Source organism: Oryza brachyantha, chromosome 7 (genome assembly GCF_000231095.2).
Source record: "Oryza brachyantha chromosome 7, ObraRS2, whole genome shotgun sequence".
NCBI lineage: Eukaryota > Viridiplantae > Streptophyta > Magnoliopsida > Poales > Poaceae > Oryza > Oryza brachyantha.
Genome location: NC_023169.2, coordinates 17602498 through 17739268, shown reverse-complemented (window position 1 = coordinate 17739268; position 136771 = coordinate 17602498). Strand labels below are relative to the sequence as shown.

The following is a 136771-nucleotide window of genomic DNA, read 5'->3' as shown; positions in this document are numbered from 1 at the left end:
GCAGAACTGTAGTCTACAAGGGAATGCTTCGATCTGAGATTCTTGGACAATTTTATTTGGACCTTCAGAATGAACTCTACAAATCTCCTTTTGCCATATACCATCGCAGATACAGTACCAATACAAGCCCTAGATGGCCTCTTGCACAACCAATGAGGTTACTAGGACACAATGGAGAGATTAATACAATACAGGTTTACATTCACCTCCTGAATCTTTACTTCTTTTATTTGTTTGCTGCCTCTGCTGTTATGAAATGATTGTTATTGAAGATTAAACATACCCCGAGCATACTCATAGTGCCTACTTTCCTTGTAGGGGAATTTGAACTGGATGAGATCAAGGGAATCCACACTACAATCTCCTGTATGGCGTGGGCGTGAGCATGAAATACGCCCATTTGGTGACCCTAAAGCATCTGATTCAGCGAACCTTGACAGCACTGCTGAAGTAAGAGATTGCACATGGAGCATTCGTTACCTGTGCTTCTTGTCCATACCATTAACATAATTTTTCTTTCTTGTTTGTCATAATGATAGAGACATTTTTGTTGGGTACTCCTTGATGCAAAATACAGAGACCTGATGAAAAGACTAGCATATAATTTCAAAGTTTTAAAACAATTGAAAGATAAACAGCATGCACACAAGAATCGTATGTTAATTTGAATTAATACTTTTGAGATTTGGAGAATGAGGTTGTACTTCTACATGTTATAAAGCTTCAGGTTACTACTAGTTGCTAAGCAACATGATTTTAACTTGATCTATTTCAGTGTCCCATTTATATAGTAATCTGAATGTGCATTGCACAACCTGCTCTCTTCTTAAATACACATTACATTAAAAGGTGCCACACGACTGCTGTTATTGTTAAAACACTAAATCCTTTCTTGCACCAGTTACTGCTAAGAAGTGGTAGAAGTCCTGCTGAAGCTCTTATGATTCTTGTTCCTGAGGCATACAAGAACCATCCCACATTGTCAATAAAATATCCTGAGGTATGGAATGCACTAGTAGATATAGATGCCATGGCTATGCATCAAATTCCTCACATATTAACTGGTGCAAGCAGTTCTGTCAAAGTGAATGTTCTCTTGATTTGTGCATTAGGTAATCGACTTTTATGACTACTATAAAGGTCAAATGGAGGCTTGGGATGGACCTGCTTTGCTCTTATTTAGGTAAGATCATTTGTATGTGAATCTGTTATGTATTTAAATTTAAATTTCTTTTTCTATGTCAGTTCATGATGTGTAGGCACAATTCCCTTGTGCGGTTTGGTAAGGCATCTCACACATCAGCAGATTTGACTTCCTTCTAACTTATATACCTTGATTAAAGAAACAAGGATGCGCCAAGTAGTGATTTATTATGAAGATAAAATCATAAGAGAGAAGACTATGTGTTGTGCGGAAGTTGCTTTTATTGTAGCCGTTGAAACCTAGTGAACCATGTTACAGCATTAAATTTCCATATAGGGGACAAAAATGATATATGCAAAATAACAGCAGTATAAAAAGTTGATGAAACATTGTTGAACTAGTTTGGGGACCTCATGATAGAGGATATTTTCTGTTTTCGTGCACCAGATATTCCAACACCTTCATTTTAGAGCAGCCTGCAACAGAACTACATTGCCTACAAGTTTATTTTGTATATTTCTGTGCAGTGATGGAAGGACAGTAGGAGCATGTCTTGATCGAAATGGGCTCCGGCCAGCACGCTATTGGAGAACATCGGATGATTTTGTTTATGTTGCATCTGAGGTATGCTCTTTTGATGTTCTGATAATTTTATTCTTCTGTATAAAATTGATTGTTCGGTGACACTGTTACTAGATAGATAAAGCTTCCTTTATCTTAAAAAAATCTTATTAGAGAGAAACAATGATATTCTCATGTATAGTGAAATGTCCATTTTGAAATTCTTGAATTGGAGCATTTGGTTTATCTGCCAATAACTTATTGCAGATGTATTGACATCCTTCTATACCAAATCGCAGAAGTTCAGATGTCACAAGCTAAACTAAATTTAACATTCAGTAAGTATTGTGTCCATTTGCTGAAGTGTAGGTCTGACAGATACATAGGTGATTAGGAGAAAATTATGAAGTTAGTGCTTTGTTCCTTTGGATGTTACATATTTTTTTATGCCCATTTTATGTGTGGTGCCATCTTTATGATCCCAAATGACAATGAAGTTGGCAGAGTAAATGCACAGTACCTCAATTGTAGTAAATAGCATTTGCAGTGTACATGGATGCCAAGTTATTCTTCCTTTCCTCTGTCTTAAACAAGTTTCCCTCACACTTTCCTGATACCCATAAAGCTCTCTATATAGTATAGCATAGATCATCGAGCATTTAGTTACTGCTTACTGGATGCAATAATTTGAACGACTAGATTATATAGATGATCACTGCTGTCTTTGAGGCTTGGATAGATGAGAAATACTGTTTAATGAAATTGTTAAACAAGTCGGTCATGAATTTGATAAGTCCAAATCATGTTTGACTCCTTGGATGGCAATTCATACTTAGTATTCTAATTTTTACTACTCTCTTTTGAGCAGTTGAAATGTGATCTATTTGATTTAAAATCATGACTATAAGGTGTTAAACTTGTGCCACCCAACAATTGAATCTTGAGGTATTTTGGACCACTTTCCGAAATGTTCTGTGAGAGTCCCCAATGTTCCACTCCCACTGTCCCAAAATATAGCAACCTAGGATACTTTTGGGGGAATTAAGGATTGAAGTGAAAGGTCTAGAATACCCCCATTAATGCATGGTGAGGTGATGGGAATCAAGGGCTAGTAGGGTGATGGGTCCACTAGGGGTAGTATGGGGAGTAATAGGGTAAAATTCACCTTTTACATGTCCTAGGTAGCTATATTTGGGATAAACTTTAAATCTAAAGGTAGCTATATTTTGGGACGGACGGAGCATTGTTTGGTTCTTACTGATCGCTAGCTTTCTTGATGATAATCTACAGGTTGGGGTTATACCAATGGATGAGTCGAAGGTAGTAATGAAAGGAAGATTGGGTCCTGGAATGATGATAACGGTTGACTTACAGACTGGCCAGGTTAGAATAGAAACAAAACAATACTTTTCCTTTCTTGTTTTTGACTATTCTCGACAATTCAAATATAGATGCTAAGCCTCATGAATCATCTTAGGTGCTTGAAAACACAGAAGTAAAGAAGAGTGTGGCTTCAGTAAACCCCTATGGATCTTGGTTGCAGCAAAGTACACGTTCAATAAAGCCTGTCAACTTCCAGTCATCTGTTGCTATGGATAATGAAACAGTCTTGAGACACCAGCAGTAAGAATCCCCGTTCCATCGATCTTGAACATCTGTTCTTTGTTTTCCTTCAGTTGGGAACTACCCTACTGTTGTCCTAAACAATAATATATTTTGTTGTTTTCTCTTTGTCCATGTTTGTATTGTGGGACCTAGGTCTCATAAATATGTTTTGCTTGATTTAGCATGTCTATGTTTACCATACCTGGTACTTATGTTGAGTTTTTTGTGAACTAACTGTTCATTTTATTTTAAACATATGAGTTAAATTCCTTCCATCCCAATGTAGCTTTGCTCTTGCTGTTGCACAAATGTATATAGCCTGTAGCTGATTACTTAATGGTTGCTTTCCGTTATTTATGCTTAAGCTGATGTTTCTTTGTTGTTTTTACTTTGACCTTAATAGAGAGACAAAATGGAACTTGATATGAAATCAAGTGGTGTAATGCAACATCCTTAGCTTATCTATTTTCTTGTCGTAGATATCTCAAAAATAAAGAAACTCCCATTTAAAAATAAAATTCTATCAGAATGTGCTGGCAAACCTTCCTTTTTAACGGAACATCGGTAGACCTAAACTGACCATTAATATACATGTCATTTGGATTAGTCATACTAAGATTATATTGGTAGGCTATCCATAAAATTATTGCTCCCATAGTTATATCTTGTAAAATCTTTCTATTAGCATTGTCACAATAACAATTAAATGTAAATTGCTGAAGGTGTACATTGGGAAACATCTCAATTTCTGAATACACCAGAAGCAGTAAGATTTTTTAAGATTTCAGATGATATGCCCAAAAATTTTCTTTTGATCTTGGTACGATGTCATGCCCAGAAATACTACTTTCAATAAATTTGGCTGGTTTTGGTATGTGCTCCATGTGTGCAACTTGCCTATTTTCTGTAGATCAGAGTATCATTGCAGCACAGAAAAATTGACGAGACATGAAGCCTATGTGTTAGATGATCACTTAGGCTCGGCATTTAATTTGAGATTATTGTCTCTTCTTCAGGGCCTTTGGGTATTCCAGTGAAGATGTTCAGATGGTAATTGAAACAATGGCTTCACAAGGGAAGGAGCCAACATTTTGTATGGGCGATGACATTCCATTAGCCGTGTTGTCACAAAAGCCACACCTGCTATTTGATTATTTCAAACAGCGGTTTGCACAAGTAAGCAAATCCTTGCTGATATTATGTCAGTCAACTCGTTGAATTCGTAAAGTGCTTTTCTCATTTTTGGATACTGTATATTTCTGTGCAACTGGTGTTTCAACTGTTAGTTACGCACAATGATGGACTGTTCTCCTATTACAAAAATAATTATCAGCAGATGAAATTCTGCCTTCTGCTGGACATAATATATTTCATCCCATTTCTAGGTTACAAATCCTGCTATTGATCCCCTCAGAGAAGGTTTAGTTATGTCTCTTGAAGTCAATATTGGTAAAAGACGCAATATCTTGGAAGTTGGCCCTGAAAATGCTGATCAGGTAAGTTCTTTTGATGAAATTTTTTATTTTTGAAATTCATCGGGTATATAGACACCATCATTTTGAAATTTCAGGTTACCTTATCAAGTCCTGTGCTTAATGAAGGTGAACTAGATTCACTTTTGAATGACTCAAAACTTAAGCCTAAAGTACTCTTGACATACTTCGATATCCGAAAAGGTCTAGATGGTTCCCTTGATAAGGCAATTAAGGCTCTTTGTGATGAAGCTGATGCTGCTGTGAGGAATGGTTCTCAACTTCTTGTGCTTTCTGATCGTTCTGAAGCACTTGTGAGTTGTTTCTGACATTTTAATATCCTAGCATTTTACGTAAAAGCTGTGATATTTTCAAATTCTTTGTTGGCTAAGACATCTTTATTTAACACATTTACAGATGCGGCATAAGATTTTTTGTGTTTTGTTTCTTTGTTCATCTGTTTATTAATGAATAAGAAGTATCAATCATTCTTATTGGAACTCCATAATAGTTACAATCTTACATCCATGATGCGGTACCTCGGTAGTCTTAAATATCTACAATTTGTATGTTACTTTCCTAGTTATATTTTTGTTGGGAGCATTACTTCGGCCCCGTTCGGCAACAAGTTATCTGATCTAGTTTTTCTCGTTTTCCGCACGCACGCTTCCCAAGCTACTAAACGGTGTACTTTTTGCAAAAATTTTCTATAGGAAAGCTTTTTTAAAAAAAATCATATTAATCTATTTTATATTTTTTAATAATTAATTAATCATGTACTAATCTATTACTACGTTTTCTGTGCGGGGTAAATTAACTTACCACCCCCAATGCCGAACACGGCCTTACTCTCATAGTTTAAATGTGTAGCATTTTGTAACGATAAGGAACTCAAATTTACAGGAAACTACGTAGCATGATAATTTCATGACCATATGCTAATCCACCTATTTATTGTCTCTCCATATGCAAAGTTCTTTTGTTCCATTTATTTGCTAGTAAAATGAAATATAAAATTGGATAGAATTTCCCTTTTTGCTTTAGTTATGCTTCCTAGATTGCAGTATTAACTTACTGGATGATGTAGGAACCAACTCGTCCTGCCATCCCGATACTTCTAGCTGTTGGTGCCATCCACCAGCATTTGATTCAAAATGGCCTCCGGATGTCTGCTTCGATTGTTGCTGATACTGCTCAGTGTTTTAGCACCCATCAGTTTGCCTGCTTGATTGGATATGGAGCTAGGTATGACTTTGTTGTCAACATGGATTTCTTTCAACATCCACCAGTTCATTACTTATATTTGCTTCACTTGCATTCTAATCCTGCTTAGTTCCTCTAGGAACCAGATAGTTTTAAATTAACAGTGTTGCCCCTACTTTTAGATTTACTAATATTAATTCTTATTTTGTGCACTAGTGCTATATGTCCGTATCTAGCACTAGAAACGTGCCGGCAATGGAGGCTGAGCAACAAAACTGTTAATTTGATGCGGAATGGAAAGATGCCCACGGTGACCATAGAGCAAGCCCAAAGAAACTTTATCAAGGTATGATTTCTACATTTTGAGTTTGTTGCATGCTGTTGTATTAAGATCCATTCCCTCATGTTAAAGTTCTCTAAATTGTGAATGAGTTATCCCTGTTGCACTTGTAGGCTTGTAGCTAGTACTTCATATTTCATTTTACATTCATTGTCAATTAATTTATGTTTTCAGGCAGTAAGATCTGGCCTGCTCAAGATTCTTTCAAAAATGGGAATATCATTGCTCTCAAGGTTTGTTTATATTCCCTTAGTGTGACAGAATTATGATCCCATTCTTGTAAACTGCGAACTACTTCTGCAATGTCTTTAAGCATCCTCTTTTTTTGGATAGTTATTGTGGAGCCCAAATCTTTGAAATTTATGGCCTGGGTCAAGAGGTTGTTGATCTTGCCTTCTGTGGAAGTGTATCGAAAATTGGAGGTCTCACCCTTGATGAGGTAATTTAAAAATTTCCAGTATGCTGCTTTAAGTCACTTGAACACCATACAAGCATACATGTTCTCATCCCTTTGTCTCACAGATTATTTAATTTCCTTGTCACATTGTATATTTAGGAGTGAATTTAGATTATCGCTATTCTGGGTTACCTGCTGATACTTCTGACGCTACCCTGTTTTTTTGTAAAGCTGGGTAGAGAAACATTATCATTCTGGGTGAAGGCGTTCTCAGAAGATACTGCCAAGAGGCTAGAGAACTTTGGATTCATTCAATCCAGACCTGGAGGTAGCATCTAACTCATCAATATTCACAAATATAGGTTTTATGAGTTATTTCTCTCTGTTCTGCTATTTCCTCAATCAAAAACATCAATTAATGATCTGATATATGATTTTCTACAGATCATGTGTTTTTCTTTTTATATCTGACAGATTGACATACTAAGGCACTGCTTATCTGTGATTCTAAGTTTGGTTGCCCCTGTCTAGAAAATCACCAATAAGAAAATGTTTTCATGCACCCTCCTCTCCTGTCAAATGCCGTGGTACTATTAACTGATGTTTTGTAGTCTTAGAAATTCCTGTGTTCTATTGAAAGGGATGTACCAGACATGCGATCCTGGATTTGATTAAAAAAAACATGTAAGGGTGAAAACTGAAACACCTATTTTTTTAATAAAACAAAGAGGCTGGCGGCCAGCAGTAGTAGATCTTAGTTGCTTAAAAAACTGACTTAGGCCCGATAGAACTGACAACACCCTCTTAAGTTTACCCAATAAGATCTCTTATAGTTGATGCTTGGGGATTGCTTCTTATTTATGAAGTTTATCAGCTCATGTACCTTGTGCATGATTCTCTTGTTGTTTAGTACTGAGATTTGGTGCTTTTCTATATTCTAAACAGGTGAATATCATGCAAATAACCCTGAGATGTCAAAGCTTCTGCACAAAGCAGTTCGTGAAAAAAGTGATAATGCATACACCGTCTACCAACAACATCTTGCAAGCCGTCCTGTCAATGTTAGTGATGCTTAATCCCAATACACAGTACCTTTAGTATTTCATTTGGTTCACCACCATATCTTTTACACCGCAGGTTCTTCGAGATCTTCTAGAATTGAAGAGTGATCGTGCCCCTATTCCCATCGGCAAAGTTGAGCCTGCAACCTCCATCGTTGAGCGATTTTGTACAGGTGGAATGTCCCTTGGAGCCATTTCCAGAGAAACACATGAAGCTATTGCAATTGCAATGAATAGAATAGGAGGGAAATCTAACTCAGGAGAAGGTGGTGAGGTGTGTCAGATACCTTTCTGTTAGATGAAGATAGCTATTTAATTATGTAAAACAGATCAAGTGGAAAGTACAAGGCAGAATTGCTTATGGACTTCTCATTTTGCAGGATCCAATCCGCTGGAGTCCCCTTGCAGATGTTGTTGATGGGTATTCTCCAACACTTCCTCATCTCAAGGGTCTACAGAATGGAGACACTGCCACAAGTGCCATTAAGCAGGTGGGCATCAGAATTTCATAAGTTTTATTTGCATTACTTATTTGTTGTTATCTGTGGATTTTTGCACTTTTAATTGGCCATTATTGATAGTTCTGATGCAAGATGACATTATATTTTCAAAACCATGACTTGCGTTAATGCGTTGGAATAGGAGCATGTTTAACTTTTTCCAAATTTACCATATAGCGTGCCCTGTATCTCACAAAAATAAAGAAACAAGAGCATATCAAACTAGTTTGATTCTACATATGCAGATTAACTATGTCATCCTTTTCTTACTAGTCCTTAATCAAAAGTATATTATGTCCATTTCCTAGTGGATTAGTATCTGTGAGTTAGTTTTCATTTTAATATCCTTTAACAGGTTGCATCTGGACGTTTTGGGGTTACACCAACATTTTTAGTAAATGCTGAACAAATTGAGATCAAGATTGCACAAGGGGCGAAGCCTGGTGAAGGGGGCCAACTTCCGGGGAAAAAAGTCAGTGCATACATTGCTCGGTTGAGAAACTCCAAACCTGGAGTTCCTCTCATATCCCCTCCTCCCCACCATGACATCTATTCCATCGAGGATCTCGCACAGTTAATTTATGATCTCCATCAGGTTTGTTTTCTCTAAATATTGGTGTAATGGCAACTAGAAATATTGTTGGTGCTATGGAGAATTACTAACTTTAGAATAAAAGTTTGCTGTCGCTTGCAAGGATAGGAGCCCTTTTGTTACTTACAGTTGATATGTCTGATATGTGAAGTAGTGATGTTGTTGAATATGGTTTTTTGTACTTAAGACAATCTGGTGCATTCCCTGGCACTTACCAAGACATTTTTTTCAATATCTGGTGGGGGACAGATCAATCCTAAAGCGAAGGTATCTGTAAAGCTTGTAGCTGAAGCAGGAATTGGAACTGTAGCTTCTGGAGTATCTAAAGGAAACGCAGACATAATTCAGGTTGGTTAAACTTTTGTTTGTGTATTCATTAAGTTCACTCTTACTATGGTTGACTGCTATTCAACTACCTTTTATTTTTCTAATATTAATTATAACTCTTAGCTACAATGCTATCCCTCATCAGGTTGCATTGGTTTTATTTGTTATTTTATGCTACATGATTTGGCTTTATGTTATGGTATTCACAATAATAGAACTTCCTTTTGTAGTTATTTTTCTCTAGATTGAGATATATTGATTCCTTTCTCGAGATATTGGTTAGCTATATTTTTACTGAAATGCATTGTCCAACATGGAGTACTTTCTGACAAACACCACTATATAGTGAAAAATGTGTCCAACAAGCTGTTAGAGATTTGGGGGATTTTTTTTGGAGAAATTTACTAAAATGTTCCCAGAATCTCAGTAGTGTAGCGCATGATGGTCTTCCAAAAATATCCATACCAATGAAGATACTGAACTAATGTATGAATTGAATGAATGTACTGAACATTACTCCCTTCATCCAAAAGTGCTGAACATATAAGGATTTGTAGTTTTTCCAAAAGAAATTTACGTTTTCTGGTCGTGCCTGGAAGGAGCAGCCGTGGGGCTGTTCGTTTTTGTGGCTAGGTTAATTTGACCTTGCGTGACCTGAGCAGCCAGGCAGCCGAGCAGTAACTGGTGTGCAAGGAGCATGCATGGTTTCAATCAAAGTGACGGACTGATCATAACATCTCCTCAAGCACTTCCACTCAGTCACTGGTGCTGCACAAGCCAAACGATGGCAAGATGGATGAACAGCTCATCCGCTACATCAAATGGCCATCGAGTGATGAGGCGGTCACCGAGAGCGAGCGCGAGGGTGGTGACACAGCCATGAAAGCCAAGTCCAAGAGCGTGGATGAGGTCAGCGGGAGCACAGGTGAGGGCGATGATGCAGCCAGGCCACCGGATCCGAGCGTGATAGCCAGGGTGGCGATGAAGCAGCGGTCGCTGAGTCCGATAGCGAGCATGAAGGTGCACACAATGGGCGAGGACGTTGGTTGCGCGTGCGCGATAACAGGAGCAAGCGAAGCGACGATGCGGCTTAATTGATACAAATGAATAAATAAATCAAAGAAGTTAGTGTTCCCCTTGGTCTCGGTGAAAAATCTTAGACGTTCAACACTTTTGGAGGGAGGGAGTATAATTTATAGCCTTTTGCTCCAAGGCAGATAGTATTGCAGCATTTGTATAAGATATGGAAACTTATATTTGGAAAATGTGTATTTCTGTCACACAGATATCGGGCCATGATGGTGGCACTGGGGCTAGCCCAATTAGTTCAATCAAGCATGCTGGGGGTCCTTGGGAACTTGGTCTTTCAGAAACACACCAGGTTTGTTTCATCTATGTGCTTATTATTACCCTATTGAGTCATCTTCGTTGTTCTAATGCTAGTTAGCTTTTGTCCAGACACTTATACAAAATGGATTGAGAGAGAGGGTGGTACTTAGGGTGGATGGTGGATTCAGAAGTGGCCTAGATGTCCTTATGGCCGCTACCATGGGCGCCGATGAATATGGTTTTGGTTCTGTGGCTATGATAGCTACTGGATGTGTCATGGCACGCATTTGCCACACAAACAATTGCCCAGTTGGAGTTGCTAGTCAGGTACAATACAATTGTTTTTTGTTCCTTTTGAGGCTCTATCTCTACATAGAGCCTTAGAAGATTGACATACATTGATCCTACATTCTGTGTACCTGCAGAGAGAAGAACTTCGTGCTAGATTTCCTGGTGTTCCTGGTGATCTTGTGAACTACTTCCTCTTTGTCGCAGAAGAGGTATGGCTTCATTCACATTACTATTGCTGTTGCAGAAGAGGTAGTGAATACAATTCTTGCTGTGTGATATATCTTATTTTGCACAAATCAACTTTGTGTTTTGTTCGCTTAAATTATCCAGGTACGAGCGACACTGGCTCAGTTGGGTTTTGAAAAGCTTGATGACATAATTGGGCGAACAGATTTGCTTAAAGCAAAGCATGTCTCTTTGGCAAAGACTCAACACATTGACCTTAAATACCTCTTATCGGTACAGAGTTTACTGTCATTTTTATTTGAACAGTTGGCATTTCAACCATATCTTGTTATAGTAATCAATCTTATTGTTTCAGAGTGCTGGGTTACCCAAATGGAGTAGCTCTCAGATAAGGAGTCAAGAAGTCCACACTAATGGCCCTATTCTTGATGAGACTATCCTTGCAGATCCTGATGTAATCTTTTCTATTCCTTTGTCACTTACATTAATTTCCCTAGTGACTGGTTTGTGTTAATCAAAGTAATACTTGACTCTGCTATTTGGTCATCTTGAAACCAGAAAATAGTTTTCATGATCGATATCCTTAATTGTATTATTAAAGCGAAACATGTAGTTGTAGCTTGCTTAATGTTGCAGCATTACTTATATATATTCTATTTTGCAGATAACTGATGCAATTGAGAATGAAAAGGAGGTCTCCAAGACATTTCAAATTTATAATGTTGATAGGGCTGTCTGTGGTCGGGTAGCAGGTGTCATTGCCAAGAAATATGGTGACACAGGCTTTGCAGGCCAGCTCAACATTACGTATGTCAACCATTTTACTCTTATGGTGGATCATAATGATTTTTTGCTTTCTTAGTTTCTCTTATGAAGGATCGTAATGATTTGTTGCTTTTAGGTTTACTGGAAGTGCAGGGCAGTCCTTTGGATGTTTTCTTACTCCTGGAATGAATATTCGACTAGTTGGAGAGGCCAACGATTATGTGGGAAAGGTATCTAATATTTACATTACAGCACTATTGGAAATTGTGCCTTATCAGATTTATGATGCCCTTTTTTAATTAAAAAAATGCAGGGTATGGCAGGTGGAGAGTTGGTTGTAGTTCCTGTAGATAAAACAGGATTCGTTCCTGAGGATGCTGCTATAGTTGGAAACACTTGTCTGTATGGAGCTACTGGTGGTCAGGTATTTGTGAGAGGCAAAACAGGTGAAAGATTTGCAGTTAGAAACTCTCTTGGTGAAGCAGTGGTTGAGGGCACGGGAGATCATTGCTGCGAGTATATGACTGGTGGCTGTGTAGTTGTACTTGGCAAGTAAGTACCGCATGCAGGATTTCTCATTTTGAGAATCACCTTGGTTTGTCCTGATACATGGATATTTCTTGATCGGCAGAGTTGGGAGGAACGTTGCAGCTGGAATGACGGGTGGCCTTGCCTATATTCTAGATGAGGATGATACACTCGTCCCAAAGGTTCATAACCTTGAAACTTCTAATTTCACTAGCCAGATAACATGCACATATACATATATCAGTTGGGACTTAGGCTTTTGTTTCGTGCTTTGCATTAAGATAGGACTCAGAACAATACGTTTTTCATGATTCTACAGTAGTAGAGGGAATGATGATTCGAAAGGTCTACTTGTTCTGATCTTAATACGGCAATGTTATCATCTCCTTTAAGTGATTGCTTTTATTAACTACTACCTCCATCCCTAAATGTTTGACGCCATTGACTTTTTAACACATGTTTGACCATTCGTTTTATTCAAATTCTTTTGTAAAATATGTAAAGTTATATACATATATATATATATATATGCATCAAAGTATATTTTTTTGAATAAGACGAAGGGTCAAACGTGTATTAAAAGTCAACGGTGTCAAACATTTAGGACGGAGGGAGTATTTCATTACTTGAGTATATTGTTCGTGTAGGAAGGAAGGTCATTGTTAAGGAAAAAATTGACAGTGCGTCGTGTTTTCTTAGGTCAACAAGGAGATTGTCAAGATGCAGAGAGTGAATGCTCCAGCGGGGCAGATGCAGCTGAAGAGCTTAATTGAGGCTTACGTTGTAAGTGAAAAAGTCACTTTGGAAAATATAGCGCCGACTATATGTTCGTTTCCCATTTCGCTAACAGTAAATGTTCCTTTTGCAGGAAAAAACAGGCAGCGAGAAAGGTGCCAAAATTTTGAGAGAATGGGAGGCATATTTGCCACTCTTCTGGCAACTGGTACCACCCAGTGAAGAAGACTCGCCTGAAGCTTGCGCCGAGTTTGAAAGAGTACTTGCCAAACGAGCAACAACAGTACAATCGGCCAAGTGATCAGATTAGACAGCAGGAAGGTGTTCTTTCTTTGATACTTTCCAAGTGATTTTGTCCTGGGACAGCATCAAGGGAAAAAAAAATAACTGGCATACTTGTGAAGCACCGAAGTGCCCCCCGTGACCGCGATTTTGTGGGAGCTCTTCTGCCCAAGGCATCTTTTGAAACGAGTTCGCATGATTCGTGGAGGATTCTTCTTTACGCCCTTGCACGGCCTAGGTAACCGTCCCCTGTAAATTGGTTTGCTGACGCTAGGTTGCAGAGGCAGTGAAGACCCACTTCTAAACTTCTCCATTCCTGTACAGGATTCTTGCACTATGTAATCATATTTTCTGGGCACATTAGTTTTTACTGCATTTATACCCGTCCAGTGAGGGGCATGCAAGTCGCATGTGCATACATCTATAGTGAATAAAGTGTACGGTCAAGTAGATTTCGTTTCATGAACTGTTGCTCGTGATGCGATCGTGTTATAAAGGCTCGACAGCTTGACATGGATTTTTCGCGTGGAAATACTTGGTAGATTGTGTATATATGCTCAGTTGATGGCAGCTGAGTAATGTATTGATGGAAGAAACGTTTAAAATCAGGATTACAACGTATGTTTTCTTAGCACTGCTCTACCTCGAGTGGAGAAATTAGACATTATGTCACTCCTAATAGTTAATTTTGTCAAAATGCAACTTCGCAGATTTGTACAGTTAAAATGTCACTCCAAAGCGTTTCGACCAATCTAGCCAATTTTAATGGTTTTGCTGACCAGGAGAGACGAAAATACCCCTGTTCTATTCCATGAAGAGATGAGGCATCACCCCGTCGGTCTGTTCCATCTTCTCCAATTTCTCTCCCCCGTGTTGAAGCGGCCGGCCAGCACTGAGGCAGGGGCAACAGGGTCGTCGGGGGCGAGGCGGTGGCACTGAGGCGGGGGGCGACGGTGCTTCGGCGAGGGCGAGGGGGAAGCGGGCGCTAGGGCGACGGCGAGAGCGGGAAATGCGAGAGCTTGGCTGAGGACGAGGGAAGCACGAGCTGGGCCGACGACGGGAGAAGTGGCGATGGCGGGAGCACGTTGACGGCGGCACACGGCTAATGGCGGCGACCGCTGGTCATCGGCTCGTCGCTGTGATAGAAGAGACTAGAGGAGAGGCTGGATCTGATTCAGCCCCCCGGGATATTTTATCTCTCCAGGTCGGCAAAACCATTAAAATTTACATCGTAGATAGCAATGAACACAAGAACCTACTGATCACATTCATTAGTTCTAGCTATCTCTTGCTCTCTCACAAGAGAGAAGAGATAATATATTTTAATCTATATGGATAGTTCCTGTAGCTAAAGATAGCTCATCATATTTTATGCATTAATACATTTTTTCACAATAATAAAGTAGTCTATATAGAGTTATATGTATCACTTTTGATATATACCGTGGATGTTCTAATAGCACCACATAGGCGCTATTTTCAACGAAAATAACTTTGTAAAATAGCGAACTAAAAAAATCTACTTAAAAGTTACTTTAAAAATTACACTAACCTATTTTTTAAGTTTACAGTAGTTAAGAGTACTCAATTAATAGTTTACTAGCGATCATCCTTAATTATCTTATCACACCTTCAAACACACCTAGTTGATAACCGACGCTATTTTCTTTTTTCCCCGAAGTGAAGTTCACTCGAACGAAAGCATCAATCAAGCGTTGATCAACTGTATCTGCCCCGCTGGAGCATCAATCAACCCTAATTTTTTTTTAAAAAAAACACTGAAAAGAATAGTGCTGGAGATCACCGATGCCCCACCAATAAAAGAAACACAATATATATTGGAAAGACACCAGAAACGAGTGCCAGTGATTATGATCCCCCAACTCGTGTTACATACAATAGATTACAAAAAGCATTTTACAAAAATCACAACCAAAAGAGGCTGCCGCATGCAACAGCAAAACCGAATGGAAGATGAAAAGGAAAGGGATATACATTCTCACTAGCAGCTTCTACCAATGGCACCACTACGAAAGAAAATGAGAGGATTCTTTACCAAGAATATACAAACACGATGTTGCCCAAAAAAAAAAAAAAAAAAAAAACGCTCCTCCTACCTTGGACTGTTCCACGGAGACGAAGACTTGTATGAGAAATCATGAGTAGCTGACCCATTTCCTAAATCCAGACTGTGGAGTTGCTCCATTAATTGTGACCTCCGTTCTTTGAAGAAATCTAGCCTGGTCGTCAGTTCGACCAGAGTGGACGATGCCACGGGCGGCTGCCTGCCGTACTCCACACCCTGTGATACAAGAGAATTGAATACTCGTCTTGAATGATAAGCGGTGCATTTTTTAAGTCTTTAGAAGCGGTGCATCCATCAGAAGCAAACGGTTTCTTTCCCTTACCTCGGTTGCTTTTGGGATGTTCACGGACATGGAACTGCCATCCGCTGGCATGCTCGTCGATGCCTCTCTTGAATCACTCGAAGAGGCGTCCATGGAGAGCTTGCGGGAGAAGGGCCTTGAAGAACCATGAGGTAGCACGTGCTGCTTGATGCTTCTCCAATGCGATGCACCTGCCGAGCCCTGCTGCCATAGATTGTTTTTGTGCCATCAGTGGATGAACGGCATTTTTACATTACAGTAGACAGTTACTCGTGACTGAGATCGATAAAAACTCCCATTATCTAAAAAAGAAGCTACTTATTGGCGCTTTTCACCATGAAGAATGACTGTTTGATCCACTTGCCCTGGCTACCCTTGGGGAGTAAGTTTGTGGTTGGGCCAAATAACTGTGATGCACTCTTAGCCATTTTTGGAAACCTAATGGGAGCTGTTTCTTTTATCATTTTCTAGCAGCGGATACATTGGATGAGCACAGTCAACCATATTGAAAGGTTGGAAATAGACAAAAAAATGTTATAGGCTGTTTCGCTTGTTTATTTTGCTGCAAAGCTCCGATGCACCTACTATCACTCTCCGGTGAATTACCATATTACATTTTAAGAGAACTTTTATCATAGTGCAATGAAAAATGGAGCTAATATCAGCTAATTGGTTGGCTATGTAATTTCCAACTTCCATTGTTGTAAATTTAATCATAGAAGATTAAGGGAAACTTATAGCTAACCTCGTTCCTTTGCTTCTTCTCCTGATTACAGAAAGCAAGGTTCATATCAAAACCTGATTGAACAAAGTTCCTGTTGGCAACAAAATATTCGCATAGTTAATGTACTAGTGTTTTGCAGTTTCAAAGGACTACTAGAGAATATATAGCACATCCAAATGATAAACATATGCTTTGAGCTGATACAGTAAGTCAACAATTGACAGCAGAAACATCATGCTTTTGTTACAAAAACATGTAACTCCCAATAACTCGTATATTTTGATGTTCTAGACTCTGAACAGTGGTTCAAAGAAAAGTGAAATAAATGGTAACTATGAAAAATATGGTTTCTTACTGTGGGAGATGATTTGGAATATGTTGGTAACGATCATTTGTATCAACCAAAGAGCCATACTGATGTTGGCGCTGCTGATTGAGTTGGAGATGCAGCTCTGCAACCTTCTGCTTTAACCTTGCAACATCAGCCTCTGCGAGAGCAATCTCCTCAAGCTCTGCCTTCGTCTTAGGTAGAAGAAGGAAGAGATTAGGTGTAATCAGTAAGCCTAGAGTACAATGATGATTAGTGTCAAGTTGCATAACATTTGAGTACCTTTGAATCCATTGTACGTGAACTAGAAAATTGTGCAGAAGACATGTTTAATCCAACCTCCAATGCAGCTCTAAGATCTCTTTCGGCTTGTAGCTGCTCTTGCAACCTTGAAACCTAGAAGCAGAAGCAGTTGTCATTAAACAAGGTATCGCACTATCTTAAAGTGCTACATGTTTACTGAAATGAGTTACATGGTAAAAGAATATAACATACATCTTGTTCCAGAGCCAAACGGCGTTCATGTAGTGCTTGTTTTCTTCTTTCCAAACTAGCTTGTAAGATTGCATTTCCTCTAGCCTGAGAGGCATTTCCAGTTAGTTTTTAGTATTCCTATAAATCAAAAATCTCAAGTATAATGTGCTGTTCCCTTTGTACCTCTTTCGCAATCCTGATCTGTAGATCATTCTTTGTGATCTCCAGTCTTTGGATAGCCAGCCTGAAAGAAATTTAACAGTTCATAGTAATTAATACAAAACCAATCCACCACACTGATATTTTGGTATCAATAAATCAATGAGAAGTTGAAAGCTACAAAACAATCATGTTCAGCTCTATCATTACTAATCAACGGTAGCATTGACCGTCCTCAAAAAAAGGAAAACGGTGGCATTGGCCAAAAGGCTAGCACAGAAACAACTTTTCAATAGGTCAGAACAATGATTATCATAGAAAGCTGCTGGCCTGTTGCTACATATTTTAACTGAATGAATGTATCTTCAGCTTAAGTAATAACATAAAATTGATCCAGCAGGCAGAACACCAGGAGCAAATTTATTGATGAAACTATTTAAATAATAATAACTTAACTCGTCAGCTCTAAACTTTTACATGAAACAATCATGTAAACATGAAAATGGGGTGGGGACTTACTCTTCTTCACCTGATGAATCAGCCAATTCTGACTGTTGACTTTTTCTTCCCTGCATAAACTGAATGTGTAAATCTCTTGAAACAATTTTATACACTAATAGGAGTGTATATTTCATAACGATTTTCCAGAGAAAATCGTAATGTTCTTTAAAGAATATCATAGAACCATACGTCAGTGGTCACAATTCTACACCCTTTAAGTAACATGAACTTGCTGGGGAAACACAGTAAAGGACAAAAGTTCTCACTTACATTGTTCCGTCCCCAAAAGTTAGAGCGTTTCACATGCATCTGAGTTCCATTTGATTTGATGGAATGCCTGTCTACAGAATATTCAGCTCCAGGACCAGGTAAGGAAATTCCTGCATCCAAAGAAGATAGAATCTCTCCCATCGACAACGGGAAATCCTGACTGGACACCATATTTAGTGGATCTTTTTCATCCGGTGATCTCTGGACATTCACTGAAACATTTTCAACTAAATGACTATGCTGGGCATCATTTACATCCACTTTTGTTTCTACACCCTTATCCCCTGCAGAAGGTTCAGCGTCTGAATCATCACCATCAACCACCTGTTGTCCACATTGCAATGAGAACAGAAGCATAAGCCATGTCATGATTTTTGCAGATGAACTTGCTACTTATATAAAAAATAAAAGCCACTCAGCTTTTCTGATTAAGCTATTTTGAATGCTTCATATCATAAACAACAAAAAATATGTAAGGGTAAGTGCTATAAGATTGTGCAATTATATTAAAAAAAATAACTGCACATGCAAAAAAAAATCATCAGTGGAATTGGACGTTTAATCCTCTTTTGTTGCAATATTTTTTATTCCCCTCAGCTGACTTAAAAATATTTAAACTGTATATATGGTTGTATTAGATAAAAATTACTGGCAATTAGAAATTTTAAAACTGCAAAGAACACCAACCTTGAAGTCATAGAGGTCACCAGCAGTACATGCACTAGTTTCACTTAATTTTCCACTCAACATTCTCTCAGAGTCATCTAATTCTTGATCTGCATCATTCTCTGCGTCATGAAACCCACTGTCCTTGATATCCAGAGTGTCATCATCTGTTGACTCTTCACTTCCGCTATCTTCAATTTGAGAATCAGGTGATAGGGAACACCGCATGTGCTCATCCTGTAAAATTGATAAACATGAATAGTTAGTAACTTCCACAATAAATAGAAAAATAATCAGCCAGTTGGATCGGCCTAATATGGCCAAAATAGAGTTATCTGGGCAACAATCTCTGGGCTGATATCAAGTAAACTTACATCGAAAATACCCTCAAATTCCTCCAAGAGAGTAGTGACAATGCCTTGAGCGCTGTTAGCAGCATTTGCAGCAGCAATGAGCTGGGCAGAACTGTCCCCATTCATGTCCAAGTCATCTTCCATCTCACACTCACCAGCTAGAAGTGGACGCAACAAGAGAGGAGCCATACAGGCAGCAACTGCTGATGGAGTCATTCGATTCTCGGCAGTATGAGAAGCAACAGTGTGCATCATTCTCAAAATTCTGCGAAAGAAAGGTTTTATAAGCTTATTGAAGAATTTGCCCAGTTGCTGATAACAAAGCACTGCTACCAAGTTTTACACTACTAGTACAAACCAGAATATGTTGTCATTCCTATATCAATCACATAATTTTAATAATACCAAAAAGTTGACAAAAAGCTTTATCTCAGAAGGTATTCCGTTTTAGTGATAATGTAATATCCAGGCTGATAGACAGCACGCAAAGCCAACTCAACACATAAGATATTCACATAAAATAGAAGTATACTGACCTCTGTAGCAGCCGCCTATTAGGCTCAGGGAAGGTCTCAGATATTGCCGCACGCATAGAATTTATCCGAGATTCCTTACTTTCCAGACCTAGAAAAGTATGAAGGAAATGAAAAGACTGCCAACGAACGAATATGAAGCAAATAACTCAATATATACAAATTACAAAAACATAAGCTAAGTAACCATGTTCCGGTTTCTGTAAATATTTTTTTTAAAGAAATAGCATTGCATGTTAGATGCTGTTGAACTGTAGTATGTACAGTTGAGGATGTTAGATGCTGAACATTATAGTCTCATTTTGAATCTGTATAGGTTTAGTACTATACTAGTAGCAATTTACACTAGGAGTCCTCATATGCATTATGCAAAACACCTTTGGATCTTAGCCTACAGCAATGATATAAGAATCAAAGCTCTATTTTCCCTATTACCAAAAAGAAAGGTGTACAGAAATTTCCTCAAAATTTCTCTAAAATAATATACCACTTGGTAACATATGCTGGGGTACGCGTGTATAATAACTAGGAGGTGTGCAAAGCAGTCAAAGCTCCAAATATGGAATAAGACTTACATCAGGCATCGACAGCATCTATGGTTAGTTTTAGTAACTAAAACATGCTATGAGCTCTTCTAATATAAGGTAGACTAGTGAATTTGTTTGTATTGTGCTGAATTAATTATAAAGGTTATTAGGGGAAACATAGTAATTTCGTAAATACCCTAACAGCCCACCTCTCACCATAAAGTTTACCCTACGGCTTACCCCTGAATCACTATGTTTAAACGAGGATATTTAAGTTAACATGAATACAGAAAAACACTTACGGAAAGCTTCCAATAAAGCTGTGCAGCAGGAAGCAGGCACCGGAGAAGATGGTAGTTCACGGAGAACATGCTGCAGATATGTTTTAACTTTACATAAATATACTTTGCAAGCAGGTAATGAAATATTAAAACTCTTACAACATGTAGGAATTTTTGGAGCATCAACATAAAAGGAATGACAGCAAGGTACCTTTACACAATCACCAATAACATGAGCATCCTCATCTGGTGCAAACTCCGTCCTTCCTGCAACAAAACAGAAAGAAGTGCAACAATTGAATTATTGGACGATGGCACCAAAATTATCAAACCATAAATACTACCATTAAACCACAATCTTCTGTGTATGAAGTTACAAGCAAGGTAACCACATGTACCTTGCTCATATTCTTGCATTCTTTTGTCAACCTCCTCCACATCAGCAGCCTGGCGTAAGATTCCCTCCACCTTTATTCCTGGAAGAAATATTCACATTTTCCGAATAAACTTTTGGATGGGTCCAATCATTTCCAAACTTCAGTGATAATGAATAATGATTATCCCTACCATGTTTCTCAAGAAACCGCAAAGCTTTTTCTAGGAAAGAAGGGCTGCCATCAATATCTTCCAGTGCAAGAAGAATTGGCCTGCCAACAACTAATGATTTGATAGGCCTCTTATCTCGCCCTGCAGACATCAAGTGATATACATGAAAAAGGGAGAGATAGATATTGAATTCTTCACAAATAGAATTAAGTCAGACTAGAATAGGAACTAACAGTTTGGAATAGCTCCTTCATATGGATCTGTTGTGTCATTACGAAATATCCCATTATGTCCCATCACAAGAGCTGCATTTGGGGCCTGCGCAAGAGCTTCTTCCAATGCAGTTTTCCACTCAAACAAATCTTCAGATGTCTCTGCCTGCATCAAGAATAGCAGACACTTCTAATTAACTTTGGAAGGCAACTAAAAGGCTTAAAGAAAAAACATAATACTTGAAATTTAACATCTTGTATCTTTGCAGGGGACAAACTGTTAAAACTAAAGGGAAATTGTATACCTTCAAGGTGAAAGCACGACCGTCACGACCATCTGGAAACAGGACAGTCAACAACTTCTTGTCTTCCCTGACCACTACACTGTGAATGAGATATATTGTTACTTTAACATAATGACACAGATAAACCCAAAAGGAAGCAGTGCCCTAAATCATTTGTCTACTAAGAAGTATGGAACAATTTGATAAAAATCTATACAGTAAACTTCAAGTAAAGCTGCAATGAATAAATGATAGTGAGACACAAACCTCCCAGAATTGTTCAAGTCAATTCCCCCCAAAGTAACATTCACTTCACCACCTCTCTGGGGCAAGGAATTCTACAGTGGAATGAAAGGTACTTGTCAAGAAGTAAGAATCAATTTCTATTAATGTAACCCATAAGCAGGAAAATGAATGAAATGAAATAAATGGTAATAACTATAGTCGCCAGGAAACTTGGTCGAGGGATGCAGTTGCAGATTACTGGAAATGTGAGTTGATGGGGAGGTGGTGCTTTTCCAAATGCACAGCATGATCCCAATGGCTATAGATCAAGAAAACAATAAAGGAAAATAAAAAAGAGGATGAAGGTGGACTTAGTGGGCTAACCCTACAAAAGGCACCCCGCCCCAACGATCACAACTCTATTAGGCCAACATCCTCAACCTATTTTTCCTTCTTACTTTGATATGGCCAGGCACAGCTGCTGCTGCTTTGGCATACAGCAGCATTGGTGGTTTGAAGGTTAGCTTTAGCTCTCCCCTCCCCTCCTCCCTCTTCCCCTCAGTTACGATGCACGCGGAGAGCCACCAACCTGTGGCCCACAATGCCAATCCTGATGACTACGTGATGACTAAGTAGTAGATACATTAAACACCTCTCTGGACTCTGGTGTAACCTGGGATAAGAACATGAATAAGCAGCTGCCGAGTATCAAGCACTGCCCACATTTGGATATTTGAAGCTATGGAACCACCAGGACAAGGGAGCTACAAAATATAATGACACTACTCATGCATTTGGACTGGACTGACAAGAGCAAATTAATCATTCTGTCATTCAGTGCAAAACTCTAAATACTGTACTCATGTTTCATTGCGGTTTTAGTATACATGCATTATTATGAAATTAACATAAAACATATGCAGATCACACTACTACATACTTGCCATGATCAATGGAGATGAAGAAAGCGTTAAACAGATACTAGATAGGTGTGACCTGTCATATCAACATGCTGAACCAAAATATTGTATGATGGGGATGTATAACTTGAGAATTCGGTATGCCAATTAGATTGTGGGCAAGAATAAAATACTTACAGGGTCACTCTTGAAGAAAACCAGTGATGTTCGAGTGAGGATGAACCAACGCTTTTTCCATGATTTCCATCCAATTCCTGAAAACCATAGAAAATATGATGTTCTTAAAATCAATGGTTTGTGTACCGCCTCAAATAAACTAAACTGCAGAGCACTCTTATGCACAAATGGAAATATTATATGCATAGCCCAAATAGCTTACCTTTGGATGATATGAAGAGAGGGCCACTCTTAAATACCTAGTTATAGAGCAATGTGATGTCAGAAACATTGCAATTATAATTGTAAAAAATATAATAGCAGATATAAAAAAATGTAACTGTCCCAATCAAAAGTTTTGTTTCAACAAGAACATTCAAAAGTCCTCTACTAAGGTGAGCAAACATTCAATTCAGAACCTACACATCACAGATACTGCAAGAGTGAACAAATCGAACCATATGCCTCTCAAAATAACCACTGAATGTACACAGACTGTTCAGATATGACTGCACATGGACACACGAATATGGCTCAAAACAGGAAATGAACTCCAGCGAATTCTTCAATCTGCTCCCTGAATTCCCACTCTCCCTGCACCTCATATCAAAAGTCTATCAATCTCGGGCCACCACAACGATCGAACACCACTCAGCCTGCAAAGCAACACACACATCTCTAAGGCCATCTGGAGTCAATGCTCAGTTTCAGCGTGCAGATGACACTGTAGAACGCCTACATCCTTATGTCATCATAAATTGATCCACCCTCAAACATTTCCATTCGCATTCCTGTAGTGAGCAACTCCAATCCAAGCCAAATATCATCCGCGTGCCTGTTGATGTGCAGTACGCCGGCCACTCTCGAGACTAAAACATCTCCAAGGATCCAAGACCATCAAATCCAATCCAATCCAGCCTGAATACAACCGAGACATTGGCGACTAACTGCAATCTCACACCTCCTTCAGCCCGGTGCTTTCCTCATCAGTGGCGGAGCCCATCCACCACGTACTCACACCATCACCTCCACTGAGGCGCGATTCATCCACGCCATCTCGCTCTCATAGCTCAACCAAGGAATTCCACCACCAAAAAACAGCGAAACACCCATCCCCACGCCAAAGCAAAGCACACCACTCCGCCGAGAAACTCGGCGCAGCACCCGACACCAAACCGGCACGAAAATCCAGCAACAGGCGCATCAACAAGCGAAAAATCCGAGAGCGAGAGCAGCAGAAGGCGAAGGCCACCGGAACTCACCGCGCTACCGCTAGCCGCCGCCGCGCCGCCCCGCTGCTGCTGCTGATGTTGCTGCCGCTCGGCCGCACCCGCCGCCGGCGCCGCCATCCCCGCCTCTCCACCTCAGATCGTCCGCCGCATCAACAGCACCTCACCACATTGGATCCAACCGAGAGGACCGCCGCCGCCGCCGATCTAGCGTGCGGTGGAAGGGCCGCGATGTGCGTGGAGGGGATGGGGACTAGCCTAGCCTAGCCTCCAACCCTCCCTCCCTCCTCTCTCCGGTGGTTAGGATTTGGGCCTTGGGTTTTGGGACGAAGCAGCCATGGAGGTGGTGCTGGTGGGCGTAGCCCGCCCGCCCGCCGGCCCCGCGCGCGTGCGTGGGGACGCTGGTGGTGTCGCCTCCTCCCCCAGCGACAGCGACAGCGAGGTTACTCCTCCCCCGCAGCTCACACCCACTGCATCCTTCGTCTTCCACCTCCAACTCCTCTCTCTCTCTCGCTGTAATTACCGGCTACCGCTGCGGCGGCGAGCAAAATGAATCCAATCCACCTGGAGAGAGGCTTGCTCGCAAAGCTTCTCGGATTCTCAAGAGGCCGCGCGCCACGACGCTTAGCTGTCCTCCTCCTCGCTCGCGCTCGCGGCTTGTGCTGAGTAAATTTTAGCCAGCCCGTCTCGCTCTGGATTTTTGCCTTTTAATCGCTCGTTTGATTTTTGATGGTTTTTTGAAAATTGCTATTTGGGTGCGGATTGCCGCGCGACACGTTAACCCTGTCGCGGCATGTTTTGTCGTCGCGTGTCGGAAAACGACGTGTCCATGTTGATTTCGAAAAAAACTACTGCTAACACATCGGGTTAGTATAACGAATCAGGCAGATACTCCACATTAGTGTTGAATCGCGTAAATTTCGTTCAAATTTAAGAATAATTTACGCCTATTATTCCATTTTTTTCAAAAATACGCTACAAACGAAGACAGCCATGCACCCGTAACACGCAGTCACGTATGCCACTGTAAAAAAGTTAATCGTCAATGCTATAATTTAAATCCGAACAGGTAAGTTTTTTTTGTCAGGGTAAATCTAACCGGTTGAGTTACGCCTAACTCGCCGTATTTTTTTTGCCGTATTTTTTTTTCCTCCAATTTCACCTCCAGTGTCATTCTCGCTTCAATAGTTGATGGCGATTCGATGGTTTCACGCTCTTGTCAACTTTGCTGTGCATAAACAAAAACTAAACAAACATAATCTGTTTCATGGAGTGACAGTGGGTTAGCCACTTGTGATTAAGTTAGGCGAAACCGCACTGCAACCGCACATGAGACAGATCAAGACGGGCATTAAATTTTCGTAGCAACACACAGCAGCATGAAGTGTAAAGTGCAGTGGCAAATACGTTTCCCAAGACTAGCTGGGTGATGACTGATGAGAGAGTAGGTGTGACTCAAAGAGAGATAGAGAGAGATTAGGCGTGTGATTAGAGTAATTACAATAGTAGTAGTAGGTCGTACGCTAGCTAAATGTTGAGATTGATGAGAGAGGCAAGAAGCGGACGATAAGCTTTTAGCTGGCTTAAGTATAAGAACCAAAAAAAACTCTACGGAAGAGATAAATTGGTTATATATTAATGATAAATAGCTAACTACTATACGGATGGGTTGAAAAAAAACAACAAAAAGTCATATAGCTGACTTGTTGGCTATATTATTAGCTTGCTCTTACGGTAAAATATAAAGGCTAAACTTTGGGACCAATTAGATGAAAAGGATTGTTACTATATATTTCTTTTATGGTGTTGGCAAGCTGGATGAGACTTTGTTCTTGCTTGCAATTTATTTTCTCACGCTCTACTTGCTACAGTGTCGGGTTGGAGGAGGGGTCCTTTCAGGTTTGGCCCAGTTTGTGCGTGTGATGGACCACTGTTCGGAGGAGAGCTTTAGTTTTTGGCTGGTGCACAACTAATTGGGGGTGTTAATTTGTCTGGGGATTTCTACCTGGCAGGCTGGTGAAGAATCTGCTATGAATATCCCCTTTTGTTCTGATTTTTTTAAAAAAAATAGTGTCAGGATCAAACTGTATCTGAAACTTTTAGGTGAGCATCCATCTCAAAATGCGTGAAATTCATAGAAAACAATGCAGCCTTTCCGAGCACTTGGCGAAATTCTAAAATGTCTGAATCTGAACTACGCTTGCTGGTTGAGCTGAATATGCTTGTCAAGGTAAAAACGCCAAAGAGATACATACAAGTAGAGAATCTTTCTTTCAAAGGTAGTGGCATGTAAACTAGTCGTCAAATTATACATGATTGCTAATAAGTTGGTTTTACTGTAGGATGGTCATCTGCTATGTATAATCGCAAATGAGTGGCGGCAGTTCATACGCTGCAATCATTGTTCATTTCATCATCTTCGACCACGCTAAAAAGTGTTCGGATAGGCGGTCTACAACTTCTGTCATACAAGAATGAAAAATGGTATGGAAATTTTTTTCATCGTGTCGAAACAGTTTATGTAAAAGCAACGTAAAACTATTGTCCTTTTCGGGGTTTTTTCGTTTCTAAAATTTAAATTTTATAATCTCTGTTGTCAATTAAGACTGAAGTTACCATTAGATAGTTAAAATGAAAAAAACCATTCGTTTTCATAAAATAATAGAGTAATTTCACGAAACTATAGATATTTGATAGAACTATCATAATGTGCATCACAATAATACATATTTCAGATTGATTTTTTTTTACAAAACTACATATTTAAGGTGTTGTATCACAAAACTAATATACGTAACATTAATTGTATCATAAAACTACAACTTTTATAACTCAACAAAAAAAATAGTGAAACTCTAAAACATGTACTTCTTTGGTAGATTCATCACTAAATATATAGTTTTAGAGCCCTTTCCGGTGCTCTCTGCTGGCAGTAGAATTTAATCGACACCATTAATCTATTTTTATCGAATGATTGTGATTGAATTATAGTACCAACAACATTATAAGTAGTAGAAATTTAGAGAGGTATTATCGTCATTTTAATTATGAGTTTAGAAAACCTAATTTATTTGGACTGCTGGGATGCCGCAGATGCGCACAAGGACAAATCGATCTTCTCTTATGTCGAGCTACTAATGTTTGCCAAAAAATCTAAATTACAAAATACTACTAATCAGTTAGTTATCAAGGTACTAAAAATATTACTTTTAATCAATGGCTTAGATCAATTCTATAATTGGCAGTATAATAATACCGGTGGAGACCATCCAAAAGGACCAATAGTTTAATGATACAGGACCATAAAATTTTCTAATAATTTTGAGGCTCGATCTGTAGTTTATGATACACTATTTTTGCCATACCTTTATTAGAGCAGCCCAGCACCTCACTGTCGTGTGTGTGTAGGTGTGGAATTGTTTGGGTAAAAAGGATCGCTTTCTAGGCTTTTAGCCTTTTGCAATGAGCAGGGAGACAGTACATTCACATGCCGATGGTCTGAATGCCACAATCTTGTCACTTTCCAAGCTCCAACCTATATATTCAGGAAGCAGCGACGCGAGCCTTTGCAGAAAAATCCATGGGAAACAAAAGCTTTCAGACATTTTCTCGATGTCAGTGTGAGTGTGACACCGGAGATCTTTGGAGCAGCCGAGGTAAAGGCCAAGATCCGACCTGGGTGAACTGTAAACTTCCCTACACTTACCGCCTCACCTTGTCATCACTCATCGTTAAAGCTAGTGTATTACTATCACTTTTCATGCAGGAGTAAATTCGAGTACTTTGTAGGGGTAGTCAGGACACTCCCAGTACCATGGTTTTTACACTATAAGACATCCTGTAAACAAATTATTTTTCATAATATAACTTTTATATCTTATTATTACATGGCTTACTCGTTTCTCTCACAATCAGTTTTGTTTTATATAAAAACACTGAGTTTTAATCTAGAACCAATTTTTTTATTTATATCTCTTTTTTCAATAAATAACCTGCCACATCCACAAATTGCTTACGTGACATAGCTAAATACAGATAGAAATTATCATTGGGTCTACACTGGGAGTGCCCTAAGTAGTACTATCAGCCTCTATCTTTTTTTCACTGAAATTAAGCATAAACGAAACAATTTATTAACAATTAAAATATAGTTTGTGGATGAAACATTTATATATGTGTTCTTAATTATCTAAAAGCAAGGGTTGTAAGATGAGTTATGATGGATGGGAAATCTCAAAATCAACCCTAAATTTAAGTTTAAAAGTTCAAAATTTTAAATTATACTCAGAAGCATAACAATCAAAATCACAGGTTCTACACCACTATGGAGAAAAGGATGTCAATATAGCGTGTAGTTGATAATGCAAAGCTTAGTAACTCCCTTTGTTCTAATTTTCTTATAGAATTGAATAGTGTTCTATCGTGATATCGAATTACTCTGTTCTTTTCAATTTATTTCTCACCACTTCGAAGAAAAAGGAAAGTTAATATAGTGTCCAGTAGATAATGTGAAAAATTCGATAAATATTGCTCCATCCATTTCAATTTACTTTCACCCTAGAATTAAATATTTTTATCCAGATACTTATTATTCTCATATCCAAACCCTCCTTTCTCGTCCTACCCTTTATTAATACAGCCAAACTAACACTCCTCCTCCTCAATGCTTGCTTTAGAAAATTCATTAGGATGTAATTACTGAGGATAACAATGTAATTTGCTACATCTTCAGTTTAGTGTTGTATTATTTTTTTTCTAGAGTAAGGTATTTAAGACCACTTAAAAAAACACAATAATACACAGGACTGCAGGAGCATACTTGACAATGCAGAGACTGACATAAGCTGTCGAGTTTGGTATGCTCAGCCTTCAATTATGAGGCGTGTGGTACTTAGTACGTGTAAGAGCTTTTAGTGACGGCGAAATTGTTAGTTAAAGTCATCAATGCAAGCCATTTATCGCGTAGAGAAGGACGAACTTGACTTGCGGATTTGTAATCTACTCAAGCCGTTTTCTACGGTGAGCCCGGTAATTATTAACTTTTAAAGTCAAGTGCATTCCATGGATTTTTGTCATTAGTTGCGTGCAAATCTTCGTACTTGAAAAGCAGTAATGCCTCCGTCCGTCTCATTTTTGGTTTTACGTATCCAGCGATTGATTATTCGTCTTATTTAAAAATTAGTTACACGTAAAGTATTATTTATATTTTATCATCTAATTACAATAAAAATATTAACAAAAAGTTCAAATAAAATGAAGAGTCAAAGATTATATAAAAACTAAAAAAATAAACCTAGGGACAAAGGGAGTGCAAATGTAGTACAATCCAAAGCCACCTGAACCAATTCGTTTCCTAAAAGCAAGAGACGGAATTCCGAAAATACGCCTCTCTGAATAGATAATGCGTTTTGCTCTATCATAAACGTAAAACTATAACACGCTTTTCCCTGTGGGAAAACGTGAACATCGCTGCGAACAACCCTTGCGATGAAAGCGGAAAGAGAGAGATGAGACGAATTGAGTTAAGCCGCTAAAACCCTAGCGTTCCACCACGGGTGGTCGCCTCCCTCCGCCTCCGCGCCACCATGCTGCTCCGCCGCCTCCTCCACTCCTCCCGCCACCTCCGCCACCGCCTCCAAACCCTAACGCCGGCGAGCACAGCCGCCTCGTCCTCTGCCGTCCCGGCTCGTCTTCCATTTTTCCCGCTCCCATCCTCTCGCCTCCTCTGGCCTCGGCTCCTCTCCACCTCCGGCCGCGACGACGACCCCAGCAAGCCATGGGCGTTCACGCTGGACTCCGGCGATCCGGATCCCTTCGCCGGTGAAGACGTCGAGGTTCCCGCTGGCGAGGATCCGCTAGGAGCGAGCACCGCCGGGGAGGACCCTTGGGCGAAGGATTTCCGCGCGGAGGACAGCGAGAAGGGGGACGTGTTCGAGGAGATCTTCAAGGAAGAGGCTGCCACTGCCACCGCCACCGCCGCCGCCCCCGCTTCCGGAGAGAAGGCTCCGGCAAGCACCGACGAGCTGTGGACGCTGAGCGGGGACGATGAGAAGGATCCTTTCGCGGAGGCCGTGCTGGGGGAGGGGCTTGAGGGGATCGGAGGTGAGGGCGCTGCGATTGGTGACGTCGATGCGGAGGAAGACGAGGAGGAGGCAGAGCGTAAACGGCAGGCGAACAGGGCGAGGGAGCAGGAGCTAATGGAGACACTCAAAGGTGACATATGTTTACATGTTTTATCATCTTTATGCAGTAACATAATTTGGGATCATAATATGTTTGCTGTTATGCGTGTTTTATTACCTATGTAATTATTTGAGTACCGTAGTTTTGTTATTATTATAGGACGATACCAAGAGACATAAGAAATCCCTGAAATGGAATGTCCAACTATGTTTTAGATGTTGTTTAGCTTGGCAGGTATGTATAATTGTGTACTTGATCGATAGCTTGTCTATGTGAGGCATGACATATTCACTAGGTAGGTGTATTAGGACATTGTTTCGCGCCAATGCAGCAGTCGCAATGCTGATGTTAGTCTCCACTCTACAGCAATGTTTGCTTCATGTGGTGCCACTCATTCATGTCATTTACTGGCGATTGCAGTAGAGTATCATGGAATTGGGTAGATAGTTTCACTTACTGATCATGAGCACGCGATGTTTGTGTTGTGTACCTGTGCAAATTCATGAGTGATTTAAGAATTTATTATGCCTTAGTTGCTTCTGATGATTTACAAGGTTTTTTGTTCTGTTTGTTTTAAGAAGGATTGTATGTAGGATTATTGCATAGTGCATACATATGTAATATGTCTATACCATATTGTAAAATAGTTTTTAATCCTGGTTGCAGGTCCAAACCGTGCATTTGGTGATCTCATTGAGGCCTCTGGGATTACAGAGGATATGATTGCTAGTTTGATCCTTTTAAAGGATGTTAGGGGTGTTCCTGGATTACCTCCCTTACAGGAAATTGAAGATAGAGCTATTGAAAAAATGAACGCGACATCAAGCAGAGCTGAAGTAGAACGCCAAAAGCAAGAGGAAATTGCTAAAGCACGTGTAAGACAAGTTGATGAGAAAGGAAGGGCTTATGGAACAGGGAAAAGGAAATGCAGCATTGCCCGTGTCTGGATTAAGCCTGGTGATGGGAAGTTCATTGTCAATGACAAACAATTTGATGCTTACTTCCCAATTCTGGATCATCGAGCTGATCTTCTTCGCCCATTTACCGTGACCAAGACTCTGGGGCATTGGGATGTTACCTGTACTGTGAAAGGTGGTGGTGTCTCAGGTTAGTGTTAATTTCTTTACAATTTCTCTTCACGATCTCTCAATGATTAAGGTACTTGTATTCTTATGTTAGTGTGATATGAGCGTGGTATTTTATAATAATTTTCCAGAGACGGGGATGATAAATTGCTTTTGATGTTATATGGAAGTGTTTTCTGCATTAAGCAACCTATGTGTTATGCACGCATGAATCTTTTGAGTTCTGCATTATAACTATGAGATATGGAATATATGCCATATTTCACGTTCTTGCATAATTCTTAACGGTGCATCTTTCAGTGCCAGTGCATGTATTTGCTACCGTGCAATGTATTTCTAGGTTGTCTATTAAACATTTTTGCTACTGTAGGCTTGACTGGCTTGTCAGCTGTAACTATCCAAAGCACCATAGTTTAACACCTCAATGCTGCTGCTGGATTCCTTAAATCTTTAGTTATTACTTTTATACAGTGTGATTTTTCTAACCTATATGCATTTACTATTAGACGCTGCATGTTTCTACTTGCTTGATTTTGCAGATAGGCTATGGAAGCCATCTCCCTGATTTAATTTATTTTCTGCGAGTGCAGGGCAAGTCGGAGCTATCCGGCTCGGTATCAGCAGGGCCTTGCAGAATTGGGAACCAGGACTACGACCATACCTCAAAGCAGGTAAAATAGATGACTTTTACCCCTCTAGTTGATGATTCACAGCTCACACTTTGAATATTGAGATTGTTTGAGCATTATTTCACCCCATGTAGCAACCATGCAAAATAAAAGTATATTCTAGCAAATTTGTTACCTTGCTACCCTTTCCCATTTGTGTATTATCTACTAAAACTTTTACCAATGCGTTTATATTTCCCTGAAACAGCTGGATATTTGACAAGGGACTCACGAGTTGTTGAAAGGAAAAAGCCTGGAAAGGCAAAAGCAAGAAAGAGCTTCCAATGGGTCAAACGTTAACAGGTAGGCTCTGTTTACTCTGGGGCCAATTTTTTAAATTCAAATATTTATTTCCCACTCCTCAATACTCGACTTGGTTTAGTTTTTGTCCATCAATTACAAAATCAGGTAAAATCTGTCCATCAATTCACAAATCCTGGCAAAACCCGTTCCTCCACCCGTATTTGGTGGTCAAAATCAACACCAAATAAGATTGGTCATTAATTCACAGTGAGGATCATGGTTGGTCATCTAAGACTTCATTTTTAGCCTACCTCATATATACATATACAAAACTATAAAGACTGAAATGTCCTTCACCTTTTCAAATCCAAATGCATTTATCCCTAATTTTTTAAATCCCAATGTATTTGTCTCATACTTTACCAAACTCCAATGCCATAATTGCTAAAAATACAAAGTCTCTGTGGGACAAACAACATGAGTCAAAGATGAAGTCTTTTGGGACTTAGTCCACTTTTCGTTTTGTAGGCCTATTGTTCATTCTATATCCTACATGTGGCCTCTCCCTTACATGAGACTCAAGGAATGTTTATTTTTAGGTTTTGTAGTTGAGAGATGGAAATTAACCGAGCCAAGAGTTAAGGGATAGGAATATATATATTTCTGTTTTCATGGAAACACATATCCTTTTATTACAATTATCTTTATGTTTCAGAGTAAATATAAAATGACGTTAACTTTGTTGGCAGGTACCTGTTATTTGTTGTTATTTTTTTCTGGTCAGGCACTCTGTATTTGCAGTTGGACTGTTATACCGGTTGGTCCTTTTGAGATTAATACTCAAATATTCCAACATTTACCGATAATGGGCATCATGAGACAAGCATTCTGGTTTCTTTAATGTTGATACGGCAAACTGATCCAGAAAAATCATCATTTGACCTAATTAAGAGTACAATGCTATGAGCAGTGAGCTGCCACTAGAATAGACTGTCCGATGGAAATACTACTGAAATAGTTGTTTAGAAGTCAGGAGTATTTCACATTACTTCTCCATGTTTGCATGTCCATGCACTGACTATGGTAAATGAAAGTTACGCGTCCGACTCTGTAAGCAGTAATAAGCCCAAAAGGATTTTTTTTTCCCCAAACGTGATACGCATTGTGTTTCTCTGAGCAGATTGACAATTATTTGAATCCACCATGAATGAGATTGCTTATGCGCTATTGCGCTCGAATCTAGGCTCTCTCTTTAGAATACTAGCCAAACAATACGCTCTCAAGCTTCTGTTAATCACGAGGCCTTGAGCAATCTTACTATCGTTCTACTCGATTGACATCGCTTGTTGGGTAATGGTCACTCCGAAAGCCTAGATTATACATGAGTAATAAATTCAGATATATATATATATATATAATATTAATAATTGATAAATTTTTATATAGCTAAAACGTCCCATGATATAAAACCGCAAGACAAAACCGAGGAGCATAATCCAAATGAACAGCAAATCTACGCCAGTTTTTTGGTTGATGCTCTTTAGGGCAGCTCCAGTAGATATTCCTGTCTCGACTACTGCAGTCCATGAAAGACGAAGAAAAGTTCGGTTTGCTATCAGCGACTGCGATGTAATTTGTGCGACCAACGGAAAGAAACAATCTCTGAATCATCCCCGCTCCCCCTTGCAATGGGTGTTCCAACGGCCATGTCCAATTCCTTGGCAACAAACGATCTTTGTAGTCAGCCACACAATTTGGGACGCATTTAATTATTTATCATCAGCTACAGTATCTTATTTAATAATTTGTTACTTTTTTTTGGCTATAACACGTGACACGTAAGCTCTAGATCCATCTATAGACACATAAATCAAGTGTCAACGACTCACTTATAATACCGATAAATCCTTTTTTTTTGGGCACCGACAAATTCTTAAATACCCCATATTTTTTGTGGTCATTTTTCTTCATGTAACAGGCAAACATCTATACCCACACTGTGCTGATGGTATTTGCGTTTTTTCGCGCACTGTTCGATTTTGGCCTCATCATGGAGGGGCTCTTATTCTGTGTTCGAAAGTACACATTTTCAAGTTCTGCTCACTTCCACAACCACTGTCTCATAGCTACTACTAAAAGTTATGTTCTAGAAAAAAAAATCTATGAAAAGAATTGCTTTAAGAATTAGATTAATCTATTTTAATGTTTTTAAGCTACAATTTAATCAATCAGAGTCATCCTGTTTTGCATGCAACTGGCGAAGGGGTAGGCAACCTCAACGTACGAGCAAAACTTTACGCTTCCATCTTTTTCCTTATTCTTATGTGCCATAATTTAAATTTTCAGTTTTAAATTTATAATTTATTTTGAGATTTATTATCAAAGTTTATTTTTCAACATATATTACTAAAAATACGTATATAAAATTTTTATATATAAATTATTTTTTGTTTACGAATACGTATGTCCAACCTGGGTCTGAATGATCTCCAGAAGAAATTGCCCTCATCATAGTGACCAAGCAGTGTCCTCAAAGCAAGTCGGGGCAGAAGATTTGTGTACACTACACCACCTAACGTTCTCACGTACCCGGCCGGCGCCATAGTGGCATTCCTGTGGCCACACCAGTAGTGGCTAGTGCCTGCCTGCATAGTGCTATGCGAACGCCTGGACGACGACGAGCAGCAGGCGAGGGGAGAGAACGACCGCGGCCTCCTGTCACGGACAACAGTGAGACAGGCTTATGCGTTTAATCGTTCTACATGACATTATTAAAAAAAAAACTTTATCACCGTCCTTTCGTTCATTACTCGTACTGTTAAATAGACAACTTATTCTATACTATTTTTATTTAGTTGTTATATATGTTAAATATACAGGCTGTTATATACAACAATTGTCTCTGTCAGTGTAGATGTGCTAGAAAAATATAAGGGGTGCCTGTTTGGTCGGTATATTTAATTTGCCAAAAGAATTATATATATTCTTATTGCTTTAAAAGTCAACGTTGAAAAATTAACTATGGTGAAAAAACTTTAAAATCAACTCTAAAATTAAGGTTAAAAATTTTAAATTTTAGTTAATAAGTATAAACAAAAGCTTTTGCGTAGGTTGTAATCTCTTATGTTAATACCCACTTGTTTCATGCATATCATCCAAATAATTATAAAAAACTATTTTTTATGAAATAGATTAATATGTGATCTATCACACAATCGTGTGCATCTAAATTCAATCATTATATTATAATAAAACGAATAAATCAAACTATGTTCATGATAAGCATATCTAGAGACATTTATATTTCTAACTTATAGAAGTTAAACTTTTCTTACATATTTCTATAGTAGTATACTCTCTTCGTTTTTTAATTGACGTCGTTGACTTTTAGATCTATATTTAATAACGTTTGATACTTTGTCATATTCAAAAAATATATATATAATTATTGATTGTTTTGTTATGATTTGATTTACTAATAAAATAATTTTAAGTATGATTTATAATTTTACATATTTGAATAAAAAATATGAATAATACGAAAGATCAAACCGCAAATAAAAAATCAACCACATCAATTACATAATAAGTTATTTATTAAATTACTAAATAACTTTAATTGTTTTTCTTAACTCCAAAAGAGCTAGATCACACGGTTTCCCTCCAATCTCCGTCTCGGCGTCTACTTCGGCCTCACCGCGACCGCGACTGCGACTGCGACTGCGCCTCGCGGTCGTCGTCGTCATCGTGCCGACGTAGCCGCAGCGCCCCCGCACCCGGCACCAACTCAACTACCCCAAATCCCCCGCCTCGCACTCGCTCGCTCCTCCTCCTCCCCCGTCGCTGCTACTCCTGCTGGGCGCCCGCGCGCGGGAGCGAAGCGAGCAAGGTCAACCACCGCTACCGGCGCCTGGGGAGGACGTCGGCGCAGGGGGGATGTCGGCGGAGACGCCGGCGTACTGGCTGCGGTGGCAGGTCTTCGTATGCGGCGCCCTCATCGTGCTGCCGACGGCGGCCGCGGCGGCGCTGCTCCCGCACCTGCGCAGGGCGGCGGCGCCCCTCCGCGCGACCGACCTGTGGGTCCCCTGCTGGGCGCGCCTCCACCCGGGCTGGCTCCTCGGCTACCGCGCCTTCGCCCTAGCCGCCGCCGTCGCGCTCCTCGTCCGCCTCATCGTCGGCCGTGGCATCGACCTCTTCTTCTTCTACACCCAGTACGACCTCCTCCTCCTCCAATACCTGATCTTAATTCCCTCGAATAGTCGAGACAAACATCGCACACATCGTTCGTACGAACAGATATGACAAAGATCTTCGTCGTGGATACGCGAGCGTGTTTGTGGTATACAAATTACGTTTAACCAGCAGGAATTGTTCAAAGCGTGCTTTCACATAGCTGGATTGGATAAAGTGCGTAAGTTTATTTGCATATTGATAAGCTGACACTGGCTGTTCACAGTATCTCAGATTTGGAGCTTTCTGCTTTTGGTTTGACCACACTGAACTAATTGCCTCGTGCGGTCGTGCCAGACGAATGGATCTCTCTAATGCTTTAAATACTATTGCAGTGGTTGATTTAGAACTTAAAAGGCATGCGGTTGATCAGTTGATCAGCCCACTTATTGTTGTTTGTATTCCGACTCTTGATTGGATTATTTCCTAACTTCCCTTTTCCTTAGAGGCTCCTAACTGCGCTTTTGACTTTAATTCTCCCTTGAATTTGCAGGTGGACATTTTTATTAGTCGTGATATATTTTGCGGTATGTTCTCTGATCCCAAATTGTTTGTGCAGCCTTTTCTTTTGGGTGTGCTTACTTATGTGTTTATATATTTTTATATCCTATCCTCGTTATTATTTCTAGCTTGCCTGATGTTTGATGCCTTCACTGATTTTGTGTGTACTATTCTTAGTTTGCAACTGCTATATCAGCTCATGGATGTTGGGTTTACTCAAAGAATGACTTGAAGGAAGCTGACGAATCCCATGAATTTCTTAACGATGGTGAGGAAAATCGTGACTTTTCCGCTTCTTCTGAAGAGACTAAAAGGGATGAGGAGAACATCACAAACTATCATGAACATATAGCAAATGAGAGAAGAGCTGGATTATGGGGACGTTGCATGCAAATCATTTACCAGGTTTGAATTCACATGCCCTTCTGGAATTCCAAGTATGGACATACTATGTGCTTTGGTTACAATACTGACATTCTAAATCGCTACTGGTTTTATGAAATTTATACACATTAGTAACACCTGATGTCATATTTGATTTGAGTAAACTTCACAAAACCATGGGTACCATGGACCAAGTTTCACAAAACCACAGGGTTTTTGTTACGTGGCACATAACCACAGGTATTATGGCCATTGAGTCCCATAAAACCACACTTCTGACCGATTATTATTTAATGAGTAAATTTCACAAAAGCATGGGTACTATAAACCAAGTTTCACAAAACCACAGGATTTTTGCTATGTGACACATAACCACATGTATTATGGCCATTGAGTTTCATAAAACCACGCTTCTGACCAATTATTATTTACTCCACCGTAATTAAGGGTTACAAGATTACGTATAAATTTATATCAAATTTATATTTTCTTTGACACATCATATATATGTTGTAGTCACCTAAGATTATGCATTTTTATTTTGATATAGTATTAAGTTCAATTGGTTAATGGTGTGGTTTTGTCAAAAATCATAATATGCAGGGTTATGTGCCACACGTCACAACCCATATGGTTTTGTGCAACTTGAACCATGATATATGTAGTTTCGTGAAATTTACTCTATTTGAATCATGTGCATGTGCTAAGCTAGAGCAAGTTCATCACCTGGTTGCTTGGGACTATTCAGCTCAAAAAACTAATCTAATGCCATAGCTACGTTTTATGTTATCCATGTTATTTAGCAATCAACACAATCTACCATGCTCAAACTTATTGTATTTTAGTCACCTTTTCTTTTCTTTCGCTGTTTTTTTACCTTATTTCCTTCTTTCCTTTTCTAAGATCTTTCTGCCTGCACCATGGGTACTGAGCTTCTGCGCTAACAAACTATATCATGCTGCTGCCTGTTTTGCAGACTAGTGCAGGTGCGGCAATGCTGACTGATCTGACATTTTGGGGACTTCTCGTGCCATTCTTTTACCGTGACAAGTTTGGGCTTGCCTTTGTATGTAATTTCAGGATGTTTATTCTGCTTGAAGAGTAAATCAGTTTTATTGACAACCCTTATTATGTTCCAGTGGTGCATAGTACTTGCTATACTGAGCTATATGAATCACATTGCAAAATCCAAACCCATGGTCTGTGACAAAATTTAATATGCTAGTAGTATTAAAGCATAGACCATCTAATAGTAATGAACAGCCAGGGGTTGTAGCTGGTGAAATAAAGAATTGTTTTATATTTTTGGCTGACCTTGTCCTTTAAAATTTCATGTAGGTTACTGATGGCATGCACACTCTTAATGCTGTTTTTCTACTGATTGATACATTTCTCAACAATATGGTAAGACTAAGTCATATTGTCATGCCTTTTGCCTTGGTTGGTTTGATTATTTTAAACTTGACTGTTTTCACTCCTTTCAGCCCTTCCCCTGGTACCGCTTGGCTTTCTTTGTATTTTGGAGCTGTGCCTATGTAACCTTCCAATGGGTCCTTCATGCTTCTGGAGCTATATCCTGGTAAGTTATCCCCTCTGCTGCCGTTTACTTACTGCATTGTAATGGAATCCCTTGAGTGCCTTCAGTTTGCCATGTTATAGAGCGTCCAGTAAGAAAAAGATGAAAAGTTAGAATGTCGTTTGTGTATTCAAATCACATTGATACTTCAAGAAAAAGGGAGAACTGGCACTAGATGTTTTTTAAAAAATACAATATAAAGTAGAGAGGTTCTGTAGAATGCTGCAATAGGTTGTACATGGTCATTGCGGCATTTCCATGCCCATATGCCAGGGTTTATCAAAGAGATATGGAGTATGGACATGTACGTTCTGAACAGATCATGACCACGTGACAATTAACGCTAGAGATCTATACTCTACCCACCATTCCTACCTATCAGTGAAATTTATTGCTTCTCTTGGACCATTTTGTACATGTATGAGCGTTCTGATCACGTTTGGTTTTTATTAATAGAGATGCAAAACCGTTTGTGCTCAAATTTGTAAAGCCATATCACAATAAAATCAGCGCTGCTATATTACGACCAAGTTCTACGACTAAAAACATGCAGCCATCAATCAATTAAAGGAGTGACACTGCAGCCGTTGATCAATTTAGCCGTACGTAGCACAACTTAATTGTACGCATAGCAATTTCCTAATAAAATACACTTATATTTCTAATATGTGCATTATTTCAAGTGTGAGTTTGAAACAGGGGCTTGTGTGTTGTTGCGCACAGTAAGAAAGAGTTTTTCTATTTTTTTGAGTTTTACCTATAGTGTTGTAAATCATTTTTCCATATTCTCCAGGTGGCCATACCCATTTCTTGACCTTTCATCATCTGGCGCTCCTCTATGGTATGCTGTTGCTCACCTCAGTTTATCAAACCATCCATCCATCCATCCATCAATTTTGTTGTCCTCACAACACCAATTATGCTGTTGCTTAATTTTGTTTTGTTGTCCTCACAACACAAATTATTTCCCTGCAGGTATCTCGCTATGGCCATTGCTCATATCCCTTGCTTCTTTCTCTACTGGGCTATTGTCAAGGCGAAGCAGACTTACTTCCCCAGATTGTTTCCACATGCTTATGTGAGAAGCTAGATCCTTCTTCTAACATACGTATAATTGTATGCAACTTATATAAATAAGTACATAGAGTAATTTATCTTCATGTATAGTCTGGTAGATTAGCGATCCATCGAACAGGGCTGAATTCTAAAGCCCATCGGAACAAAACTTCGATGAAATGAAATACGAAGAGTTTTAAGTTTAAACATACATACATTAATACATAGCCTCTTCTATTCTGTCGCATAGCAGCAGACTAGATTCATTATCTATGGATGCTAATGAATTTAGACATATATATAAATCATATATATTCATTAATCGATAAATTTAGGTAAAGCTAGAAAATCACTACGTATTTGCTTAAGGACTGGAACATTGGAACTGAAGTTCAGATAATGCTGAATGTCAAACGAGAATATTTGGTGCTAGTGGATCTTAAAAAATTTCGGTCCTTTCAGAACAGATTTTGCCTTCAACCAAAGCAAAATCATGCTGCATAATTGCATTGTGTTATGAAGCCCACATTTTGATACAATTGACATAATCAATCATGTGCTAAGCTATATTCACAGTGAAAAAAAAGCCCCAATCCCAATGTTTCTCATCAGAAACTACAATTAGAAGAGGATATATATACATATTATCCCTCACCTCCTCGATCGAATCAAAACTCGAGCTATGCACAATTAGGGCACTACGACCTCAATCCCCAATTTCCCCCAATTAGTTGGGGGATTCGGCGCCACCGCGATCGCAGAAGCAATCTCACAGCCTCTGCTTGTCGCCGCCGGCGGGCCTCCCCGACGACGACGCGATCCTCTTGACGAAGTCGGCGAAGGCGTCGGCGTAGTTGGGCCCGGTCTGCAGCCGCACCAGGTTCGTCCGGTAAGGTATCAGGATCGTCTTAAGCCCTGCAAACGCATGAACGCATTGGAATACGCAATGGGCGTGTGTTGGATTTATTTGGGGGGGGGGGGGGTGGGTGGAGAGCTGACCGAAGATGCACATGGAGCGGTAGACGGCGGCGGCGGCGACGCCGTCGACGGCGCGGGTCTGGCGGCTGGTCTGGAGGCAGCGGAGGAAGGCGAGGTCGGCGCGGAGGAGCTGGGCCTGGTCGTGGGTGTCGTAGGCCATGTCGTGGCAGTAGCAGCAGAAGTCGAGGTGGTCGAGGGGGCGGCGGTCCCAGAGCACGGAGCCGGCCTCCTTGCCGCTCGACCAGTTGGGGCCGCAGTAGTGGCCGTAGCGCGGGAACATCCGCGACAGCCACGCCCGCGTCCCGCCGTGCCACGGCAGCTGCGCCACGTACGGCCGGAACAGCGGCACCGCGCACCCCACCAGCTGCCTCTCCGCCTCCGCCTCCTTCTCCGCCGCCTCCCTCCGCACCGCCGCAGCGTTCGCGGCCGGCTGCTTCGCGCGCTCGCGGCGGGGGAGGACGAGGGAGGAGAGGAAGGAGATGAGCCTGTCGACGCCGAGCGGCCGCGGCGCGGGCGGGGGCGCTTCACCGGCCGCGGGGGATGCGGCCGGGTGGGGGCGGCGGAGGAGAGCGGCCGGGTTGAGGGCGAGGCGGAGCGGAGGCGGCTTGGAAGGGGGAGGCGAGGCGGCGACCTCCATTGCTGCGGCGGACCCCGCTTCCTCCGCGCGTCGCGTCGCCGTCGCCGTCGCCGTCGCCGTCACGGCGGTGCCGGTTCCTGCGGCGCACGGTGGTGGCGTGTGGCTGTGCGGATTTGTTACGCTTTTCTTTGGGTTGTTTGTTTTGTTTGGGAGAGGGTTGGGTGGGGCCGGGTTATTTGTTTGAGGCGGGGATTGGGCGGGCGGGTGGTTCGCCGGTTTTGGGTGGTGGGAGGGATAAAACGGAGAGGAGGAGGATTCTGGAGGCCCCGGCGCGGCGGAAGGCCGACGCGTGGTGCCGTGACTCGTCTCTCGCTCGCTACGTTGGGCGCTTCCTTCCTCCTCTCGCCGACCTGACCTGGGATCTGCGGTTACAGTAAAAACCACGAGGTTATCATGAGATAACTGCGTGATAACATAAAGCCTGGCTGTGATTGCTTTTGCCGGGACGCCGTTCGTTTCGTTTTTGGGTTGCCGGTTTGGAACGGTGGGGGGAAGTCGGCCAGCGTGTAGGGGTGACCTATGTCTAGCCAGCACGAAACAATTAGGCCGTAGCCCTGCTTTTTCAATAAAGCTGGTTCGAAAGACACAGAGTATACCGGGATTACCGGTTTCCCAATCCAAAAACATAGCAGCAAAAGCTGGCCAAAATGATCATCTATTTACACCAACAGAACTAAAGCAAGACAACAAAACATTAGCCAACACCCGTCCTAGTCTCCCTGAATCTTCGCACTGAAAACTGAAGCGCTTCAATTCAATCTTCCAGTAAACTGACTTCGCTCTCCTTCAGCAAGGATTTCCACTGTAATAAGAAACAAACCACCCGGAGAGGGATGGAAATAAGAGATTTAGTAATCAAATTTCTAAACACCGTATCATTTCTAACAGTCCAGAACTGCCGCAAGCAAACAAAAACGAACTCTATGATGTGTAGAATAACGATGCCAGAAAGTAGAGTTAACAAAATCATCGAAATTAGAAGGGATTCTATTCCACCCTAAGACATCTCTACGAATGCACCAAACAAAAACAGCAATTGGACATTGGAAGAAAATATGAACAGAATCTTCAAAGGAGCCGCACAATTGACAAAACCCCGATCCTTCCCATCTCATTTTCTTTAATTGTCCCGCTGATTGAATTTTATTTTTCCAAGCCAACCAAAGAAAATGCTTAAATTTCAGGGGAACAGGGCAGCTCCACAGATTTCTCATCTCATTATCTACAACCCCCCTAAAGGTTAATATCCGATACATCGATACGATACATCGATAGAAGTATAACTCCCTTTCTTATCTACAACCCAACACCTCAGAGTTAGTATGCAGAAGAGACATCAATCTAATAAGGTTATCTAACTCTTCTCACTGCAGTCTATCCACATGGTTAAAAACTCTTCTAAAGATGAGAGTATGCAAACCATGAGTCAGAATATAGTTCAGAGACACCTCTTGTTGATTACTAATCTCATAGAAAATTTTCACTATTATATTCTTATAAAAACTTCAAACAAAATAGATGTTTTTTTCTCGACGCTAACATCTCTATCATCAAGGTACTATTGCTCGATACCGATCACCCTGACAACAAGTACCACCGCAGGCAATAAACTGGCATGGAGGGGGCTCAGCTCTGATTCTCGACATCAAATACTAGTAAGTGGCACCAATTAGATGTGTTGGCTCTGCTGACATTTACATCGAGCCCTTCTATCAGTGGCCGATCATCTAAGCTCAATTAAAAAAAATTAACCAATTAAGCACCACGGTAAATATCTACTTGCATTCTAGTCTTCATCGGTGTATTTCTTTCCTCTGTATTTTTTATTAACGATCCTTAATTAGCATAATATAACAAATAGACACCATTTTCCAAAAAAAAAAAAGACTGCACTGAGGGGATTCAAACCCAGATGGCCAAGGTGAAGCCTTGGCGCATTGAACCACTCCTAGGGACGGCAATTGGACCCATGGGTCCGGGGCACCAACGGGTTTTGTATCCGGTGGATATGGGTATGGGTGGATATTTACACCTATGGGTTTATGGGCATGGCCTCGTGAAGTTATGGATTGGGTACGAATTTTAGATTTAACCCATGAGTATCCATTGTAGCCCCAAAAATCTAATGACAAGTTGAAATACTTGGTAAATAGTATGCTTATTGTGTTCGGTATTATAAATCGGGAGCACGAGATAATTGTTAATGCATGAATGGATGCTTGCATCAATATGATGTGATGACTCAGCGTTAGAGTTCGACGTGCTTAGTTTTACTTGCTTCTTGTTGTATTCTTTTCATTTTCTTGTTACTATATTAATCAATTATCAACAGTATTTGTTTGCTGTCTGCAATTATATATTGAAAAACCTCAATATACTCATGGAGATGTCTCGTTTAGGATATTTTTGTTTGAGATGGTTTCAATGTACCCATTGGGTTTCGGATACCCAGCGGGTGTGGGTATGGGTTTAGTTTTGCATTCATAAAGGTTTACGAGTATGTGTTTAGCTTACTGTCATGGGTTTTGTGACGGGTGGATTTTTACAAAACCCGTCCCAAACCCTACCCATTGCCATCCCTAACCACTCCAGACGGGACCAAATAAAAATCTTAGTATCTTGCTCCCATCTTTTCGTTTATGTTTATAAGCTAAAATTTTAAATTTAAACTTAGATTTGATTTTAGAATCTTTTCACCAAATATTTTTTTCAATCTTGACTTTCATGTCGCTAAGAATACGTATATAAAATTTTTATTCAAAAAATATTTTTTTGTTTACAAATATTATTTGACTTTTTTCCATGAAACATCCAACAATCGCCTTTCTTCTAGGTTAGCTCAGCACCAATAATTTTGGCGTCGATCAAGATGACTTAGCTTATTGACAACGTGTGCTCAGCGGATCATTTTTGGATAAGTTTTTTTTTCATTTTTACGATATTTTAAAGATCTATTTATATAGAATAAGTTTTGACTGGTTGCCGGTTCGGTCCTTGCCTCCTAGCGGAAGGAGGAAGCAGAGCATCCTCTGCTTTGCAGCAAAAGGCTGTGCTTGAGACCCTTTAATTTTACAGGATTTTTACATGAAACTGCTAATTTTCTATACAATCTCCATAAAATCCGTCTGTTCCAAATAAGGAAGACCTTAATTTTACGTTCGTAGCATTAACATAGTTTGTTCTGGCCAACGACAAAAACCTGACTGTTTCTGGGTATGTTTCCAGCAAGCATACTGCATAGCATGTTCAGCAAATAGATGATACACACTGACCACAATCTTGAAGTCGTATACTATCACGGAGGAGTTCGCATGGTGTCAAGACAAACTGCCAATGCTTGTTGTACAACAAAAGAATATACATATTCTGTGACATTGGTTGAATTCAATAGGAGCGATCGGCTAATTTTCCTCTGGAATCCCACTACACCCGGCCCATCTGAAAATTTTGACCAAAAATTGGCCACCGGAGTGGCAGCTAGAAATAGTCAGTATGGGCAAAAAAAGACTGTTACACTTTAAAATTTGAAACGAATGTTTGGTTCAGCTCATTTGTTTGACTCGATAAACTCCCGGTATTCCTTCTTCATTTTAACACCAGAGACAGTCCTGCATGGTCCAAGGTTAAAAAAGGATAAGAATGGATATACTATGGCAACATATTAACTAGGCAGCTTGGGAGAAACGACCGATGATAAGGTATATATATAGGCGAGTAGCAACCAAACAACTCCAAGTAAAGACTGCGAACCTGAGCATTTCTTTATTTTTAAAAAACTGAACACATGGTGTTCCCATGATGCCTGCAGCTTCTGCTATTTCAGGATCCTCCTCGATGTCAATTTCAACAAAATGAACATGTTCATTGTACTCGTCTATAACCTGAAAAGATTATCAAAAAACTAACATAAGCACAGCTGATATCATATAACTGTGTTTCTATAGAATGGTCCTTCACCCGATGTTGGTTGAGCAACAATAGATCCATTGGTTGAGTTACTGCTTATAAGCCAAAAAAATAAACGATGCAACAGGAAATGATTTGGGGGGCAGGACTTGTATACTTCTACTCTTAGTGGTTTAAAAATCAAGGCTGAAAAATACAAGGCAATGAAAAAACACAAATTAGTTTAAACTTAAGTTTCAAAATTCAAATCTGGCTGCGTCTTATATAACCATCAGTTCTACTAGGTTTATCAAGAAGCACTGAAAAACCCTGTGTTGTCCAGACTCCAGAGCACAAGAACATCACAAAGTTAGCACCTTGAAATGGTACCTAACCCACAAATATTGTGGATCAAATAATGAACTTTAAAACCATTAGCTCAAGGTGGCCTACTGGAATGTCACAGTCACTATAAATGCACAATGATCGAGGAACTGGATGGCCAAGAAGACTAGCTGTGTATGAAGGCCATTTTATTTGTATAGACTGAGAACCTGTGATGATTGAAGTCCAATTTCAAATTTCAAGAACAAACCTTGTTCAGAATTGGTTTTAAGGTTCTGCAGGGACCACATGTCGGAGAAGTATATAGAACACAGACAAGCCTTGGACTTTCATGGTATACTTTACGGAGTGCATACTGCAAGGAAGTAAGTTCAAATCAGTTTTGACATAAATGTTTGCACCAATACAATGCAACAGTACAAGCAAATTTGTTAGGTACCTGTCCCCTGTGCTTTGTGTGAGAAATGTCAAAGCCCATCTCAACATCTCTGTCTGTAATTTCCTTTGGTTTTTCTTCACGAACAGGCTGTAGTTTAATAAAAATTAGAATAAAGAGTGTCTCTTAAGTCTGGTTGGTTGCTAGAGATGATTAGCTAAGAAAGCTAAAGATTCATTGAGTATACATACTGTACTATGAGATAGTTTTTGTTCCATCCTTTTACATTTCTAGAATAAATCTATTTCAATTTCACATAGCGATGCCAATACATGCTTATAAAGTCAAAACTCAAATTTCATATGTGGTATAAAAGCCCAAAATGGTTTTCATAGCATTGCTATATATGGCAACTAAAGCACCTAACTTAGACGAAAAAGACCAACAGCAGAAATTCCTGTGGAGTTTGGTGTAACAGTGATCATAGACAAAATTGGACAGTGGACAGCCAGCCTCCATTGGAACAACAGTAATTGAGATAAATAATGTAGACAGAAGCATCAATCACCAAAGAGATATGCTGCGTAGCAGGATAATACCTGGTGAAATTCAACAAGAAGATCATTGGCAACTAAGTATCTTTCCACTGACAAAGCAGCTACACAACCAGATCCAGCTGCAGTAACAGCTTGCCTCCATTCATGATCCTGAATATAAACACTAAAAAACATCAAAACTAGAATGGTGGAAGTGGATAAGAAATTGGCCAAAAGATACTCATTCTCAATTTCACGAAATTATGTGAACAATGAGCTAGGCAAAGGCCCCACAGCTTGATACTAGCACAACATAAATTCCATTTCCTACAAGGTATCTTCCAATTCAGCTATTATTCAAATATAAGAAGACATGATGTACAAGTGCGCAACAAGCCTATGACAAGACATGACATACTAATGATAATGGCACATATGAACTGTGGCAGGTATATTCAAATGCCAAGAGCAAAACATATTATAGCCATGTAGAAATTACATACATGAAGTGATGGATGGAGTTACCTGCACATCACCAGCAGCAAATACGCCATCAACTGATGTTTTTGCAGTGCCCTCTTCAACCAAAATATAACCAGCATTGTCAAGATCAATTTGACCTTGTAACAGCTGACTGTTCGGAGTATGTCCTATGCCATAAAATAGACCTTTCACCTCAAGAACTGATTCCTCTTCCGTGTCAGTTCTCTTCAATTGAATACCAGACATCTGGCCTTTGTTATTGCTGACAACATCCACAGCTTCTGTATTGAAATGTACTGTTATGTTGGGATTGTTGAGTACTCTGAAACATTCGCCATAATCAACCTGTTAACCAAACATCCAGGGAATTGAAAATTTTACCTCATTAATATTTCATGCAACTGAAGAGGAGCTAACATCCTTCAGAACATAGCAAATTCATGTATATATAATTTACAGAATGTTTGGTCCTCAGGTTTGTCTTAAAGATAAACCGATATTCGATTTCCATTATCTAATATGGTGAGCTAAAAGTGAGCCAAGCTACAAAGTTGCATAGTCCACATCAGGTGTTAATTGTAATACTATTTGATGGCTGTAGCCCGCATAGATATAACTATGCCCTTGTAAGCCAGATCTTAAAGGCAAATGGGTTATAAAAATGAAAATATACTACAGCTGAAAAGAAGAAAGCAATCCTCATGTCCTATCATGGTCGTTTAAGCTATTAACAAATGCTAACACACAAAATAAGTGAGGTCTAACAATTCATGGGCAAGATGTTTACATGAACAGAATAGTCACTTACAGATAAATCTCATATAAATATATAGAGGATAAGACTTGAAAGTGCATTACCGGTCCTGCATAGCTTTGGATGCTCGTAGCTGATCCTTTCGAACAAGTAGATGAACATGACGGGCATATTTTGTCAAATATATTGCTTCCTCTGTAGCTGTATCACCACCTCCAACAACTGCAAGAACTTGACCCTTAAAGAGCGGGGACGCTCCATCACATATTGCGCATGCACTGATACCTCTACTCCAAAATTCATCTTCACGAGGTAATCGAAGGCGCTTAGCAGTAGCACCAGTAGCAATGATTAAACTATGGCATTTCACCTGTATAGGAGACTCACTGGGATGAGCGCAGCAAAAATGCTATCCAAAGTAGCTGTGTGCACTATAAATTGTAACATATGACTGCTATATCAAACTGGTCATTATACTTATAGAAAGAGAAGTTACAGCACACCTAAAGAACTAAAGCACATGACTTGGCAAGAGTGTAAGAGCTAATTAAGTTAACCATATAAAAATTGTTTACCAATAGTCCTTCCCTGACAGAACTTTTGACCAGCTCTCTTTTGTTTCATTCATAATTGAATGGTTGATAGTTTTGTTTACATCATACTAATACAGTAGTACCTCTTAAAAGAAAAATCGCTATTATCAAGAATATTGAATTACCATAAAGTACACAAACAAACAATGACACCTTGTGGAAAAGGTGGACTAGCACAGTGATGCTTACCTCACGATCACTACTACGAATAACAAACGGTCTGCTCTTTACGTTCACGAACTCAACATCCTCTTGGTGAAGCTCAGCACCCCACCGCTCTGCTTGCTTCCGCATTCTGGCATAACCCATGGTCCCACGATGATATGAGCAAGTGAGCTTAACATTAACTAATCAATTCAAAACAGGGCAATGAAATGAGCACTGTTACTTGTCCATTAGATCAGGTCCAGTTATTCCATCCGGAAAGCCGGGAAAATTCTCCACCTCGGTGGTGGTCATCAGCTGCCCACCAGGCACGCCACCGACCTGGTAGCCTTCGAACACGACGGGCTTCAGGTTCGCCCGAGCAGCGTAAATCGCGGCGGTGTACCCTGCCGGGCCAGAGCCAATGATCACCAAGTTCTCCACTCCCTTGCCGAGATCTGCACCAACAACTCGCCGCCTTTAGCTCCACCAGAGCAGCACCAGATCGAATGCGAGAAGCACGCAGGCAAACTCGCACGGCGTGGACTTGTTACAATCTAGAATCTCTGAAGCAAGAGAGAGGTAGATATAGAGAGATAGAGAGAGAGCAAGCGCACCTGATGGAGGCGGGGATGCGGGGGCCTCGTCGTCGACGGCGGCGGGGGAGGCGGACGCGCGCAGCGCCCTGGGGGAAGCGCCGGGAGGCGCGGGCAGCGGGCGGCAGGAATGGCGGAAGAGGGCCCTGCGGCGGCGGGAGGAGGGCGGCGCGGCCGAGTGGGCGGCGGCCACGACGGCGAGGCGCGTGAGCGCCATCGCGAGGGGGGAAGAGAAGAGAGGCGGCGGAACGGAGGAGGAGGAGGACTGGTGTGTGTGGAGTAGAGGAGGATGCGAATGGGTGGGTGGATAGGGGGTGGTGGGTCGTGCGTGCGGGGGGTGGTGCGGTTGCGGTGCGCGCGGCCGAGGCTGGTTGGTTCTCCTCCCGTTTCCGTTCCCCGAGACCCCGACCTTGGTTTCTTCTGCCCCCACCTCGCTCCGCCGTTGTCCTTTCCGCCGTTGAGCTTTCATCGACCACAAACTGCAGTTCCTTGGCGGCTCCTCCGTCCAGACCTTGTTGGGCTTGCGTGCTTGGATGTTAATCGTCTCTGTACAAACATGTTTACTTTAGTTGCCAAGCGTGGCCAAGACAAACAGTAGTCATCGTTTGGGTGACCAGAGAGAAAAGTGAGACGGCACAATTTAGAGCGATGGTGTAAGCGGGCTCTAAAAATTACTATTTTTATGCTTACGTGCAGCGCAAAGAAAAAACGCACTATGACACTATGCGTGTACGAGAGATGGACCATTTATTGACGATGATATAGTACATGTTTATGTGCTTATACTATTATACAAGTTGATCATTTGTTAGCTCTTAGTGACACTGAAAATTCTTGAAACTAATAGTTAGTTCTTTTATTGACCTTGCTTGTAGTGCAGGTTTAGAGCAAAATTAATATATTTGTGTGGGTATTGTAGCTCTAATTTATTACTTAATTTACTTTTAAAAATCTTGATTAAATATATAATACCTATCGTTAACATAATTTAAGAAAGAAAGAATTCCTAGTTTCATGAATTATCCTTGACTTTATTTAGTTCTATAATATATCAACAACTTCTGCTTAACTTTTATTACATCTACCATGGCCATCCAATTAGCATCTGTCATTGTTATACAATTTAGTTCTAATGACCAAATTATCCCTAGGACAAAAACCAAAATATCATATTTTAATTGTTGGCTAAAATTTGGAAGTTCTCATCCTAGAGACATTTTAGTTATTACAATATAGGTTGTGTAACAGGGCGGAACCAAAAAAGTTTAAAGAGTAGAGCTAAGCTAATATATTGTTAACTATTTTTAAAATTTGTAGAGTAATTTAACATATTTTTAAAGGGATTATGAACCTAGGCCTATGGCAGGCATAGCTGCCCTAGGCCTGGTTTCGCCCCTGGTTGTTTTCTTTTATCTGATTTTTTTGATACATATTTAATACTCTCTGTTTCAGGTTATAATTCGTTTTAACTTTAGTTAAAGTCAAACTACTCCAAGTTTGACAAAATTTATAGATATATAATAACATACAATACCAAATTAGTTTTATTAAATCTATAATTGAATATATTTTCATAATATGTGTGTCTTGGGTTGAAAATGTTACTATTTTTTTATAAACTTAGTTAAACTTGAAGTAGTTTGATGGTGACAAAAGTGAAAATGACTTATAAACTGAAACGGAGGAAATAGTATAAACAATAAAATTAAAAACTACTAATATTGAGAAAATCTACTTCTTGACAAAAGTGATATGATGAAATTTCATGTAAAATCTTTTTGTAGAAAATGTGTCTTTAACCGTTTGAAACGTGCACATAAAAATTGATAAATACCGTAGACTAGAAGAACATAACCTATAATGGTACAATGATGACAAATTATAGAAGTTTAGCAAAATTCGATAGTAAGTTACGGGACTGAACAAAGTCAATAGTAAATCGTAAATTATACCAAAGTAAGCGATACACACGTTAGATTTTCTGTTAAAGAAAACCTAGACTGCTCTCTAAAGTCTCCGAGAGCAAAGTCCTTCAACGGCCAACCTACATTGTTCGCTTCAGTGAGCACTGAGCAGTCAGCCACCAGAAAGGACTCGCCCGTTGCTGTGCCGAGAAATTTGCTATTTTGCTGTGGGTTTTACCTTTTATACCATTTTAGATTTGGGTTTCTCTAAAATATTATTATCAAACAATGGCATTTTTTTTGCCATTTCCTCCTTTTGCTCTAAATTTGAAATGGTTTTCTTCTTTTTAATTTTATTTATGACCATTTTGTCTCTGTGGCTAGCAGTCATTGGATCTTTAGCAAAACCCAATTTATATCACGTCGGTGCATCCTATTAGTAAATCAATTTAGATAGATTTATCAGATTAGGATATTTTTTATCGGTTTAGTCGAATATGTAGAAATCTTTTTTATTATCACAATGAATCTTAAAAAAAAGACTTTGTATCGACTAAAGTATATACTTCAACTTTTATATACTTCAACTTTTATGCGCTAGAGCTATAGCTAGTAAACATAAAATATGGTACGAGCTTTTATGAAATGTTTGTGTTCGTTATTTTTAAAAGAATTTTGGACGACTGTGAGCTAGGCAGGGGGCGAAGACAGGGGCAAAAACGTTCGAGGTAGATTTAAGAAAAGAAAAATCCAACCCATAATTACAACATACGGAGAAATGACAAAAAAAAATAAGATGGTGTTTCGTAACGGCATTTTAGCGAAACTCATCGAAGTGGTAAAAGGTTAATTATTCCAGAGAACGGCAAAATAGCAAAAATCTCTGCTGCGCCGGCCGGCCCAATCCTCGCCGCCGCCGCGCGCTTTCGCCACCCCAGCCACCGGCCATGCCGTCCCCAGAAGACGACCCCGCCGCGCCCGTGGTGGAGCTGGAGCTCCCGCTGTGCGCGCCTCCCCCGGGCTCCGCGCCGTTCGACCTGGAGGCGGCGGTGTGCAGCCACGGGCTGTTCATGATGGCGCCCAACCGATGGGACCCGGCGTCGCGCGCGCTGGTGCGCCCCCTCCGCCTCGCCTCCGACCGCGCCGCGTCCGTCGTCGCCCGCGTCTCCCGCCACCCCGCGCGCCCCTCCGACTCCCTCCTCGTCTCCATCCTCGGCGCCGCCGACTCCCTGACCCCGCTCGACCAGAGCTCCATCCTCGTAAGTGCTCCCATGGTATTGGATAAATTCTCTGGTAGTAGGGGTTTAGCACGTGTTTCCGATTGGCGATTGCTGAGGGCTTTGGTTTGGTCGGCAGGAGCAGGTGCGGCGGATGCTGCGGCTGGGGGAAGAGGACGGGAGGGCCGTGGCGGAGTTCCAGTCGATGCACGCCGTGGCGAGGGAGGCGGGGTTCGGGCGCATCTTCCGCTCGCCCACGCTGTTCGAGGACATGGTCAAGTGCATCCTCCTCTGCAATTGCCAGTTCAGTTTTCCTTCCCCCTTACCTTTCATCGCTACATTTTGCATGTGTGCGATTAGACATTCCCAGATTCTCCAATGTGGCAATGCATTCACTAATCTAGATCATGTTCGCAGTTGATAAGAACAGGTTATTAGCCTCATGCTTGCTTCACTAGGAATGTTTGCAGGTGTGCGATGTGCCGTTGTCTGAAACATTTCTTCGATAAAATAATGAAATAAGATAGGATAAAAAGAATTCCAAAACAAAGCACAGGCTATGCGAATGTGTGAGTGAGTATAGCTGGACTGTTTAAGAATTGTAACAAACGTTGATAAGATGAGGTGCATTAGAATGCACTTCTAGTGCTTATAATTGTATCTGCAGGCTATAATATTGTATACAACCGTGCTGTTTAACTGCAGATGGACAAGAACCTTGTCAATGTCTGCTGCTCTGTGTGACCTCCAATTGGAGCTAAGATGTTCATCTAGTACTGAACGTTTTCAGTCAAGGACGCCTCCAATTAGGGAATGTAAAAGGAAGCGCAGCAACAAGCGGAATGTCCGTGTGAAGCTTGAAACAAAATTTGCTAAGGATGAATTGGTGTGCCTTGAGGATCCAAATCTAGCAACTGGCACTAGCAATGACACAACAAATCAGCAAACATATGAGAACTCGTTTAGCCTGCTTTCAGCTACAAGTGAAACAGGCAGCACAGCTGAGGTCTCATTGGATCATTCAGAGCTTAAACTGGGAAATGGTCTTTGCTTGGAAGATTGTGGTGGAGATTTTCCTATCCCTGAAGAATTGGCAAACCTTGATGAGGACTTTCTGGCGAAGCGTTGTAATCTTGGGTATCGAGCCAAACGAATTGTAATGCTTGCACGAAGCATTGTAGAAGGAAAGGTATGCCTAGAAAATTTTGAAGGAATATGCAAAATGTCTGAACCAGCATTAGAAGGCCTATCAGCTACCCCGTCTTCATATGAGAGATTGAATGAGGAGTTGTCCACAATCTCTGGATTTGGTCCTTTCACTCGTGCCAATGTGCTCATGTGTATGGGATTTTTCCACATGATCCCAGCTGACACCGAGACAATTAGACATTTAAAGCAGGTACATTTTACCATAGTATCTTGCTTTGAGATTTCTAAGATTGTCAGGTTGATAGGTTTCAATATGTCATGTTCACGAGTTGCCTGAAAATTTGCTGCAGTTTCACAAGAGAAAAAGCACCATCAGTTCTATTCAGAAGGAATTGAATGATATCTACGGCAAGTATGCCCCATTTCAATTCTTGGCATACTGGTATGTCCTTTCTCATACTCCGTGGTATTTAGATTGACATCTCTTTTATGCTGACAAAATTCCTTCATACTTTGGTCCGGAACAGGTTCGAGCTATGGGGCTTCTACGACAAGCAGTTCGGTAAAATCAGTGACATGGAACCGATCAACTACGGACTGTTCACCGCAAGCTACTTGAAGAAAGCAATCGCCAATAGCTGAAAACTTGCATTCAATCAACGCTCGACTTGTATTTCCCCTGAATTAACTTAACTGTCTATAGGATAAAAAAGCGTCCCTTTCTAACATAGGCACATGTTTTGCTACACACCTTGCATAAAAGTCAGTTGTGTACAAATATTGTAGCCGTAAGCACTTATTTTGCTTCTATGTACTACCCCTTCCATTGGAGATGTTAAAATATTATCAGTTGAAGGGGTTAGTTGTTATATTCCACAATCAACAGAAGTACATTTCTGTAACAAATATATCAATAACACTGTGATCACTTTTAAAAGTAAAGCTTCGTACTTGTAAATAAAAAAACATTTTTACATAGATTAACAGCTGCCAGCATGTAGAAATACCTTTTGGTCCAATACACATTAATCAGGTCATTCATACAATGACCTCAAACATAAAAGCCCATAGACTACGAAGGGAATTTACACGTTAATAAGGCTTATGTTTATGTTGGATACATCATAATAACCATCCATTCTTTTTTAACAGAATTGATCCAATCAGAATTGCAATTCCAGCTACCGCAATTGTGATGATCAATTGCTTGCAATGTAAACCTTGAGGGGGCTTGGGCCGTGCTGGTTGCTCTTCTGCTGGATAACTCTCTTCTTCCAGCGTGCTTCTGTCACTGAAATTTAAATTATCCAAAAGGTGAGCTAAAGTTGCTTTTAATATATTTACTGGTTGCTACCAAAAAAAAGTAACACATATGACTGACTAGTTTTGCTGGTAATCAATGCTAATCTAACTGCAGCCTCCTCTTTTCACTTATGCTTATAAGCCAAAAATTTGAATTTTAAAACTTAAATTTGGAGTTGCTTTTTTCATCATAATTTATTTTCCAACCTTTGTTTTTAGATAGGCAAGAACATGTATATAACAGTTTTACCCATAAAGTAATTTTTAATCCTCAATAAGCTGTTCCACTTATGTTTAATACAAGCCAAAACATGAGGCTACAGAAAATTATGTCAACTTAAACGAAGTAAAGTGCATAATTTAGAAACATGCTTTTACCTTGAAGATTCTGAAGCAACATTGGGGTGAGAATGGAACTGGATTTCATGTCCAATCAATTCCCGCAGTCTGATGTACTTCCTGCAAGGCTGACAATATTCTGTTCGATTTCCACACACATCCTGTACCAAGTTACTAGCATAATTAGAAAAGAGACGGGCTATACTTCTATAGTTGTATTTTTCCAAAGAAAATCGAATGATTGTCTGGTTTGCAGAATAGTGGCTTTTGGTGAGAAACATAACTATACCTGGTGCTCAAAAATATCGGCTGCAGGCAGCTCAAACTCACAATATTGGCATGCGAGCATCCTTTGTGGGCATTGTAAGCCTTTATGTAGATCCCATAGCTCACGTTCTACAGTTTGTTGGCAAAGTGAGCATATCACCTGTGTTCATAATAAGATTAGGGATGCTTCAGATTAAATCCGTAATACAGACACTATGGGAATATTGAAAGAGCAATGTGACAGCGGCAACATTCTGAAGAGCCATAACAATACTCTGGTTAATATTAAAATTCATTAACATACCGGAGCATGGTTCTCATTATAGTGTTCATCCATTAGCTTCCTTGGAATCATGTCTCCACAGTGTTCGCATTTTTGAAGGTTGCGCGCGCAGTGCGCAGAATGCAACTCGATGTTTGGAGATGGAATTTCTCGATGGCTGAAGAATTTGAGGAGAACCATGTCAATCATCCAGGTAAAGTGCTCCCAACACCATGACAACCATACTACTACCGTTTAACAAGCAAGGGTTGAATAAAAAACTTGAGCATTTTGCTTGCACACGGAAAGAAAGGCAGAAATTGATTGCTTGAGTTTTTTTTCCCCTTTCAGAACAAAAAAAAGCTACCATTGTCACGATATAACTACTAGTAGTACAAAACTAAAAGGGTTAATTAGATTCATGCCATTATAAATTTATATATCATCTTGGCAGCCAAGAACTTCAACACTGCCTCCAGGAGTAGCTGTAACATTTAACTGCGATATCACATCCATAGCCTAAAAATGTTGCAACAAGCCAACAAGCACATAACTAGCACGCATCAAACAAGTAGTACCAGCACAGAGAGAAAGAGAAAGGCCAGAAGGTTACCAGTTTGCGCAGGTGGCGGTGGTGACGACGGGATCGGCGGAGCCGGCGGCCATGGCTTGAATCGAGAGTGGGTTACCGGCGGGATCCGCGACGAGCAGAGCAGCCGGAAGCGGCGGAGAATCGAGAGTGGGTTACTGGGTTTCGCTTCGTGCGGTCTGGTCGGCCGGCGAGGTGGGTTTGGTGGGGAAAAAGAAGACGGGTTGGGGAGAGATATATCGTAGAGAGTAGAGGAGACGGAGACGGAGACGGAGTCGGATGTCGTGCCTTTTCATGCAGCTGTGGCCTCCTTTTTCGGCTGTATCTCTTGTGTCGACAGCGTGGCGTCCCTGACCGGGTCTCGGGGCCCACCTGTCTGTCCCTATTCAATGCCCCGTTTTATGAGCCGCTTCTGTACGGCACCGCTTGCTGGGTTGGGCCCAGGTTTCGGAGCTTTTGGTGCTGGATCAAAAACCACTCGTTATCTTCGAATTTTGCGGAAGCCGTCGATAATTTGATAAACACTCTAGGCATTCACAATGTCACGTGAGATGGAAGATAATACGACAAATGAGTAAATGAAGAAAAACGAAGAAAATTATATCTTACATAAGACCTAAAATCTAATATAACGAGAGATAAGTAACATTAGATTTTATATGAATTAGTAGTGTTTGCGTCGTAATAGTAGTGTTTAGTACTATTTTATTTATGACACGAAGGATATAGAAATATGATTAGTGTCTTGCATCAGAATTGCTCTGGTTAAACTTTTATTGAAAACTGAACTTTATTAACTGAGCGGCTTGTGTTGTCAATCCGTCCAAAAGTTCGGATTGCCTATAAGTTTTGTACAATCTGGTTGGGGCATTTGGGTTTGATGATGTAGAAGACCGTCTTAAATAACTACAAAAGTAGTTTATCTTTTATATTTAAATTTAAACCACTAAGAGTAGGTACAATAACAGACTATAAGTTAGCTATAAACATATTTTAAAAAGATAAGAGAAAAGAACAATGAGTTATAAATTTATAGCCAGCTACAACATATACTCTAAGACGCAATGTGAATATGACATGTGAGATCATGTATTAATATGTAATATATGCTTTGTAGGTAATTATTATATGAATTGACTATTAGATTATAGATTAATTAGATCTAGTAGTAGTTGGCTATACTACTGAAAAAACATACGTATATAAATTTTATCCATAAATTGTTGTTTGGCCGTTAAGAGCCTAAGAGGCATTACGGATTACAATCAGCCCAAGTGAAACGTTGATGCCGGTAGAAAGAAGGCCGTTTAAAACGAGTGTAAGCGCAGTGGAGGAATATAAAGGCCCGTTTACGTAACATTAAGCTAACCAGTTTCGGCCTAATCACAGCCATGCACATATACGCTTACGGCTCATGACGGCCCAATAACATCTCAACAGAGAAATATCAGGGCCTAACTTGCGTACATCTTCCGCATATTTACTGGGCCTTCCATCCATAACTATAACCGAGCCTTGTGGGCTCTTATAACCCATTCATTATCTTTTCTTTTTCCAGTTTTCACCTGTTTATTGTTTAATAATTATCATTATTTCCAGAACCAACATATAAATTTGAGAAAATAACATACAAATGAGTTATAAAACACATCATATGTGAGGTTGGCATACAAAGATCTGGACCCCATATGCCAATAACTCATCCCATGATATTTTTTTTCAGCTCTGATTTTAACCATGATACCAACCAATTTGATCCTTGCTGCAGTGGGCTATAGTGGTACAGTAGAAGTGAAGACATTCTTGGGAGGGAAACTGAAAGTGAAACTGTTCATACCAAACGTTGTCGTCTTCACAGGACAAATAAACCCACACAGGGAAAAAAAAAGAAAAGAAAAGGAAGAGCCGAAGCAGACGTTAGCACTTAGCAGATGCTATCTTCAACTTCAAGTCAGCGGCTCAGCGTGTTTGTACCTCAAGTGACCATATTCCCTGTCACGACGTCGATGTCATTTGGGCAGCTTCACACCTTGGAGTTATTTCGGCTAAAATTTCACTACTTCAAGTGTCGTACAACTGGATATGCATGCAGCAGCCATTAGAGAGTGGTAAGGTAAGGGAGGCTAGTTCGATGTTCGAGACGATGTCCCCTCGTTTGTTCAAAAATCATTTATGTAGTGATGAAAAATTCCAAAAAAAATCCTCTGCGTGTGGAAAATATACATGTATCACTCCACAAAAGTCTTAGATCTAAACTCAACTCACAAAATGATCTAGTATAAAGAGAGGTGTGGTTGTTGGTGAATCTGTCATCTACCCCACTACTAACTTCTTCCCTTTTTTAAGAAAAAACAACCGAGATATATATATTAAACTATTTTTATTAATTCTAATTTGACAACATGCTAAGAAAATTTTTCAATAAAATTCTGTTGCGACGCATGAGTGATATGCTAGTATGTCAAAAAAATGAAATGAATGTATGAGTATATAGTCACGGTATTGTTCACACCTGAATTTCTCTCTCTTTTTTTCCCTCTCAATGTGTAGGTAGAATTAAAACTTGATTTTTGATGGAGCGATTGATGTTACTACACTCTATATTATTATTGTTATTATCAGAAATTCTCATAACTATTTGTATTGGATTTAGAAGAGACATGGGATAGAATCCATTCCTGTATGGTGTGCACAAGCCATAGCCTTTTTCGCCTGCAGAACGAGGAGGATAAGGAGCAGGGATCGCGAACTGCAACTTGTGTATTATCTGACGGTGAGATTCCACTGACCGTTGCCACCTTCTATCCCATCTCTCTTCTTTTAATTTATTATAGCCTTTGTGGAATTCTAGGTATGGTTGTGATTGACTTGCAAAGTTAAAAAAAAAAATTGTATATAACCATTGGTGGTTGATGAGTGTATCCACATAATTAGCTAGACGAACCTTCTTCGAGTAGAGAAATGGGTGTTCTTGCATCGAAAAGATCGATTTTTTCGATCACTAATTCACTAGGTGATAGTGGCGTTGTGTTGCAGCTGTCCAAGCGTGAAAGGTAGAGGGTAGTAGAGCTAGCTTTATGGCCACCAATTAGCAGTCTTTATTGACGCTAAACAAAAGCTGATTACTATGTTTCAACCAACCGGAACCTCAATCCAGGCTGGAAATTAGGGTAAGCAGCCTCCTAATCGATGAGACTAACCTGCCAAAGTTGCACAAATTTGTAGTGTTCTGTGCATGCATGTTTCAGACAGATCCTCCTGTGGCAGCAAGCTGTTCAAAGCTCTTGTCCTGCAAGCACCAACTCGTCTCTACCATCAACCACAAAATTGCAAAAAAAATTGAACACCTCAGAGTGTAGTAGTACAGATGCAGTGTAATTTGATCTCTTTATTGAGTATATATGCACATCAAGTTCAGAGAACTGAAATTTGTAAAAACCACCATGGATCACAAGTACATCAATTCACAATCTAATGCAAAGAATTGTCAGGTCAAGTCAGTATGTAAACAAGAAGAAGAATGGGAAAAAAAATGTGTAGAGCTATAATAGCATATGGGAGTAGTTAATTTGGTTAACCAAACCGCTGGTCAAAGAGCGAACGGTTGATTGATTGCTCACTGGTGGCTGTCTCTTTGCCGGCGCCGGCGCCGGCCGCCGGCGAGCAAGTATTGGTGAGCTTTCACCAGCTCCTCCCTGAAGCGTGCCAGGTCGAGCCGGACGTTCTGCCGGTCGAGGTAGACTTTCTTGGTCACGTCCCAGCCGCGCTTCCCGACGCCGGCGGGGTCGGTGAGCACGGGGTCGCCGGTGGGGTACTCGCGGGAGAGGGAGCTCTCCTCGGGGAGGATCTTGTAGCCGACGTAGCGCAGGCCGAGGCGCGCCGCCGGCTCGCCGTAGTAGGCGCCGGCGGCCCAGTCGGTGCCGAGGGGCACCACCTGTATGAACACCTTGCCGGGGCGCATGAAGAGGAAGTGCGTCATGGCGGCGCCGTGCACGCCCACCATGGCGTCGCTGGCGTTGAGCTCCCGGTATATCTTGCACAGCTCGGTGGTGCGCTCAGGGCGGATCACGCGCACGTCGAACCCGACGTCGGCGGCGAGCGCGGCCACGTCCGCCTCGTTCTCGATCACGCGGGACCCCGTGCGCGACACGATCACCAGCCTCGGCCTGTCCGGCGAGGCGTGCTTCGTCGGCGGCGCGATCGGCAGCGCGATGGAGGTCGACTTGGCCGTGGCGCCGCGGCGCTTTCGAGCGGCCCGGCGCTCGAGGCGCTCCAGGTACTGGATGCGGCCGCGGTAGGCGTCGTCGAGGAGCGTCCGGAAGTGGCGGATGCTCTTGCCCTCCGGCGTCTTCTCGGGATCAACGGTGAGCTCACCGTGGATGCGCAGGCCGGCGATCACCTCGGGGAAGCAGTGCACGCGGCGGTCGGCGGTGAAGTCGATCGGCGGGAACGCCGAGAGGCGGGACACGACGTCGCCATACTTGGTGATCCACCAGTCGTGGTACTCGAGGATGACGAACACCACGCGGCGGCGGAAGTGGTTCGACGTCACGAACAGCGGCAGGATGCCGTCGTTGAACTCGTGGTACACGTTGCCGGTGTACCCGCCGGTGGAGAACAGCACGGCGGGGACGTCGTGCACCACGTCGCACCGCGCGGCGTCGCCGGGGGACACGCGGCGGAGGCGCACCTCGTCGATGGTCGCCATGACGTTCGCCTCCCACTTGCGCGTGTACGGCCGTATCCTCTCCTCCTCCCCCATCGCCGTCGCGTTCCCGGACGACGACGACGACGACACGAGCTGGAACGACGCGCTCGCCGAGTGCATGCGCACGTCGCCGCGCGCGAAGCAGATATCCGCGCGCGTGGACGTCCGGTCACAGCAAAGGCTACCATTCCCCATCCCGGAGCACGCCGCGGCCGCCGCCGCCATCCCCTTCGCCGCCGCCGCCGCCGCAGCATCGCCGCCCTCGTCGGAGTGCACGAACGAGAAGAACGACACGGGCGCCACGAACAGCGTCCCGACGGAGACGAACGACAGCAGCAGCAAGCCAAAGAAGCGTCGCATGCTGAACGCCCTAGGCTGCACCGTCTTGCCGCTCTTCCCACCACCACCACCACCACCATAGTCATGGTAGTAGTACATGACACGTCGGCCGCCGGCGCCGGCGCCGGCGCCGCCCTTGGGAGGCGAGACCTTGCATGAGACCTCCTGCTCCTGCTCGCCCTTCCTGAACTGTAGGATGTAGATTCTGTGCTGTTGCACCATGCTTCTCTTCTTCTCTTCTTGGCTTGGTGCAGCTACAAAAAGAGAAGGTTTTTTGGGGTTTTGGGATTGTGATAGAGCAGCAGAGGTGAGAGCCAAGGAGAGCTTAAATGGCTCAGAGAAGAGTATAAAAAACTAATGGCGGTTAAGAGGTTGAGCTATGCTAGAGCAACCCAGCCAAACATCACTGATGGAACATCTTTCAGCATCTGGGTGGGGCCCCCGATCGGTAGAGAGCATCTAAATGTGAAAAAAATCTGTTCATATGGTTTTGTTATATAACTGTTTAGTCACATATATTCGTTTACTAGTCAAAATCATACATCATGGGTTATCATCCATCCATGCTTTCGGAGAAAATTATAGCCCGCCTAATTTACACCCACGTGAATTATAGTACCTAAGAAATTATGAATCTTTTTTATGTTTAAACCACTCGTGTCGTGTGCGATAAATATCGGTGATGATAATAGTTAGCTAAATATATCACGTGTAAAGTTGGTATATCTTTTCCTCAGGAAAAAAAAGAGAGAAAAATGAGCAGAAGATAGCCTACCCTTGGGCTAGTATTGTTTGTTGCAGTTTCACTTGTGCTGTGTGCTTGTGTGGGTATAGCCTTTGGTTTTGTGAGGTTGGGGAGTTTCAAGTTTGAGTTGGCAATGCTAGGCTGGAAGGTGGTTTGAGCATTGGGGATGGGTCCATGTGTACATTATTTTTGATGGGTTTCCAAGTCATCTTAGTTTGATTTGACCAAGCAACCCACCAATTGCATCTTCTCAATAGTAACACCATGACGAGATCAAAAGAACTTGGGTTCATTCAAAAACAACAGAGATTTTAAGAGGAGAGAAGATGCATCATGCATGCATTGGTTGAATAGTTTCAGTCTTTCAGACCATGGTTTTGAGGTGCATGCACAGCAGCAATTCAGAAGTTGGATCCTATGTAACATCACATTAGCATCAGTATAATAAGCACACTGTACCTGCACAGCACCATGCTTTAAGAACAGGCTTAATTAGTATCTTAATCCACTCATTCCAGATAATAATACAATTAGGAGAAGGATGAAATATGCACATCAGTTCAGCTCAAGCTTTGCCGGCACCAAATTCTTCAGGTACGACATGAACTTGACTAATCCCAGCCAAGTACTACTCTATATCTACTAAATGAAGGGCTGCACATATGCTGAAATAATGTTCCTTCTGTTTGAAATTAAGTATGTTCCTCCTGTTTGAAACTAAGTACACTTTGAAATGGAGGAGATCACCAAAAAGGGATAGAGAAAAAGAAAACACCAACAATTTTTTTTGTCTACTTGATAAGTGTCCTGTAATGAGAGCTTTTGGAGGAAGAAAGGTAGCAAATGGAGTACACTTTTCGTGAGCTAACTTTCTGACGCAGGCTAATAATCAATGGATCCTATGAAGCTGACGAACGAAGTAGCAATCCGTGCAACTTTTGTCAGATCCAACTAATTTAAGCTTTGGGCAATCTTAAGAGTTATGATCCCTAGCTTCACAGAATAAACGTCGGTTAATTTTGGTCAGTGTGTGGTAAAAGAATAAATTGCTGACTTTGTTGTGCCTACTAGGTCATCCTATTGAGGTTTACAGCTCACAGCTGGTCATGAGTTCAAATTCAAAACTAAAATACAAATGTCTAGAAATAATAGTAGTCAAAATTTGGTTATGTAAGCAAGTGGCGTAATTTCGCAATGACAAGCCTGCTACTACCCAAATATACTATGGGGTGATTGTCTGACTTTTTATGTTATATTTAAAAATAAAAATAATTTGTGAATAAAAATTTTATCTATATAATCTAAAAGTTAAATCTAGAAAATAAACTTTGGTGAAAAAAATTCTATAATAAACTCTAAATTTAAGATTAAAAATTTAATTTTTTTAGCTTATAAGTATAAGCAGAAGTGAAAAGACGAAGGATTAATAAAAGAAACTCTTCACATATCACGTTAGCATCACAACATGTCTCCTTCCTACCTATACGCTTTCAATTTATGGGGTCTATATCTTTGGAGAACGAGATCACGAAAATCTCCATTACATAACCCACATGGGCCATCACGCACAAAAAATTTCATAGAGTCGTACAGAGTACAATCCTAACGGAAAACAACAGATTTTTATTGGAGAAAATCAGCAAAGTGTAGATAGAGACGATATAAAAACGACTCCCCCCTCTCGCTGAAAATCATGTGATGTCATGGGAGTGCCGGTGAAGCAATCACCGGATTAGTTAAACACCCCAGGAGCAGTTGATGCTTACTAACACATTACATACACACACACACAGAGCCCATCATTTTTCGTCGTCATGTCACCTAAGGTGTCCAATCAATTGGTAATCAATGGAGATTATCAAAGACCAACTCCAAGGGGGTTAGTTAGTGTCACAGGCCTGGGTTGGTTCATGGTTAGGCCATCAACACACAGCAAGCAGGTGCAGATAGAGACCAACTGACAAAGCCTTGGCTAGCTGGATGCTGCAGTGCAATGCAATTGCAATTGCAATTTGCAATTTGGAATTGCAGATGCACCAGAATGCTCAGGCTTAAGGAGTAAGTGTTGTTCCGAGTGTGACAGGTACAGAGAAGCTTGTAGTGAAAAGAAGACAGGGACTAGCACAAGAGCCCAAAGATCATGGCGGTAGTGATCGATCTGACGGCGATGGATCGCCATGACCCGCTGTGTCTGCAGTGCGGCAGTGTCTTCTCCGGTTGTTAGTTAGTGTGTCACTGCCCTGTTTGCGTGTGTAGACCGCCGCCTGATGCCATGGATGGCATTTTTACATTGGACGGTCCACAAAGTTCACAAGGAAAAAAAAATGTATGTTTTAGGAGGGGAAAGGATCTGGTAAATGGTTCATCAGTCGGCCGGATAACCTATGGTACACGTTCCAGGGCTCGTTCGCGGCTGCTTGCGACCACAAGTCTAATCGACGCACGAGGAAAATAATAATTAAGTAAAATAAATTCATTCAATTTTTTAAAACAACTTACATATAATTTTTTTTATAAAAATACACCGTTTAGCTATTCAGAAAACGTATGCATGTAAAAAGAAAAAAAAATACCTCATGTGTCACTTGAGAACACACCCCCAGTAACAATGGTCACATTTTTGAAAGCAACATATCTTCTTTTTCTTCTTTCAAAAAGTAGTATCTTTCTCTTAGTGCCAAGACACATGAGCAATACATAAAGACTCGATGCCCTATTTATTGACGCATAAAAATATATGAGCCCATACGTCCTAATTCTATTCGGATTGATTACACGTAAAATTGTTTTATACGTGGAGCCCTTCTTGTCATTATCAATTTTTTTCTCTTCCTTTTGAGTCTCAATCTTGATCACCATTGTTGGTTTCCGGTGCCTTCTCGAAGGGAGCGAGAAGAAGAGATGGAGTTGAATAAAAGATAGAGATGAGTTGCTTGTGTGCCACTGGATAGGAGGAGGGAGGGGAGCCTTTCGATGCCTCGCTGGCTTCCGGCGATCGCTCGTGCTTGCAGCTCAAACACCAGCTGCTGTACGCTATCGCCGCTCGCCTCACGTACGTAAGCACCGGCGATTTCTGTTCAATTCCATGGGGATAAAAATTAACCGGTTTTGGAATGGGTTAAAATAAAATCGGGCTCACACGCTTTACCGCTGGATAAATATTAGAGATTCTCCGATCCAACAAAAATCCAACAAAAAGTACCTTAAATATTGATATCTCATAGTATCAAATTGTTTTTCTTAGCTAGATTCAATGATGAATTACCTCGAGTTACTTTTTATTTGACCGAAACAAATCTAAATCTCATGGCCTCTGCTTCACTTCCAGTGAAAGTTAAGCGGAAACAAAGGGATCGATTGTTTAGTGCAGGACAGTTAAGTCTCTGGGTAATTGCATCAGGTAGAGTCTAGAAATTCAAGTATGCAATTCACCCCAAGACCTTTCTCGCTGAAAAAAAGTGAGCAAAGTAGGTTTGACAGCTCGTGCAATCTGAATAAGACTAACTCTATTTTCTTTCCTGGTTATCAATTATGGTCATGTTTCCCAAGCTTCTGTGTTTCGTTAAAAATCTATATATAAGTTTTTTATTTATTTTTTCGAAACAAAAATATTTATATTTTAAAGATTAATTCAGGCGTTTATGACCTCAAATAGCCATCACAAAATCAGACAGTAGAAAATATCTAAAAACCTCATAAAAATTTCCACCTAAGCTGGACTGAATTAGACCGGGTGCCTGCTTGACCCTTCAATACGGAGGAAATTATCTCGTGATCTAACGACAAAAGATCACCATTTGGTAGCACTAATCCTGTCTGTAGTACGTAGCTCACGGTTTACTTGACCTGGCCTGGCAAAGGGCCAAATCAAAACCTAAACATCTTTCCCTGCGCAGGTCTATTCTGCCACCAGTGTACACAATTAAGCAACATTGATCCGGTCCGAGCAAACATACTCTGAACTGGTCCATCGAGTCATCAACACGATCAGTTAGAGTTATTGCAAGAACTCAACACCAAACCAAATTAATCAAATCACGATTATCAACGTCTCGGTGAAGCCCGTAAATAGAGGTGGACGAAAAGCTCGGTGCTCGTGGCTCAGAACGGTTCAAACTCACAGTCTTAATAAGTCGAGCAAAGATTGACCTTCTCGTGAGCTTAACGAGCCAGCTCAAATGTCCCATTTATGATTTAGGGTGTTTAAAAGATTTAATACTTGATATTAAGAACTATCGCCAAAAAATTTCTCGCTAACCGTTGCTAAACACTTTTAGGGTCTATTTGGAGAGCTTTTGATAGCTACAGCTTCTCACAGAATCTTCAGAAGCTCCCAAACAATACTCACCTTCTGAGAATCTAGGGTTGTAGAATCCAGAATATGAACTAAAGCCAGAAGCCCAACTTTTCCGGATTCTAAGAAGCTGGCTTTTCACCAGCTGCTTATCAGAATCTTAAGCTCCCCAAACAAACCCTTAATCTTGGATATCTCAAATGTCACTATAGTTGTGGGGCCGAGGATGAGGGTTATGACGTGGCGTCCACTGGCCAGCCAGATAAGCTGGGAGGAGATGAGGCCGTCTGGCTGGTGAAGTGGTGAGAGGGAGAGAGAGAGGGCGGTGGCTCGCGATGTCACGCTAGCTGTAGGTGAGGAGAGGTCCATGCGCGGACGCGACAGAGCCGCCCGCCCGCCGCGGGGGGCTAAAATGGCTAAGGAAATGATGGGGTTATCATGTGATGGATCCGACGCGGGGCGCCGTTCACCACTGGTTTTTTCTTATCGATTTGCTGCTGTCGACTGTGCAAGAGGTTGCACGCTAGCGGCTACTATCTTTCTTTGTCTCTCAAGCATCAGTGGACTGATCACATGGTGTTCGGATGTAGAGACTTTTTTGTAGTTTCTTAATGTTTAGACGTTAATTAGAAGTATTAAATATAGACTAATAATAAAACTAATTGCATAAATAAAGACTATTCCATTAGACAAATTTTTTAAGCCTAATTAAGCCACGATTAGCAAATATTTACTGTAGCATCATATTCGCTAATCATGGACCAATTAGGTTCAATAGATTCGTCTTACGAAATAGTCCAGAGTATGAGATGGGTTTTATTAATAGTCTATATTTAATACTTTCTAAACATTCGATGTGATAGCGAAGTCCGGTAGTATCCAAATAGAATCCGATGAATGAACTCTCTAGAGTCACGGTCAAAAGCAGCGTCGTCTGTTTGTGTATTGGTTGCTGCAACCAAACTCCTAATCCTACGTCCCTATTGTTTTATTTTTCTTATATTTATAAATCAAAATTTAAATTTTTAGCGTTAAATTTAGGTTCTTTTATCGTATTTTATTTTTCAGCCATAGCTTTTAGGTCGCTAAGAACACATAGGTAAAAGTGTTTTTTATAATTTATATGCAAATATGATGTTCGTTTTTTCCTTAAAAAACAAAAAAAAAGACTCCTTTGATTTTGGTCTCTCTTTTTCTTGTCACCGTAGCATGTTTTCAACCTTACTTTGAAGTTGCTAATAATAAAGACATAAAAATATTACCTACAAATTATTTAGGGTTGCTTCGTTAATTTTTGTAAAGCTTATTAGTGATAACTCAACGAGTCAGAGCTGAACTGTGAAAATACATTAACCAATTTTGAAAAAAAAACTAAAATAGCAGATGAAATTATATGATAGAGCATGTGTGCTCGTATAAGATGAGTGTGATTAGCATATGTTTCTATAGTGTGTTTCTTTTTTTTAAAAAAAATCTTGTTCAAAAGGAGGCTATATACGGTTGTAGTGTTGGATTGTATCATTTGTTCACGGTCGGATACCGAGTGTAAGCCATTCAATTGTGTATTAGCTTTGCTCCAATAGTGCTTGGTAGTTAAACTATTGTGTGCTACGGCACTATATATGCTCCATCCTAAACGGCGTGCATGACTTGAGTTGCGTGAGCACTTGGACTTGCCTCTCGTGACACGCTCTGGTGTTTTAATTTTGCCTTGCACGCACGCCGGCTAACCGGGTTGGAACCATGCGTAGAAATAGCACTTGCACTTCAACCCGTTCAGCATGCATGCATGCAGCCAAAACATGTAGCATGGCCATGACAAAGATTGTTCGATTTCCCGTTTAATATGGAGATAATATTGTTCTGCTCTATCCGTTTAATATCATAGGTTTATTTGGGTTTATACTAAATTAATTCTTTAAAATTTAATCAGATTTATAGAAAAATATACTGTAAAAATATATTTAACGTTGGGTTAAATTTGTTATAAACTTAGTCAAATGCAAAAAATATTTTATTGAGAACAAATCTAAAGTGACTTGTAATACGAGAAAGAAGAGGAACACATCAAACCTGTCAATGATTTTTCTCTCTCTCTCTTTCTTGGTTACCAATCAAATAACAATAATTGGATGTGTATGATTGGAGCTCGATCCAGCTCCTTTTCTTTCCATGCGTTATCATCATCTCATACATGCCTCCCTCCTGGCTTTTGGCTTTCTGCATATCCTTCTTGCCTTTGGAGTTTTGAGCATGGCTAGCTTCTTATCCACTGGCCAAGGCCAACTGCCAGTTTATGCAAGGATGGAATTTCTTGTGCATATTATTGTGTGATGCATCCGACAATATAGAAATGGGGCTCCATGTTCTGAGTATATTTAAGAGAAGAATTATAGATACATGCGTGATTCTGTTGATCATCACATCAAAAAACTTCCAATATAATTATGTGTAGACTGATCTAGAGCATGCATAGGCTTTGCTTAAGGGATGTGAAAATGTTGCCTAGGAAGCACAATTAAGCAAAGGGTTACTTTTAACACCTGCAAGTAATCCATTGGCTACAATTATTAGTTCCACCACAGAAACTGTGGCTTATCCATTTGCTTGAAAAGTCACAAACAAATTAACAAACAGTTTCCAGTGGATCACAATGCAATCCAGCAGAGCTCTGAATCTATCATCATGCAATATGCATACAAATGTTCCAGCACAAGGTGGCAGAAATGTTCTTGAAACTTGTACTTGTTGCTTCACTTGCTTCCCTATCTCTCGAGATCTAGCCTAACCTTTCTTTGCCGCGTACGCCATGAGAGGAGTTGTATTCCTAAGCATCGTCAAGAATTGCACGGAATCAAATTAAAGCCATGGAGTACGTCTCTTGCAGGCCATGTTTGACCACACAACCCTCTGCAATTATTTCTCTCATCTTCTCCTCTGAATTAAGAGTACTTGACCTTCTTGGTGTTCAGAGAGTACTCGTCGGAGAGATCATGCCAGGACATTTCTTTAGAATGAATCATGGAGAAATCCAAGTACTGTTCACAATAGCAATTTCTCCAGGTTGCAGCATGTGGATGTTCATGTGATGTGGTATCCATCTGGTGCTGTACATCGGCAGGCTGACTGCCTGAATCCAGTGCTAATGACTTGTGCATTACTGACACACACGCCCGTATTGTTAGCGGGTCCGTCTCCGGTGCATTCTACTAGAATTTAATCAACACTGTTGATTTATTTTTATCGAACGATTATGATTAAATTATACTACCAACAATATTATGTGTAGTAAAAATTTAAAGGAGTAATATCGTCCTTTTTACTGTGATCTTTATTGCCATAAAAAAAATATAAAATACTACTAATCAATTAATTAATAAAGTAAAAAATGTACTTTTTAATTAATAACTGATATTAATACTACTAGTAGTATAATACTAGAGAGAAACCCATTGTTAGCCAATCAAGTAGTTGTACTTGTGAAGTTGCGATTGCTTTGGGATCCAGGGCTGCATCCCTGGAGCATTTTTGCTGCAAGCAACCGAGTTGGTAGCAATAAAAATATTCTCCATATCATTTGCAGATAACATGCTCATTTGGTTAGTACTGCTGCTGCTACTACAACTACAACACCACATCTGCTTGATCAGCTGCAGCTAAGTAGCAGCTGCCAAGTACTGCTGCAGTTGTGGTAGGAGCAGCCGGGACCGGTAGTTGAGCTGAAACTAATAATCTATAGTGCTGTACAGCTTGGAGCTGATCCCTGTGACAGAGCTAGTGAGAATTGTCATGTATCATAAATCATATATATGTAGTGAATCAAATAGGCATAGGCTGATGATATGTGTGTAGCTCATGGATTTGGATGGCCCCAATGGAACCTAATTAGATAGAGCCGACCTAATGTTGCCATCGTTGGTACCTGTACATGACTTGGAAACTGGATTGGATTGTATCAACTGCAATAATAATGCATAGGCATGGGAATCAGAATAATTTAGTGGTTTAATTTGGTGGTTCTTGTGATGCTTAAGTCGTTATTAGTAGTAAGTATATAGCAGTGACCTGTTTGGTCCCCAGCTCTTGGATTGGAGAGGATAGGTAGGACAGTTGAAACAACCAGGCAGCTTTCTCTGTTCCAGTGGGGGCTACTGGTGTCTCTGCAGGCAGTACTAGATTCTTATTCTCCCTTTTTAGCAGAACTTTTGGCCTCTGGATTTCTGTCCAAAAGAGCAATCAAGAAAGGGGACATGCATGCAAGTTTATTTTTCACTGTGCAACTAGTTGCACCTGTACTTACTTATTACAGTACTTATTGCTTCCTTCAGCTAATGGCAAATCAATTGAACAATAGGGTTCAGGATAAGAAGACTAGTGTAGATTCAGTAGATGATAACACCATCTCTCACTGTGTGTGCACCTCTAACACATATCTTAACATCTGCACAGTTTCAGAACATTTCTGTTGCAGGAACAAACACCAGCAAGAAACCAGCTTATGTTCCCTCCATCTGGTACACCCATTATGGAGGATAATTGGTGAGGTGAAGAAGCAACAGCTGACATGCAAACTTAGAAACCTGGGACAGGGTAGGGCCATGGAGGGCTCATGGCATCCCATGAGGCAGGAGAATTTGCATGCAATTAATTTAACGCAAGTGTGCCACTAGTGAAATAATTAACCTGGCTCCAGGAGCAAAATCCCAAACCGATAACAGCGAGCAGCTGGCTTGCATCGAACTGGCAGTGCACATGCAGAGAAGAGATAGAGAGAGAGAATGTGATGATCCGAGGAGAGATGCAGATGCGAGATGCTAACTAAACTGGGCTATCGATGCGATGCGACCACAGGGTGTGTGCGCTGTGCTGTTTGTGGGAAGTGGAATTAGGCATTTATAAATATCAAGTCAATTACCCCCAACCCATCTACTTCCATAATACATGTTCTTATGAACGATGGCAATGCTGATGTCAAACTTTCTCAACTTTCACTTTGAATAGATTTGACAATATTTAAGCACGGAAGCACCAATATTTTTATATATTACAGTAAAAATAGTTATTAAGGTTATCTTTTGAGGCAGTGTATGTGTGCCTAAAGTATTATGGCATAAGATAGTTATTATGGCATGTGACGCGAGGCCGTGGCGTGGACGAGGGAGCAAAGGCGAAGGCTGTCAGTGCGCGAGTTGACCGCACTGCATCGCTGCTACAGCGTTGCTGGCTGCAAGGTCAAATTGGCTGGAATCTTTCATCTTTCTCTGAGATGAACTGGTTGAAATTATTTACCTTTCTCTGATATGAATTGGATCATTGGATGGAATGGAATCTGGCTGAGAACTTGAATGTGCACGGTAGTGATATTTATCTTTCTACTTGGATGTGCCTGGTAGTAAATATTTATCTTTCTCTGAGATGAATCGGATGAAATCTCGCTGGGAACTTGAATATGCAGGCCCAAACAAAAAGCAAAGAGATAATCTAGTTTGTCCCGGTTTAACTATTTACCGTTGACATTATCACTTTCTATAATATACTAGTGAGTTTATCAATTATACTACACCATCCAATAAACCGGGAATGTTTTTCAAATATAACTAAAATGATGTTTCAAGGTTAACAGTCGATTTATACCTATAGAAGTTTTAGAAAATTATGAAATTTTATGTGCAGCCCATTCACATGATGTGGAAATTCGTGTATAGTTTTCAAGATTTTTTTACTATTGTTTGTAAAACAAATTTATCTGTTATATGCAACATAGTATTATTTGGGGGAATATTGGAGCTTTCTTTTCGTAAATATCATAAATAAAATGAGAAAGGGAACAGATCACAGCCGGAAAAGTAGATATAACCTCTCTTGATTCATCAAATCACCTCTTTTGATTCGTGAAACATTCTGAAATGGTATTGCATGATAGCAACCGCGAAGGTCACAAATCACAGCAATATCTTCAAGCAATTATAATGCCACGAGACACAGACGTTCCCATCAAGAGGAAATAAAAGTACTACGATGCTTATTGCCGATGCGAAATCTCGATCAATGGAAGCGATTTATTTCTATTCACGCCAGTTCAATAAACAAGCCAATATCCTTGTATTAATTATCGAGAGTAGTTCCAATGTCCAGGCTGATAAAATCTAATTTATATAAGGTAAAACAAAATGGGCCAGCTATAACAGACTAGGTGCCCACTTACAATTTTGATCCTCATAAATTCAACCACCATCACCCAAGAACTGATCCTCACATAGAAATGTCGAACTATCAAAAAGTAATGGGATCCAAACAACAGACCACTTCTAGCCACAAGCTTCAGTAGAATTGGCAGAATAGAACACAAGAAGCAAGAAAGCACCTCTGTGCAGACAAACCCTCATAAGTTGCTAGCACTAACAATTTTGGTAAGTAGAAAAAGGTGTGTATACAGAACTAGCTGCAGAACGCCACACGTTTACATTCTGAAATTCTGCCTTGTCTTGATCATACGCTTCAACGCTGCAAGCCAAAAGTTACACTCGTCCCAGTCGCTCGTTGTCAGAAGAACCTGCCAACATTGAACAGTAGTTGGTAGTTAAGATAAAAGCAATAAAAATTATACGCGGCAAACTCTCAAGTCTGCAACACGGTAAATTGATTATCAGCCAAAAGGGGAGACAGCTATCTAGGCATTTACATGCCTATCTCAACAGATTCAGTGAAGGAAGGACTATAGCTTAAGCACAAAAATATAGACAAGCCAGTGAGCCTGCCTAAAAATAATGATTTGCAGGAGCTAGCATTCCTTTTTGTCAATTAGTGAACGAAGTAACTTCTTATCTAAAAATAATGTTAGTATGGCTCCCATATCAGCCCCCATGGGTGCACACGCAAGCAGGGGCAAGTAGCATCCTTAATTTCACGACAAGTTAATAGTTTTACCTGAAGGTGCATCGCTGTGGCAAAATCACTGCTATCAAGTGCACTGCACAACTGAATGAGTTTTGATGATACATTTGGAGATATATCCCCAGAATTGAGTTTTGCGAATAGCGCCCCGATCTTTCTTGAGTTGTCTTCAATTTCACGTTTTTTAACTTGTGATCCTCCCATAGCTTTTGATGTCTCATCAAATAATCTAGTCAGTGTTCCAATAACAGGTCTCAGCTCAGCTGCAAACAAGAAGAGAAGTTAGCATGATTGTAAGACATACCAACGTCACAGAAAGGGGGAAAAAGAACCCGCTTCGTAGGACTATAAGATAAAGAGCATAAGGAGTATAATAATTGACATAATCAGGTAAGTAAAAGATCAGTAGATAACAAATGATTACAAGCCTTGGCTCCATGTTCCACGTACCAGACACCTTTGATGTATCAGCTGTCTGCACAGTTGGGGGAGGCGCAGGAGGCGCAACAACAGGCTGTGGCTGTCCCTGTGCCTGTGTTGGACTTGAGGGCTGTACAGGACTCAAACCTGGCCTCTGAACAAAACCTGGATTGCTTGATGGCATAAACCTGGATGCTTGGTTGCTTGCAACTGGACCAGGGAACATCTGACCTGGGATCGTTCCTGGTACAGAAGCACCAGGAACAGCAGGAGGTACTGGTGGAACTGTTTGGAACTGTGCAGGTGATCTAGGTTGATGGTATGTAGTGGGAGGTACGCTTTGATATGGAGTGGATTGTCCAGAAGTATATGATGGATTATTACCCTGTTTAGACAAGATGGAAATCGCTTAGTAAATGGCATTACATAAATAGAGGTGGCATTTAAGGGTGGTTAGGAGCCACCCCATCCTATCATGGGATCATCCAATGATTTCGTAGATGACCCCAAACCTCATTTTTCTATTAGCCATCCACTCCAAGAGATAAGGTGGTGATGGAGTAAACATACTCAGTATCCAAACCAATCAAGACATAAATTGCCATGCTACATACCGCATAAAGCTGGGAGCCCAAGGTATTTGGTTGTTGGTATTGCTCAGGATTTTTTAGACCAGGCAAGTTGGCAGGAGTAAATGCCTTCACTGTTTGTTGCGGCGCCGGTGCTGGAGTTGAATTTGGCTGTTCAAAGAAACATTCAAAGATCAAATGGAAAATGGTTAGAATCGCATGAGATCAAAGGAATATTGAGACCCCTAAGATGGCAACACAACAAAATTAACTAAAGTGGGGAGAAACAGATAACTGGACTAAACACCTAAACAGTACCCATAGATGACAACAAAATGGAAATTCACCAAAATTAGAGAACAAACAGACTGAATAATCTTTGCATTGGCATAAGTCCATGTTCCAAATGTAAAGGTGGAATAGAGCTGGTAAAAATTAAGGGAAAAATTATTTGCAAAATTGATGCAGGAATGTTCCGAAATCATGTATTATAATACTAAATTATATCTACACCCAACAAAACGTTTTCTTAATCATACCTGGGAGACAACCGGTGTGGTGTTTGAAGGAACAAACATCTGGGCTGATTGTTGAGATTGATATGTGCTGTTGTATGTTCCATATGCCGTGACAGGTGGTTGCTGGTAATCTGAATATGCATTACTTGGTGCATTATATTGTTGAGCACCCTGCAGTTTGTGGTAAGAACAGAACATTACAAGATGTGTTCTCCAGACAAAGATATCACTTCCTTTTGCAACTATCACATGGCATAAATTATATGGGAGAAATTCTGAAATCAGAAACAATGTATGGTGGAAACCTGGTAAAGATTCTGAGAAGGATCTGGGGTGGTATAGCTCGATTGGGCCGTGGGATAGGAGGAATTATTAACACTGCTCGCATGAACCGAACTACTGGCAGCATCATTCTCTGAAAAGCATTGTTCTAATCAATAAAATGGCATAAAACCTTTTAAAAAAATTAACTTGCTGAAACAAGAAGGTATCAGCAGAACATTATCATCATGACAAAATACTATTTTAGTCTATAGTGGCCTTTAAAAGAAGACAACAATGTGCTCACACCGATAAAGGATAAAAGTTTATTCCTTTAGCAACACTCAATCAAGAATTTTAGCCTATTAACCTATTCATATAGCATGTTATCCCCAGAAAGAGAGTGAAGTGAAAATGCAACGTTGTAACGTTGATATGCAAGCTTGTCCTCCACAAAAGATTTTATAGTAAAAACGCTAGTAAATAGTTAAATGAAGTAGCATGCATATTTTTGTGCAAGCATATTTTATGAAGCACTGCCCATCTGTAGCCTGGTTTATTTGCTGGCTTACACAAGAAATAAAATGGCCTTGTTTGCAAGAGACTGTTCTTTGAAACTCATATTGCTCAGCTCTGAATAACTTCAAATGCAAGTCACATAAGTTGGTTCACCCAAAAATACGTGCAACCATAGCATAGCAGGAAAGATAAAGTGGTAAACCAATGTAAAATAGCATAGGTAAACCTTATATCAATAAAAGCCAGCTCAAACACAAATATTAAGTCAGTATACATTTGAACCGACCTTCTGTAGAAAATGCAATTCGGTCTCTCAGTATTGCCAGCTCATGTGAATGTTCACCAGATCCCAGCAATTTTAGGTACTCCATTGCAGTTTTAAGAAGGCCTTGACTGGCCAAAAGTTCAGCATAGTTTTCAACAAGCTTAGACAGTGATGCACTAAAGCTCTTGTGCCCTGTAGCAAGGGCGAGAGTAATGGTCTTCTCCATCAAATCCTGCAATTATTACACGCTGATTAAATATGGCTGCTTTGCAGCATGCCATAGAACAATGAACTTCTCGCCCATTTTTACCTGGAGAAGATCAACATAAGTCTTCCCACCATCTTCAGACTTCAAGTTGCGAGACCATATTTCCACAGCTTTGTCAATATTTCCAGCACAAATATAGCAAAGAGTCGCAGCTAGTGTATCTCCAACACCCAAGAGTCTGGATGCAAGGGTATCACATAAAACATTCCATTCCTCTTTCCTGGCAAACTGTTGCACAATTACAATTTATGTTAGCTTATAATACCATACAAGCCCATACTGAATATATCATATATTTCAAATCCAAACCAAGCATAGATTCAGCCAGCCAATGGTTCATCAATTAAACAGCCAGTTCTCTAAATAATAACGATCTGTCAAAATGCATGATATAACTATAGCTGTTTAACCTAAGGTGTTGTTTGTAGTTAGGACAAGGCAGCTAGATGGGCTGTTTTCTTTCCTATAGGGGTTCAATGGCATTAGTTTGGAGATCCGCTAAATACTAATAATGTATTCCCAAGGTCAGGTATAGTTCACCAATTTGACTACTTAATTAAACTACTACTGACCAGGTTTGACGCAGTTTGATTACATGATAAACCCAACAACACAAATCATACAGGATAAAATGTCATATCACGTTAGTTTTCAGTTATCATAACTAAGACCAGATGCTATCAAGATGAAGATCTGACAGTCTAGCCAATGTGAACTAGCTCAGTGAGTACATAACACTGGGCAATAAATGGAATCCCCTCATCATGGGGCTATATCTATCAGAATTGTCTTAAACATTAAATTTGCAATCACAAAACACTTACTGTGCACAGTAGCGCAAGTGTCTCCTTCCATGCATTTAATGGCCAGGTACTCACAAAACTCATCAAATCATTGCCAACCATAGCAGAAACAACCTGAGTTTGAACAACAAAAGGATAAATTATGGAACGTCAGTACAAACATCATAGCGAGAAACAGTAAAGTAAAGAATCAATAAGGAGGTAATACAGATGATACCTTCAGATAGGGAGAAATAGTATTCTTAAGATACTGATTTCTTGTGCTTTCCCATAGAGCAGAACCACCAGCATGGGCGATAACCAGAGCATCAGCCATACGATTTGCAGCAAGGCACAGGTTAACTGCTCCTTTGTAGTCACCAACTACGAGTGCATGTTGAATACTTCTGTCAACTGCTGGATCAGATGGCACAACATTTACAGGCATTTCTGGCTCGTTCTGTTGACCATTTGTAGAAATCGGTTCTTCAGCCAAGCTAGCCTCTGAAGGTTGAGGATTGTTGAAAAAATCTTCGCCGTTATCAACCATGAATTGAGCATCTGAAGTACCAGTTGGTGTGCCATGATCAAGGTTAAGAGTATCTGCCAGTGTCCTGTTCAGTTCATCTGTTGAATCTGAAGTTGGTTCTTGAGGTGGGTTGAAGCCAAGATGAGCAAGCAGCTTTGTCCTGGCAACATCCCCATCCTCAAACATTACCTTTAGGAAGCTCCATGTTTCTCTCTCCTCATCAGATCTATTCAAACATGCATAACATAGAGTTACTAAAGGCAGGCAATGGTTCGAATAGTATTCTACTCTGTGGAAAGGACATACAAAGACTCTTGTGATTTTTTGTCACATAGAGCACGCAGTGAACTTTTGTCTCCATTCTGTATAGCAGCTTCAAATTCAGTTGACCGGCTAACCAGACTCTGCTCAATCACCAAATTATGTACATGCACCTATGAAAGAAAGAAAAAAATCCTTAGCACAGAAGAATTTCGAGTAATATGCAACAGGGAACTGACTGAGTAAACTTACCTCTGAAGTAGCCACTTGTGAACCTTGGGTGGGCGCTGCTTGATGGAAAGAAACAAGCTTGCCCCCAAAGCCGAAAGATGCACCGGTGGGGCATTTCAACCATTTTGGAGCTGGCGCTCTTGGTCGTGCTGATTATCATTTTTATGGACCATTAGAAAAATCATATCCCAGAAGCATCATGCACACTAGGGAAATTAATGACAAGAAAGCATCTCTAGGATGGTTCAATTGGTATTTGGTATGTTGAAGGAAAAAAAATAGACGAATGCCAAATATGGCTACTGGTTATATTAACCTGTTTGGCAATGCTGCGAATTCTAATCAAAGATGATTTTGAATTTAGAGTTTCATTTTAGAATTTGATTTCATGGTTTCCCTTGTCACTTCATTTCCTAGCGCTCTTTTCATAAGATCCAACCCAAGAAAAATCTACCTAATTCTCTTTTTTTTAATCAACCTTTAAAATTCAAATCCAGGTGTTTTCTCAAGCCACCTGGATGACTTTATGGTAAAAAATGTCAAAAGTTTCTCAGAGGTGACAGTAGTTTACAACACTACGAATTAACATAGCAGAGTGGGGGACCAAACCATCCATAATTAATGAATCACATGCGATATCAAAATATCACATCTGATGTGTAACTTATATGAAAATAAGACATGTCTTTTCTAACAGAACGAAGGTAGGCACCAGTGCACCATCAAGGATCAAATTTTCTTTCGGCTTGATGCAACGGCTGTAAACTACTAGTCATAAAAGACAAAAGGAATTCTTAAATATTTGATTGCGCAGAAAGTTAGAAAATGGTATGCTAATTACCTGGGGCACCAATTGCACTATCACCAGCTGCATAAAGGCCAGAGAACTGTAGAAGAAATATGTAGAATTTCAGATAACTAGTTAGTGTTCTACACCAAACATCACAGAACTGGTAAGCCTCACAGGAATTTAACATGTTAAGAAGAGTGGATGCAGAACTAATTCATTCTTATAACAGTACAATGGACCATACAGAACTAGTACATCCAATTAACAATTGAATGTTAAACATTTTTACATCCCAGAAACTAACCTTGAAACCATATATTGCAAAGCTATAACATTCTAGTTCTAGGAGATCTTTCAAACAAAAAGCATGGCTTAGAACTATAACATGGGGATTACTGTTAAGAAGGATGAAGTGAAACTAAGTAACTGACAAAGATATTATGATGTTATAGCCTTATAGGAGGACCGTTCATCCAGGACAACAAGCATTATGTTTAATTCTTGTCCAATAGAGACTAGAGAGCACTAGGTTAGGTTAACAACTTAACATTAACATTTGATTGATTAACTTCTTGCAGTGCATTAATTTAGTAAAGTATTCCACTTTAATATAGCTCTAAGAAAGCTAATTGACATAAAATCAAGCCTGCGACACTACTAATGTATTTCATAGGACATATGGATGGGTGTAAAACTCAAATTATGCAAACAACCATATTACCTCTAAGTTGTATATGCCGATTTTCACATCAAATGAGGACGCTGCAACAACACCTGGTATTTTTCGATACCAGTGAACGTCAAAGTTACCATTTGAGCTTGCCGGTAGCTCACTCATAATCTGTAATAAATAATGCAATGGAAAGGATACACGTGTTAAATAAAAGTATTGGTGCAACAATATAATCCTGTAGTTTTAGCATTTGATAATGTTACTGTCATAATATACCTCTCCACTAACAGTATCCCAGCATATTGTTCTATTATCTTTAGAACAAGTAAGCAAATATGAACTATCATAGGGGCACCACGACATAGCAATTACACCTGCACAACAGAAAAGTGAAGATGGATATATAACTAAAATGCACTCTGTGGGCATCATTATGAATTGATGAATAAGATTAGGAGAAAGGCAAGGGAAATTAAACCTTTTGAATGTCCCACAAATTCTCTTACTGGTGAAATGGTTTTCCTCACATCCCAAACCTAGAATAGGGTACATCAGCAAGGTTATCAATATAAAAAAAAAGCTCCAAAAAATTCCTGGTGTAAATCAAAATGAATGATTAGTGATTTTAGAAAATGAATGTGCTTCATTTATTCTAGCTGTAAGGTGCATATGAATAAATCAAGTGGATAAAAAGATGCAGATTTGAGAGAAATGGTAATTACTCTCAAAGATGGGGAGTTATCATCATCTGATGCAACAATTAGCTGGGTGGACATGTCAGGGTTCCATTGGAGAACAGAGCATTTCCTTCTGTTTGAATCTGAAAAGCTATTTAAACAAGAGAGGAATTTAGCGAAACAAATAAGTGAAGACATCGGTATTTCACAGGGAATAGATCAAGAAGGTGCAAACTTATTTGGTTGGATAAAGCAATTACCTAGTCAATGGTTTCTGGTTTCTTAAATCCCAAACAACTGCAGAGAGGTAAATTCGAAATATTTAGATCAACCAATGAAGTCCAGGTGATGATAACAGAGAGACACAATGCATCATAAGCAACCTGTTCTTTTACCTGTCATCCCATTACTAGAAGCGGTCGCTAGAATATGTTGAAACTTGGGGTTCCATGTCAAATAAGATATTTCAACTTGAGCACTGGAGCCAACACTCTGTTTGGAATTACAAAAAAAATCATATGTCAATTGAAAATGGTTAGATCGCTGAATCACCAAAATAACACCTACAAGATAGATAGAAATCAGCTGCATACAGCATGCTGGCAATTTTTTGCCAGAAATGCCCTCTCGACAGGGTTATTCAGTAGACAGTTACAGAATAGTCCAAGAATGAATGGTTCATCACACAAATGACACAAGTACATCTACAACAAACCTGCTGGCAGATCATGGAGAATAAATTTACTTCTTACACATTCTAGGTGCCCTGAGCTTTATTTTCATTGTTTTGTTTTGGATCATTTACTACTGCCGACACCAACACTAACACCCACCCACATAGAAGAAACGTGTTCAAGCACTATCTTTTGCAGCAGACAAATACTAAAAATTGGAAAGATGTGTTTGATTTTCATACAGTTCGTCCAACAGAAGTGGCATATCAATTAGTTATTTTAAATACCTTCATCAGGCAGCATTGGTAGTTCTGTTCATACTGAACGTGAATTGAGAATGAGAATTACACCTAACCAAAGTACCAAACTACTACAGCATGACTCAAAAGTGTCTAAATAAATAATGCACAGATGTTCGCTGTCGTAATCCCGTTCGTGAGAACAAGCTACGTGCCAAACTGCAGATACCTTGAGTGGCGGAAACACGACTGGCTCGGAGGGGTTCTTGAGATCCCAGATGCAAAGCTCCCCCTCGTCAGCCCCTGAGGCGAGCCGATTCGGAGTGAGCTCGCTAAACTCCAGTCCGCAAACCTGCGAAACCATCAAAACACAATAAGCACACGGCACTAACCCCATCAGGAAAACTGAAATGAGATTCCACCCAGCTAGCCCCGTGCCACCCACCGGCCCTGTGTGCTTCTCGAGCCGCGCGACCATGGCGTCCTCCGCTTTCCCCTCGGAGCTGCAACAGCAACAGCAACAGCAACAATTCGATCAGGACAGGAGCAGATCTCGAGGGCAGGACGGGCAAGGGAGGCGGATCCATACTTGATCATGCTGAGCGGATTCCACACGGCGACAGAGCCATCACTGAGGCCACCGGCGAGGAGCCCGAGGGAGAAGGAATCACCCTCGGCGGCGCCCGGGCGGGACCAGGAGAGGCGGTTGAAGCGGTCGGGGGAGGGCGCGGAGGCGAGGAGCGGGAGGTCGGGCGAGTCGGACTGGAAGTCGAGGCGGAAGATCTCGATGTTGGCGGAGCCGGAGAAGTGCAGGTCGACGGCGCCGCTCATGGTGCCGGCGGCGAGGTACGGCGCCTCCGGCGCCAGCGCCGTCAGCGCCGCCCTCTGCGCGCTCTTGATGCACGCCATCCCCGCCCGGCGACCGCGCAGATCTGGGCACGCGCGCCCTCCTCCTCCTCCTCCCCCTCGCCGCTACGCGGAATTCCTCCCTCGCGGTGGGCGGCGATCTGGAACGCAGAGGAGAGAGAGAGAGAGAGAGAGAGAGGAAGGAGAGGTGGTGGTGGTGCGGCGCGAGTGGGGTTAAACGAGCCGGCTCGTGCCGATCTGGTGCGGCGGGATCTGATCGGAGGGGGGGGGGGGGGGGGGGGGCTCGTGTGCGCTGGAAGGGATCGGCCGCGTCATTCCAGAGATCCGCGCCGTTGATTCGCTAGCTTGGGTTACTGTGCGCTGTTGGATTTGCGAACGGCTTTTCCATTTCAGTATGTATGTATCCACGACGATGTTGTGATGCTGATGAATGTGTTTTTTGAGATAAATTGCGATTGAATGTATGTGATTGGATCATTCGAATATGAGTGTACTTTTTACCAAAAGAAAATTGATCATTTTTTGAACCATGAAATACTCAATTGTTCACGGGAATTCGGGTAAATAGTAGTCACCCAGTGATTGGCGAACCACTGAAGACGTGTCCTACCATTTGCCTCCGTCCAATCTCCAGTTTGAATTCAAGAACAGTACAATACTGTTACCGGTCACATGAGATAGTAATGAGTTGTCCAAGATGATATCGGTAATCACACAATGAGTTGTACAAGAGTTTGGCTCTCACCACAAAACAACTTATTAGTAAACAAAAATTAATTTATAGATAACACACATATATATATATATATATTCCTAATGGTTTAAAAGCAATATGTTATAAAATAAACTATGATAAAAAATTTAAAAATTATCTTATAAGCATAAGCAAAACCACAAAAACCTTTGTAAAATGCTTCTCTATAGAGCTACTAAACTACTACATTCATCCTACAAAGACTTTATTCCTGGGTTCATGTGTACAGAATTTGATCGCTGTCTTATTTAAAAGATTCATAAAAAGCTTAAGAAAAAGTCACGCCTAAAGTATTATTCATGTTTTATCATCTAATAACAAATAAAAATATTAATCATAAAAATTAAATAAGATGAAGACTCAAATATTATATAAAAAATGAACTTATTTTGGAAATGGAAATGGAGAAAGCGAACGATGCACAAGGGTAAATTCGATTAGCTAGAGCCCAAATCAAAGAAAAGAAACAATAAGGCTCGACAGGCCATTGATGGGCCTCAAGACGATTTCGGCCTATTATTCGATCCCCAGCAAAACGGGCCTGTCATCTGGGATCCACTCATGGCCCGTCCGGCGCGCTTGCGAAGTCTGAAGACTGAGCGCGAGCGCGAGCGCGACCGCAGAGAGAGCCCGAGTCCCGAGACGCCCACATGGCCGAAGGCGATTCCACAGCGGAGCGTGGCAGCAGCCAGCGCCCAGCAGCGCGACCGATCCTCCTGCCCGGCAGCTGCACGACGCCGACCTGACATACCGCCGTGGCAAGCCGCGCGCGCGACGCATCCGCCCAGCGCCGCTCGTGCATGCAAGACCGCAACCCGGCCACGAATACGTGCCAAACGCCACCGCGAGACGCGTGCCGTGCCGGCCGCTCTCTCCCGCCACTCGCAGCGCCGCCGCGCCGGCTCGTGCGCGTTAAATATATCTTGCTCTCGCAACTACTCGACGTACCAGCGAGCGGCCGATCGAGATGGGGAAAGTGAGCAAGCCCAAGCGCGACGCCGAGGACGAGGACGAGCGGAACGGCGGCGGCGGCGAGGCGGCGGAGTCCGCGGAGCAGCGGCTCTACGAGGACGTGCCGGCGATGCCGCTGATGGCGCTGAACCACATCTCCCGCCTCTGCAAGTCCGTGGACGCCTCCCTCCGCTTCTACGTCAGGGCCCTCGGCTTCGTCCTCATCCACCGTCCTCCCGCCCTCGACTTCACCGGCGCCTGGTACTCAACCAACTCACTCGTGCACTTCACAATCTTATGACGCTATCTCCGTGCTCGTGCAACATATGTATGCAATGCCCAAAAAAACGGTAGGCATGCATGTTCTCAATCATATACCCTGACTTGCTGTGCATGCATGGATCTAGGCTTTTCAACTATGGAGTTGGGATCCACCTCGTCCAGAGAGACGACGCGAGGAGAGCGCCCGACGTCAACCCCGGGGACCTCGACCCAATGGACAATCATATCTCGTTCCAAGTACGTTTGGTACATTACATACTATCTAGTGGTGTATATATAGCACGATTATTCGATTCGGGTTACCGTACGGTTTGTACCATGCACAACGAAGCAAGATAGTAATAATAATAATTCTGGTTGTTGCAGTGCGAGGACATGGACGCGGTGGAGAAGAGGCTGAGCGAGATGAGGATCAGGTACATGAAGCGGACCATCAACGAGGAGGAGGGCTCGCCCATCGACCAGCTCTTCTTCAAGGACCCCGACGGCTTCATGATCGAGATCTGCAACTGCGAGAACCTCGAGCTCGTCCCCGCCGGCGCGCTCGGCCGCCTCAGGCTGCCCCGCGACCGCCACAACCCGCCGCTCCGGATGGACGCCGCCGCCGCCGAGGCGTGAGATCGAGAGCTTGCAGTTTGGAGCTAGCTAGTGTTAGTGTAGGTGGTAGTACCTACGTACGTACCAGAGAAATTGCGGTTGCAATCTCAAATCTTTCAGTTAGCTAGGTTGCCAATGTTTCTTCTACGTGTTACAATTCAGACTCCCAGAGCTCTTAGCGAAACCTCATCAGCTACTACGATCATTTCTCGTTCTTTGTACGTCGATTCGTGTTAGCTACGACGAATCCGATGAGATTTGTTGTTGATTGTGTTTGAACACACTGCAAGATCCTGGAAGATGAACTACGAACTTGGTTTGAAATCTACCTTTACCTTGGAGCTAGCATGTCTATAATTAACTCTTTTTAAGAGACAAAATTATACTATGTGCTCCCTCCATCCCAGAATCTTATAAATAAAAATGAACCATCCCAGAATCTTATAAATAAAAATGAAATGGAGGTAGTATATGACAGAGCATGTCTATAATTAAACTTTTTTTGAAGAGTTAGCATTCTTTATCTTTTATATTTTCTATATAGTTAACTAAAAGTTAAAATTCTTTATTTTTAATTCTCTCCCTTTCAGGCTTATAGTTAATTTTCTCTACCTTTAAGCTTATACTTAGTTTGTTTGCAACCTGCGGTGCTCTGAGAAGGTTTTATCCATGCTCCGGCGTGACGATGCCACGGACAGACATGGCAGACCGACTGACATTAAGTGGGCCTAGTAACATGTTTCTTTTTCTTTTCCTACAGGTCATTGTTTGATTTTGTTATGTTTGCGAAAGAAAAATAATTTATAAATATTTTTATATGTATATGTTTATTGATCTAAAAGTCTAAAAATAAATATTTGAAAAAAAATTAAAATTTTAAATTTTGACCACATAATCATAAACATAATCAGAATCGAACAAATCTAAAAGATACGTGTATTTAAAATAGAAAAGAAACGGAGAGAGAGAGGCGAACAGCTCGAGCTCCACTGCTCCAGAAAACTCACCGACGGAGTAAGGTATATTCTATATGTACATATACATATAGATAAATAGGCAATTTGACCTAGACAAGACCTAGACTGCTAGTGCAGTTTACTCGGTAAAACTTGACTGCATATTTGTTTCGTGTATTTTGCGTAATTTTTTTATATGGGTGTTTGAGTCACTACTTTTTATCCCTAATACGCCGTTTTGAATATTATTATCATTTATTGGCTGGGCCCCTAAAATTCAACCACAGGTTGAGCAATTGTGAGATCTATATAAAGCCCAAAATACTTGAAAAAAAAACTCAGTGCAAACTGGCAGATGAAGGTAAGCCTGCCAGTATACTGTAATCCAATCCAAATCCGTTTCAATCCATTTCTTTATTAATTAGTCTACCAAACCAACCCGTACCAATTATTTTTTATTGGGATCCAATCCAAACCAATCCAACTTTAATTTTAGTCCAACCCGTACCAAACCAATCCACCCTCGCAAAATGGATGCACCATTTAATGTGTATAAACTCGAACCTAAAATTTAAAACTCGCGTTCACACTATAAAAGTTTATCAAATTTGACTGAAATTTAGTGGGATGATCTGTTACGTATAAAAGCAATTTTGTGCAAATTTTGGTCGATTTCTACATGTGGGCTCTACGTATATCTATTATCTTATCCATTAGCTATCCAATTAAAGGATCCATTTACCCTCCACAGGTTAAATCCATTTAGAACTTAAAATAACCTAACCAAATTCAGTCCATACCAATCCATTTGTCTCTATAACCCAATCCAATCCAGATCATTTAAAGTTACAATCTATTTGCACTCAACCAAACATAATCAAAATTAAAACCAACCCATTTCACCCATTTCCATCCAACCCATTAGCGGTCCTCGATGTAGGCACCTTTCACATTGCAACGAAAGCCCACACACACACATACAACATCTACAACAAATTAACCGAGCACGGACGCCTCGGCACCATCGGTGATCGGTCGACGTCTCCCTGCAATACTCGCCACGAATCGAACCCGTCGCGCGGTCGATCGCTTCCACGACGCCTCGTCCCCGGCTCCGGCGCCGGCGCCGTCGACGATCGATCACGACGCGCAGCTGTACGTTGCCGATGCTCCGCAACCTCGACACATGCCTGACCCTGACCTGGCAGAAGTGAGTTGCTATCTGGGCCTCTTGAGTGAGAGTCCAAGGACCCATCCTAGATCGATCGAACTGAATGCAACAGTGATGCTCTTCTCCTGCATTTAGTTTGAAAAACTTTATATACCGGCCATTTATATCATTTTTGTTGACTCTTAAAACGTGGCAATGCGGTAAGAAACACCGACGCCGAGTCTTCAGACGTGAGTCTCATCTTTAGGCTTATATTAGGCGCAATTAAAACAACTTATTTCATGGTTTTCTTACACCGAAATTTATTTTTCAGTATTAACTTTTATATTGCTAAGAATACGTATATAAAATTTTTATTTACAAATAATTTTTGTTTACAAATATATCGTTTGACTTTTTCGTACACAAGCCAATCAATCACCGCTAGAACGAAAAACTAGTAGATTGATTTCAATGATTTGATTGGTTGGGAGTTAATTCGTCCTTAGCTTCCATATTTATATTTATACGATGGATGGTCCGTCCTTAGCTTCCATATTTATATTTATACGATGGATGGTCTTACGTGAGTGTTTGTTTACAGGGGACTAAACTTTAGTCCAAAAGTTCTTAGTACATAAGGTATCACTGTTTTCTATGTAAAATTTGATATCTTTTAATATCTAAGGTATCAAGATGCACCAAATTTTACATATAAAATAGTGGTATTTTCTGGTACCTTCTCAAGTATGGTAAAATTGCTCTAAAATTATAGACCAAAATAACCACTTATTTTATAGCGGAGGGAGTGACAAATTTCTATTCGAGTTAATATTTCACTTGCTCGGTTTCATGCTTCTCTGTATTGACTGACGCATGCCAACATTATATTTCCAGTCAATGAAAGGGGCATATTTAGAGCATTGCCTTGGCATGGCATGTAGTTTGGAATCCATTGCAATCATCAAAGCAGTAACCATCGGATGGTTGCATCCAACAGTAAAATCAGTCTGTAAGTACGAGTATAGAACTCCAACAGGAGGCTAGCAATACCAAATGCATGTGCTCTTCTTGTTTGACTTGAGTATGATTTTTTTTAACCGAATTGACTCGAGTATGGTCAAATATAAGAAAATTACTTTAGTTTTTAATTTCTTAACGATGTAGGTAATTCACCTACTGGCTGCACGAGCTGAGATGCCCTATGACTACTTCTACTTCAATGATCGATGTAAACAAGCGCTTTGTTAATATATAGAACTAGAAAGGAGATCATGAGCACAGTTAGTGACACGAGCTACAACATGTAATCTCTTGTGACTCACTGAGACCAATTTTAATGTATAGTTTTATGGTATAGTTACGAAGACTATAATCTATGTAACCGAGCCAGATAAGTTTTATGGAGATAAAACTCCTCTCTTATATCATGAAACTCTCAACAATTTTGTCAATGTGGCACTTTATTTAATATGCATGACACCCCATAAAACATGCATTAAGACTGATCTAACGGGCTAACTAACAAACACCATACAGACAATAACCAATGGGATGATTGTCTCATGCTCTCTTTTTGAAAGAAAGCCTAGATTTGTCCAATGCTCTCCAGCACAGGGCAAATTGAGTCTCCAGCTGATAATTAGCCGGCCAATCACCAATACCATTTGTTTGTTGCTGTGTTGCAAATAATTGGCCGAACCCTACCCTCAGAAAACATGTTGATGCTTGCTAACCACCAAAAAGTTCAGACTTCAGACCGCACCCAAGAAACTTCCAACTTGTCATGATTCGAGCAGACAAAGCTAACGAAATAGAAGTACAATACGTATGGAAGTTCTAATGGCAGCTCACGATTCAGAGTAGAAACAGAAAAGGCTTTCCGTTACAACAGAAGATTACTAGCACTATTGATCCATCCTATTCCTATCTCGAGAAAGTGGATTTCTTTTCCTTTTAATAATTTTTACCCCAGAGGAAGTTACAATCACCTATTACCATCCTCATCTTTTCGTTTGTGCCCATGAGCTAAAATTTGAATTTTTAACCTTATATTTAGAATCAGTTTTGGAGGGTTTTTAATCGTATTTTTATTTTCAACCTATATTTTTAAATCACTAAGAACACGCATGTAAAAATTTTATTTACAAATTATTTTTTCGTTTGCAAATATGTTGTTTACTTTTTCCAATAACCTGCTACAAAGGAGACAAGTATTTACAAATAAAAAATAATTTAGGAATAAAATTTTATTACACATATTCTCGACGATCTAAAAGCTAAGACTAGAAAATAAACTCTATTAAAAAATCATAAAATTAACTCTTAAATATTTAAGGTTAAAAAAATAAATGAAAGTTCTTGAATAATTCAACCCAACAAAATATATGGCTATAAGACATACACCAACAAAAGAAGACAACTTATATTCAGAAACCAATTCTTAATATTCCATACTAAATCTACGTCTAAAGTTAGCGAAAGTGGATTTCTAGAAGACGAAGAACAACGCAGCTGTATCGTGCGTTGTTATTCAATAAAAATCGGTTCAAGATAGCACCACTTGCGGCATGGAGCAACCTGCAGAACCGCTGGGTCTCGGTCGAAGCGTGCGTGTGAGTTGTGACCGCACTGGGCTGGCTAGCTGGACACTCACTCACTCTTGGTCTTTTGATTCAGACCCGCTAAAAATGATGGCCTAGCTCGTAGATGATACACCCGGTTATAGTGGTGGCTGGTATGACTGTGTGTGTGTGGCTTATTTCTGAGAGAGTATCATTAGCCTTGGCCATCACAGTGGAAAAGGACCCAAGATCTGCTCCCAAATAATAACCACAGGCAAATGCTATCTCAAGCACAGTGCTGCCTCCAAGTCTGCGTTCGGCTCCCCAATAAATTAACTTATCCATCTCATTTTTCGTATGCACGCTTCCCGAACTGCTAAACGGTGTATTTTTTTTAAAAAATCTATATGAAAGTTATTTTAAAAAATCATATTAATTTATGTATATTATTTAATAATTAATTAATTATGTACTAATCAATTACTACGTTTTTCGTGCTGGAATAAGTTAACTTACCAGCCGTCCAAACAAACACGGCCTCAGTGGAGGTGATTGTTTGGGTACGTGTTCCGTAGAAAAAACCAAACGATATATTTACAAACGAAAAATAATTTCTAAATGAAAATTTATATATGTATTCTTAGTGATCTAAAAGCCAAGGCTAGAAAATAAACTTCGGTGAAAAATTCCCCAAAATCAACTCTAAATTTAAGGTTGAAAATTTAAAATTTAGCTTATAAGCATAAGCATAAACGAAAAGATTGGTTGAACTTGTAATGTTGTCGTTATATGCTTTTGTAAGAAAAAAAAAGAAATTCACATTATCGCCAGTATCTTGTAGCTAAGAGCTTAAGAGTATCTTCAGCAAACTATTAAAACAACCCTAATATAAACATAATTTTAGAAGTTTTTTTACCATCCTTGAAAAGTTATCTCAAGGTACCACCTTTTTAGTGTAAAAAGTGCGGTATCTTGAGGTACCAAAAATTTATACTAAAATTATTGGTACCTTGAGGTATTTTTCAAGGATGGTAAAAAAGCCTTAATTTTAGGGGTTTTGAGTGCTTGGCGCTAGACTATGACAAAAAAGACAAAATTAATTCTAAATTTAAGGGTGAAAATTTAACTTTTGGCTTATAAGTATAAGCGAAAAAATGAGGGTGTTAAGTCCCTCTCTTTTTATCAGCGAGAAACTTGGAATTATGCTATCGGTAAAAGTTGATTCCCTGAAAGTTAATGTCATTGTCTAAATGAGATTCGTCAAAATACCGTTCTTATCGGCGTCTATGCTAGAATGCCATCCTGACTAGGGGTGGACAGAAAGCTCGTGGCTCGTTAGCTCGCTCGATTCGTGACAAACTCGGCTCGGCTCGTTTCATTTTTCTAACGAGCCGAGCTAGCATTTTAGCTCGTTAGAGATAACGAGCCAGCTCGAGCTGGTTCGTGAGCTGCTCGCGAGCCTAACGAGCTAGACCAAAGATACGCGATTCGTCGGCATTCATTGATTCCACCCCGGAAAGCATGTGTTCAATACTTTATAGATTCACCATGTGATTTGTTGGTTTAAACTTTAATATTTAGATACAATTTCACATGATTTGTATGTTTGAACTAAAAATTTGGTTATATAATCTATTAAAAAATTATTTAAATTAATTTTTCATGCATGGCTCACGAGCCTAACGAGCCAGCTCGAACTTTGTAACGAGCCGAGCTGAGCTAGGTTTTTAGCTCGTCACGATAACGAGCCGAGCACCTAATCCTGACCAAGAAGAGGGTGGCATTTCACGTTTCACCTCGATGACCTCAGATTACATTTTCTTTACCGATGATTCCATCATATGCGCTGGGAAAGTCTTCATCGGCGACAACTTGGTCTATCAAAAAAAGCTCAAAGCTTACGAGTTGCTCGAGCTCTTATCGATCTGAGCCCAAGCCTAGTTCGAAGCTCGCGAGTTTCTTATGAGCTTAGCGATATATATATATGTATATATATATATATGTATATATATATATATATGCTATTAACTTTTTATCTAATGATACAGTATATCAACTATAAATTAGTATATTTTTAAATGATAAACTAATATGTGTTGACATTATATTATTATTCTTAAGTTAAGTCTCGTTACATTTTATTTAATATGTTTGACTTAAAATTATTGATTTTTTTTAAAAAAATCAACAAAACAGACTTAATCACGTACTGAAACAGAACTCGTGAGCCTAACTAAGCTCAAACCGAGCATGTCTAAGAGCTCAAAAATTTAATAGGCTCGGTTTGGCTCAGCTCGAGGTTGTGTTGAACTCGAGCCTAAACAAGCCCCAGTGACAACAACTTTAACTTCTCCGATACTACCACCATTGCTACGGCTAAATTGGCAGCCCCCGGATACTGGCCACCGGAAAATGCTATCTCAAGCACAATGCTCCTCAAAGTGCTCCAGTCCAATTTCCCGGAGTCAAACTTGTAATGTTATTGTTATCTGCTTTTGTAAGAAAAGAAAAACTTGTAACATTATCACTAGTTAGGTTAGTGGGTATCATCTTAGAGCCATGGGTAGGAGAAAGATGCCTTTATAGCCTCTTTCTCTGTCCAGTCCAACCGAGGATCTGCATACAAAATTAATGACCTCACCTCACCTCACCAACAGATCACGGGTCTAAAAGTCTAAATCAAGAATGATCAAATTAACGAACACATCTCTTTCTCACCTGCCAGGCATTTCGATCATTCTATATATATTGCCTCTGGTTGCACGCACAACAATCTCCATTCTTGGCATAATTGGGCATGTGCTACATGCAAACGAACTTTTTAATCACTCAGTGCTCGGCAATGATAAGAATCGCATTAGCATTTTTTGGACAAAAGGATCTCATCTAGTCATCTCTAAGAGATCGCCGTCTTCACGCTCGGCCGGCCGGCCATGTATTGCAGGCGGTGGTAATTTGTGCGCGTGATGATGCGGTCGACCGGTCTCCACTTCCGTCGCCCACGTATGGTAGCTGGCGCCCACTATTTGGGTCGTCGTCGTCGACGACGACGACTGCGACCGGCCGGATTTGGACGCCGGCCGTTTGTGGCGACCGGCCGGCATCAGGAACGGCCTGTACTTGTGTCGCCTTGCACGTTAAATATTTGCGTATCTGGCTGCGTGACTCACGGGCTAGCTGTGTTGCGGAATGCATCGAGGGATGCAGAGAAATTCGTGATGGAATGCTGTGCAGATGAAGCTTACTGCTGGTGTAGAGTCGTCTTATGCTGTCAGGTTGTAGTACTGGTTTGTAAGACCCTGTTTAGATCCACGTAACGTTTTTAGTCACCGTCGCATTAAATATTTGGATACTAATTAAAAGTATTAAATATAATGAGCCTAATTAATTTATGATTAGTGCATGTGATGCTACGATAAACATTTGCTAATCGTGGATTAATTAGTCTTAAAAAATTGTCTAATAAAATAGCATTTATTTATACAATTAGTTTTGTTATCAGTTTATATTTAATGCTTCTAATTAACATTCAAACGTCCGATGTGACAAGGGACTACAAAAAAGTCCCTCGATCCAAACACCACGTAAGATTGACTCTGGTTGGGTCTGTGGGGGTCAAGCAAGCGGTCTTGGGCCACATTCGTTTATAGGGTGGGTAAGTTAACTTATCCGGTACGGAAAAAGTAGTAATAGATTAGTATATGATTAATTAATTATTATTAAAAAAATATAAATAGATTAATATGATTTTTAAAACAACTTTTCTAGAAAAAAATTTTAAAAAAATATCGTTTAGCGGTTTAGGAAGTGTGCACGTGAAAAAAAAAATAGGTTAAGTTAGCTTGCCTCTCGCCGAACACGGCCTCAGAGTTAGTCATGCCATGATGCCAACAGTTTCCCGTAGCCTTTACGTTCAAATGGACGGAGATGGGATTTTACCACTGATGGCAGTCTTTACTTCTTAACCATAATAGTATACATGCAAAACCTTGCAAAATATTAAGTGTCGATTTGATCTGTACATCGAGAGACAAATTAAATAAACAAATACGGGCATGAATAGCGACGGCACTGTTTATAACTTAATGTGTATTATTTTAATGTCACAAGAGTGTGTGTGTTTTCAGAGCAACATTTTTTCATGGCCATTGCGATAACACGCAAGAGACGAGCCAAACATACCTTAATTGGTTAGTTTTTTGCGATGATCCTGACTAATTATTCTTTCGGTAGTAAGAGCACAATAGGTGTGTCAATCGACAATGAAACTTTTTGTGGCGACTTTATCAATCCCAAAATATATTGATTTAAGTCTCGTGGATACGCTCAAAGGGATAGGGTGTGCGTGACTGTGTATATATGGGTGAGTAGCACGTATATATACAAGCATATACTTCTGTACTGTGTTTTATAAAAAGAAAAATAAATAAATAAATAAATAAGAGAACGTACACAAGGGGTAAGGTGCATGTGTGCCTTAGTTGTAATTAAATAGACTTCCCCTGTACGGATAACAGATATGAGTAATTTTATAGTACTTGAGAAGATAACAGGAGTTATCAAAATTTTATTGTAAAATTTTGGGCTCCATCATTTTGCAATTGCAACTGCTTATAAGCCAAAATTTAAATTTTAGAACTTAATTTTAAACTTGATTTTGTGTTTTTTCATCATGGTTTGTTTTACACATTTCACTTTTGAGTCGCTATGGACACGTATATAAAAGTTTTACCTGCAAATTATTTTTTGTTTGCAAAAACGCATTTTTGCTTAGTCCTCCAAAAAGCGAAACGATGTGAGCCCGTATCTCTTAATTCTTAGGTACTAGAGAGTACCAAATTTTATACTAAAATTTTGGTAACTACTCAATGATATACTTATTAGAAACCGGAGGAATGGAATTAAGGATGGTTCTCCGTAAATGACGAGTGCAATTAGGTTTATGACAATTATTTAAGGTATAAGTGAATAAGTTGAATAGTAGAAAATTGATTAGTTAATTTAATTTTTTTCTGAATAATATTAATGAAGTTTTTTTAATATAAAGATCATATTGTTTAGAAGCTTACACCAACGATAACCAATAACCGGTAAGCTACTAGAACGCCCTTGTAGCCATGAGCTTGATGTGGCCAGCCACACAACAGTTTGCATCGATTGGATCAACCAAATTCCAGCAAAAAAGGTATATACACGCTAGAACCGTATAAAATGCGTCCTTATCAGTGTTTAACTACTAAAACTGATACTAGCCTTCACCAATCATACGATTAAGACGTGGCAAGTGCTCAATTCGTGCAAGTGGCCGTGGGGAGCACATTTTGCATTGTGCGTTGGTAATTTTCATGTGCAGATAACTTGCAAGCTAGCTAGCTAGCTTATGCGTGTCACGGCAGCACACCGCTAGTGTGTTGCACCTTTAGCTCAGCTCTCCATTCATTATGCTATTAAAGAAGGGTTTATTATACTCTATCCTATTTTAAAATAGTATGATACCTATAGATAGATATCAAATCTTATGGTACCAGGCTGATACGTAGATACTAGTCTAATATCAATCGATATTATATCTATACCTAGGTGCCACCTATAGGTTAGTGGGTCGAGACCGATATCGGTCGATATCCATTGGTACTAGAGTAGTATCAGTCAATGCATGGTCCGTTTAGCAAACCATACCTATTCTTTTATCCGTGAAACCGTGAAGTGATGGGAACGAGAGAAAAAAAAGAAAATGATACTAAATACATGGTGGGTAGAAAATAGATAAAGAAGACATAAGAGTGTGAACTCTGGCAATCTTCTTTGAGGCCCAGACCACTGGATGTATCCCATGGTGACCTTGAGTTGCAAGCTCTAAGCTCAATCACAACGATGGTGATGGCTCCAACTTCATGTAACCGAACCAGTATGGTTGAACTTAGATTTAAAGGACAAGTAGGCCACGGCCGGGGGGCTAAGTTATCTTAGCTCGCTCGTCTTTCGCACGCACGCTTCCCAAACTGTTAAACGCTGTATTTTTTATAAAATTTTTTATAGGAAAGTTGTTTTAAAAAAATCATATTAATACATTTTATTTTTTTAATAATTAGTAATTAATTAATCATGTATTAATCTATTACTACGTTTTCCACACCAGATAACTAACCCGCCCTCTCACCTCAAACAAACGTGGTCTAAGTGGCATCTGGTACTGACCTTGTAAAATGATAACAAGGTAGCCGCCACCACCGTAGCCACATAGCCTTATTCGTCACTTCCTCTATAGCTATCATCGTTTCCTAATGTCATTGTCGTCATCGCCACCACTTCAAAGAAGGTCCCTATAATCACCCCCTATTATGATCCAATCCTATAGCTTTCCAATAAGGCTATGCGGATGGGAGCGAGAAGAGGATGGACGAAACAAGAGAATTACTCCGGTCCAATAAAGAATACCTCGAGATATCAAATCGTTTCCTCACCATTGGATCTAGCTGAGTGGGATACGTACTGTTAGATCCAATGATCAGAAACGATTTAGTACCATGAGGTACCGGTACCTCGAGATACTTTTCATTACTTTTTGTTGGACCGAAGTAAATCTCGCGAAACAAATAACAAGAAGATTGAGCAGCCAAAGGATGAAAAGATTAAGAAACAACTTAAACTATTTTATGTGGAGAGTAAATGAAACAATTTCTTTCAGCCAACAGCATGTGGACAGTAAATGAAACAGCTTAATCTCATTTTATGCGAGAAATGCGAATGTCACCATCATCACATAGGCCTAGTTGATGCACGATATATGTATCTTGTTTGAACGGGGAATCGTGCGGTGCCACCGATTCTTACCTGTCATTTGAATATGGTTCATTTATATTGGCCGTATCATATCCAGCGCGCGCGCGCGCGTCCTATAAATAGCGGACACGGTGGCCACCGTCTCCACTGCGCTCAAGCTCGAGGACGGACAGTGCCCGACATGGCGACGACGAGGAGCAAGCAGGCCGCGCTCTTCTTGCTGGTAGCAGCGGCGCAATGCCTCGCGCTTCTCTCCGGAAGTACGGCCGCCGCGGCGAAGGCCCGGACGCGGCAGGGCGACCACCTTGACCGGCTGCGCGGGTCGCCGTCGTCGCGCCAGTCGTGGGCGTCCCTGGCCGCCTTGTCGGCCGAGGATACGAGCGCGCCGTCGCCGTCGCCGTCCCCGGCGTCGTCCTATGGCCGGCGCGCTGCGCCGGCGTCCGTGGACGTTGGGAGCAAGGAGGCCGACCGCGTGGCGGGGCTGCCGGGGCAGCCGAGCGGCGTGGACTTCGCGCAGTACGCCGGGTACGTGACGGTGAACGCCACGGCCGGGCGCGCGCTGTTCTACTACCTCGCCGAGGCCAACGGCTCCGCCGCCGCCGCGTCGTCCAAGCCCCTCCTCCTCTGGCTCAACGGGGGCCCCGGCTGCTCGTCGCTGGGGTACGGCGCCATGGAGGAGCTCGGCCCGTTCCGCGTCATGAGCGACGGCAAGAAGCTCTACCGCAACCCCTACTCCTGGAACAACGGTAAGCCCCACGCTCGCCGCCGCCGCCGTCCGCCTCCAAAATCCACGACAATTCAGAGCAACTAACAGCATCATCCATGGCGGCGCACGCAGTGGCGAACGTGCTGTTCCTGGAGAGCCCGGTGGGCGTGGGGTTCTCGTACTCGAACACGACGGCGGACTACAGCCTGATGGGCGACACCAGCACGGCGGAGGACGCGTACCGGTTCCTGGTGAACTGGATGGAGCGCTTCCCGGAGTACAAGGGCCGTGACTTCTACCTCGCCGGCGAGAGCTACGCCGGCCACTACGTGCCCCAGCTCGCCCACGCCATCCTCCGCCACTCCTCCGCCGCCGGCACCGGCAAACCCTCCTCCTCGCCGATCAACCTCAAAGGCATCATGGTAAGTACACATCGTACTTGCCATCAGCGTTATTCATATTTAAACTTTATAACCGTACCTTTTCTAAAAAAACAAACATTTTTTTCAAAAAAAGTCATATTACCAAGTTAACCTACTAAACAAAAGCATGGATTTTCATATCAAACAGTTCAATTCCTGAATAAATAATCTAAACCGAATACTTATTGGTGGTTAGATCGAGTACATAATACCTGGCACGTACACATCAAAGATCAAAACCAGTTTGACAAAAAAAACCACAAAAAGCGTATTAATTACACTAATGCGTCTGACGGGTACAAACAATGACTTTTCACTGCGTGTCGCAATCACTGGAATCGAATTAATCAAGATCGGGAACGCGGTGATCAACGACTGGACGGACACGAAGGGCATGTACGACTTCTTCTGGACGCACGCGCTCATCTCCGACGAGGCCAACGACGGCATCGCCAAGCACTGCAACTTCAGCGACGCCGCCCCCGACAACGCGCTCTGCGACAACGCCACCACCCTCGCCGGCGAGGCCCTCCAGAACATCGACATCTACAACATCTACGCCCCCAACTGCCAGTCCGCCGGCCTTGTCTCGCCGCCGGTCGCCCCATCGGTACGCCGGCGTTATCATTTCACTTCTGCTTATATTAATAAGCTAAATTTAAAATTTAAAATTCGTTTTGGAATTTTTTATCGTAGACAAGAACACACACGATTTTATTTATAAACTATTTGCTATTTGTAAATATGTTATTTGTCTTTTTCATTAAAAAAATCAAGCAATGAGGGTCTTCTTCTTCGTGACCAGATCCATCACCGATCTGACTATAGTGCTACTGGTAGACCCAGTGAGACGACTAGGAATTAGAGTGGCTAATTGGTAGAGTTAACTTGGGTTATACGTGACGTGTGCACAGGTCGACAGATTTGATCCGTGCACGGATTACTACGTGGATGCCTACCTCAACAACCCTGATGTGCAAAAGGCGCTGCACGCAAACGTCACCAAGCTTGATCACCCGTGGTCAGCTTGCAGGTAAATTAACCCACCAAACGCTCACAAGAAACATCAATTATCACTCATTAATTAATCAGGCAAACACATGCATAAGAAGATTATTTATGGTTACTTTTTTGACCAAAATATATGGAGTAGGTCTCAGATATATGTAGCACTGAAGAGATAATTCCATAGAGGGTTTGTGTCATATTTTTCATGAACCAAAGCTTAAACACACCGGCATATATATACTATGTCAGCATCATTAGAGCTTGCAATGCTTTGGTCAGGGACAAAGTTTTCATCAATGTTGTTCATGATTTGGCCAGAACAGTGTATCAAGCATCACAGTGAAACCAACCGATCACACCAACTTGGACAAGATGATTAGGCCATCGACATGACACCCATTATTGGAGATACTTTTTGGTGCTTCATCAATCATCCATCAACTGTTTAAACCAACCTGATAAGTGATTTGCTTTCCTGCACAACCTGGAGGCAATCATTCATATTTAGGAACCCTTGCTCATCACATTATGCTTATAATCACCACACCAAATTCAGATTAGCCCTGCACTGAATTATGAACTGAACACAGAATTAATTCGCCTGTGCTGTCCACATGCATGAGCGAAAAAGTGTTCGTCTACCATGGCTTGTTAATCCATTCTCGTACTGGTTTTTTTTTGTCTGCAACAATATGATAACTGAAAGGTAGGTGTAGCACATGAAAACTAGGCATTGCAAATGGTGGTTGGCTGCTCAACTCCTGCAGCAATTTCCTTTCACATGAACGGGCAAACCCTTCTCAATGAGTTGGCATAGCGTGCTCCAAACTCTTGAAATCTTGTTCGAATTAACAAATGACAAATGCAAGGAATGCATGGTGCTAATGTAGATTTGACTTCATACATGGTCCATATCAATATATATGCATGACCTTATCTGAAAAAGATGCAAGATCTTATAATCTATTTTCTGAACAAAAACCAAGAACCTATAATGCATCAGCTGGAATAGTTCTTCATGCTGATTCGATGCACATGTCGAATTGGATTTAAAATCCACGTTGTTTGCCTCCCTTTTATATATATATATGCTGGTATGCTCTGAAACTCTACGTGGGCGTACTGAAACTTCATTCTTTTTTTTTTTCACATGAGAAGTGTATGATTGATGAACTTACTCCTTGGTACTTGCCCATGCTTCATGAAATAATTGGCCCATGTGCAAACCCATCCATCTAGAGCACGTCGATTTTGGTTGCGTAAAACCATGGCATAATCTACAAAAACAAAGTATTGATATGTTTTGCAGTGACGTCTTGAGAAGCTGGGTCGACAGCGCTTCAACTGTTCTGCCGATAATCAGGGAGCTCCTGAAGAACAACATCAGAGTCTGGGTCTACAGGTATGTACAGCCACATTCAGAAAATCAATGAATACAAAGATACGCAAGCTTTCGCGTGTTTGCAGGAAAAAAAAACTTTCAGACAATCAATCAATAGATACTCTAATCGATTATCTGAAAAGAAATATATTCTCTGGTCCATTATCTGAAAATATAATGCAGGAAATGGACTATTGTTTTACCAGTTTTGGTGCATATGTAGGGAAATATTTAACATAGTTTCACTGATATTTGCAGTGGAGACACTGATGGGAGAGTGCCTGTCACTTCCAGCAGATACTCTGTCAACCAGCTCAACCTTGCAGTTACTGACAAATGGAGACCATGGTTTAGCAACACTGAGGTACTTAGTTCCTACACTTAACTCTTCCCTCACCTCACTTGTTATCTGAAAACATATTAGGAAAATACAGCTTCACAGAAAATCTATCTTCAGCAAAAAAAAAACAGCCTTAAATCTTACAGTATGGAAGTAAATTCCACCCAAATTCCGAACTTCCGAATGAGGTGCCAGTTTTCGTTAGGATTTGGAAATTGTGTTGATCTGTTTCCATCTTGTGAACTCAGGGTGCTGGAGATGTTGGTGGATACGTTGTGCAGTACAAGGGGAACCTTAGCCTTGTAACCGTGAGAGGAGCAGGCCATGAGGTCCCCAGCTACCAGCCACAGCGAGCTCTTGTGCTTGTCCAGAATTTCCTTGCAGGAAAAACGCTACCTGATTGCCAAAAATGTGGACAGGCTTAGGCAGAAAACCTCTATTTACAAATATAATTAGTGATGTATTATGACCACAAGTTTGTATCATTGGCATTGTTGTACCCATTTTAGATAGTGCAAGAAAGAAGCAAATCAAATGATATAAGAAAGTATAGAAACCATGACCTTGTGCACTTAGCAGATCATGTAACGGCAGTTCTGCAAATGATTTTATATAGAGAAAAGAATGTAAGATGGAACTTCCATGGTCTGAATATTGATTGCCAAAATGGTTTCCATAAAAGCTGATGCTTCCGCGTAACACAGATCAATTAGGATAGTAGAATTTTATGAAATCTATATGCTGAAAATGTGTAACATTGGGTTCCATATGTTCAAGAGCATTAAAGTATCAGCAACGACAACTGTTGCAGAAATGGTGAATTTGACAACCTATAATTTCAGAACGGTCTGCACGAGTACATTCCTCAGGAAACCTGATAGTGTCATATTTTTCACGTGCACAAAATAAATACTCTTAAAATTGCACAATATACATGTCTTGAAAGATGCCAAATGCTTTCGCATTATACCAACGTATGAAAACAAATGTTTCTGGGGGCATTTTCTTCCTCCAAAGTGCCAACAGTTTTTTTTGTGCCTTCCACACAGCACAAAAAAGCAGTGGTAGCACAATACAATGACTCGCTGATTCTCACAAGATCAGTTAACAGATATTCATACCTACAAAGGGTTGATTTGCATGGCCACAATGGTGGCACATCGCATTGTTTGATCTTGTACAAATTACAACAATTTACATTGTGAGATGAATCAGTCTAAAATTCACTCTTCTGTGTCTTGCGTGTTTACGTGTTGTATGGTTGGTGAACTTGTCCCTGTCGATCCTTGCAACTTTTTGCAGACGTAGATATAATGAGAGTCAGGATCCTCTGGAGCAAAACCGTCTGGCAGTCTACCACTCTGTGTCATTGGAACAGGATCTAAGACAGACCTTTTAGTTTTGCCCTTGAACCCAGGTCTGGCTGCAATACATAAAAAATGCTGATAAAAAAGGGAACATATATAAAGTACAGGAGAAAATCAAGCAGGATTCATCATAAATACTTCCACTAAATTGAGTGCATGGAAAAGAAAAGGATTATAAGGTCTCCACTAAGCAGTGCATCAAATACATATTGTTAATATGGTCTCAACATATTGTCAGATAACATGTCCACATGCAAAAGAGAAAAGATTAAGAAAAATGTATTTTTACATACGCAGAATGTATAGTACAATTTTCCACTTGCATCCTGGTTGGTTCAAATGAGGTACCCGCACTGACGGATCACCATAAGTTATCTAGCAGTTCAAATGCAAAACTTGATCAGAGAATTCAATATCAGGGAACAGCAGATTAAAAATCACACTCAGAAAAAAATTTTCAAAGTGCTTACCAGCATAAAGACTCCTCCTGGTTTAAGAAGCCTGCAATAAGATGGTAGAGCTTTTAAGTCTGCAGCAACACTACTCAAATCTATGACATATCTTGGTTCAGTGAGACTGTGAATGATAGTTTAGTGGGGTTAAGCAAGACATTGAAAACCTTTCTACTTCTAGAACCATCTGAGCTGCACTGAGAGGAGCATCCACACCACACTATGCAAGTAGCAAGATCGCAATGTTGAACAAGTACCAAAATAAGGAAAAGGAACAATGAATAATGTGATCTACTTACCATCAAAGAGTCCAAAGTACCTAGATGAAATGCACAAAAATGAACAACTGGCATTACACATATGCTACAATTATTGCTAGAACACGATTTTGAGAGCACATACCTTTATCAATGGCACAATCGAATGATTCATCACAAAATTCACTCATGTCCCTAACATCCATTTCAATATCTAAGTGTCATAAGGAGATCGTCAGATCAATGGATGGCAAACTTTCAGTGGAGAAAAAGAAAAGGAAAAGCAATTCAGGATACATTGCAGCTGTGGAACATTGAAGTGTTTCTTCCTCATAATCTCAATTACAACTGAAGAAATGTCAATGTTCATTATCTCCGTATAGCCATCATCAATCATATCCTCTGACATAACTGTGAGCATCAGAATAGGGAGAAAACATTTGAATTAGCACAGGCAGTGGAATAAGAGGGGGAAGCAATAATTGACATGCTGAATGTTAGTTTCACTGCATCCTGAACCTAACTCCGTAGATACACCCAAACCCCAAAGTGTGCCCACAAATGGAAAAGACATAATTGTATTAACAATGTCCCAGCATGGCACAATAAATTTCCTCTCCCCCTCTTTATTTTCTCTCACACCCATCTTCCCAAAAACATTTAATTTGTAAAAATAGTGCAAATAAACGAAGGTGCTGCTGTCCAGCTATGGTCCCAAGATGCCTTATAATGCAATATACATCTCATTCACCATAACGTAGCAGCAGTAAGCTAGAGCAACTTTAAGCCACCGCAGGATAAAAAGTTCCGAATAAAGTGCCTATGTAATCTAGCACCCAGGCGAGCGTGTGAAAAATCAATTTTCAGGGCATGGTGTCCCATGCCCAATCAGACCATGATAAATTCACAAGAACTGCTCTTGTACCATCTGTGTGGTACCAATAGCAAGGCCTCCCTCTACCTTTTTACGTCAAAAGAAATGCAAGACCTTGTACTTTCAGAAATGGCCTAATTTTAGTAATATACACAAGAAATTCCAGTGCAGAGTACAACTATCCCAGGATAGTTTGCATGAGAATGGAGCTATCTGATTGCCATAATTATATGGCATAGAATAGACTAGTGAAGACTAGGGACGCAAAAAGGGTTGCAGACAAATCACAACTCTTGGCGAAGGAGCTTTCCACGAACTATTGCTGAAACAGCGATTTCTATCCTAACAGTAAACGTTAACAGACGCTGCCTATGCAAAGCAGTAACTGCCCAGGAAAATCACTATCCATCAATCGCCCAAATTCACAATTCTGCGTACTTGATAACTTGCTAAAACAAACGTGAAAATCACAGTAGAAGAACACGAAAAAAGAGCGGTTTTTTTCTTTTTTTCGTTTGGATAAGGAGAGGAAAACGCGAGCACGCGGCAAACGCAATCTGTCTATGGAACAGTTCACCATGTATCAAACTATCACAATGGGGGTAGGTTGGTGGAAGGGAGGAGGGTGTACGGGCGGAGCCGCAGCCGATCATGAGGACGCGGGAGTCCGGCGGGGCGAAGCGGCGGACGAAGGGGCGGAGCGCGGCGTAGCGCTGGTACCAGTCGTACGGCGCGCCGCCCTCCTCGACGTAGCGGGCGTCCCAGTACTCGGCCTCGCCGTAGCTGAGCGCCCTGCCGCCCCCGCCGCCTTCCGCGCCGCTGCCCTCGCTCCTCCCCGTCCCCTCCTCCTCGTCGTCGTTGTCCACCCCGCCGCCTGACGGCGAAGACGACATGGCCGCGGCGGCGGGGGTGGGAGCCTCCGCGCGCGGCGGAGGCGGTGGGGATAGAGCGAGCGAGCTGAGGAGGCGGCGGATGGGGGAGGGGCGCGAGGAGGAGGAGGAGGGCATCGCCATTAGTTGGTGGGGGGAGGTGGGAGGAGCATCGGCATCGGGGGCGCGCGAGCTTGGGACCAGCCGCCACCACACGTCGCCGTCGTGACGTCGTCCCCTGCCGATATCAGGCGACTTTTCCCTCGCCATTCTCTCTCTTTTTAATTAAAAAAACCTCTTTTTTTCTACTGCTACTGCTGCTGTTATTATTATTATTATTATTATTATTATTATTATTATTATTATTATTATTATTATTATTATTATTGATCACAAGATTTCAGAAAGCCACCAGGTTTTTTTTGCTATGTGCCAAATAACCCCATGTATTATGGCCAAATATTTTCATGGAACCTTTTTTTTTATCAAATATGAGTTGTAAATATGTTTATGTGTAAAATTATATCATACTATTTAGTTCTTTGGCATATCATTTACAAGTTGTAACCATATAACGTTAATCATTTTTTATTATAGTATTAAGTTAAATTGGTTAATAGTATGGTTTTGTAAAACTCTTGGATATAATACACGTTGTTATGTGATATGAGTTAAAGTCTATGTGGTTTACAGCTTAGATTATAATACTCGAAGTATTTGTAGCACGTATATACCACCCATATAAATACAACCTCCACAAAAAGGTTAGTATATTTTTAGATGGACGAAGTCAACAACAGTTGAGAGACGTGTTGCCTAGAACTTAAATTGAAGGCGGTAGTTTCTATTGTAAGAAGCCAGCTATACGATCGATTCACTCATTTATCATTCTTGGCCTTTTTTTTAAATTTGTTTTGTACAGTGTTTTTTTTACCAGTTTTGGTTGGATTCTGTCATTTCTCTGTGTCTCAATTTATCCGCCTTGTTCCCACTGAACACTCTTTGTCAAGTGTCAGCAAGTGGACTCTGTGGAGTGTGGATGGATGCTTCAGCGACGTCTACACGCGTATGATGCTTCAGTTTTCAGTTTTCAACAGGAAGTAACTCTATGGATGCATGCTCAAACATGCCCAAGATCCCAGGGTGATTGTTTCGTATTTTAGAGAAAAAAAAATCAAGCAATATATTTATAAACAAAAAATAATATAAATAATTTATATATATTTTCTTACCGATATAAAATAAAGGTTGAAAAATAAATTACGATAAAAAAACACTCCTAAATTAATTTTAAATTTAAGATTAAAATTTTTTTTGGCTGGTAAGCATAAGCAAGAAATAAAAAGATTAAGGTGCACGCTAACTTCTAAAATTTCAATGGAAATCGTATTAAAAAAAATATGGTTCCAACTTCCAAGTATGGTTGACTCAACCATACATTAAGAAACGAAGAGTAAAGAAACCTCTTCCATGGCGCCCACTGGACAACGATGAATGAGCAGGCACCTCCTCAGCCAAACGGCTGCTTTCAAGAACGTGCGGGCCTAGAAGAAGAAGAAGATAGCGAGATCGCGTGGCCCCAGCGAACTATGAGGATCTTTGCAAGCTATGGCCTGTCCCAACTGCTCCTCCTCCTCCTCTCTTCTACTTCACACTTTGGACCACTCGACCAGCCACCACTTCAGTAGATGTCAAGAACACACGAGAAAAACCTCAAGGCAGCCATGAAAAACCAAAAGTTTCAAAAAACGGATAGGTTTATGCAGAGATCAGTAGCTTGGTTGAAGAAGCACAGGTGATTCAATTTCAGGCTACAAAAATATAACAAGAGTTCTGCCTAGTTTCCAGTGCTTCCTTTTTGTAGTTACATCTGAAGCTGTCCTTGATTTAGCCTTTTTTCACAGAGAGACCTGTTCAGTGGTTCTTTGATTCTTGTATTTTTTTTCCCCGGCTTCTGGCACATCAGGATGGTACTAATTACAATTCCATCCGGTGATGCAAATCATGAGCTGATGATTTGATGGTATTATGTTTTTTTTTTTACTTCCTAGTCTGGTTGTTTTACAAGTTTGGCATGACTGAGTCCTCGTGTTCAGGCCTGTGAAGGTTGTGCAGAATGTACAGTGAAGCCGACGACAGGAAGATGCAGACCGAGTAGCTCAGAAGGTCCAGCCCCGTGGTTATCTTCACCATCTTGCTCCTCTCAAACATCTTCACCAGAAGAATCATCACGATGACATGCCCTACTTTTGTTTTCAGTTCGTCGAGGGAGGTAATCTTCATCCACTTTGGTCTTTCCTGAAACGAGAAACAAAATGAACGGTCACTTTTTTTTCTGAAGTCTATTACGATTACAGAATGCAGAACGGCGTACATATTTCTGAAATCAGGCAAACAGACGCGTGATGCGCCTAGCGGGTTACAAGTTCATCAGCAGTAAGTGCTGAAATGTTCAAGGGTGTTTTGGAATAATAAGATGATTAGATACCTTCAAAGCAAACATCCCAAACAACGATGATCCCTGCAGAGCTCTGTCAGATTCAGAAGGTACATCAGTAGAAGTATTGCTGATGAATAACCCGTACAGACCCATCCCAAAGATCAGCATGACTGTTCCGGCGAGATAAACATCTGCAGAAGCAGGTTAGAGTTCAATCATTGTACGTACCAAATTATTGCAAGAGTTGATAAAGAATACAGAATATTATATGAAGCATACAGTAACCTACCATCCTACCAACCTCTAACTAGTAACATCAGAAATTTAAGGTGTGATGGTTACAGTTTGTCACCAAAAGCTTTATTATATAACGAGCTCCTTGGTTGAGGTGTCACAAACATACGGAGTATGGAGTAGAATCACTGTGAAAGATACCTCTCTTTGTGCTGGTAGCTGACTGAATGAAACTTTCAGTAGTTCTTACAGGCAGAATTTTCAGAGTTTAGGTAAATACATTGTTTCCTTTGGATCAAAATAAAAGAAAGAACTTTCAGTAAATTTCATAAAAATCAACATGTATATAATTTTTTTAACATACTTGAAATGGTACTTTGAGGTACCATATTTTTTAATATAAAAAATTGATATTAAAGTTATTAGATACCTTGAATTACTAAAAGTTTACACTAATTTGTTACCTCGAGTTAATTTCTTAAGCACCATAAAAGTTTCCATATCATAAAACCACACTGCAACAAAGTTATCCCAGATTGATCGATTTAAGGCCTCACACCACAAAACTATAGATTTGATATCAATTCTATCAAAAAACTATAGCTTTTGTAACCTATAAAAAAACAATGCTATGAATCTGAACTCTAAAATTTGTAGTTCGTTGTGAAATAGATTCTAATCCGTTATGGAAATATCTCATCGTTTTTGCATGCTTCAAATAGTAATGAAAGATTGACAAGATAGATTAATATGTAATATATCACTACATAATGTACACTACATAAATATACATTTTCAAATTCGATTGTATAAAAGAACAAGTTAAACTTTACTACTATACACATATAGAGTCATATTTATCTTTTGACAATCTATAGAAGTCAAAATTAACCTTGTTTGTTATTGTAGTGATATATCATACTTAATCTATTTTGTTATTTTTTTAAAACTTTTTCATAACAATTTATGACATGAAAGAAGCAAGGGGATATCTTCTCGAGGGTTTAAAAGAGTTTCCCATTTCTTTGATAACTTCATCACTAAATCTATAGTTATATAATACAAGACCTTAAATCTACAGTGTTGTAATAATTAGTTAAAGTATATATTGTTTTGTAAAAATTACTCCCTCCACCCCATAATATAAGAAATAACTATTTCTTATATTTAACTAGCATATGTTTCACCATCAAAATGTCCTACTATATTACAAGCATGGATACGTACCCTAGATACGTACCCTAGGTAATCTAAACGAGGAGGTGATTATAACTTTTTTTTTGAAAGAAGGCCACCGGTTTACCCCGGTGCGGTATATATTAGGAGAATAGAGAAATATACAAAGCACCATACTACAAAATCGTGACAATGAACAATTTTGCATTATAACTCTTTTTTGGCTTTTATGTTAGTAATAGTTATGCCTTATATCATGGGATTGAGAGAATACTAAACACCTAATGGAATGGGCATCTCACCAATGGCCTCGACAACTTTTAGGACCATCTGCCCTGTATGGACACCTTTGAGACAGCCCGTCCAATATACACTGTACGCCTCTTTTATGTAAACACAGCCCTGTTCACGAGTAGACGCAAGATGATCATTGATCAGAATCAGAGCCAGGAATCATATTGACATGGTCGTTTGCAAGAAACTCCTATTCCTGACCAAACAATTCTTGCTCTGATCGGAAGCATCGGGTGATGAAATTGAAACGGATAAGATCGCTTACATTGAGGAAGCAGAGGAGGGAGCCGGCAAGTGATCCGGCAACCGCGAGAAGAGCCAGGAATCGGAAATCGAAGATCACCTGCGTGCCGCATGAAAGGCAGAATTTTTAGCCCGATTTATTACTAATAAAAACCAGATCTTGGAAAGAACAGAGCAAAGGGCGTAGTACCCTCTCGACGGTGGTCTCTACGGCGGTGGACTTGGCGGCGGCGGCGGTGGGAGGAGGTGCAATGGCGCCGTTGGCCCCGCTCACGATCCCGTACCCTCGCGGCTTGTTGGCCGCTGAGGAGCCATCGGAGGAGCCTCGCGGCACAGCGTCCGCGGTGGTGGCCACGCCGTCGCCGGACGAGGAGGAGGCGACCGCCACGAGCCGGCGGCGAGGGACCAGCGGGGCGGCGGCGTGGACCGGCGCAAAGAGGCAGCCGCCGCGCAGGAAGAGAGCGGCGGCGGTCATCGCGCGCGCGCGCGTGCGTGCGTGCGTCGGAGTCGCCGGCTGCTGCGCGTGGCAAGCGGCACGTGAGAGGAGAGGCTGAGAGCTCACCGGTGATGCACCCAGCCGCCGGTCGCGTTGCGTTCGAGACGGCTTTGTGTGGTGCGAATTCGAGGAGGAGAGGAGAGGCCGGGAGGAGGAGATGGGGTTTCTGGCGCGCGATGGCGACCGCGAGGCTCTCTGCACCGTTGCCTGCATTTGCCGCGCATTTTCTCGCGCGCGTAACGTGACGCACGCAACGGCACATCACACACTGTGTGGTTTGACCGTTGTCTCGACCGGTTTCGAATTTGGAGAGGAATATAAGTAATTATCTCCAAATTTATCAAATATTATATTTCTTTCTGAATTCTGATCCATTAGACTGTTACGGACTTATGGCAGTATTAAGTTTTCCCTTATCAAATATTGCGTGGAATCATAGTTACTGGTGGCCTGCTAATGGTCTTAAATTCAAACCGCACCTAGTCTAATCCATACTAATTAGGTATAAATATAATCAATATTATGTCTTACTAATATGTTGGACTCTTATCAGCTTACGACAGTATTGGGTTTTTTCTTACCGTTTTGTTTATCGCTATCTAGTGCTTGGTGGAATTATAGTTGCCGGTGGCCTACTAATGGTCTTAAATCCAAACCGTACCTAGTCTAATCCATACTTGTTAGGTATAAATATAATCAAATATCATATGTCTTTTTGAATTTTGATCTGTTAGGCTCTTATCGGCTTATAGCAGTATTGGGTTTTCCTTACCGTTTTGCTTAAAGTTACCACTATCTAGTGCCTGGTAGAATCATAATTACTGGCGGCCTGCTAATGGTCTTAAATCCAAACCACACACCTAGTCTAATCCATACTAGTTAGTTAGGTATAATGAACAATGTCAATCCAATTCATCTCAAAAAAAAAAAACAGTCAAATTCATTGAACATCAATTAAAAACCAAACCAAACCAACCCAGCCCATTTTGGTAGAACGGGTTCATCCACTTACGGTGTGTTTGGTTGGCTAAAGATCGCTGAATGGGAGATGACTGCCCTAGCTTTTTAATGTATTTGGTTTGTGAGCGAAGTTGGATAAGGCGTCCATGAAGAGAATATTCCATAAAAATATTGGATGGATGTATCTAATCAAATTGGCCGGATAAGCTCATCCACTCTCACTAATATTGATCATTAGCGTGCTTTGTCATTAAATAGTAATTACCTTTCCACAAAATAGCCCTACTGCTGCACCTCTACACAATCTAACGGTATAGCATAGAAGCATCTCGTTCGTTCGATCTGGTGCAATGGACGGTTCACATCTATCCAAGGGTACTCTAAAAAAATTCTAGATCATACATATCCATCCAACCAAACATAAATCTGGTTTATCATTCCCCTAAAAATATGAATAATCATATCTTATCTCACCTTAACCATCAAACCAAACACACTCCTACTCAACCCATTTCTAATCTACACGCCATCATCACAAACTGAATAAACCAGAGTAGACGATTGCAATCAGGAACGATTCAGCAAGCTGATCAAGTAACAAGTGGAAGAAGCAGTAGTGAACTCGACGATTGGAATACAACACGTGACGTGGCCCATAACTTCTGTAGACACCCATAGCCCGTTTGATGTATAAGAAGCTAACAATTTACAAGCCCAATGTAGTACTGGACTGGGCGTAAAGTGGAAAGCAAATCAACGCATAGGCCCATTTGGGAGAGCAAAGCGTCAAATTTAGGTCAAGACAAAAGCCCATCAGAAAGCTTGGCTCAGAGCTTTTGTCCGCATCCGATTTGTCCCAGACAAGAGCATCGGAGCACACACGCCACAGTGGTTACTGGATTTTTGGAACCTTCTATAAATTTAGCCCACTCCTTCTTTTGAAAAAAAACTTTTATTTAAAAATCATGTAGAACCACCAGAGTCTCTTGCTGTAATTACGTTGCTGAAACAATCCTACTCGCAAGGATCATTCACAGTGACTGTTCCCAGGTCGAATGCTGCTACCAAATCGCGACTCACGCGTCGAAGCCTCAAAGATAGTGCAAATTCTGCTCTCATATGCTTAAACAAAAGACTGGAACAGGGCATCCAACACATAACACACAGTCAGCGAGACAAACAGTTTGGTTACACCGCAATGTACCATCATCACACGGGAACATAGAAGCAAAGCACCGCCATGTCGCCAAACAGTGTGACGCTTTTCAGCTGAAACTGACCAAGATTCATAATACGAAGCCACGCATCACGCAACGCAGCCTCACGACACATATCGCCACAGCCCTGATGGCCCCAAAACCCTGGGCCAAATCATAAACTTTGTCCACTTCTCTCACGGGCATCGCATGATCGAGCCATCGTCCACGTCCCCTAGGACATCAAACACGCCCCTTCGCCGACCACGAAACCGGAAAAGGCAACACCCCCCCCCAACAAAATATCGTCGCCCCCAAATGCACGGCCCAGACGCGACGAAGGGAGAAAAAAAATCAATCCGCAGCGACAATAGGACGATGTTTGGCTTTTTTTCATACATCGATATATTTATAAATAAAAATAATATATATACATATTATTTGAAAGGTAACATTGAAAAATAGATTTTGGTATAACCTCAAAATAAACTCTAAATTTTTAATTTTAATTTTGGTTTATAAGGGCAAGTACTACGCTAGCGTTGGAGACATCACTTTTGTAAAAAAAAAAACCCAACCTGCCTTGCAGTCGGCCATCCTGTCTGCTCGACTGCTTGTGCTCCAAGAGATAAGTTCAGTACTATTGTATAGCCTGTAGATAATAAATTTTTAATAATTTATTTATAGTTGTTCTTAACAACAACAAAAACATTAAACAACTTATAGATAATGAAATAGACTTTAGGTATAACATGTTTTTTTAACTGTCCATAGGATAGATTCGAGATGTTTATAAGCAATCACCGTCTGTGAATTTGAACATCTCGTAAGTCTAATCAGAACCAAGAATACGGGGTGCATAGCGGAAACCGAAAAGACAGGGGGGCATAATGGAAGGGACGGTGCCCTTGGGGAGGTAGGGGAGTTGCGGCGGAGGGCGGTGCCACGCGCGGGGCGCGAAGAGCGACCGCAACTTATCCGCGCCCTCATCGCCTCGCCCCGGCTCCGCGCGCCCAGGAAATCCCGCGCGGCCAATCACAGCGCGCGCCCCCGTGATCGCGATCCGACTCACTCACTCACCCCCACCCGCGCAGGTCCCCGTCACACACCGCCGCCGCCGCCTCCCCGTCATCCGCCAACGTGTCGCGCCTTTCCGCCACCAGCTCGCCGCGAAACCCCTTCGGCCGCGAGCCCGGCGCGTCCGGTCCTCTCGTCGTCGCGGAGCAACCTATACATTCGCGGCTCCCCCCACACTCTCCTGCTTGCTTCTTGCCCCTCCTCTTGCAGAGGGAAACAACACAAGAACAGGAGGAGAGAGTGCACAGGTTTTGTTAATTGTAGATTTGTAGTGGTTATTTTTAGTGACTTTGGGAGGTGTGTGTGTGTTGATTAGCGTGTAAAGATGTCGTCTTTGGTGTCGACGCCGTTCGCGACGGCAACGGGGGCGGCGCAGAAGAAGCTGGGGGTGACCGTGCCGCTGCTGCACTCGTTCCTGCTGAGCAGGCGGCAGCCGGCGGCGGGGAGGGGGCGGGCGGCAGCGATACGGTGCACGGTGGCCGGGAACGGGCTGTTCACGCAGACGAAGCCGGAGGTGAGGCGGGTGGTGCCGCCGGAGGGGGACGCGTCGCGGCGAGGGGTGCCGCGGGTGAAGGTGGTGTACGTCGTGCTGGAGGCGCAGTACCAGTCGTCGGTGACGGCGGCGGTGCGGGAGCTGAACGCCGACCCGCGCCGCCAGGCGGAGTTCGAGGTGGTGGGGTACCTCGTCGAGGAGCTCCGGGACGAGGAGACGTACAAGACCTTCTGCGCCGACCTCGCCGGCGCCAATGTGTTCATCGGCTCGCTCATCTTCGTGGAGGAGCTGGCGCTCAAGGTGAAGGCCGCCGTCGAGAAGGAGCGCGACCGGATGGACGCCGTGCTCGTCTTCCCGTCCATGCCGGAGGTCATGCGGCTCAACAAGCTCGGCTCCTTCAGCATGTCGCAGCTCGGCCAGTCCAAGAGCCCCTTCTTCCAGCTCTTCAAGCGCAAGAAGAACTCCGGCGGCTTCGCCGAGAGCATGCTCAAGCTCGTCCGCACCCTGCCCAAGGTGCTCAAGTACCTGCCCTCCGACAAGGCGCAGGACGCCCGGCTCTACATCCTCAGCCTCCAGTTCTGGCTCGGCGGCTCGCCGGACAACCTCCAGAACTTCCTCAAGATGATCGCCGTCTCCTACGTGCCGGCGCTCAGGGGCGCCGACATCAAGTACGACGACCCCGTCCTCTTCCTCGACGCCGGCATCTGGCACCCGCTCGCGCCCACCATGTACGACGACGTCAAGGAGTACCTCAACTGGTACGGCACCCGCCGCGACGCCAACGACAAGCTCCAGGACCCCGACGCGCCGGTCATCGGCCTCGTCCTGCAGAGGAGCCACATTGTCACCGGCGACGACGGCCACTACGTCGCCGTGATCATGGAGCTGGAGGCCAAGGGTGCCAAGGTCATCCCCATCTTCGCCGGCGGCCTCGACTTCTCCGGCCCCGCGCAGCGCTACCTCGTCGACCCCATCACCGGCAAGCCGTTCGTCAACGCGGTGGTGTCGCTCACCGGGTTCGCGCTCGTCGGAGGCCCCGCGAGGCAGGACCACCCCAAGGCGATCGCCGCGCTGCAGAAGCTCGACGTCCCCTACATCGTCGCGCTGCCGCTCGTGTTCCAGACCACGGAGGAGTGGCTGAACAGCACCCTGGGCCTGCACCCGATTCAGGTGGCGCTGCAGGTTGCGCTCCCGGAGCTCGACGGCGGCATGGAGCCCATTGTGTTCGCCGGCCGTGACCCCAGAACAGGCAAGGACGGACACCTCCAGATTCCTTTTGGTCTGAAATGTTATGTTTGCAGGTGATCCTCTGTACTTGAAGCTGATCCTGAGCCTGGTGCGTGTGTTTTCCTCTGTTCGATGCAGGGAAGTCACATGCGCTGCACAAGAGGGTGGAGCAGCTCTGCACAAGAGCAATCAGATGGGCAGAACTCAAGAGGAAAACTAAGGTACGGAATTCCACGCAGTTCCTGTACATTTGTATATACTTTATGTATCTGGACAATTGCATTGTTTCTGCTAGCAAAGGCAACCAAATGTCACATCTGAATAGTTCTGACTTCACTTCGTTCATCTCTGGGGATTTAAGATAGCATGCTGAATAAACATATTAGCTTAATTTCTTCACTGTCATTTCGAAAACTGGTGCTTGCTTCTATTCTTGTACATTCAATGCCACAATCCTGCTATTAAGTAGTATCCAGTAATGCATGGTTACTATGAAGTTCATTGAGAAGTGATCTGCCATGCAAGCATTAGCTCCCAATTGAAACTTATCCTTCAAATGGAACAATGGGCTCGTTCCCAAGATGGGGTTCCAAGCGGTCTAATCAGCACACGCAAAACAAGAATAGTCATTAGCATATAATTAATTAAATATTAGCTATTATAAACTTAAAAATGGATTAGTATGATTTTTTAAAACAACTTTCATATAATTTTTTAACAAAAATGTAACGTTTAGTAGTTCGGGAAACGTGCGCACGAAAAAAGAGTAGGAATTTGAAGTCAATAGTGCATCGCGAACGAGCCCAATATGATCATGGGAAAACATAGTCAATACTTTGTTCAACTCTCAAACTGGCATTAGATCAATTAACTGTTCCATCGCCTGAAGAATTCATGCGCATAACGGTGATACAAACTTGCTATGAGAATCCATGTGATTCATACCATAACACAAAGTTCAGTGAAAATGTAATGGATACATTGTAGTATTGCATATAAGCTGAAACTACCTACTGACTGAAGTCCCAGTCCTTCAAATGAAACAATATGACCATGTGTAGGGGGGAAAAAAATCAAAAGTTTACGTGCATGATCCTAGTATATGCTATCTAGTTTGCAGTTTCACCAAAAGTTCCTCGGTGGAAATACCCATTCTCAATTATTGTATGATGTCTAAGTTTGCACGGACACACAGAAATAGTTACCTTCTTTGTTTGTCTGCTACAGGTGGAGAAGAAACTGGCAATCACTGTTTTCAGCTTCCCGCCAGACAAAGGCAATGTTGGGACAGCAGCATACCTGAACGTTTTCAACTCCATTTACTCCGTCCTCCAAGATCTCAAGAAGGATGGCTACAATGTTGAGGGACTTCCAGACACAGCAGAGGCTCTCATTGAGGAGGTTATTCATGATAAAGAGGCCCAATTTAACAGTCCCAACCTCAATGTTGCTTACCGCATGAATGTCCGTGAGTACCAGACACTTACTCCCTATGCACCCTTGCTGGAGGAGAACTGGGGCAAACCACCTGGGAACCTCAATTCTGATGGTGAAAACCTCCTTGTCTATGGGAAACAGTATGGCAATGTTTTCATTGGAGTTCAACCCACTTTTGGCTATGAAGGAGATCCAATGCGGCTTCTGTTCTCAAAATCTGCAAGCCCTCACCATGGCTTTGCAGCATACTACACCTTTGTTGAGAAGATCTTCCAGGCAGATGCTGTTCTGCACTTCGGTACCCATGGATCTCTTGAGTTCATGCCAGGGAAGCAGGTTGGTATGAGTGATGCATGCTATCCTGACAGTCTCATTGGCAACATCCCCAACATCTACTACTATGCAGCAAACAACCCATCAGAAGCAACTGTTGCCAAGCGCAGAAGCTATGCAAACACCATAAGCTACCTTACACCACCAGCTGAAAATGCTGGTCTCTACAAGGGGCTCAAGCAGCTTTCAGAGCTCATCTCCTCTTACCAATCTCTCAAGGACACAGGACGTGGCCCACAGATTGTGAGTTCAATCATTAGCACTGCAAAACAATGCAATCTCGACAAGGATGTTCCCTTGCCCGAGGAAGGTGTGGAGCTTCCACCAAATGAGCGTGACCTTATTGTTGGAAAGGTGTATGCCAAGATCATGGAAATAGAATCACGCCTCCTGCCATGCGGTCTGCATGTGATAGGTGAGCCACCAAGTGCCATCGAGGCTGTGGCCACCTTGGTGAACATTGCTGCCCTCGATCGCCCAGAGGAGGGAATATACTCACTGCCCAGCATACTTGCTCAGACAGTGGGCAGGAACATTGAAGATGTGTACAGAGGAAGCGACAAGGGAATACTGGCTGATGTTGAACTTTTGAGGCAAATAACTGAAGCTTCGCGTGGTTCCATCACTGCCTTTGTTGAGAAGACTACAAACAGCAAAGGGCAAGTTGTTGATGTTACAAACAAACTAAGCACCATGCTTGGTTTTGGTCTATCAGAACCATGGGTACAGTACTTGTCCAAAACCAAGTTCATCAGGGCAGACAGAGAGAAGTTGAGAATCTTGTTTACATTCTTGGGAGAATGCTTGAAGCTGGTTGTGGCAGATAATGAGCTGGGAAGCTTGAAGCTTGCCCTCGAGGGAAGTTATGTTGAGCCTGGCCCTGGTGGTGATCCAATCCGTAACCCGAAGGTTCTCCCAACAGGGAAGAACATACATGCTCTTGACCCTCAGGCAATCCCAACTACAGCTGCCATGAAGAGCGCCAAAATTGTTGTAGACCGTCTGCTGGAGCGGCAAAAGATTGACAATGGTGGCAAGTATCCTGAGACAGTTGCACTTGTCTTGTGGGGCACCGATAACATCAAGACGTATGGTGAGTCATTGGCCCAGGTGCTCTGGATGATTGGTGTGCGCCCGGTCGCCGACACCTTTGGACGTGTCAACCGTGTGGAACCTGTCAGCCTTGAGGAACTTGGACGTCCCAGGATTGACGTAGTTGTCAATTGCTCGGGTGTCTTCAGAGATCTTTTCATCAACCAGGTATGAATTCTGGCCCTACGCCCCTGCCTTACATATGTAGATCTTTTTGCACATGCAAGTAAAAAATCATTGCTGCAGTAATGTACTTATGGAATACACTTGATGCAGATGAATCTACTGGACCGGGCAGTGAAGATGGTTGCCGAACTGGATGAGCCAGAAGAGATGAACTACGTGCGCAAGCATGCACAGGAGCAGGCACAGGAACTTGGTGTTTCAGTAAGAGAGGCAGCAACAAGGGTGTTCTCAAATGCATCAGGCTCTTACTCATCGAATGTGAATTTGGCAGTGGAGAATGCATCATGGACTGATGAGAAGCAGCTCCAGGACATGTACCTGAGTCGTAAGTCTTTTGCATTTGACAGTGATGCTCCAGGGGCAGGCATGAAAGAGAAACGCAAGGCGTTTGAGCTTGCTCTAGCAACAGCAGATGCCACATTCCAGAACCTAGACTCATCGGAGATTTCACTGACAGATGTGAGCCACTATTTTGACTCGGACCCAACAAAGCTGGTGCAGGGACTGCGCAAGGATGGGCGTGCACCTTCCTCATATATAGCAGATACAACCACGGCAAATGCGCAGGTGAGGACATTGTCAGAGACAGTCCGCCTTGATGCAAGGACAAAGCTACTGAACCCTAAGTGGTATGAAGGTATGATGAAAAGTGGCTATGAAGGAGTTAGAGAGATTGAGAAGCGGCTGACAAATACAGTTGGATGGAGTGCAACATCTGGACAAGTTGACAACTGGGTTTATGAGGAGGCAAATTCCACCTTTATTGAAGATGAGGCTATGAGGAAGAGGCTCATGGATACCAACCCAAATTCATTCAGGAAGCTAGTCCAGACCTTCCTAGAAGCTAGTGGCAGAGGCTACTGGGAGACATCAGAGGAAAACTTGGAAAAGCTCAGGGAACTCTACTCTGAGGTTGAAGACAAGATCGAAGGAATTGACCGGTAAACTTATTTGATCAAACAGATCCTGCATTCAACCAAGGAGAAATCCTTCTGTCTCACTGAATTGAGAGTTGAGACTTGTACAATTTGTGTAATTTATAAAGAAGTTGTAACATGACATACATGAGGATACAGTGTTACAACGAGGGTGGTTGTGAATGAAAATGGAGCATGAGTAGAAGTTCTTTCTTTGGAATATTTCACTTACTGTCACTTGTTCATTTGCACCCCAAAATTTGATACTTATTTGGAATTAAAGCAGGTGGTTGTAAACACAGAACAGCAGTAACTATCTTAACAAAGAGCTATACTAGAGTTTTGCGATTCTTCAACATTTGTATTGCAACAACATAAAAACGGGAATTTCCAAAAGGGCAGGGAGTTCCTGCAATTCATTATAGAAGGACAGAATTGATTCAGTTTGTAAAAACAGGTTTTCAGCCAACAGTAAAATGTGTGTTATCCTAATGTGGCCACATATGACTACAGTAGCAAGCAAAAAATGAGAACCTTAGCACTTGAATTGTCAACATTGCAATCTTAAAATAACTTCTGCATCCGATTCTACATGTAAATGACATCAGGAAACAGTACAATATCTTGCTCAACAAAAAGGGCGTTAAACTGAACTTACAGCTGAAATGGATGGCAGAGGAGCAAAACAATATACTGAATAACCACTGTTTTGTTTTCCCTTGCCAACCCGAAGTATACAGTTTCAATGAATTCCTATGTCAGATCAATTCCATAAGAAATGGATCACCTGAAGCCATGGCTCTGATTAGCTCTACAAAATCTTTCTCATTCTGAACCTTCATAGGGTACACTGCATGTGCTTGAGCAGAGTATATTGTTGCAAAAGTGGCATTTGATGGCATATTTGTCCTATAAACAAGTTTGGTCAAAGCTTTTGATTCAAAATTGCTTGGCAAATCCATTGCAAGGAACAACATGGGGACAGCAATACTATGATGAATGTCTAAGCTTCTGATAGCTTGAACTAGATATGAAAAGTCGCCAATATGGCGTCTAGGTATGTAGAATATCTCACTGTTGCAATGAATTATCTTATCTTCACTGACACTTCTTTTGTAGTTGGCCTGATATTGAAATGGGAAGCTAGCAATTGCCTTTTTTACCATATCTGCTTGGTTAACGAACCATTCAATTTTATTGCCATGTAAGGGGACATCTGACCATGATTCCTTCACCTATGGAGAAACAGATGAGTTAATTTGATAGGACTAAAAAAATCACACGTATATTTTATGACCAGGACACAAGCATGAACCTTGTTAGTTATCCAGAGCTTAGCCTTGTCAAAATCATAGAGGTTCCAGTAATTGAGGATCATATGATCCTGAAGGAACATAAATCCCTCAGCACCTGAAAACCGATCAAACACCTTTGGCAAGGACCTATAGTGAAAATATATTAGTGAGTTGTTAAAAATTTGCAAGATTTGTATATTCAAGCAGATAAAGCCTTACAGGATGCAGTAAGATTATGAGTTATTATGAATTGAAGTGTAACATTTTTTGTTGATTGGTTAGAAACTTGGAACCTTAAATATCAAGCTGATTGCACTCACTTGTAAGCTTGTGCCAGGTTGCTCACTTCGACTGCAAGATCTGAATTGCTTTGCTCTGAAAGAATAACAACTGCCCTGAATATACGACCATAAAGTAGCCTCCACTCAAGTGCAACACGGTCCACAGGTACAGTGCAGTGCACTATAAGCACAACATCACCTAAGTGCTTCCTCCATTTTATGAGATTGTCAATCTCAGTGCTTACTTCCCCAATCTCCTCAACACCAAGATGCACCGCAGGCAGTTTCTTGGGGACAAACACCTGCTTGTCCCCATGTCCAATGGTTGCCCTTGGCCGATCAATCTCTAACGACATCAACCTTGGCTGCTGGTAGCCAACAGAGACCAGATCTTGCAGCCACGCAGCCATGAACTGCAAATCCTTCTCTCCCCAGAACCCGTCCTCAGCCATTGCATAACTCAAATCAAGAATACGTTCAAAGAGTGTCTGTTTATATGACCGCCACTCCATTAGGAAATCTATCATCCTCCCTACATTGACATGGATATCCTTCTCATCATCAAATGGATGAGCATGCACATTATCCACACGGTGCACAGTCGGTGGGTAAACCACTAAGTAACCCCCAATCTCCCACAATATTCGCTGTGACCAATACCCACGTATAACATCTGCTGCCATTGGACTCACTGATACTGGCAATGCAAGCCCCCAAAATGCAGGTGAATGGAACAGTGTATTAACTGAATTGACTGGAGCCATGATGCCCTGAGGAAGTGCGACCTTAGGTGCATCTGCATCAAACCGGAGATCGAAAGGCTCCATCTCCGATGACTTCCGGGTGAAGTAGAACACAGCATCAACATCTGGTAGGCCATTGCACAGCCCCTGCTGTATGAACTGCCCTCCACCGAACACCTGCGTGTAGAACTCCTCCACACCCACCTCCCCGGCTTTGTGCAGCGGCAATCCCCGCGGCCAGACCGACGGCTGCCCAAAGTGCACGTATGGATTCACCACCGTGCGGTTTGGATCCGCATGGCTGTACTGCAAGAGCACGTCGCCGCCTTGGCGCTGGTCCAGATCGACATCGAAGTGCCTGGTGAGGTTATTGCCCTGGACGGCGTTGCGCGCGTCCGCGTCGTAGATGACGCGCGCGCCGCGCTGCACGGCGAAGAGGTACGCGGCGGCCTTGCGGGCGTGGCCCCGTTCGGGGAGGAAGGCAACGGAGCGGAAGCCGAGGCGGGCCTGGTCGGCGAGCGTGAGCAGCGCGGCGCCCGGGTGCGACCAGTCGGGGGGCGTCGTCTCGTCGGTCACGGCGAGGAGCTGCCACCCGGGGACGGCGGGCAGCGGGCGGTGGCGCACATGGTGGGGCGCCGCGGAGAAGACGATCCACCGGGAGGCGCGTAGCGCGGGGAGCGGCGAGGAGGGGAGCACCGGGAGAGGGGGCACGCGGGACCAGGCGACAGACGGGTACACCAGCCTGCGCGCCGCTGGGCCGGACCGGGCGGAGGCGAGGCAGAGCGCGGAGGGGGACGCGCCGCCGCGGAGGAGCAGCAGCAGGAACGGTACCGCCGCGAGCGCCGCGAGGACGACGTAGACGAGACGGCATCTGGAGGAGGAGGCCGAGGCGTGCGGCGGTGCCATTTTGGGCGTGGTCAGTGCTAGTTGCGGGTGGGAGAGGCGACTTGGTGGCGGTGTGGAGTACCACTACTCCACGCGGTAGTGGCGCTGTCGAGCTCTGGTCCACCGGAGTGCTCGCGCCGGCGGTTCGGCCGGCGAGGGGGCCGGTTCGTTGAGCTGTTCAGTCGAGGAGGGTGCCATTTTGGACCAAACCATGGGCCTTCGTGGGCCGTAGATGGGCCACTTATTTATGGGCCTTTGCTTTATTGCCTTCTCTTCTCGTGCGAATTTTTTATTTTTAGTTTCATTTAATAAACAATTTACAAAACTATATTTTTATTTAAAAAATTACAAATCTAATCTTCTCACGTTCTTCTGGGGGCGGAATGTATAAAACACTCTCTGAAAGGGGGCACGGGAGTTGACGTGGTAGCCGACGGGAGGCCCCGGGGATGACCATAATCGGCGTGATGACAGTTTGCCAGTTTAGCCCATTACTGTAAGGACGACAAGGGGACAAATTGCTAAACTGCTACGCGTGCTTTGGAACTCAATCACAAATAACAAACTATTACACACGCCTTGAAACTCAACTGCCATTGACCAGAGGTCGAACATCGGACCTCTAGTCTCTATGATACGACAGAAGAGAGTGGTGGTGCCCACCAAGCCATCAAAAAACGTGTGATTAAATAATTATATATGTTATAAATATATGTATCAAACCGTGGTTCAATCGTCCGATCTGAGGCACGCACGGCAATTTAGTAATTTGTCTCCTTGCTGCTCAAGGGTCTAAACTATAAAACTACCATCGCCGTCCCATGCGGTCTCCCTACCGTCTATCACGCAACTCCCGTGTCCTTCTATTGGACTGGACATTTTATATATTCTGCTCTCTAGAAGGGCACGATGATGTTAGATTTTAAATTTTTAAAATAAAAATATAGTTTTGTAATTATTTATTAAATAAATTTAAAAATAAAAAAATTCGCTTCTCGTGCTTCCCCGACACGCTTGATTCAAATTTTTGTCCCCTGATCCCCACAAAATCTCAAGCCTCCTCCCTCACTTGCCAGCAACGAGATGGACTCGGCTCCCGCCTCCGCCGCCGTGGCGTTCCCCAGCTTCGCCGATGTCGCCGGCGCCGTCGCGCTCCTCTTCCTCGCCGACTCGTCGCCCGCGCCGTCCCCGTCCCCACCTCCTCCCAGTCTCAGGTACCTCTCGCCGCATGCACCTCTCCCGGTTTCTCCATTCGGTATTCCGGCGCAGCAAATAGATTCACCGTCCCGTGCGCGTCTCCTCGCGTTGCAGCGACGAGCTCTCGTCCTACTCGGGTTCCTCCGCGTCCTACTCCGGCACCTCGGCGAGGTCGTGCGTGTCCGACTCGGCGCAGCGTGGTCGCCCCGTCGACCCCCTCCGCGTGCTCGCCGTCGTCGCCTCCCTCCGCCGCATCGACCCCAAGGTAAACAATCTGATATTCTAAATCGTGATCGCTAATAGTCTCGTCGGTGCTAATGGCTCTGCTCGGATTCAGGTGCTCGCCAGGGCAACGAACACGCTGTTTCAGGGAGAGTTGTCGAAGAAGAGGAAGGGCGTGTGGATCCACATCGACGACGAGGAGGACGAGAGCGAGATGGACAGCGCTGTAGCCAGCGAGGGGAGCGTCGTCACGGGCGCCGCCGCCGCTGCGTCAGCAAGCTCCACGGCCACGTCGAGGAGATCCCAGCGGCCTCCGCGGGCGAGTGGTGGTGGCGACCAGCTGCCGCGAAGGGCCGACTCGATCATGAAGTGGCTATCGCGGCCGGAAGCGGTGCCAGCAACGGAGACGGCCATCCGCGCTGCCATCGGCGACAATGCCGGGACAAGCAAGGCGCTGCGCTGGTGAGCCAAGCTGCTTCCAATTTCTATTTAGGAAATTGAAGTGGTTTTGAAATGATTTGTCATGTTGCTACAAATGCAAGTCTATTTGTGTGGAATTCGCAGGCTGCTGACGCGTCGGGGCTGCTTGCGACGTTCCGGAACTGGTGGCCGCCGTGATCCGTATGTTTACATGGTATGTGAAATTTACGCCAACTATTTGCATTGGAACAGGAATCCAAAATTCGATGTATGCTTTGTGTTGTAGAATGATGGTGATCCATTGTTTTGTAGCTTCCGCTGTTACGCAAATTTGAGATTGGAGTAGTATTACCCTTTTGATAATGTGCAAATTTATTGAATCGAGTTAGTGAGGTTAGTAAATTTCAAGTGGGCCAGCAGCGAGACTACATTTAAGCAGGTTTTAAATCTGATTTAAGTTTGCACTAGTGCCCACTGATCACTCTTTAGTACTCCATTCTAGAAATTCTATTTAAGCTCTGCACAGGCAAAGTTGACAGCAACAGTTGCATGTTAGGAACTTGGGAACCTGATGATCACTGCACAATCAGACATCACAGAATGATTTCTGAAATTTGTGGTAAACTAATGCCTTTCTTAACTTTGCAAAATACTCCATTCTATATTATAAGATTTTCTTGGTTTGACTAGATTCATCTATGTATCAATATATATGTTTTGTATATGTGTCTAAAAAAACTTACAATATGGAACGGAGAGAATACTTTGTTAGATTTACCGACTCCCATGTTTTCTCATGTGTACTATTTTCCATTTGATGAATTTTCAGGTCACAGGCTGATCCAATGAAGTAAACTAAGTTGTGTTTATAGCAAATGAGATGGTAACTTTAAAGCTACTGGAATTGCCAAGTAACTTCTGAGCAGTGAGCGGTATTTAGTAATTTCTACTACCTGTTGTATAGGCATAGGGGAAACCAAAGTTGTCATGTTAGAAAGAACTTGCAAAGACATCAGTAAATATAGGCTACTGGATAGAAATATAGATATAAGATCGTATAAGCAGAAATTTTAGGTGATCTCTCTTTATATTAATGTATGTTGAACTGGTATAGTTAAGAATAATGAGTTCCATTTTAAGATATTTTGTTTTCAGTTAAATGATGTCTGAACTTTTCTGTGAGAGTGAAATCATGTTGTTGAATTGGAATTATTGGATATTTTGAGTAGTCACTTCTGTCAGCTCTTCATTGTACAACTACCCTACGATCCTCATGAACAAATTTGTAATGAAGTCCATTTATTTCTCCTTCCATTGTGAAAGCCAATGAAGCTACTAATCTCCACACCATTAGTTATTTTCACATTTAATTAAAAGCTAGACCAATGTGATATTGTAATAAGATGAGCATATGCTAGAGTGAGCTTCCTTCTGACAGTAGAAGCCATTTATCCTCTTGTCTGCTTGCTTAGTTCCTCTTCTTTCTGGAGAGCATGTTCTTGAACCAGAAAGCTGAGTCCTTGGGATACCTCTTTAGTGTCTTGTAGTCCACGTAGATGATACCGAAACGGGAAGTGTACCCGAGCCTCCACTCGAAGTTGTCAAGCAGTGACCAAGCAAAGTACCCAATCACTTTGGCGCCGTCATCTATCGCCTTCTTGAGCTCAGTTATGTAGTCTCTGTAGTACCTGACTCTTACTGTATCATGCACCCCCTGAGTGATACTGACGTTGCCAGGTTGGTCCATTCCTGCAAGAGCATAACATTGATCATAAAGTGACCCTTGTTCAATCTTTTCCTTTGTCAACAAAATTGTTATTCAGAGAAGCAGGGATTCTGATAGCATCAGTACCATTTTCAGAAAGGATCATTGTAGGGTTTCCATATGTTTCCTTTACATAGGTCACAGCCTTGTTGATTCCCCATGGCACAATGTAAAGCCAGTAGGAGTTTGCCTGCGTGAATTCATACATCTAAAATGTGATGATTTAACTTGGAATTAAACTTCTACATGTTTAACATACTACTGTGAACTACATGTCTACATTTACTGCAGACTTACATGAGCTCCAATGGGCACGCCATTTCGTTCATCTGGAAAAAAAAAACATGAGCATTTAACCCAGTTAACAGAAGTACAAAAAACTGAATTGTGCATCAGAAATTCAGAAGGATTTGGGGTGGAGCAGTCAGAACTTACAGACAAAACCAACATGCCAGTCATCCTGATAACTGACCGGTGTCAGGTTCCATGGCCCGGGGTCCTTCATGTAGAAAGAAGTGTAGTGGTTGATGCCAACATAGTCTATGGAGCCTTTCACCATCCTGGACTCTTCATCACTGAAGGTCGGCAACCTGTCCTTGACGATTTCGAGCATCGAGTACGGGTATCGACCATGGATAATGGGGTCAAGGAACCTTTCATGGGATGATAATGTCAGTTTGTTGATGCCAAAGCAAATGTACTTTCAGACTTTCAGTACGTGGCTACACCATTGCTGTCAGTCTGTAAGTGCTAGACCTGAATTTACTGAATCTGTAGTAAACAATATTGATAATACTTGATTCTGAACCAGGTGGTGATTTCAGATTCTTACCATCCGAGGTGGAAATCTCTTGCCCTCTGTGCTGCAGCTCTATCCGCATTGCTGTCACTGAATGGCTCGTACCAGACAAAATCCAAGAGAATTCCAATCCTCCCTTTTTGGTAGAGCTGTTCAATTAGAAAAAAAAATGCAGTTCATTCTCGCATGCATGGACAGAAACTGAGATAAATCACATTGCATAGTGCACATTTAGCCTTGAACTGAACTGTCTTTTGGCTACTTCACCTGATACTTTTCGCGGTATCGCTTAACAGCGGCAGCATGAGAAAGGATGAGATGGTGGGCAACAAGGTATGGCTCTGTCGTGGAGTTGCCTCCTGCATCACAATCAGAGCACCTTCCTGGAGCATGGAGGCCATTGTCGTATCCTAGAGCTGCAACGCATCTCGGCTCATTGAAGGTAAACCAATCCTTCACCCTGTCTCCAAACGTCAGGAAGCAGAATTCTGCATAGTCTGCAAACGCCTCTCTTCATGGCACAATGCGCATTTTTTTAAAATCAAATTCTTGCTTGAATCAGCGTATGAATTTGAATGTTATAGTTGCTGAGTAAAGAAATGCTTACACAATCTTTGGGCTTAGCCAGCCTAAGTACTGCTCATGGAGTGCTAATGGGAGGTCATAGTGGTAGAGGTTTGCATACGGTGTGATGCCTAATTCACCAAGTGAAGGTCAGAACTCAGAGCTGTGAGTCATGACACTGATGCAGAGAACCTTTGTACTGCCTAAGATAAGCAAGTGAAAGTTACCTTTCTTGATCATGTAATCTATGAGTCTGTTATAATAATCAACCCCTTCCTGATTCACCTTCCCAGTCCCATCTAAATTTTACATAAACTCCACATTACAAACTTCATTGACCCAAGTCCCAGCCAACACCAAAAGAACTGCTGCAGGTACAGACATGGTTAACATACCCGGGAAAATTCTTGACCAAGAGATTGAAAATCTATACGCATCAAAGCCCATGTTCTTCATTATGTTCACATCTTCCTACACCTCAAACAACCATCAGGCATCAGAGTCGAAAGGAACACCACAAAACCATAACAGCAAGCAGAAAACATGATCAACATAGAATAACACTGAATCATACACATGACACACCTTATACCTATGATACTCGTCGACTGTCACATCGGCTGTGGCATTATTTGGTATAGTCCCTGTTTAGAACACAAGAACACAGTCACAAAAATGAGCACCATTATTGCATCTCACGAACACTGAAGTACTCTGAATCTCTGATTACCTACCTGGTTTCTCTATGAAAGCGTCCCAGATGCTAGGACCTCGGCCGCCCTGCTTCGCCATGCCCTCCACCTGGTACGCCGACGCGGCCGTGCCGAAGACGAACCCCTTGGGGAAGGCTCGCCGGCTCAGCCCGCCGGCGTCGTAGATCTCCGGGTTGAGCCAGTAGCATTGTGCCGGTGGCAGCGTCAGTAGCAGATGAGCTGCTACCACTGCTGCTAGTGTGAGCTGCAGTGCTATGAACTTCATCATGTCTGCATGAACACAGAGGGAGCAAGAAGTACTCTGGAGACAAAAAGGCCGTGCCTTCCGATGGCTTTATAAAAACACAGGGAGGTAAAAGAAAGAAAGAAAGAAAGCTAAGCCATGGTACTGGTTATTCTTACCAGTTACCACTGCAGTTTTTCACCTTGTGGTTAAGATCTGGCTTTACTGCGATCAGTTTGCTTCTCAAGCTAAGCTGGGGGCAGCCTGAACCTGAAACTGAAGGCCTGGAATGGTGGGGTGTTGCAACAGAAGAAATGCCTGGGAATCCGGATTGAGAGAAAGGGCTGTACAATTTGCCATTTTGCCTCTAGTTTTCTTGTGGAAATTTATACTTCTACGTTTCACTTGTGGTGTGCACAACTTTGTTTGTTGTGGCCTCGGTCTTATCTTTTGATGACTTGATGGACCCAGTGCTATGAAGTGATTGAATGAATGATTGGAACCGAAGAAGTTCAAGCTGACATATAAGCGTGGCAATCCCAAAATAAAGGAGCCATTTCTAGTTTAAAATTAGACTGGAAAGGTACACTTAGTATGGGACGGAGGGGATATTACTTGACGCAGTGTTCACAACTTAATCATGTGATATACTGCCCATCTAACCTCACATATATGCTCCCTCCCTACTTATTTACTCCATTGACTAGTAATGCTTCTACTTTGACCATTAATATCTTTTAAATAATTAATTTATTATTAACAGGAGTTGCATGTTTGTATTTATGGCAGAATAAACATTGCCAATATGACTCTTTTTAAGTTTACATAAATTTTCTTGCAAAATGACAAATGATCAAATCTAAAAAGTAAACAGTTTCCAATAACAATTATTTAAGACAAGAGTGTATATTTAGCATGCATATTATCCATATGCCTCGACTCCTCAGGGACCTACAAGACTGGAATAACAACAGCTAACATGTAGGCTCATGAGATGCATCTAAAGAGTGGATTTTAAAATCTCGAGTAGATATCCTCTCGTTTATTGCATGCTATCTAAATAGTTATTAAAAAAGTAAAAAAAATTGTAAAGATATATTAATATAAGATATATCACTATACAAGCATGCAAGTTCAAATATAACTTCTATAATCCATAACAAAAATAACAAATATAACTATGAGTACACGTATACTATTTAAAGTTTAATTTATTATTTTTGTTATGGATTATAGAAGTCATATTTGAACTTGCACATTTATGTAGTGATATAACTTATATTAATTTATTTTCACATTTTTTTAAACTTTTTTATGACTATTTGGATAACATGCAATATACGAGGGGATATTTTCTCGAGGGTTTAGAATACTTTCGACTATTGCACAACAAATAACCGTAGGTAATCCATATCCCTACAAGAGACTCTCTTGAGTCGGGTACAGATTAGGTGCAATTGCTATTAGTACTACAATTTAAGCAGATGAATTAGTGTCATACGATGAGAGGATTCAGATTCGCACAATAATGTCGCACATATTTTCTGTAGCAGAATAACTAAAAAATTTGCCTTTATAGCAATGAATCTGAGTCGCTGGATCCGAATTTTGATGGTGGAGTCTTTAGATGATGGAGATATTGTTCGGTCGCTAAAGTGCAGTTACAATATTAACGGCAACTGATCAGAATACTCTGAACTGACAGCAGTAGCAAACTCGAAATATATAATAGAGACATAGGGATGATATATATACTACAACATCTATCCCAAAAAGATTTAACTCTTCCTGTTTATCGCACAAACATCGGTTTTTTAAAGTAATTACTGCACTAGAGTTTGATAAAAATATGAGATAAATACATACAAATTTTAGAAAAATAGATAACTAATGTACTAAGGCTCATAGCTTTGTACAGTATATGTGAGGTATACTAAGAATAAAATCTTTTAGGACAGATGGAGTACGACATGCTACATTGCTACTCACTTCAGGCCAACCTATGGCAAATTGGCAATCGCGGCTGCTAGCTGCAGCAGGAGATGCATATCCATGTCTGCAGCGCATCATACACAACGCATTACAAATTTACAACTAGACAAAACAATTTCCGGCGAGAGCCATTTGTCAGCTACTGCTACTACTTCTTCACTGCCAAGCTGCCGAGACGAGAGGAGACTAGAGGCGCCGTGGACACGGAAGAGGTCCGGTGCCGGTGCATGCGTGCACATCACCCTCATCCATCCCTCTTCCCCGGACTCTTGCGCGCACGCACGGCAGGCGCAGCCATCCCTCCTCCCGCGAACGCGTGCAGGTCTGGCCATCCTCCCTACCTCTCCCGTCGCGCGCAAGGGAGAGAAGAAGTGCGGGGTCGAGACGCCGGGAAGGAAACCCAACGCGGCCACGCCGTTTGTCGCGTCGCGCAGCGGCCGTTTCTCCGCTGCATCGCTCGCCCGCGAACCGAACCGCGACGCGCCGAGCCGAGCTGCCGACGAGTGACGTTTAGGGATGAAGACGGGTAGAAAGCCACGGAAACTAAAATTTTTATACACATATTCTTAACGAACCTATAAACCAAGGTTGAAAATAAATTTCGGTAAAATAATTTTCTAAATTAACTCTAAATTTAAAGTAAAAAAATAATAATAAACGAAATAGATTTGTAATTGTACTAAACAGTATTCTCCAAGAGGGAGAGAGAGAAACTAGGATGATAAGGCTGGAGCCTGGAGATTCGGTTCATAATGAGATGGCAGTATGACACAGGAGCAGGGTGGTCAGCAAGCACATGAATTAGAGTTCCTACTGGCTCTAACTCATACACCTATAGAATATTAATATATGGTTTTATATATTATACTCATACTGTATCTTAGAGTCCGTGCTGTAGCTGTAGCTCACTGCTATTCTCTCTCATCTCTTATCTTTTTAAAATATATTTATAGCTAGTTTATTAAGAACTAGCGCGTTGCCTAATACTGTCCATAGTGACCTCGTGAACCTAAGATGTTTAGAAACAACGAAGCAATAAGAAATATCATCATCAGGATTTGTGTTATCACTCACCGAGTCCTCCCAAAACCACGGCCCATCTGACGGTCCATAATCCCCGATCCCAATTATCACGATAATCGCGATTTCCACGGCCGGCATACCAAAGGTATTACAACCCTGACCATCATATATTGATAGTTCATCCCAGGCCTTGTATTGGGCCAAACAGTACAATTCAAGAATAGCCCACAGTTTGTTCTGAATGGAATGCTGGGCTCCAGTCCGACATTAACTTCTCAGCTTGCATTACAATCTCTGATTCTCTTTTACTTTAGATAATCTCTCTGATTCTCTGTTGGTCTTAGCAGAAAGGGACAGTGCACATCCTGCTGCAGAACCTTGCCAGTTGCCAGACTCAAGCTAAGTTCCATAACTGAAGCAATATTAAGGTTTGTGTAACCTTGACACAATCCCAGAAAATGGCGCCATCAGGCTTTAATTGGGATGAGTCAGGCGTGAGCTGGACCTGATGCTTTTGCCCTGTCTCACGTCCTAAACGCACTTGTAATCTACAGTCGCCTCGAATCGACAGCGGATTAGGACCTCCCAAACTAACTCGGATCGATCTCAAAGCATTTCATGTAAGGCCCTGATTCGATTTTTCACAGGTGCATGGTGTTTCAACACTAATCTGGATACAAGTTGTACACGACTATGCCGATATCTGTCGCTGTCCAAGCTTCGTGTAGCAACTAGGAGTATGCTAATAGTACTATTAGCTGTGTCTGACGGTCAAACGATGGTGAGTCGGTGCAATAGGAAAAACATGCTTACGAGGGCAACTAAAATAGAAGACTATTAAGACCATATTGATGATATATAAAATTAAAAATAAAGAAAATTGATTCCTTTTACTCATGTTTTACGATAGATATATTAAATACATAAGTAAAAGGAAAGATATATACAAAGAATATTAAAATCAATCTAATGACTAAACTATTATACGTGGGCTCTAATCGGAAGCTGTATGTTCAGCATCACATCCACGGGTGACACGAAGACAGCAGAAGAGCACGGACATGGCACAACGCCAACACCAATTGACCAATCGAAATTCAGTTTCAACGGACGAATCGAACACACGATCCACGCATGTCAGGCCAAGCCGTCAAAGTAAAACTTGGTTTGCGAGGATCTTCTAGGGAGCGCAGCTCTGCGGAGGCGTCTGCAGTTGAATGGAAATGCAAATGTGCTGCAAGCCAGCAATGCAGTCCCGTGCACATGTTTCTGAATCTGGACTGTATCAACAATGATCTCGCTCCTCGAAAGACCACGATGATCACGCAACTCACACGATATGATCGATTATCATATTAATCTTTTTGACTCGGCTTATGGGCTGCGTTACTTCTGGTCATCTTTTGATTTATTTTAAGTATAAGCAAAATAACTTATTAACAATTATAAATTTAAGGAATATATATACACACATACACAGATATCTAAAAACATGGCCTAAAAATAATCTACAAGACTACAACGATAGAAAAATTGAAAAAATATTCAAATTTAAGTTCTGGAATTTAAAATTTAGTTCAACATCATGGGTGAAAAGATAATATAGTTTGTTGTTTATTATATACTCACATTCCGAACTAGTTTACAATATTTTGTTCTAAATTTATTTTTAAAAGTTATACTCGTTTTAAAGTATCCTTAGCCTTTTTCCCCTATGACAAAAATGTTCTCAACATTTTTTTCTTGTCGGGTAAAAAGAGCATGATCAAAAGACAATCACATCATAATGCAAAGATATTACTGCAGCAGTGATACGGTTATCCTCGTGAAAAACTGAAAATAAGATGCCAAGAATGTGCTACCGTACAAGGAGTCAAGGACCAAAGCATATGACGTGGCCCTTTGTTGTTTCAGAGGTGGCAACGGCTGGTCCACGTGGACCATACCATACCAGGCAATCCATCCTCTCTGTAAAGCAGCCCAAAAAACCATTTTCCTACATGCCTGCATGCTCAACGTGTGCCCAACCAAAAAGCCCAAATCATTGTATCATTTCACCTCAAATTATAAAATGATCCAAGATCCAGAATCCAAAAATAATAAAAGGAAAATAATGATGCCTACTTAGATAAAGCATTATTTTATTCCTAAGGTTTTTTTTCATCCATATTAAAGATGTGTGCAAACTAAAGAAAAATAATACTCTCTCCGGTCAAAAAAATCAATATGATATGGTTTAATCAAACCTCTAAAATTCCAACAACCCAATTTATTAGAATAAATTTTTGAAGTATAAGAAATTTATAATTTTATGACAGTACTTTTAACAATGAAAATAAATGTGTATTATATGTTTTGTTTTAAAAAAAATTCGACAATCACAATTTTAAATTTTTAATCAAATCTATTTTAAATAATAAACAATTTTGACAGGTGACAAACTGACAATGCCAAGTGCCAACTCCGAAAACTTCTCACCAAACAAAAGGCAGAGCAGTAACTTGCACACCACAAACCGACCGGTACACTGACAGCCCGGCCCCACCACGTCCCCGGTGACGCCCACCCTGCGCAGCCACCAACACGTAGGTTGCCGCACGAGCGAAAAGGCCACACCAACGGTCACAGATTGGCCTCCGCCTCCGCTCGCTCGCCTCGTCCTCCCCCTCCTCCTCCTCTCGCCCACGCCCAGCCCAGCTCCCCACCCATCTCCAACCCAAATCCTCGCCACTTCGCCATTACGCTGACGCCAAGAACGACCCAGCAGTAGCCGTAGCCACGCCGCCGCGGTTCAGCTCCCCGCCTCCGCTACGCGCCGCCGGGACGACGACATGGGCGCCGCCGATAACTCCGTACGCTTTCTTGGCTGGAGCGCTCTTTTTTTTTTCTCTCTCTCTCTTTGGGTGGTGGTGGTTCTTCTTGCTCAAGGGGTTGTTGGATGCTGTCTCTTTGCGATGCCTGCAGGGGCCGCGGCAGGATGCGCCGGAGAGGGGAAGAGGAGGGGGAGGAGGGAGGGCGCCGGAGGGGGAGCCGGAGGCGAAGGAGAGGGAGGTGAAGGTGGTCGTGGTGGACGAGCCGCCGGGGGCGCCGGTGGCGAGGCTGCAGGCGCAGCGGCCGCTGGCGCCGCTGCAGGTCACCACGCAGGCGCCGCCGCCGCTCATCCCCGTGGCCTCCGGCGGCGTGGAGCCGCCGCCACAGGTGGCGACTTTCCAGCCCGTCTTGCAGACCCCACCACAGGTATTACAAAAAATGCCCAATTTGCTGATATTTTGTTTTTCTAAATTTACAAATTCAGTGGTATTTGAATCTTCTTGATTTAAATAGTGGGATTGGCTGAGTCTTTTTTGGGCATGTGGGGGTGTGTGGAGTGAGATCGACTGTGTTCATCTCTCAGCTGGTTGGTAGACATGTCAATAAATTTTGTTTTGTTCGATCATGCAACTCATTTGTATAGTCCCCATCCCTCCCCCACTTGACATTTTGGGCATAAAAATTCTGCGATCATGTGGCGACTTTCGCTGCAACGACAATGGCTGAATGAATTGTTAATGAGTCCCAAGAAACAGTTTTTAGAGGATATCGACGGCTGAATTTAATATTTTAATCTCGTATAGAATTGCAGACCACTGCTGGTACAGTTCTAATTTACATGGAAAAGAATTGGTTGGGTTTTGGAGATATTTTGTGGTAATCTCATGTCTGAGTAGAAGAAAGAAAAAATGAGAGCCTTTTACTAGTCGAAATGCCTGAATCGATCATGCAGATTAGCAATGCTTGCACTCGGCAGCAACCGGATAAATCAGCAACGCGTGCAGTTCTCTGCGAGCTCAAAGTTGCTCAACCTTTCGGCGACAGAAAAAGATGGAGAGAGGTGGTAGTGTTTGACACGATTTCTTAATCAATGTAGCCTAACGTATTATCTTTGATCCATTAGTAGAGGTCTCATGTGTAACTTAAGCACTAATACTTCCCTAATAGAATACTCTCAAGGATGGGGGTGATGCACTAATGCTTGGAATCGAATCTCCAGTTCACCGTACAATTTGATTTTTCATGGCAATATTCCATAGTAGGTGCCTAACCTATCGCCCGTTAGATTAAGCAGTAAATTAAGGTTCAGGTTGCAGGACATGTGCCAATTTGGTTGCTAATGTCCTATGCTAATCCAATTTGGTTGCTAATTGAGTAAATTAGTTAACTTTTTGTCTTGTGTTGCAGGTGGCGTTCGCGTCGCTCAATTCGCGCGTGTACACCAATGGCATCACGCTTTGCGTGTTCCTGGTGCACCTCGCCGCGGCGACGTTCGCCGTGGGGTTCTTCGTGTTCAGGGCCGTCAAGGACATCATGCAGCACCCGCGGTCGCGCAACGCGAGGCGGGAGCGGAGCTTGCTGCGGGGCTGGCTGCCGCCGGTGGAGGGCGCGGTGGTGCTGAGCATCGTGCTGGCGTTCGCGTGGCAGAAGGCGGTGCGGGCGTGGCCGCGCGCCATGGTGCGCGTCATCCTGTGGTCCGGCTTCGGCGTGACGCTGGCTGTGGGCGCGCTGCTGATGTGCTTCTCCATGCCGGCCACCGTGGGGCTCGGCGTGGCGATGGTGATGTTCTCCATCGGGACGGGGCTGTACGCGTGCTGGGCGACGCGGCGCGTGGCGTTCACGGAGCAGGTGTTCGAGCGCGCGGTGCAGCCGGTGGACAAGTTCCGGGGGCTGAACGGGCCGGCGTACCTGATGGTGGCGGCGGGGTTCGTGTGGATCTCGGTGTGGTGCGTGGCGGTGATCGGCGCGGCGAACTACCGGTTCCCGGGGCTCACCATCCTGGGGCTGGTGCTGAGCTTGATGTGGACGGCGGAGGTGATGCGGAACGTGGCGAACCTGACGGCGAGCAGGGTGATCGCGCTCTACTACCTGCGGGGGATGCAGTCGAGCGTGCAGTTCAGCTTCCAGCGCGCGCTCTCCTACAACCTCGGCAGCGCCTGCCTCGGCTCGCTCTTCGTCCCCACCATCGAGGCGCTCCGCATCCTCGCCCGCGGCCTCAACCTCCTCGAGGGCGAGGACGAGTTCATGTTCTCCTGCGCCCATTGCTGCCTCCACGTCATGAACGCCGTCTTCGAGTTCGGCAACAGCTGGGCCTTCGTCCACGTACGTCACCCACCCTCTTTCCGACGTTCGGTACGTAGCTGCACTGCGAGGTTAACAATGGCGGATGCTGCGTGGTGGTGGGCTTTGCAGATCGCGGCGTACGGGAGAGGGTTCGTGCAGGCGTCGCGGAGCACGTGGGAGCAGTTCGAGCGGCGGCCGGGGATGCCGGCGCTGGTGGACTCGGACATCACCAGCTCCGTCTGCTTCCTCACCGGCGTCACCAGCGGCGCGCTCTGCGTCGCGCTCGCCGGCTCGTGGACGTTCGCCACGCACAGGCGCTACACCGCCACCGTCTCGCTGCTCGCCTTCTTCGTCGGATACCTCATGGTTCGTTCCTGCACCCCCATCCTCTCAACACGACGATCTAACGCGAGTTTCCGTGTGGCGCAGACGCGGATCGGCATGGCGCTGCCTCAGGCGTGCGTGGGGTGCTACTACGTGTGCTACGCCGAGAACCCCATGTCGCGGCTGTTCGACCGCACGATTCCGGACCGGCTGCGCAAGATGGAGGAAGGCCGCGACCCGCTCGTGCCGACGCCGCGCTTCCCGCACCAGCCCGCCTGATCGATCGCGCCCGACCACACAGCAGAACGAACGAGCTAGATCGGCTGGTGATCTCTCGTCGTGTCGCGCGTGCAAATCTGAGCTTGAGCCTCGCGTGCGTGAGTGGAACTGGAAGAGCAGCTCGAGATGGAACCGTGGAATTCTGAGCATTCAGGAAGGCGCAGGCGAGGAGGCATTGCAGTCGAATTCACCGTACCCTTTTCCACTGACATATAGATCTCGGATTGGATTTACATGTCAGTGATAAAATAACGTGACTTTGACTGCAGATGAACATGATCCGGCGAGAAGAGTAGGAGAGAATTTGTGGGCCGACCGACCCTGTCGTTAGATATCCTTTTCGCTCTGTAAATTTTTCCCCATTTTTTTGACACCTCCAATTTTTTTTGTTAGTGGAATTAGATGACAAGCCTGAACATTTCATATTTCAGGTATGTAAAGAGACTTTTTCATTACATTTATAGGAAATTGTTGTGAATATTATCCAACTTTTGTCTTTTTAGCGTGGTGATTATTTCCAAGACGAAATCATATGCTGGATCTTATGGTTGAAGGTTGCAAAGTATCAGAGCAGACATGTGGTTGGACCAGACTATTCTTGTGGGGACATAAACAACATTACATAGGTTGGTTCATCACGCAATAATGGGGGGTACATGATAGTGAAAAAGAAAATCACATCTACAGGGTTTTGCTTTGTTGGATGAGTGGTGGGTGTGTAGTGTGGCACAGGGAAATAAACCACTACTGTACTGGCAGACTCGGCTGGAAAAGGCTCATCAACTATCTGCTGACTATAGCATTTCATTTGATGAAGTAGGTGTACGTCGAATTCAGGGTCGTTTAGTTGGCAAAAATTTTTGCTAAAGGGGTCACATCGAACGTTTGACCGGATGTCGGAAGTAGTTTTCGGATACGAATAAAAAAACGAATTTCACGGCTAGTATAGAAACCGCGAGACGAATTTTTTGAGCCTAATTAATCCGTCCACATGTTGGTTACTGTAGTACTTATGGCTAATCATGGACTAATTAGGCTCAAAAGATTCGTCTCAAGATTTCTTCCGTAACTGTACAATTAGTTTGTTGGTTCATCTATATTTAATGTTTTATTTAGGTGTCTAAAGATTCGATATAATGTTTTTGGAAAAAATTTTAGAAACTAAACAAGCCCTCAATGTTCTCCCCCCCCTGAACATCCGGTACAGGCTGTTCTTTTATTTATTATCGGTTATAAATTATCGTAGGTATATTTCCTAACCTCCTGAATGATAGCTTAAGTATTTATTTTTTCATTCTAAATTAAATTAATAACAATTAATTCAATTTTTATACTATATTAAATACTTCATCTGTTTTAGAATAGAGCTATCTAATATTGAATGCGACAATCCTATAATTACAAATACGGAAAGGAGGTGTCTCGTCTAATCGTACATACGTACATTTTGAAACGAAGAGAGTAGACACCACAAAATCAAATAATCTTTAAGAAATGCAAAAGTATTCGTGTAAGAGAGGAACATACCTAGGCTGCCTTC

At 42.0% G+C, this 136771-nt stretch overlaps 19 protein-coding genes and 1 long non-coding RNA gene across 25 annotated transcripts in view; 9 read left to right on the top strand and 11 right to left on the bottom strand.

Annotated features, from left to right (window-relative positions):
- The window catches only part of LOC102718939 (ferredoxin-dependent glutamate synthase, chloroplastic), a 15978-nt gene extending 2147 nt beyond the window's left edge, over positions 1-13831 (top strand). Inside the window, exons 3-33 of the mRNA XM_006657999.3 lie at positions 1-194; positions 319-450; positions 902-1000; positions 1113-1183; positions 1672-1768; positions 2996-3088; positions 3183-3328; positions 4327-4486; positions 4696-4806; positions 4881-5096; positions 5870-6027; positions 6202-6331; positions 6500-6558; positions 6659-6764; positions 6954-7050; positions 7668-7783; positions 7860-8057; positions 8164-8274; positions 8639-8878; positions 9125-9223; positions 10488-10583; positions 10661-10858; positions 10957-11031; positions 11153-11281; positions 11364-11462; positions 11673-11815; positions 11910-12003; positions 12087-12325; positions 12405-12483; positions 13001-13084; positions 13170-13831. The exon at positions 1-194 is cut by the window's left edge and continues 249 nt beyond it. Of these exons, the coding sequence (XP_006658062.2) occupies positions 1-194; positions 319-450; positions 902-1000; positions 1113-1183; positions 1672-1768; positions 2996-3088; positions 3183-3328; positions 4327-4486; positions 4696-4806; positions 4881-5096; positions 5870-6027; positions 6202-6331; positions 6500-6558; positions 6659-6764; positions 6954-7050; positions 7668-7783; positions 7860-8057; positions 8164-8274; positions 8639-8878; positions 9125-9223; positions 10488-10583; positions 10661-10858; positions 10957-11031; positions 11153-11281; positions 11364-11462; positions 11673-11815; positions 11910-12003; positions 12087-12325; positions 12405-12483; positions 13001-13084; positions 13170-13337 (4037 nt within the window). The 3' untranslated portion in view covers positions 13338-13831. The remainder of the gene's footprint in view (positions 195-318; positions 451-901; positions 1001-1112; positions 1184-1671; positions 1769-2995; positions 3089-3182; positions 3329-4326; positions 4487-4695; positions 4807-4880; positions 5097-5869; positions 6028-6201; positions 6332-6499; positions 6559-6658; positions 6765-6953; positions 7051-7667; positions 7784-7859; positions 8058-8163; positions 8275-8638; positions 8879-9124; positions 9224-10487; positions 10584-10660; positions 10859-10956; positions 11032-11152; positions 11282-11363; positions 11463-11672; positions 11816-11909; positions 12004-12086; positions 12326-12404; positions 12484-13000; positions 13085-13169) is intronic.
- A 1305-nt stretch (positions 13832-15136) lies between these two features.
- LOC102716614 (rho GTPase-activating protein 7-like) lies at positions 15137-24747 on the bottom strand. Of its 2 annotated transcripts, none has more exons than XM_015839272.2 (22): positions 24127-24747; positions 23088-23124; positions 22886-22962; positions 21831-21901; positions 21585-21663; positions 21301-21445; positions 21089-21208; positions 20920-20997; positions 20733-20788; positions 20543-20612; positions 19717-19804; positions 19202-19445; positions 18849-19064; positions 18162-18485; positions 17910-17959; positions 17415-17475; positions 17253-17336; positions 17040-17153; positions 16785-16951; positions 16451-16520; positions 15727-15909; positions 15137-15620 (listed from the first exon to the last, which is right to left on the bottom strand). In XM_015839272.2, the coding sequence occupies exons 1-22, from the start codon at positions 24211-24213 to the stop codon at positions 15432-15434; spliced, it is 2610 nt and encodes an 869-aa protein (XP_015694758.2). In that variant the 5' UTR covers positions 24214-24747; the 3' UTR covers positions 15137-15431. The 2 variants fall into 2 exon arrangements, with proteins under 2 accessions (XP_015694758.2, XP_040381868.1); XM_040525934.1 differs by having other exon boundaries at positions 15727-15906; positions 24127-24746.
- Positions 24748-29592: 4845 nt separating this feature from the next.
- LOC102718471 (30S ribosomal protein S9, mitochondrial) lies at positions 29593-33499 on the top strand. Of its 2 annotated transcripts, none has more exons than XM_006657997.3 (5): positions 29593-30306; positions 30943-31383; positions 31952-32032; positions 32238-32332; positions 33022-33499. In XM_006657997.3, exons 1-4 carry the CDS (start codon positions 29679-29681, stop codon positions 32327-32329), a joined length of 1242 nt encoding a protein of 413 aa, XP_006658060.1. In that variant the 5' UTR covers positions 29593-29678; the 3' UTR covers positions 32330-32332; positions 33022-33499. The 2 variants fall into 2 exon arrangements, with proteins under 2 accessions (XP_006658060.1, XP_006658061.1); XM_006657998.3 differs by lacking the exon at positions 33022-33499 and adding an exon at positions 32872-33015.
- Positions 33500-36035: 2536 nt separating this feature from the next.
- On the top strand, positions 36036-40264 carry LOC102716336. Its single transcript, XM_015839271.2, has 8 exons — positions 36036-36483; positions 36996-37029; positions 37181-37408; positions 38364-38453; positions 38726-38791; positions 38872-38966; positions 39757-39804; positions 39939-40264. The coding sequence occupies exons 1-8, from the start codon at positions 36209-36211 to the stop codon at positions 40051-40053; spliced, it is 951 nt and encodes a 316-aa protein (XP_015694757.2). The 5' UTR covers positions 36036-36208; the 3' UTR covers positions 40054-40264.
- Positions 40265-40403: 139 nt separating this feature from the next.
- On the bottom strand, positions 40404-41976 carry LOC121054971. Its single transcript, XM_040526242.1, has 2 exons — positions 41019-41976; positions 40404-40934 (listed from the first exon to the last, which is right to left on the bottom strand). The coding sequence occupies exons 1-2, from the start codon at positions 41632-41634 to the stop codon at positions 40789-40791; spliced, it is 762 nt and encodes a 253-aa protein (XP_040382176.1). The 5' UTR covers positions 41635-41976; the 3' UTR covers positions 40404-40788.
- A 2975-nt stretch (positions 41977-44951) lies between these two features.
- LOC102716057 (thioredoxin reductase NTRC) lies at positions 44952-49615 on the bottom strand. The gene is made up of 10 exons (XM_006658850.3): positions 49368-49615; positions 48995-49208; positions 48796-48901; positions 48118-48383; positions 47302-47581; positions 46840-46947; positions 46304-46390; positions 46115-46219; positions 45385-45515; positions 44952-45242 (listed from the first exon to the last, which is right to left on the bottom strand). The coding sequence occupies exons 1-10, from the start codon at positions 49561-49563 to the stop codon at positions 45182-45184; spliced, it is 1554 nt and encodes a 517-aa protein (XP_006658913.2). The 5' UTR covers positions 49564-49615; the 3' UTR covers positions 44952-45181.
- A 2288-nt stretch (positions 49616-51903) lies between these two features.
- Positions 51904-54274, top strand: LOC102715777. The gene is made up of 5 exons (XM_015838992.2): positions 51904-52509; positions 52607-52770; positions 53173-53866; positions 53967-54058; positions 54144-54274. The coding sequence occupies exons 1-5, from the start codon at positions 52198-52200 to the stop codon at positions 54256-54258; spliced, it is 1377 nt and encodes a 458-aa protein (XP_015694478.2). The 5' UTR covers positions 51904-52197; the 3' UTR covers positions 54259-54274.
- Positions 54275-54541: 267 nt separating this feature from the next.
- LOC102718192 (XIAP-associated factor 1-like) lies at positions 54542-56620 on the bottom strand. The gene is made up of 5 exons (XM_006657996.3): positions 56400-56620; positions 55829-55964; positions 55547-55684; positions 55297-55418; positions 54542-54907 (listed from the first exon to the last, which is right to left on the bottom strand). The coding sequence occupies exons 1-5, from the start codon at positions 56450-56452 to the stop codon at positions 54739-54741; spliced, it is 618 nt and encodes a 205-aa protein (XP_006658059.2). The 5' UTR covers positions 56453-56620; the 3' UTR covers positions 54542-54738.
- A 2714-nt stretch (positions 56621-59334) lies between these two features.
- Positions 59335-61744, bottom strand: LOC102715499 (xylan glycosyltransferase MUCI21-like). The gene has a single exon (XM_040525805.1). It carries the CDS (start codon positions 61642-61644, stop codon positions 59992-59994), a length of 1653 nt encoding a protein of 550 aa, XP_040381739.1. The 5' UTR covers positions 61645-61744; the 3' UTR covers positions 59335-59991.
- Positions 61745-72541: 10797 nt separating this feature from the next.
- On the bottom strand, positions 72542-82084 carry LOC102717911 (protein transport protein SEC31 homolog B). Its single transcript, XM_006657995.2, has 22 exons — positions 81621-82084; positions 81477-81534; positions 81261-81383; positions 80514-80610; positions 80379-80415; positions 80164-80269; positions 79920-79977; positions 79718-79815; positions 79490-79609; positions 78820-78865; positions 78000-78127; positions 77793-77920; positions 77196-77712; positions 77000-77092; positions 76218-76403; positions 75929-76139; positions 75168-75277; positions 74884-75033; positions 74390-74515; positions 73806-74160; positions 73389-73618; positions 72542-73014 (listed from the first exon to the last, which is right to left on the bottom strand). Exons 1-22 carry the CDS (start codon positions 81938-81940, stop codon positions 72922-72924), a joined length of 3390 nt encoding a protein of 1129 aa, XP_006658058.2. The 5' UTR covers positions 81941-82084; the 3' UTR covers positions 72542-72921.
- Positions 82085-83605: 1521 nt separating this feature from the next.
- Positions 83606-84503, top strand: LOC102717631. Its single transcript, XM_006657994.2, has 3 exons — positions 83606-83864; positions 84011-84122; positions 84252-84503. Exons 1-3 carry the CDS (start codon positions 83620-83622, stop codon positions 84501-84503), a joined length of 609 nt encoding a protein of 202 aa, XP_006658057.1. The 5' UTR covers positions 83606-83619.
- Positions 84504-96032: 11529 nt separating this feature from the next.
- Positions 96033-100424, top strand: LOC102715223 (serine carboxypeptidase II-3-like). Its single transcript, XM_040525749.1, has 7 exons — positions 96033-96681; positions 96774-97063; positions 97416-97673; positions 97978-98096; positions 99381-99473; positions 99711-99816; positions 100041-100424. Exons 1-7 carry the CDS (start codon positions 96117-96119, stop codon positions 100215-100217), a joined length of 1608 nt encoding a protein of 535 aa, XP_040381683.1. The 5' UTR covers positions 96033-96116; the 3' UTR covers positions 100218-100424.
- A 303-nt stretch (positions 100425-100727) lies between these two features.
- LOC102714938 (EEF1A lysine methyltransferase 4-like) lies at positions 100728-103770 on the bottom strand. The gene is made up of 8 exons (XM_006658848.3): positions 103374-103770; positions 102166-102279; positions 102014-102082; positions 101911-101930; positions 101779-101831; positions 101630-101660; positions 101453-101534; positions 100728-101215 (listed from the first exon to the last, which is right to left on the bottom strand). Exons 1-8 carry the CDS (start codon positions 103753-103755, stop codon positions 101016-101018), a joined length of 951 nt encoding a protein of 316 aa, XP_006658911.2. The 5' UTR covers positions 103756-103770; the 3' UTR covers positions 100728-101015.
- Positions 103771-105388: 1618 nt separating this feature from the next.
- LOC102714663 lies at positions 105389-108616 on the bottom strand. The gene is made up of 5 exons (XM_006658847.3): positions 108189-108616; positions 108021-108098; positions 107764-107863; positions 106100-106242; positions 105389-105909 (listed from the first exon to the last, which is right to left on the bottom strand). Exons 1-5 carry the CDS (start codon positions 108471-108473, stop codon positions 105673-105675), a joined length of 843 nt encoding a protein of 280 aa, XP_006658910.2. The 5' UTR covers positions 108474-108616; the 3' UTR covers positions 105389-105672.
- A 3288-nt stretch (positions 108617-111904) lies between these two features.
- LOC102717356 (magnesium-chelatase subunit ChlH, chloroplastic) lies at positions 111905-117632 on the top strand. The gene is made up of 4 exons (XM_006657993.3): positions 111905-113469; positions 113586-113668; positions 114675-116477; positions 116586-117632. The coding sequence occupies exons 1-4, from the start codon at positions 112053-112055 to the stop codon at positions 117438-117440; spliced, it is 4158 nt and encodes a 1385-aa protein (XP_006658056.1). The 5' UTR covers positions 111905-112052; the 3' UTR covers positions 117441-117632.
- On the bottom strand, positions 113677-114738 carry LOC107304658. The gene is made up of 2 exons (XR_001550724.1): positions 114653-114738; positions 113677-114045 (listed from the first exon to the last, which is right to left on the bottom strand). It is a non-coding gene; the product is annotated as an uncharacterized LOC107304658 (long non-coding RNA).
- A 325-nt stretch (positions 117633-117957) lies between the features above and the next one.
- LOC102714392 (probable glycosyltransferase STELLO1) lies at positions 117958-120726 on the bottom strand. The gene is made up of 3 exons (XM_040525763.1): positions 119028-120726; positions 118728-118854; positions 117958-118647 (listed from the first exon to the last, which is right to left on the bottom strand). The coding sequence occupies exons 1-3, from the start codon at positions 120635-120637 to the stop codon at positions 118171-118173; spliced, it is 2214 nt and encodes a 737-aa protein (XP_040381697.1). The 5' UTR covers positions 120638-120726; the 3' UTR covers positions 117958-118170.
- Positions 120727-121699: 973 nt separating this feature from the next.
- On the top strand, positions 121700-123658 carry LOC107304661. Of its 2 annotated transcripts, XM_015839616.2 has the most exons (6): positions 121700-121830; positions 121928-122078; positions 122151-122497; positions 122600-122669; positions 123012-123074; positions 123285-123658. In XM_015839616.2, exons 1-5 carry the CDS (start codon positions 121700-121702, stop codon positions 123057-123059), a joined length of 747 nt encoding a protein of 248 aa, XP_015695102.1. In that variant the 3' UTR covers positions 123060-123074; positions 123285-123658. The 2 variants fall into 2 exon arrangements, with proteins under 2 accessions (XP_015695102.1, XP_015695103.1); XM_015839617.2 differs by lacking the exon at positions 123012-123074.
- Positions 123659-123680: 22 nt separating this feature from the next.
- On the bottom strand, positions 123681-126879 carry LOC102717079 (beta-glucosidase 26). 2 transcript variants are annotated; one of them, XM_015839615.2, is made up of 12 exons: positions 126699-126879; positions 126318-126597; positions 126169-126227; positions 125979-126054; positions 125811-125882; positions 125627-125714; positions 125287-125530; positions 125053-125168; positions 124656-124873; positions 124518-124549; positions 124308-124410; positions 123681-124204 (listed from the first exon to the last, which is right to left on the bottom strand). In XM_015839615.2, exons 2-12 carry the CDS (start codon positions 126562-126564, stop codon positions 123924-123926), a joined length of 1536 nt encoding a protein of 511 aa, XP_015695101.1. In that variant the 5' UTR covers positions 126565-126597; positions 126699-126879; the 3' UTR covers positions 123681-123923. The 2 variants fall into 2 exon arrangements, with proteins under 2 accessions (XP_015695101.1, XP_006658055.1); XM_006657992.3 differs by having other exon boundaries at positions 126318-126566.
- Positions 126880-132184: 5305 nt separating this feature from the next.
- Positions 132185-136081, top strand: LOC102714112 (CTL-like protein DDB_G0274487). Of its 2 annotated transcripts, XM_040525720.1 has the most exons (5): positions 132185-132386; positions 132499-132771; positions 133753-134667; positions 134758-134994; positions 135058-136081. In XM_040525720.1, exons 1-5 carry the CDS (start codon positions 132366-132368, stop codon positions 135229-135231), a joined length of 1620 nt encoding a protein of 539 aa, XP_040381654.1. In that variant the 5' UTR covers positions 132185-132365; the 3' UTR covers positions 135232-136081. The 2 variants fall into 2 exon arrangements, with proteins under 2 accessions (XP_040381654.1, XP_040381653.1); XM_040525719.1 differs by having other exon boundaries at positions 134758-136081.
- Positions 136082-136771: the final 690 nt, after the last annotated feature.

Bases quoted from the DNA above. Each gene is read 5' to 3' on its own strand.
- LOC102715777 (XM_015838992.2), top strand. From the start codon at position 52,198: ATGCCGTCCCCAGAAGACGACCCCGCCGCGCCCGTGGTGGAGCTGGAG. The intron at 52,510-52,606 runs GTAAGTGCTCCC...TTTGGTCGGCAG, and splicing joins TCGACCAGAGCTCCATCCTC to GAGCAGGTGCGGCGGATGCT. The intron at 53,867-53,966 runs GTACATTTTACC...AATTTGCTGCAG, and splicing joins CAATTAGACATTTAAAGCAG to TTTCACAAGAGAAAAAGCAC.
- LOC102714663 (XM_006658847.3), bottom strand. From the start codon at position 108,473: ATGACCGCCGCCGCTCTCTTCCTGCGCGGCGGCTGCCTCTTTGCGCCG. The intron at 108,099-108,188 runs GTACTACGCCCT...TGCGGCACGCAG, and splicing joins TAGAGACCACCGTCGAGAGG to GTGATCTTCGATTTCCGATT. The intron at 107,864-108,020 runs GTAAGCGATCTT...ACTCGTGAACAG, and splicing joins CCCTCCTCTGCTTCCTCAAT to GGCTGTGTTTACATAAAAGA.
- LOC107304661 (XM_015839616.2), top strand. From the start codon at position 121,700: ATGGACTCGGCTCCCGCCTCCGCCGCCGTGGCGTTCCCCAGCTTCGCC. The intron at 122,079-122,150 runs GTAAACAATCTG...GCTCGGATTCAG, and splicing joins TCCGCCGCATCGACCCCAAG to GTGCTCGCCAGGGCAACGAA. The intron at 122,498-122,599 runs GTGAGCCAAGCT...TGGAATTCGCAG, and splicing joins ACAAGCAAGGCGCTGCGCTG to GCTGCTGACGCGTCGGGGCT.
- LOC102716057 (XM_006658850.3), bottom strand. From the start codon at position 49,563: ATGGCGCTCACGCGCCTCGCCGTCGTGGCCGCCGCCCACTCGGCCGCG. The intron at 46,948-47,301 runs GTAACTCCATCC...GTTTATATTCAG, and splicing joins TTGCTGCTGGTGATGTGCAG to GATCATGAATGGAGGCAAGC. The intron at 46,220-46,303 runs GTACCTAACAAA...ACTTCCTTGCAG, and splicing joins ACACAAAGCACAGGGGACAG to TATGCACTCCGTAAAGTATA.
- LOC102714112 (XM_040525719.1), top strand. From the start codon at position 132,366: ATGGGCGCCGCCGATAACTCC. The intron at 132,772-133,752 runs GTATTACAAAAA...CTTGTGTTGCAG, and splicing joins TCTTGCAGACCCCACCACAG to GTGGCGTTCGCGTCGCTCAA. The intron at 134,668-134,757 runs GTACGTCACCCA...TGGGCTTTGCAG, and splicing joins ACAGCTGGGCCTTCGTCCAC to ATCGCGGCGTACGGGAGAGG.
- LOC102716336 (XM_015839271.2), top strand. From the start codon at position 36,209: ATGTCGGCGGAGACGCCGGCGTACTGGCTGCGGTGGCAGGTCTTCGTA. The intron at 36,484-36,995 runs GTACGACCTCCT...TTGAATTTGCAG, and splicing joins CTCTTCTTCTTCTACACCCA to GTGGACATTTTTATTAGTCG. The intron at 37,030-37,180 runs GTATGTTCTCTG...TACTATTCTTAG, and splicing joins TAGTCGTGATATATTTTGCG to TTTGCAACTGCTATATCAGC.
- LOC121054971 (XM_040526242.1), bottom strand. From the start codon at position 41,634: ATGGAGGTCGCCGCCTCGCCTCCCCCTTCCAAGCCGCCTCCGCTCCGC. The intron at 40,935-41,018 runs GTCAGCTCTCCA...ATGCGTTTGCAG, and splicing joins CCGCTCCATGTGCATCTTCG to GGCTTAAGACGATCCTGATA.
- LOC102714938 (XM_006658848.3), bottom strand. From the start codon at position 103,755: ATGGCGATGCCCTCCTCCTCCTCCTCGCGCCCCTCCCCCATCCGCCGC. The intron at 101,535-101,629 runs GTAAGCACTTTG...TTGAACTGCTAG, and splicing joins CAGGAGGAGTCTTTATGCTG to ATAACTTATGGTGATCCGTC. The intron at 101,216-101,452 runs GTATGTAAAAAT...TATGTATTGCAG, and splicing joins AATTGTACTATACATTCTGC to CCAGACCTGGGTTCAAGGGC.
- LOC102717911 (XM_006657995.2), bottom strand. From the start codon at position 81,940: ATGGCGTGCATCAAGAGCGCGCAGAGGGCGGCGCTGACGGCGCTGGCG. The intron at 79,610-79,717 runs GTATATTATGAC...TATTTATTACAG, and splicing joins GGGATACTGTTAGTGGAGAG to ATTATGAGTGAGCTACCGGC. The intron at 74,516-74,883 runs GTATGATTAAGA...TTCTTTGAACAG, and splicing joins CCACACCGGTTGTCTCCCAG to CCAAATTCAACTCCAGCACC.
- LOC102717356 (XM_006657993.3), top strand. From the start codon at position 112,053: ATGTCGTCTTTGGTGTCGACGCCGTTCGCGACGGCAACGGGGGCGGCG. The intron at 113,669-114,674 runs GTACGGAATTCC...TGTCTGCTACAG, and splicing joins AACTCAAGAGGAAAACTAAG to GTGGAGAAGAAACTGGCAAT. The intron at 116,478-116,585 runs GTATGAATTCTG...CACTTGATGCAG, and splicing joins GAGATCTTTTCATCAACCAG to ATGAATCTACTGGACCGGGC.
- LOC102715223 (XM_040525749.1), top strand. From the start codon at position 96,117: ATGGCGACGACGAGGAGCAAGCAGGCCGCGCTCTTCTTGCTGGTAGCA. The intron at 97,064-97,415 runs GTAAGTACACAT...GAATTAATCAAG, and splicing joins TCAACCTCAAAGGCATCATG to ATCGGGAACGCGGTGATCAA. The intron at 99,817-100,040 runs GTACTTAGTTCC...TTGTGAACTCAG, and splicing joins CATGGTTTAGCAACACTGAG to GGTGCTGGAGATGTTGGTGG.
- LOC102715499 (XM_040525805.1), bottom strand. From the start codon at position 61,644: ATGGTGCAACAGCACAGAATCTACATCCTACAGTTCAGGAAGGGCGAG.
- LOC102718192 (XM_006657996.3), bottom strand. From the start codon at position 56,452: ATGGCCGCCGGCTCCGCCGATCCCGTCGTCACCACCGCCACCTGCGCA. The intron at 55,965-56,399 runs GTAACCTTCTGG...CAAATTCTTCAG, and splicing joins ACCGCCACCTGCGCAAACTG to CCATCGAGAAATTCCATCTC. The intron at 55,685-55,828 runs GTATGTTAATGA...TTATGAACACAG, and splicing joins ATAATGAGAACCATGCTCCG to GTGATATGCTCACTTTGCCA.
- LOC102717631 (XM_006657994.2), top strand. From the start codon at position 83,620: ATGGGGAAAGTGAGCAAGCCCAAGCGCGACGCCGAGGACGAGGACGAG. The intron at 83,865-84,010 runs GTACTCAACCAA...GCATGGATCTAG, and splicing joins CTCGACTTCACCGGCGCCTG to GCTTTTCAACTATGGAGTTG. The intron at 84,123-84,251 runs GTACGTTTGGTA...TGGTTGTTGCAG, and splicing joins ACAATCATATCTCGTTCCAA to TGCGAGGACATGGACGCGGT.
- LOC102714392 (XM_040525763.1), bottom strand. From the start codon at position 120,637: ATGGCACCGCCGCACGCCTCGGCCTCCTCCTCCAGATGCCGTCTCGTC. The intron at 118,855-119,027 runs GTGAGTGCAATC...TTTTCACTATAG, and splicing joins AACCTGGCACAAGCTTACAA to GTCCTTGCCAAAGGTGTTTG. The intron at 118,648-118,727 runs GTTCATGCTTGT...GTTTCTCCATAG, and splicing joins AGCTCTGGATAACTAACAAG to GTGAAGGAATCATGGTCAGA.
- LOC102718471 (XM_006657997.3), top strand. From the start codon at position 29,679: ATGCTGCTCCGCCGCCTCCTCCACTCCTCCCGCCACCTCCGCCACCGC. The intron at 30,307-30,942 runs GTGACATATGTT...TCCTGGTTGCAG, and splicing joins GCTAATGGAGACACTCAAAG to GTCCAAACCGTGCATTTGGT. The intron at 31,384-31,951 runs GTTAGTGTTAAT...CTGCGAGTGCAG, and splicing joins GAAAGGTGGTGGTGTCTCAG to GGCAAGTCGGAGCTATCCGG.
- LOC102716614 (XM_015839272.2), bottom strand. From the start codon at position 24,213: ATGGCGGCGCCGGCGGCGGGTGCGGCCGAGCGGCAGCAACATCAGCAG. The intron at 19,446-19,716 runs GTCAGTATACTT...TTTCTTTCGCAG, and splicing joins AATAGGCGGCTGCTACAGAG to AATTTTGAGAATGATGCACA. The intron at 18,486-18,848 runs GTTGGTGTTCTT...TGTGGACAACAG, and splicing joins GTGACCTCTATGACTTCAAG to GTGGTTGATGGTGATGATTC.
- LOC102717079 (XM_015839615.2), bottom strand. From the start codon at position 126,564: ATGATGAAGTTCATAGCACTGCAGCTCACACTAGCAGCAGTGGTAGCA. The intron at 125,883-125,978 runs GTATGTTAACCA...TGTAAAATTTAG, and splicing joins TTGGTCAAGAATTTTCCCGG to ATGGGACTGGGAAGGTGAAT. The intron at 125,715-125,810 runs GTAACTTTCACT...TTGGTGAATTAG, and splicing joins AGATTACATGATCAAGAAAG to GCATCACACCGTATGCAAAC.